The following is a 144,179-nucleotide window of genomic DNA, read 5'->3' as shown; positions in this document are numbered from 1 at the left end:
CCTTGACTTCACCCTTGCGATCCCCTGACTGGACATTGCCAGAGATATTATCTACATAACTGAGGGCTAATAAATGTGTGTTGTATTAATCTGCTAAATTTGTAGTTTTTTGCTATGCAGTAGTATAAAGATATTACAGTATTATATAAATGAGTAATTAAATAAATAAATAGGGGAGAAAAAAACAAATCTTCCTAGCAGAATTCCAAATAGTAAATGTAGAAGGAATGTGGAAAGTAGAAAATCACCAGTAACACCACAATAATAACTGTTGTACACAACATCCACAGTTAATGATAAAATTAGCATGCTAAACTTCAAGGCTAAGCAGAATATTTGCATAGCTTCAAGGTATCTCCTCCAAATTATTTATTAAGTACTGTGATTGTTGTAATGAATGTCCACAGATTCTTTGATACTCTTCCCTCTGAGATACAGAGTTTAATTTCCTTTCCCTTTAGTGTAGGCTTATTTTAGCAACTAAGTTACAATAGTGTTTGGAAAAAGAAAAATAGTAATTTTACTGTAAGAGCAACTTGGCAGCTATCACTTTATCCAAGCAACCAAGATTAATATCATGAATCATAAGCCATATTGACATCATGTTCCACTGATTTGATGTGTTGAGGAAAGTATCTCATCTCTCTAGTATTCTTCCCCCAAATCCTTAATTACATAATAATCATGAGAAAATATCTTAATAAACTTAAATTGAGGTTGACTCTTTAAAAATACTGCTGCTGGGGGAAATTGAAATTGGTGCAACAACTCTGGAACACAGTATGGAGATTTCTCAAAAAATTAAAAATAGAAATACCAGCTATTGCACTTCTGGGTATTTATTGGAAGAACATGAAAACACTGGTTAAAGAAGATGCATGCACACCTATGTTCATTGCAATATTATCCACAATAGCCAACACTTGGAAGCAGCCTAAATTCCCATCCACAGAAGAATGGATAAAGAAGGTGTGGTATATTTATATACAGTGGAATACTACTCAGCCATATAAAAGATGAAATCTTGCCATTTGTGACAACATGGATAGACCTTGAGGGTACTATGCTAAGCAAAATAAGTCAAATGGAGAAAGACAATGGCGATATGACTTCACTCATATGTGGAAGGTAAACAAACATGTAGATAGAGACAACAGATTGGTGGTTACCAGATGGTAAAGGGGCAGGGTGGGGGTAGGACAAAATGGGTAAAGGGGCACTTGTGTAAGATGATGGATGACAACTACACTTTAGGTGGTGAACATGATGCAGTCTATACAAAAATTGAAATATAATGATGTCCACCTGAAATATATAATATGTTATAAGCCAATGAGACCTCAATAAAAAATAAATAAATAAATGTAAAACAAAAATAAAGCAAAATAAAAAATCCCAGGAGGGATGGTTCCTAGCATATTTCCATTTAATTCACCAGTCTGCCTTTTGGAAAAATCAGATGAATCATGGGGAAAAGTATATACACCACCCAGACTTAACTAAATAGTAGATCTGATTGCAGCTCTGTGTCTGATATTTTTAGCAGTGTTAGAGGAGGTTTCAGGTACAATCTCTGGGGCTTATGTAATGCCAGGTACACAAGCAGTGAATCCCCCACTGCATAACCTCTAGCCTGGAATCCTACTTCATGAAGAATGACATGCACAGATGGGCAAATAACAATGGGATCACTAGTCAGATCATGTATTGCATCAGCCAGAAACCTCAATATGGTGCTATGTTCTCAAAGGAAAGGGTGTATGGTTCTATGACCCTAGAGGTGAAGTAGGAGGGGCTCCCATTGCCATCACTTCCAGTGATTCAGATGGGGAATGGTGCTCTCCATTTCCACAAATCTGGGATCTGAAGATTCAGAAGTACTGGTCCCCACAGAAGGGTACACACTTGCCAGGAGACAAAAAAGGATATCAGTGAATTACCTGTTATAGCTGCTACCAAGACATTTTGAACTCTGTGCCCAGGTACTGGCAGATGAAAAGAAGAGTCACCATCCTGGCAGAGTGTATGGTAGGGCTGCTTTTACACAATGGGGACAAGAAGAAATATGTGCGCAACCCAAGTAATCCAACTAGATACCTCTTGATGTTCTTGTGACCCATTTTAACTGCTAATGGACCTGTGTGGCAACCTGACCTGAGCAGGAGATGAATATGGAGGTTTGGGACACAGCACCATTTGACCTACCTAAGTGGTAGTTTAGGGTAAAGGGAAATTAGAATGGATAGTGGTTGGAGGAGATGATGAGTACCAATTGTAGCGCAGAGGTCAGCTGAAGTGATGGAAGCTATAATTCAGACCACTAAACTCATTCAGGCAAAAAGTCACATGGAAACCATGGAGGAATTATACCATGAACCTGTCTGGAGAAACAGATTTGTGTGGCACAAGTGGTGAACTGAGGTAGGCATTAAAATACTCTGTAGAGCTCCAAATACAAAGAATGTAATTGACGAAACAGCTGCTCTTGAAAATCTGTCCTCCTTTTTATTTGAAGACCATGGCTCTCAGCCAATGATGGAGTACAGTAGAGATATTCATGAAAGCTTGTTTCTGAGAGAGATGGGATTCCTCAGACGGTCAAGGTTGGCTCAAGGACTTCCTGTTTTCTCTCACTAGGCACTTGCCCTAATAACATTCTTCCATGCTAAATCGTGCCTTGATGTCGGCTTTTGGAGGATCCAGACTAACACATATTTGAACAGCTAAATGGTAGATAGTGAAAATACTCAAATATACTGGATAATGTCGTTACAAAGCAGTTATATCAATTTATGGTCTTATGCAGATTATGCATCAGAATTACTTTGGTTAAACCATTTTATTGAGACTTTGCATTTCAGATTTTTAATTTGGACAATATGTTTGGTTTCAAACCCTACCTTATTTCAGCTTTAATTTGTATTTCCTTAGCATCTATTGTATTTGAGCATGGTTTCTTCTATTTGTTGGTCACTTATATTTCCTCCTATATAAAATTTGCTTTGTGTTTTTTAAATTTTTTAATAAAAATTGTGTATGTTTGAGGCCAACCTGGTGGTGTAGTGGTTAAGTTTGTGCACTCCAGTTTGGCAGCCTGGGTTTGCTAGTTTGGATCCTGGGTGCAGACCTATGCACAGCTTATCAAGCCATGCTGTGGCAGGCGCCTCACATATAAAATAGAGGAAGATGGGCACAGATGTTAGCTCATGGCCAATCTTCCTTAGCAAAAAGAGGAGTATTGACAGCAGATGTTAGCTCAGGGCTAATCTTCCTCAAAAAAAATTGTATATGTTTGTGCTTATCATTTTGTGTCCTTTAATAGTTATTTCTGATTATCCTAAATATATATTTGTGCTTTTGTATACATTTGTATAATTTGTTGTAGCTCTCAAAATTGATCCTATATAGAACAATAGGCTGATTGTAAGAGAGATTTGAGCTTTACAGAAAATAACTTTCTTTTTTCTTTGTAAACTCACATGCAATAATTTGTTTATTCACAATTATATTCCAATTTTAACTTGTATAACTCTAGAAATAATATTTATTTCTTCTAGCACATAATTTTCCCAAAAGGAAAGAATGAGACACAGATCATGTCAACTTCATGCATGACTGTGTACTTTATGGATAAGAACATTTACTTTCTCTATGTGGAGAGGATGAATTGTGCGAATCAAGAAAAGAAATCTCTAGACTATATTTAAAAGTGAAGTTCTATGAATCCTACCACTATCTCTAAATAAAAGGGCATCACTTTTTCTAGAAATTCCTAGCATCTCTAATCTGTACAAGTTGATCCGAATCACTCTTCTACATTTTGTGAAAGATTTTAGAGCCTCTAGATATTGTTTCCAATTCAGAGTAATTCAGTTCTGCTGAACATCTTCTGACAATCCTCAAATTGTTTAACAAGTGTAGGTTTTTAAAATATTAAACAGTATTTTGCTGTAAAAGAAATATTTCTGATCTTTCCTTGCCACTCATTATATTTTGGAACTATCTTGTATGCTTAAAAATGGTAAATGTTGGGGCTGGCCCCGTGGCCGAGTGGTTAAGTTCGCGCGCTCCGCTGCAGGTGGCCCAGTGTTTCGCTGGTTCGAATCCTGGGCGCGGACATGGCACTGCTCATCAGACCACGCTGAGGCAGCGTCCCACATGCCACAACTAGAAGAACCCACAACGAAGAATACACAACTATGTACCGGAGGGCTTTGGGGAGAAAAAGAAAAAAATAAAATCTTTAAAAAAAAAAAAAAAAAAAAAAAAAAATGGTAAATGTTGTTAGAATTAAGTCTCCAAAGAAACATAAAAACTATTATTCATTATGATTTTCCCTTGAAGGAATATTTCTATTACTAACTGCCAACTTCTATACATGTGGGACTAAATAATTTTATAAATATGTTATAATCAGTTAATGATTATTCCTTCAAACAGTGAACCAGACATAAAGAAAACAAATATATTCTTCTGATCGATGTTATTAATATTACTTTGGTTCAGAGTGGTACTATGACTCTCTCCCAAATGAAAAACAAACAAATTTCCCCAGAGTACTTAGAAGTGCTATAGCAATATTGACAACATACAACACTTACCATTTGCAGATCTGTTTCTATAAGATAACTGAAAGACTACCTATAATCAAATACTCAGTTTTTAGGTATTAAATACAAGTAATATAGATCCAGAAGTGACATCAGTGTCATGGTGGAGTGAGATTGCCAGGGACTCCCTTCCCTCCAACATACAACAAAAAGGAGCAACCATATTCTAAAAGGAAATATCCTAACACCAAAGGAACCCTCAGAGAGTCACAGCAGCCAAATGACAGAGAGTGGAGAGGCTGGAGCCCCCCCTTGGAGGAGCTGGAATGGGGTAAGAGAGAATTTCCCTCCCTCCCCTAAAGAATGGGGTCACTGCCACAGGAGGCTCCATGAGGGAAGGAGTAGGGGAGACGTTGTGCATCTGCAGGATCACCCAAGACTCCCTAGTGCCCTTGCAGCCTAGAGGGAAGCTCTCTAACTGGGTGAAAGCTTTTGCATGGGGTGACCTCATCAAGCCAAGACCCCAGGAGACCAGATAGTGAGAGCTGATCAGGAAACCCGCACTGTGCGTTAGAGGAAACACTCCCCGGAACCTGTGCTGTGCCGCACCATCTTGAAGGCAGAGGGCTCAGAATATGTGGCTCTAGACCCCCATCCAGTGGCGATAGGCTGTAACTGCAACCAAATAATATCACAATGGGAAAAACCCATACTTCCAGCATCAGGCAATTCATCACATCTGCAGACCAGATAGAAAATGACAAGCATGCAGAATTCAGTCTTGGGGATGCAGAAATAAGTAAACTAAACAACAATGACTTCAGAATAGCTGTCAAAAAAACTCAATAAGGTAAAAGAGAACATAGAGAAACAATTCAACGACTTCAGGAGCTACTTCACAAAAGAGATTGAAATTATAAAGAAGAATCAATCAGAAATAGTAAAGATGAAAAACATAATGAAAGAGATAAAACAAAATATGGATTCCCAAAATGCTCGTGTGGACACCATAGAGGAGCAAATAAGCATGATTGAAGATAGACATGTTGAATTGCTCCAGACAGAGGAGGAGAGAGAACTGAAACTAAAAAGAAATGAAGAAAGTCTCCAATAAATTACCAACTCAATGAGGAAATGCAACATAAGAATTATAGGTACCACAGAAGGTAAAGAGAAGGAGAATGGAACAGAAAGTGTGCTCAAAGAAATAATAGCAGAGAACTTCTAAAATATAGGGAATGAGAGAGAAATGTGTGTAGAAGAAACTTTCAGATCTCCTAGATTTGTCAAAGTAAAAAGGCCTACTGTAAGGAATGTAGTAGTAAAACTATCAAAAATGAATGACAAAGAAAGAATACTCAGGGCAGGAGGCAGAAGAAAATAACCTACAAAGGAACCCTTGTCAGACTTTCAGCAGATTTCTCTGCAGAAATCTTACAAGCTAGGAGAGAATGGAATTATATATTCAAAACTTTAAAAGATAAAAATCTTCAGCCAAGAATACTCTAATCCAGCAAAAATATCCTTCAGATATGAGGGAGAAATTACATTTTTCCCAGACAAACAAAAGCTAAGGGACTTCATAGCCATGATACCCCCCCACCACACACACAAGAAATCCTCAAGAAGGCTCCCATAGCTGACAAAAGACCAAAAGGGAGAAAGGGGTCACAAAACACAGAGTAAGGAGTAAATAGACAAATAGAATCAGAATAGGATAGCAAATATTCAACTATAGCATTAGGATAAAGGGGAGGAAAACACCAAAAACAAAGACAATCTTGTCACTTTAACCACAAACTCACAACAAAAGTTGGAATAAGATATTAAAATAATAACTTAGGAGGGGAGGAGGAAAGGGACTGAATCAGTTTAGACTAAGGAAATAAGAGGCCATCAGAAAATGGACAATGGTATGCATGAAATTCTGAGTACAATCTTCAGGTAGCCACTAAACTAAAATCAGAACAGAGACACAAAAAATAAACAAGGACATAACAAAAAAATACAGCATAAGAAACTGCAGAAATCAATGGGTAGACTAAAACACACAGGACGAGAAACAAAGGAAGTAGAGGAAAATCAGGAAAACGAGTGACAGAATGACAGCATTAAGCCCTCATACATCAATAATCAACCTCAATGTCAACAGATTGAACTCTCCAATAAAAAGACACAGTGACAAGATGGATTAGAGAGCAAGATCCAACAATTTGCTGCCTCCAGGAGACACATATCAGCTCCAATGACAAATATGGGCTCTGAGTGAAGGGGTAGAAGATGATATGCCAAGCTAATGTAAGAAAACAGAGAGCAGGTGTCACAGTACTCATATCAGACAAAGCAGATTTCAAGATAAGGCAGGTAAAGAGAGAGAAAGAGGGGTAATATGTAATGATCAAAGGGATACTACATCAAGAAGAAATAATGACTATAAATATCTATGCACCCAATACAGGAGCACCAAAGTTCATAAAGCAACCATTAACAAACCTAAAAGAAGATATCAAAAAATAACACAATAATAGTAGGGGACCTCAACACGCACTCACATCATCAGACAGATTATCTAGACAGAAAATAAACAAGGAAACAGTGGAATTAAGTGAAAAGCTAAAACAGTTGGACTTCATAGACATATATAGAATACTCCATCCAAAAACAGAAGAATACACATTCTTCTGAAGTGTGCATGGAACATTCTCAAAGATAGATCATATTTTGGGAAACAAGGTAAACCTCTATAAATTAAAAAAAATTGAAATAATAGCAAGCATCTTCTCAGATCGTAATGCTATAAAGCTAGAAATTAATTACAAGAAAAAAACTGAGAAAGGGACAAAGATGTGGAGACCAAACAATATGCTATTGAACAAGCAACAGATCATTGAAGAAATTAAAGAAGAAATCAAAAAATACCTGGAGACAAATGAAAATAATAACATGCCATACTCATATGGGATGCAGCAAAAACTGTATTAAGAGGGAAATTCATTGCAATACAGGCACACCTTAACAAACAAGAAAAACCCCAAATAAGCAATCTCAAATTACACCTAACTGAATTAGAAAAACAAGAACAAACAAAGCCCAAGGTCAGTAGACAGAGAGAAATAATAAAAATCAGAGCAGAAATAAACACTATTGAAACAAAAAAGACAGTAGAAAAGATCAATGAAACAAAGAGCTGGTTCTTCAACAAGATCAAAAAAGTTGACAAACCCCTAGCCAGACTTACAAAGAAAAAAAAAGAGAGAAAGCTCAAATAAACAAAATCAGAAATTAAAGACGAGAAATAACAACAGACTCCACAGAAATACAATAGATTATAAGAGAATACTGCAAGAAACTATATGCTAACAAAATGAATAACCTGGAGGAAATGGATAAATTCTTAGACTCTTACAACGTCCCAAAGCTAAGTCAAGAAAAAACAGACAATCTCAACAGACTAATCACAAGGAAAGAGATTGAAACAGCAATCAAAAGCATCCCAACGAATAAAACTCCAGGACCGGAAGGCTTTCCTGGGGAATTCTACAAAACTTTCAGAGAAGATTTAATACCTACACTTTTCAAGCTATTCCAAAAAATTAGGGAGGATGGAACACTTCCCAACATGTTCTATGAGGCCAACATCACTCTGATACCAAAGCCTGATAAGGACAGCACAAAAAAGGAAAACTACAGGCCAATATTGCTGATGAATATAGATGCAAAATTCTCAACAAAATTTTGACAACCCGAATTCAGCAATGCATCAAAAGGATCATACATCACTATCACGTGGGATTCATACCAAGGTCACAGAGATGGTTCAACATCTGCAAATCAATCAACGTGATACACCGCATCAACGAATTGAGGATTAAAATCCACATGCTAATCTCAATAGATGCAGAGAAAGCATTTGACAAGATCCAACAGTCATTTATGATAAAAACTCTGAACAAAATTGGCATAGAAGGGAACTACCTCAACATAATAAAGGCCATATATGACAAACCCACAGCCAACATCATACTCAATGGGCAAAAACTGAACACCATCCCCCTGAAAATAGGAACGAGACAACAGTACCCTCTATAACCACTCTTATTCAACATAGTACTGGAGGTTTTGGCGAGAGCAATTAGGCAAGAGAAAGGAATAAAAGGAATCCAAATAGGGAGTGAAGAAGTGAAACTCTTCCTGTTTGCAGATGACATGATCTTATATATAGAAAACCCCAAAGAATCTATTGGAAAACTATTAGAAATAATCAACAACTACAGGAAAGTTGCAGGATATAAAATCAACTTACATAAATCAGTGGCATTTCTATACTCTAATAACGAGCTAACAGAAAAAGAACTCAAGAACACAATTCCATTCACAATCGCAACAAAAAGAATAAAATACCTTGGGGTGAATTTAACCAAGGAAGTGAAAGACCTATACAATGAAAACTACAAGACTTTCCTGAAAGAAATTTATGATGACATAAAGAGATGGAAAGACATTCCATGCACATGGATTAGAAGAATAAACATAGTTAAAATGTCCATATTACCTAAAGCAATCTACAGATTCAATGCAATTCTGATCAGAATCCTAATGACATTCTTTACAGAAATAGAGCAAATAATCCTACAATTCATACAGGGCAACAAAAGACCCTGAATTGCTAAAGCAATCCTGAGAAAAACGAACAAAGTTGGAGGCATCACAATCCCTGACTTCAAAACATACTACAAAGCTACAGTAATCAAAACAGCATTGTACTGGTACAAAAACAGTCACACAGATCCATGGAATAGAATCGAAAGCCCAGAAATAAAACCAAACATCTATGGACAGCTAATCTTTGACAAAGGAGCTGAGGGCATACAATGGAGAAAAGAAAGTCTATTCAACAAATGGTGCTGGGAAAACTGGACAGCCAGAAGTAAAAGAATGAAAATTGACCATTCTTTCTCACCATTCACCAAAATAAACTCAAAATGGATCAAAGACCTAAAGGTAAAACCTGAAAACATAAGGCTTCTGGAAGAAAATATAGATAGTACACTCTTTGACATCAGTACTAAAAGGATCTTTTTGTACACCATGTCTTCTCAAACAAGGGAAACAACAGAAAGAATAAACAAATGGGACTTCATCAGACTAAAGAGCTTCTTCAAGGCAAGGGAAAACAGGATTGAAACCAGAAAACAAGCCAGTAATTGGGAAAAAATATTTGCAAGTGATATATCCAAGAAACGGTTAATCTCCGTAATATATAAATAACTCACACAAGTCAACAACAAAAAATCAAACAACCTGATCAAAAAATGGGCAGGGGACATGAACAGACATTTCTCCAAAGAAGATATATGAATGGTCAATGGGCACATGAAAAGATGCTCATCATCACTGATCATCAGGGAAATGCAAATCAAAACTACACTAAGATATCACCTTACACCCATTAGAATGGCAAAAATAACCAAAACAAAGAGTAATAAATGTTGGAGAGGTTGTGGAGGAAAAGGAACCCTCGTACACTGCTGGTGGGAATGCAAACTGGTGCAGCCACTATGGAAAACAGTATGGAGATTTCCCAAAAAATTAAAAATAGAAGTACCATATGATCCAGCCATCCCACTACTGGGTATCTATCCAAAGAACTTGAAATCAGCAATTCCAAAAGTCCCATGCACCCCTATGTTCATTGCAGCATTATTTACAATAGACAAGATGTGGAAGCACCCTAAGTGCCCATCAACTGATGATTGGATAAAGAAGGCATGTTTTATATATATATATATATATATATATATATATAATGGAATACTACTCAGCCATAAAAAAGGATAAAATCGTCCCATTTACAACAACATGGATGGAACTTGAGGGTATTATGTTAAGTGAAATAAGCCAAATAGAGAAAGACAATCTCTATATGACTCCACTCACATGTGGAAGTTAAACATGTAGACAAAGAGAACGGATTAGTGGCTACCAGGGCAAAGTGGGGCTGGGGGGTGGGCACAAAGGGTGAAGGGGTGCACCTACAACACAACTGACAAACAATAACGTACAACTGAAATTTCACAAGGTTGTAAACTATCATAACTTCATTAAAAAGTTAAAAAGAAGGAAAAAACACAAGTAATATAGTCTAACAGCCTCATCCAATAAATGGCATTGCACACTTTTTCTTTGTTGGGTATCTTTCATGCCTTACCTACACATTTTCTCCCACGCTTTTGTGCTCACCATTGCTGTGACAGGTATCACTTGAAGGTTTATCCTGAAAACACCTTGCTTAGCTACATCCCATACATTTTGCTTTATGTCTTCAACATCCTCTCCCTCTTACACACAGATGTCTGTAGGAATCTGATCGACCATCTGGCACATGGAGAGTTGATTTATAGCTGGCTTGAAAAATCTTTCTCTCTATATCAGATGTCTGGTTTTTGACTTTTTTTTTCTTTTAAAGATTTTATTTTTTTCCTTTTTCTCCCCAAAGCCCCCCGCCATTACATAGTTGTATATTCTTCGTTGTGGGTCCACCTAATTGTGGCATGTGGGATGCTGCCTCAGCGTGGTTTGATGAGCAGTGCCATGTCCGCGCCCAGGATTCGAACCAACGAAACACTGGGCCGCCTGCCGCGGAGCGCGCGAACTTAACCACTCGGCCACGGGGCCAGCCCCTGGTTTTTGACTCTTGACTAAGATAGGACAAGACCTATGAAGTGTAGTTGAAAGTTGAAACTCTCCTGGTGATCCCCAAATCAGTTCTTTACTGATGGTTTACCAATGGCCTACTCATTAAGTCAGCTTTTCTTGATTAAGTGGCTAGAAGCATATATAAAACTGTCATGAGGAACTTCTGCTTTGAGTCTCCCAAAGCCAAGATTCCTCACACAGATGTCGGTGGTATGAGCAGGAGAGAGAGCACGGTCCACGTGTATAAATGTGGGACACTGGGAAGCTTGTGCAAGGAAAGTCTCTGGGACCTCCGACACTTGACTGAACTCTTAACTTTTGCTGGACCATATCATTTGCCTTGAAAAAGAAGCTCTCCTTGGGTATGCTCTGTGGTGTCTGTTGAATTCATTCAACTGTCCAAACTGGGGAAATATTTGCATGCACAAACTTGGAAATAGGAAGTATGTGATAACAACCTGGGCCAACATTTGATTAGTGAGCAGCAAAAGCCAATAGATACATATGCTCTCATTTGTGTCTCAAATGAACAATTCTGAAAATGCATAATAAAACTTTCCTTATGCTATCCCCAGCAACACTGATCCCCATTTTCCACAGACGTAACTAACTCATTATTCACCTTTATGTTGGTGTTCCTTTCTTCCCTATTCATTCTTCCCACGTTCTCCACTCCTGGTCTTTGGGGTCAATTCCCCAAACAGATTACCTGCATCCAAACTGTAGGCTTAGATTCTGATTTCTGGAATAAACCCAAGGCAAGACACTCTAATAACTTAATTTTGCCATTTTTCCTATCCTTTAAAAATTTTACGACATTGTATTCTTACCACTAAATGCTAAATACATGTCAAACTTTGAAATGAAACTTCTGCTATTATAGTATGTAATAATTATCAAGTTCATGCATAAACTAAAATTGTGCCTATTTCTTGGATGAGAAAAATTCTGGATTAAGTAAATTATTTTTTCTTTTTTAGCTTTCACTATTCATTTAGGTGCTACTGCAATATTATGGGGAAGAATTGGTTTGTTCTTGTTGAAGAAGGTATTACCACAGAATTTTATTGAAGTGTAGAAAGGAATGAGTCCTCAGAAGGAAAAACAGCACTGACTGTTGAGAAGACTTACTTTTAAAGGTTAACATCGATACACATTTCTTTAAAATTGAAGTACATTAAGAAAAAAGAAAGAATTATAAGTCAAGAGAAGACAAATTATTAACAATATTAGATGGTAAACTTCAAAGCGTAATAGCCTCAAAATTCTATGGAAAAATTGAAACAAGACCTTTACATCCAATGAATTAATCCATCAACCTAAAAGAATTTAAAAATAAAAACATATGTAACTTTCCAGATATTTTACTACTATTAGATCAGTTAAATGAATGAGCGTTGCAACTCCAGATATGTAGGGGAAAGTGATAAATAATGTATGTACTTCAAAGAAAAAGAAATTAATTCAAACTGTGTAGCTATAATGAAAAAGTAAATCAATAGGACATTTTGGCCAGACTAAAAAATATGATTGTGATAAGATAATAACAGTAATTTTATATTTAAATGCAGTTATAATTAAAATTCGAGACAAAATATCTTGGAATTTAGGAATGAGCTTTTCAGATGAACGTAAAAATCTATTAGTAACTTGTCTTATTCAGGACTAGACTAAAGATATGAATAATTTCAGACTTGGTTAAAAATATATGTTACAAATTTAAGGCTAATGACTAAAATCATATAACTATACATTGTAAAACATTTAAATTAGAATAGGAATAAATTTGGCCCTAGAATAAAAGGAAAACGCTATTAACCCAGCATTAACCTAAGGCACAGAGGATGTATACACTCGTTTTTAGTGGGAATGTAAATTGGGACAGCTACTTTAAGGAGTAATTTTAAATGATCTAATAGAAATTTAAATGTCCATATCTTATGACTCAGTAATTCCTGAATATACACTGGAGAAATACTTGTTCACATGCGCAAATGGACATGCACAGGAAAGAGCCTAGTAGCAGATTTTGTAATTCAATCTGTTTTAAACAATCCAAAATTCCATCCGAAGGAAATAGGTAAATTGTTAACAGACGCATATAATGAAGTTTTATACAGTACTTTAGTTTGCTCTTTCTAACTCTTTAATTTCTTTTTCTAACTGTACTTACATAAATATCATAATGATATATGTGTAGAACCTATGATTATTTGAAAAACGCTAGTTACAGCACACATACAGCGAATTTGGAAAGAAAATTCGAATATTAATTTATGTAGTTTAGGAAAAATTTCACTTTTTAAAAATGGTTTGAATAAATACATTTTAGGAACTACCTCTGCCAGCTGTGATGGAGCAACTAGAACAAAACAAGCTCTCCCACCCTAAGCAGCCGTAACTGAGGAGGTAACTGCTCAACGGTAGCACACAGCAGGGATTGTTGAGTAACCGGAAAGCCAAAATGAGAGTCCCAAAATCATATTAGGGCCCCCAAAATAACATATTAAGTTATCACAAATGTCAAATAACTTCTAAACTTATTTTTGAACCCAATATGAGATTTACAAAGGGGCCTGCACTTCATTTGGACTTGTAAACATTTATTTATGCACTGTATACCCTACTGAATTTCGCATCTAAGTTTGAAAGTGGGTCTTATTCTGAAGTTTACTGTTGAAATACATAAATCCTGAGCAAATTCAGGAAAAAAAACAAATGTGGATCCACATGAATAAAACAATTTGACCCTTGTTTCTACCAAAACAAAAATGGAATACATCAAACAGAAAAGTGCCGGTGGATTTAATAGTGGCGTTTCTAAATACAGGAGGAACATTAAAGCTCAGATTTTCCTGTTTCAACTCTGAAGTTGTTCTGGCCTCCTGCCTTAGGGCAGACCAAAAAAATAGACAGACACAGAGAAGAGAGAGAGAGTTGGATTTGCTTGGCATTCCCTACAAGGGAGAAGGGAAGGAAAAAGAATAAAGTTCTGTGACTACTGAGGCCTTTCCAACCCTCCCACCCCCACTGCTATTTTTGCCCCTTTTTCTCCCTATTGCCTTACGTGTACAAAGGTGTTAGGCAGCTTCGATGTTCTCTGGAAGCCCTTCCTTACACTTTTCCTCAGCCATCACTATTCTAGATCAAATTGCAATTCTGTTCAACCTAGACGGACTATTTGAATGGACTATAAACTCAAGTCCTTCCCAATGGTTTCTTCCACTTCGTTCCATACTCTCTTCTCTACAGTAAAACACAAATTTCATCTCTTGTCATGCTCATTAGAAACCTTCTACTTCTCCTTTTTGCCTACAAATAAAATAAAAACCTCTGAGCATATCATTCAAATCTCTTTAAGATCTGGCTCTTTCTAACTCTCTGGCTTCAACCCTGTGTTCCTTATGTGCCCTGACTATGCTCTCTTCTCTCCTTCTCCCACTTGCTGGAGAATCTATTGCAGCATCTATCATGGAGTGTGTGTATATGTGGACACATATATACATATATGCGTATATACATGCACCTAAATATGTATAGTCTAGTCATTGGCTTGTGGACCAGATTCAACCCTCCATCTGTTTCTGTAAGTAATGTTTTATGGGAACACAGCCATGCTCACTCATTGATGTGGTGGTTTTTTTTTTTTTTTTTTGGCTGCAATCGTGCTACAACAGCAGAATTGACGGTGCAGCAGAGACCAACTAGACCACAAAACCTAAAACATTTACTATCTAGCCCTTTACAGAAAATGTTTGCCAACCCATTGTCTATACTATGACACAGTGATGGCAGAGACTTTGCTGCTTGTGCTCACTGCTGTATTCCCAAAGCACATAATAAGGCTGGTACTTAGTAAGCGATGAAACCGTATTGAAAAAATAAATGAATCATTGAATAAATGAATGAATGTTTGAATAGGTTTAGAAAATTGCCTGCCATATATAGATATTCAATAAGCAAATGTAACAAAATGAAGTGAAAACTACCCCTAATATGTGAAACAAGCAGTTTACAAAACAGGGAATACAATGTATTATATGTATATACATATAATCTTTACTATATATGTGTACAATTATATATATTATTAACAATTAAAATTTTATCAAACAGTAGAAAACAGTTTGTGCTGCAAAAAAAAAAAATAGAATTAGGCAAAGGGTTAAAGAAGAGATGAGGTCCTATTTTAGATGGAGTATTAAGCAAGGGCGTCTATGAGGAGGCGAAATTTAACCAGAAAACTGAAAAGAGAAAAAAAGCCATGTCAATATCTCTAGGAAAAGCATACCAGGAAAAGCAGAGAAAGAAATGAAATGGCCCTGTGTAATGAGTAAATGAAATAAAGATACGGAATTGATTGCGTGTTCAGAAAGGAGAACAGATTTGATTTGCTAAATCTGTAATATACTACACTATAAGTCAACCTCCTCACTTCAGTAAAGGATTCTTTTTCAATTTCCTGTAGTTATGTATTTTTTCACTTAAAGCCTTAAGTAGTGTTATCTAATTTCACTAAATGATGAGGATACAAGTTACATTCATTCCTTGAAACTGAATATAATTATCAAATATTGAAAAAGACAAGGCTTCTTTATAATTACTAAGTACTTTCCCTGTATATAGAGAAACAGAAAAGTATCCTTTGTTATCTTGTATGGATAAAGGATGTTTTTCTCAGGAGCTAGTGAAAATTATCCTGTTTGCCCAGGTTTTTCTTAAATGCTTACAGAAATGAGTGGCTCTTTTACCAGATTCTGTCCTTTCTCTCTTTAATAGCCTCCCTACATCGATCGTTGAGAAGGTGTGATATCTGCTGTAAAACAATTAGTTTTTCAATTGTTTGATTGCTATCCTTTCTCTCATAGTTTTGTTCCCTTTCTACTGAAGCAGGTGTCTTTTTTCTTTCCTCTTTCTTCTTGAATATTTTGTGTATTAATTTATGCAGAAATACATTTTATTCCCTCACCTTAATTTTTAGTCATCTATGTACTTTTTTTTAAAGATCTACATAATCCGTAATCCAACCCTTCTAGATTAAAGGTTGAAGAGCCAAGAGAGCGTCCTCCTCTTAATCAAAGGTATCACAGTCTTATTTTGGGGGACCAGTGGAACCTAAGATCTTCAGCACATTAGTTTTTCCTTAGGCGACCTCTTGTGTCACAAACTACAGATGGTAGAGATACCCATCTTCAGGCTATCTAGTTGTGTTGAGGACTTTGTACTAACCACGCTCTAACACTTATTTTTAGATTACCTGACAAATGACATTTGAAATTTTAATTTACAAAGGCTTTTACTAAACAGTTTGTTGCTGTTCTGTTATATTCCATGGAAATATATTACTATTTGCACACTGTGCCCAATGAGAAAGGCTATCAGATAAACCTTAAGCAAGGTTCTTGACTCTTGAAAAATGAGACGTTTAACAGTCTGAAAAGACTATAGAGCAGGATATTATTAGGCTTTCATTGCCTCCTGTAGCTCCTGACAGACGTTCTGGACTCTAGGCTACTGGGAACACTATTAGACATCACTTTGCTTTCATCTCAGTGGGGATTCAGATGAACAGCCCCGGGTGGAGATGGACCTCTCTACAGAAAAGTGCAGAGCAATCTGTTCTTGCAGCAATTTGTGTTTTTCAGATGGTTTCGTTTTTACTCTTTTGGGAGAAATATAGTTGCTTAGAAGAATCTTCAATATCCCTTCTTCTTGAAATTCTTGGAATGCAGTGTTTCCCAAACTTAGTCCTATAACTGAAATATGATCAGAGGATTTCAGATTCTTGAATGTTGCTTTGTGTTGTCTTTCTACTAAATTGTCATAATTGAGTGTTTTCCCTTGCTTCCTTAATCAGAGAAATGAAGAAAGTTAATTTTGTTTAAACAAGTGGAAATATTTGTGGAGGTAAGGATAGAGTCATAGTTTAACATTTTTCTCCCAGTGATATTTAAAATCTGGTAACATATACCTCAATGAGATGAATGTACAGGAATGAAATGGTGACGGTGGCAGGGAACAAAAGCCTGTACCATATAAAGAATTCCAACCAATCATCTAAAAGTATCTCTGCAAGGAAATATCAGCTTTAACACTGCAAACTACCTAATGTGGAAAATGGTACATTTCAAATATGGTTTAAATGAAGTCTCACCCTAACAAAATGGCCTTTTTAAGGACCATGACTAGGTCAGAATGCTGCAGATGCCTTGTGCCACTTTCTTGGTAATCTCAGCATTCTCCTCGTCTCCATTTTCTCCAAAGACTCCACTAAAATCTTTTTTCCCATTCCTCCACATGACATCACAAAGGGAAAATAATGAGGAATTATGGAGCCCTGGTAATCATGTGAAATGAAGTGTGAAGCAATAGGTTCTTCCTCCTGAGGTCATGATCTGGTCCTCTTTGCAGCAGAATTATACTGTAAGTTTTTGTTTCTTTGTTTTGGTGAGGAAGATTGTCCCTGAGCTAACATCAGTGCCAGTCTTCCTCTATTTTTGATATGGGACCGCACCACAGCGTGGTGTGATGAGTAGTGTGTAGGTTCACACCTGGGATTCAAAGCCATGAACCCAGGACCTCAGAAGCAGAGCACATGAACTTAACCACTACACCACCTGGCAGGCCCCCTCAATAAATTGTAAAGATGTAAAATGCTGGACTGATTAATTGGGTCATCTCTGTTTATCTCCACTGTGTCTTATCTTTTTTACCATCTGCAAGTCACTAATATTTCACTCTTAGAATCCTTAGTCTCCTTGAATCATATTAATTTTCTGACAACTGAATGAAAAACGGTCTAAAACTCAATGCCTTCATTTAAAAAAAAAAAAGTATGAATAGTTTAATTCAGAGACAGTCCCTGGAAACCCTGACACAAGAGTGAGATTGTGATTAGGGGAAGGGAGAGTATCTTCAATAAAGTTATATGACTAATTGGTTTACCACTGGGTGCAACAAAAATTTAAGGACACAGGGAACTTGAAAAGCCTCTATAGAACACACTCTTCAGTTATGTCACCCAAAGAAGCCAGAGTGTTTATTCACCTACTCTTATCAGTCATGGCTGAGTAGTGTGGTGTTAACTTCACAGCTTGCCACTTGTATGGATAAATTGGATTCCAGCTGCTAGAAAAAAGCCTTCAAGCAAAGGGATGCAGCTGCCACCAGTTGGAATTCCAGTCAATGTACCCAGAAGTAATCAGGACAAAAGGAATATGTACTAGGCACTGACAGAATCTATTATATGTCCTTAATATAGATTGACCCTTAATATATCTGTCTTAAAATTTCTGAACATACACACTGCCTTCAAAGTATATAGATAACTGTGTTGCATCAGATAAAATATTGACATGAAAACACAAAATCTGTGTTCAAGCCTTATAATAATAACACATAACAAAAGTTATATAATCCTTTCAACTATACAATGTCCCCAGCTTCTCTATTCAATAAGGGTGGCTTTCTTGTCTTGCTCATTGCCAGGATGAAAATATATGGAGAAACCTCTATAAGTTGAAAGAAAATAGGAATATAAAATGGGTTATCTCTATTAAACAGTTTTAAAAAGAACAAGCAAAATACCCACTAAATTAAAGGAAAGCAAATTAGTGTGCAATGATTTAAATTAGATTTTAGAAAGTCCATAGTGAAGCTAGTAAAGGATGGTCATTAGAATTATTTGCCAAATTATAAATGCTTTTTAAGTAAGATATCAGATGCAACTGATAAATTATGTTTCCATTGATCTACAGATGCATTGATGTCTGGATTCACCTTTAGATGTAAAGAATCAATAAAGATAAACTCAGCATGTTGCTAAAATTGATATCTCCAATTTGCATCACAGCATGCAACAGTCATGATAATTAAGCCAAATGATACTATCATTTATGATTGTTTCTTGTCAGAAACTGTGGTAGTTCCCCCCTTGAGAGGGGAGTAGGGGTATGTGAATTAAACTTAGTGCTAGAATTATTTCCCTTTTAGGCAGAATTCATCAAAACCAATAGTGTGGTTCAAAATGACTACTAATAAAAGTAGGAAGAAAGATGATTATCCATGTAGCTCAATTTAGTGGGACTGGACTCATAGGGAAAACAACCATGTAGTGAATTAGATCAAATAAAAGACATAGAATGGCCCACATATGTTCTATTAAGAAGAGGAAAACAAAACAAAAAAAATATTTACATTACAGTAATTTCGGATATTTATAACACATTAGCTTTTTTTCTAATTGAAAATATCATTTTGTTACAAGATTGATACATACACATATTAAAAGCTTAAAAGAAAGAAAGAAATCCTCCCACTTCTGAATCTAGCCCAAATTCCAGAGGGCAGTCCACAGTTTCTTGTGCAATTACTTAAATGGTGGAATTGCTGGCTTGAAAAGTATATAAGTTTAAATTTTAGATTGCCATGCAAAGACTTTTATTGATTAACGCTTTTTGTAAGCGATGTCTTTAGTTTTCTACACTCTTGCTAGTGTTACGTTCAACATTACTGATTTTTCTTATTCAGTAGGTGAAAAAAGAAACCTGTGCCTTAATTTTTATTTCTCCAGTGGTAAATGATGTTAAATATCTAGTTTTTAAAATCCCCATTTTATTTCTTGGTTTTGAATCATCTGTTCATATTTTTATTCATTTATATATTATATCCTTTCACTTTTATTCATTTGTGGAAAACCTTTAGTACTGACCCACTAGAAGAAAGAAAGATTAGTATTCTCTGTGCTTCACATACTGGGTCTAGGCCATTGAAACTCATTCCTTCCACATAGTGTTTTATTGTTTTTAGTAGATTTACATAAAAAGTGTTATTAATATGTGACCTTTTCATCCTTATCACGTATCTGTAAAGTAATCAGAACTTATTGACACTATCATCTCAATTTTAGAGTTGAAGAAACGGAAGCCCTAGAATGGTCAATGACTTCATGAAGACCATGACAGAAATGAAACTCCTCTTCTGGCTTCTTGTGATTTTTTTCCAACTACACTCATCGTTATTTCTATTTCACTAACAAGAGTATTATTATATTCATTATCATGCACTAGAATTTTTTTCTATTAAGTTTTCTTTATGGAGTGCATCCTAATTAATGGAAAAACAGGGCAACTCCCTGGAAATTCTTGCCAAAATCTATTAAACTAGTTTAACATTTCAATATCCCCAGCATTGGCAATAGAATTTAATAAAAAATGAACCAGATGTTTCCCAGACTGCTTCAAGCTCGCTACCAAAGTCAATGTCCATATTATTTCAGCTTTCCGAAATGGCCCTAAATAATTTGTGCTAACTATTGCCAAATTATTATCCATCTTGTAAGTTTGGGTTCTTTCCTTCCTCGTCAATGAAAACTTTCATGGGCTTCTCATCAAACTAAGGTCAAAGTTGTTCTCATCCTCTGAGTTTCCATGAATTTTACAATATTCTTTTATAAGACAATGAGCTGATTTACTTAAATATCTGTCATAATCTTTCAAATAATATTCATAAAAATATACTCACTTCCTATTAATATACAGTTTGACAACAGAATGTAATGACATAAATTCATGCAGTTAGTTGGTGTTGCCCAACAGGTATCAATAATTATTAGCAAGCTGTGAGTTGAAGAAATTCAGGGGCACTCTTTATGTGCTAAAAAATAATGATTTAAAATTTAAAAATCGAAAGAAGAAGGGAGAAACAAATGGAAACAGAACAGACTATTGAAAATGTATCATCTAGACCAGGTTAAGATTTGGAACAGTCCAAAGCCAAATCTTTCCTAGTATTTCCAGATTTTTACTGTTTTGCCATTCACACAAGGCTCAAGATTTATTTCTTATCAGGGTGACAGAGAATGGTAGATCAGGAGGAAAAATCTATGGAAAGCCAAATAGTGAACTTGTTAATCAGCAAAGAAGACAGGTACTAGTACCAATTGAGGGAAGAGAACTCTCCATTGGCAGGAGCGCAAACAGCTATGAGAATCTAGGAGGTGGAAGTGAGTTTTAAAAAAAAAAGATGTGATGGAAGTAAAATGGAGACTAAAAAGGCGAAAAGAGAAGTAAGAGGCAAACAGTCAGGGGAAACATTAAACTAACCTGGGTACGGAGGTCAAGAGATTGTCAAAGGGTGCGTACAAAGAAATGAACTTTCAGCTGGACTAGACCAGCAGCGCACGGCATAACTTGTACCCCTATGTCTTTTTTGGGGCCATCAGGAAGGATCTCGGTCCCAGAATAACCTAGGGTTTGCATGAACTCTTCTGGTATTTTTCTTTCACTCTTCCACATCATAGGTTGTGTCTTATATACTTGGCTGATTTGTAATAAGTGCATTCGGTAAATCATTTTATTTGTAAATATCTCCATATCTATGTATGTATCAGTTTCTCAAATTACACTTTTCATGTAACGGTTTTTCTAAAGATTATTTCATTTCACTTACTTATTTGAGCCAGTTTTCCAAAATTAAAACAAATGCACACATTTTCATTTCTTCCTAAATTAAATAATATTGGGTTTTGCATGAACGTTTAACATATTCACAAATAAAAGATTGCTAGTGTTTCATATTGCTATTTAGAAGGTTATTAAAATATGACAGATAAACAGAAAATATTCTGCAGATATAATCACTTAATAATTCAACGATTGCTTCAATTATGCTATCAAGTGTAGAAATATTGCCAGTTAACTTTAACAGACTGAATAATAAAGAAAATGGATTTAAAACTGTTTCAAACTATTTTTATTTAATAAAAAATCTATGCCTTGGGTTCACCCTTTTTAATCCTATTACTTTCCAATTCTTATGGTCCTTAAAAAGAGTATTGTAAGTGACTGAACAGAAACATTATATCTGATTTTGTGCTAGAAAATTGAAACAGCGTGTGATCGTGGCTAAGCAAGAGCTTTATGGCAGAAGCAAATAGTTATGTGATTACTGAAGTATAGCTGTCACTGGAAATAGAAACCTGCAAGGATCCGATCATAAAAGTAGCAATTTCAGATTCACTAGTGTTTAAAATTAAAGTTTAGTAATTCACTGTGAATACATCTTCTTAATGGCTTTAGGAAAGTTTCTTTCTTTCATTTGGCATTTTCACTTTTTTTCTTAATGTCCTGCCTTTCAAAATGAAAACGTACTTACTGAAGATCAGTAAGACAATTATTATAAAGATATGTGAATAAAACACTAAAATTTTTGAATTATGCAACAATGGTTAGTCAATTGTTATTTATTGCTGATGCACTATTTTTAATTCACCAAGGGGTGAAACTTGTTATGTTAGGTGCACCAATTTAACCAACAGTTTTTCTTTTTCCTCTTCTGGAGTATAATTAGCTGATGGATGAGCCTAATTAGATATGTCACAAAACTTAAAGTAAAAGTGTTTGGTGAAGAAAATAATGGCTATTTAAATAGTTTTACATACATATATAACACATTATACGGTCTTACGAAATGGAGATGAGAAGAGGATTTAAGAAAGTGGACACTAGCTAAAGGGAAAATTTGGGGAAAAGAAGTCTTTGGTTTTTTTATGATTTTGTTTGTTTAGCATGAAATACATTTGGACTAATGTATCGGTTGTGATGTGTGTCAAATATTACAGGACAGTAAAGAATTAGTCTGGAAAAAACTTTAGAGGAGCTGATAAAAAGGACTAGAGTTTGAGACAAATTAGTCAAAACACGAAAGGTATTGAATGAAAACAGAAGTAAAGAATTCAGACTGAGAAGATTTAAGAGAGAAGATAGACACTTTGGGACCTACAGCTATTTTGCCCGCATGATATTTTAAGTACTGGGGGAATATGGTTCCACGATGCCTTTGAAGTGAAGCACTTTTCTAGGCAACACCGGATACAAAAGCATAAGCCTCACATAGTAAGAGCATTCTAATATTACATATTTTCAAAGTTAAAGTTCCAAAATAATGTTTTTAAAAGTTAAAGATTTTATTAACAAGGATAAGAAACCTTTTGCAATTGATCCAAAGGCATTGAAATTCATGTGATTTTAGAGATAATACTGAAAATATATAAAATACATAGCATGTTTCATATATATTAAGGAAATGGGATTACAAGATAGTGATATATGTGCATGTACATTGTGACTAGTACAGATAAAAATCTACATATAAAGAACAGACAGCATAATTTATCATTATTTATTGTAAAAAATTATTGTTCAAATCTAACTGAAAAGGAATATTTTATGACTAGAAAATAGCTCATTTTGCTTGTGAGAGCACTAATTATTTTTTTTGAGAATTAGTTCAATATGAGACAAAATCAAGGGAAAAGGAAAAGACCAAAACCAAAATCTTCTTGAAAGAAAAATATTGAAAGTGTGAAAAATGATATTTAAAGATCTACAAATATAGTCCCCATATAGCTTTTCTGTAACAAGGAATTTATAACTTTACTCTTCTGCAGTGTGCGTTCCTGCCCTAACCCACTCACTCTTTCTAGACACACTGTGGGCTTACACACCCCCAGCTTCTGTTTGTTTTGTTATTGCAGCACGGAGGGCTCTTCAAACACACTTCCCCATGCGTGTAAAAATCTTCACTGCTGGCCAAGACACCTTTTCCATTGCTAAGTATCCCACTATGTCTTTCTTGATTCTTTTATTTATGATTAATTAAACCTTATTTTTTTATTTCCATAGTTCTTTCCTTATTCTTCTAACAGAGCAAATTTTAAGACATTAATATATATTTGGTTGTTTACCTGTCATTCTTCTGAATTATATGTACCAAAAAGTTTGAAGAAAAAGTAGAAAGGAAAGCAAATCATTGAAATGAGATGGAAATATCAAGAAATCAAGTATCTTTTGGTAAGTACAATTCCACTCTTAGGATTTTATCCCAGACAAATAAATTATATATCTACAAAAAGACTCATATGTGAACACTCATAGCAGCTTTATTCAGATAGCTAAAAAAAACGGAAATGATCCAAATGTCCATCTACAGTAGTATGGACAATCAAATTGTGTTATTTCCATACAAGGGAAACACCACTCAACAACAAAAGGGAGCAAACTTCTTACTCATACAAAAATTTGGATGAATATCACAGACATGACACCGAGTGAAAAAATCACAAAAGAAATGTGCATATGATATTAATCCTTTTGTGTGAAATTCTAAGACACAAATAACCTGTGGTAAAAATATTCCAAAAAAAGGTAGAGATAGATGACTAAGAATGGGTATGAGAGAACTTTCTGGAGTGATGGACATGTTCTATATATTGATAGTGTGTGGAGTGCAAAGGTGTATGTCCTCATCAGAACTTATTGAATTATACAGTTAAGATGGATTTAGTAAGAATGCATAAATATTCCTTTACAAAAAACTAAAATTATTGAATTTTATTTAGTATCTTTTTTTTCTGTAGTACAGGTTGGAAAATCTGAAAGTATTTTATGTCTATTCAGGGCATTAGATAATAAGTAAATACATACAAAATAATAGGAACCAGAAAAGAGTTACAAATATGCAAAAAGATAAGACTGGAGTGTCTTCTGTCGTCTGGAATTAGAGCTTTCGGTAGAAACTTGTTCCACACCTATGCCTACACACACACACACACACACACATGTGGTGAGAGACAATTCTCCATGTGTTTTTGTCCATTTTCTGAGAAGAAGTATTGAAAGCATTTACTTGTCCCAGATAGCTTTCCAATAATATTTTTATAGAATTCAGTCTTGGGGGATAAACATAGTGTCTCCCTGGCTCCCTCCGAGGCAGAGGGCAGATGTGCTTCCTACTCCCCTTTACTCAGGGGAGTAAAGTCTCACTCCATGGCAAAGTTGGGGCAGATTTGCTAACAATTCCCTTATAATACTGGATGTTTCCTTAGGTCACATTTCCTCAGTTGTAACACAAAACGTACTGTGTGGATAGCATCTACCTCGACCCACCTCCAAAGCATCTCTGCTGGGCTTGAGGGCAAGAGGAACCATGGGGACATGAAGCTCCTGATGTCTGAAATGCCATGACCTGGAAGTCTTGTTTCTTCTGCCTGCATCTACAAACCCATGCAGGCTAGCTTCTCACTTTGCACATAAAGTAAAATTTCAGAACTCAGTTCTTGATAATACCCAATTGTTTTCTGGATTTTTTCTGAGGAGAGGGCTTAAAATTAAGGAAATAAGATATCCCTGACCATACTTAGCATGGAAATCTTGGTCTGTGAATATCACTCAACCCTAAGAGGAAACAAGGCTTCTTTAAGAATATAGTGCTGATGCAAGTGCAGCAAAACTAAGGAGATGCTAAAGAATTATGGTGGCAAATCTTAACCAAGTGATCACACTTATCATCGACTTCAGGACAAATCAATATCACTTGCCTCCTGATATAATGCACTGAGAAAGCCATATCACTTTAGCACTATTCTAGCCTAAACTGTACAACCTGAATCTAACCATGAGAAAATATCAATGAGGAATATCTTCTGATATAAATGATCTGTGCTCTTCAGAAATATAATGGTCACAAAAGACAAAGAAACTCTGATCAATCATTCCAGTTTATAAGAGACTAAAGAGACCTCACAAATAACTGTGAAATGTGACCTTTGTAGATAGAATATTTAACCATGAGACACCAAATGGCTATGTATCAGAATTACCCATTATGCGTTGGGAAGTCACAACTTGCCAAGTCATAATGTCTAGTGAGCCAGCAGCAGATGGAAATGATAGAACTGAGATTAAGCATGCATAGGACCAGAGGGTGTGAGTAAGCTGTATGAGCTGGTCGTCAAGACCTCCACACAACTGCACCCAGGGCTTGAACCTATTGCCATCTGGGGTGTTCCATTAGACAAAGAAGAAAAGCCTGAGCTGGGTTATAGATGCATCAGCTTGGTATGTGGGAGCAAGCTGAAACAGACAGCTCCTGCATCACAGCCACATTCAGGTATGGCTCACAACGACACTGGGGAGGGAAAATCTTCCCAATGGACGGAGCCAAGAGCAGTGCACCTGGTCATCCACTTTTTGTGGAAGAAGTGACCTGGGGTGAGAATTTATACACGTTCCTGGACTGTGGCAAATGGCCTAGCCTGGTCAAGGGGCTGGAAAGTAAAAGCCTGGAACGTTGGAGGAAAGAAGGTCTGGGATAGATCACGAGTATGAACACATATGAATGGGTACAAAGTATGAAAATTTTTGTATCACATGCTAATATCCAAAAAGTATTCACCACCACGGAAGTGCTAGACAACCAAGTAGACTAGAAGTTAGCAAATGTTTTTTGTAATGGGCCAGAGAATAAATATCTTAGGCTTTGAGAACCACATATGGTCACTGTCAGATGTTCTTATTTGTTTTTTTTCTGTTGTTTGTTTATTTACAGTCCTATGAAAACGTCAAAACCATCCCCTGCTCCAGTCTTTGCAAAAACAGGCTCAGCAGTAAATTTCGCCTGCGGGCAATAATCTTCTGACTCCTGTGGTAGACAAAATGACTCAGCTGAAATTAACTAACCTTTGTCATGAGCCATCCTAGAATGAGCACCAGGGGCAGATAAGTAGAGTAGCCACGGTGGCAGAAAGGGAGGCCATGCATAGGAGTGGCAGAGAAGGCCATCTCTCACGAGATACGGAAGAATGATTTTGGAAAGATCATATAAATGAAACTTAGTGGCCTTTACATTGGGTTGCTTAGGAGAAATCCTAATGGTCAAAGTATAATATATATTCTGTGTCTTAAAAATTGAATATCATTGTCTTTAACATGCAGTAGGTGGAAATTCTAATGTATTCTTTTAAATTTTAGCAACAATCGGATGTGCCTTTTTCTGCATATTTACCATAGTCACATTTCCTGCTTACTCATTGGCTTCCTGCAGCCTTCCAGGACCTTCTCTTAGATCGCATGCATCTGATCTTGGAGCATCTCCAGTCCATCACCTAAGGTTTGTGGTTCCCAAATCTTAGTGGTCACAGATGTGCTTATATGAAACTTATTTGACCTATTCATTTCCAGGCATTTATGAGTTAAGTGCAAAGGAGCTGCATCATTAACAAGATCTCTAGTGACTCAATGGATCAGATTTTCCTCCATGTTTTAAAGACACTAATACTGAAATTTTAGTGTTTCACTGTGCCCACTGTGATAAAGAACCTGTAACAACAGATTTGTTTAGATCGGATACCATCAATAGATGTTAACAGGATGATTACTTGGTTGCTGTCACTACAAGCTATTTTTAGTAGATTACCAGACTGATTTCTTTCTTTTTTTTTTTTTTGTGAGGAAGATTAGCCCTGAGCTAACTGCTGCCAATCCTCTTCTTTTTGCTGAGGAAGACTGGCCCTGAACTAATATCCGTGCCCATCCTCCTCTACTTTATATGTGGGACGCCTACCACAGCATGGTGTGCCAAGTGGTGCTCTTCTGCAGCCGGGATCTGAACTGGCGAACCCCGGGCCGACGAAGTGGAATGTGCAAACTTAACGGCTGTACCACCGGGCCAGCCCCCAGACTGCTTACTTTAATTCTGATTTCCAGTCCTCTTGGACATGGTAATTTATCTCGTCATGAGGTTGCTTTATAGTGGTGAATGAATGAATAGTGAATTAATGAATGTAAATACTTTATTTTTAGTTTATTTATATATAGGTTATCAGTGACAGTTAATCCAATGTAATTTAGTGATATTAGAAGTCAGATATTTTTTATAGCAGCCGTGACTTAGAATTAAAAGAATAGGTTAAAAAAATGAAAATATACTGATTCTTGCATGCATGTTTATTCACATATTTTCTATTATTAACAATTTGAAAACATATATAGAAAAGCTTATATTTGGATCATTCCAGAACATTCAAGATACTGGCATCTATATGTTCTGTCTTCCTGGTTAGATATTTGAGAGTGAATGCAGTTAGAGAGAAATGCCTGAATCTCAAAGACACATTCAACTCAGGATGATCCAGCCATAGGAATATATAGCAAAAGTCATGCTTATGCTGAAGGAGTGAGTGTGTATTTATCTATGTGTATACACGTATATATGTGTATACACACGCATGCATTCACATATGCAGAGTTTGCCTAGCTATTTGCAAAACTAACTAGCTTTAAAAATCTCATGGTGTGTACAGTGTTTCAGAAGTAAATAACTCCTTGATTTGATGCTGAGTGGGACTCAGGATGAGGATGAAGGGTGGATACGTGCAGACCACAAGAACACTGCCCTGAGTCTCTCATTTGAGAGAGTCTTACATATCACAACACCGAAAACTTCTAAAAAGTCTGATGACAGACATGGCAAATGAGAATTAAGGGAGCAGGGCTCCTTAACAATGTCAGTGCCTGGGGCAAGAGTATAAAGGAGGGCTCATACCAGATGTTTCAATATGCAAAAGATATAAACTGAATTTACAAACTGCTAAATACAATATGTTCTATTCACCAATTTTGACAATTGTACCTTTATATTGACCGGAAAGTACACGTTGAATGTACAATTCTTGGACTCACTGGCATACCAAACTGAACATAATGGAACTCTAAGAGCTGTCCTCCACCCCTCAGCCCCCACTCTGGTCCATCCCACACCTTGAGAGGCCTTCCATACATGTGTGTGGGCACCCAAGCCTACACATCCATGCTCCATCCACACCCCTAAAAACAGTCATGATTTGGCCACCATATATATACCTGAGGATGTGGACTGGGATTGCATGATGCAATTCCTAGTAGCGGGACTTAGGCCTTAGATCAGAGCTTGGAGCACTTTGGGCAGGAGCCAGATGCCAGGTGTCTAGAACACGGACTAGAAGTGGCGGTGAAAGCTTGGGGTACTCGCCCCATGGAAGGTGTGTAGCTATAGCTATAACCGGGCTAGAGTGGAGTTCTCTTAAGCACAGGACTTAGGTCAGGGATCCTCTTGCTCAGGGCCACAGTGCTAATGTGTCCATAAACTTAAGCCTGTCACCTTGATGGACTTAACATTCCCCTCAGCTTGACTAGACGTCAGACAGGCTTCTTCCTGGCTAGGCCTCAGCCCCTTCTTTTCTTAGAGCATTTGCTTTAGAAAACTTGTAATTGCAAATTCTTTCTGTGCTCCTCTGAAATGTAAAAGTTCTCTCAGCCTCTTGTTTTATAACCCAAGAATGTGTTTCCTAAGGACCTGAGAGTCATCCCTTTGAAATGCAATCATCCAAGGAGATAGAGCCCCTCCCTCCCAGTCTCTGTGGGAGCCTAACTTCAATAAGTGACCATTAGCAAACACAGGTGGCATAATCACACTAATCAACCTGCCCCCTAACATGGTCAGTGCTTTTCCCTTAGCTCACCCCAGCGTTTAAAATTTCCTCTGCCTGTTGTTTCAGGGGAGTTGAGTTCCCTTATTGGAAGAGTGTTGAATATAGTTTTCTTTGCCTGTTTAACTCCATCTGGTGCAACTTTTATTTGGCACCCACCACTTGAGTGTGCAGGAGAAGGAGACAATCACAAGCATTGCACGGGGAAGCTGAAGAGGAGGGATGGCTTTCACTTACAATAGACCACTCAAGTCACCCAAAGGAGACGGCTAGACCAGCCAGTTGTCCTACCTTCCTGTGCTCCCTCCCTCCTCTCACCTCAGTTGTTTGAAACTAGCAGAAGAGTAGAAGTAGCTGAGGGGAATCCGCCGCCCCTCCTATAAGGGAAGCCTGACCAGGTCACCCTCCTCATTCGGAAGAGTCCAGTCACTGCCCAGGTGTCTTGTGCCCCAGGGCTCAGCTTCCACCCTCAAGGTCTCTGTCCCCTCCGTCCCTGCTGCCTCTTAGGCTCTCAGGCTGCTGAAGGAAGTTCTGCTCTTTGGGCTCTCATCTGAGAAGGTGGTGCCCGAGTGTGGGGAGGAAGAAGAAGAGGAGGAAGCCCTGAGTAGAAAAAAAGGCTAGCAGTGGGCGTAACTCCATATATAACATGTAAATATTATGATGTGCGATATGGGCTTCAGACCCTGCAAATTGAGGGCCAGGCCAATACATTCCAGTTATGCTTGAAATAATAGGACCCAGATTAAATCATCTGTACTACTTATGTTTGTATCTGAAAGAAAGAACCATGGCTGACAACTTTCAAAAACAGTTAAGTCCTCGTCTACTAAATGCTGTTGCTGATTTCAAGAGAAAGTAGTTTGTCTCATGAACAATTATGACAACTTCTCACTCACCTTGATCCAAATTCCTTCATACATCATAACAACTACTCAACACATTTTGTTTGGATCCCAAGAAAAGTCTGCAATCTGCTTGATCCATCAGTGCTCCAACATGATCTGGAACTTCAGCCTAGAACTCATGAATATTTTTTTAAATCTCCCAGTGGTATTTAAGTAATTTTGAGCAGTTACAGATCATTCTGTTTTGAAATAATATTGGTATCTGTGTATGTAAAGTAGTTTGTCAATTAAATACTTTTATCGGCTCTTGCTATCGAGTCAACACTTCACCAAAAACTTTACTGAGGACCCACTCTCTAGCAGGAATATTCTATATACAGGCACCATGCTACATGCTGAGTTCAAAGCAGCGAGAAGCACGTAAATTTTTGTGAGAAATCTACCACCTAGGAGCACATGTCCTAAAAATGCAACACTGTATCCCTGAGCCACACTCTATCTTCTGATAAGTAGACTTAAACTATTAAATTCTATGTGGAACCTCAAAACTCACATATATGAAATATTTTTTTCTTTCCTGGGGAGTGCAATTTTATAAATGCAAACATATCAGTGAGAACGATCTTCTACTTTATAGCAAACACACAAAGAATCAAGACTCTGAGAAATTGACCTGTTACATTCCCAAAGCCCATGAGAAAATGTCTTTCTCCCCATAGACATTAATAATAAAATATCTTTAGAGACACATAATCAATGCTATTCCAGGAAAGAAAATAAAATCACCTCATGTAAAACCAAGTATAGTTTTACTGTGGTTTTGAGTTTTGGACAAGTTGACATTCGACCAGTGTGTGGGTAAATTAAACCGAATATTAACAGAATAATAACTTTCAAAATCTTGTTAAATGCAATATTGATCATTGTAGGGGCTTTGAGAAGGATTAATTTGAAAGATAAAAAGGAGAGCATTTTTGACCCACTTATATTTATACATGAGCGTATTGTATTAAGATAATTGTCAACAATTAAGTTAAAGAAAGTTTTCACAGCAAACGTTTACGTATCAAGACTGTTGCCAAAATCATCATAAGGAAAAAAAAAAGTCTTAGAAAAGAATGTTATAAAGGATTTCAGAAAATACCTTGAATAATGGTCTTTTAATGTTTTTGAAGTACATACCAAGTGTTAATTTCAGAACTGTCAGTCTTAATTGCTTAATTAATAAAGCATTTTAAGTGCCCTCAGGAGAAAGAGTTTGTAAACATTATAGATTTTCACAAGGGTGACACTTTATTATAGTCTAATTACTTTGGAGATGCTTATAGCTCCCATGAAACTGAGCCTCAGTGCAGTTGGGCAGGACCAGAAACTCTTTTATCACGATTCTTTTTGTCAACACAGAGATGAAATAAACGAGATCTAAGTGAGATCGGGCAGCTCCCAGAGACTTTTCCCAGGTGGCTCGGCTTTCCCGTGGCACAGAATCTTTGCATTTCCAATTACAGTAGCATCTTCCAACCCCTCCCCCACCACTGCCTTCCAATTAAAACAACATGTTTTAGAAATGGGAAGTTTCAAGGTTAAGACTTTATTTCTAACACAACATCTCTTACAAAGTACTTACATTTTTCACTGAAAATTTATTGCAAACACCTGGGAGCAGAGACTGGGAATTTTTTTAGGAAAAAGGGATGTCTGTTGTCCCAGAAATAATATTATGTGAATGCCTGACCCTGTAAGTATACTTGCTTTAATCTGCTCTTGTTTTTGAAGGGGATCAGATGAAAGGCCTAACTCTCCTTATCTGACCTGTGGTACTCAGCTCTGTTGAGGAGGAGAAGTCTACCCTGCATCCTCCTGCTTCTCACCATCCTATTGGTTTCCTTCCTGCTGTTCCTGAACAAAGCCCTTTGCCAGTATCTTCCTCAAGTACCAGAGCCTGGGGATACAGTGCTTCCTCTCACAGTGCTCTGGAGCAGGGAGCAGACAATGCTAATGGCACTCTCAGATATGATGCTGGCTTAGGACAGAACTGATAGAACAGAATCCCCTGGGAGGATCACAGGGCATCAGGTCTTAGAATAAGTCTTGTGAATAAAAAGTAAATAAAATAAATTTTATCCAGCATCATAAGTTGCTAAAAAACTTCAAATGATATTTAATTTTAAATGAGCAATTATCTTGATGTTATTCAAATTATTCAGAATGTTCTTCAATACCAAAATAACTTTAAGAAAAGTTAGTGTAATCAACTTTGGCAATATCTACAAGTGTCACTTTCTGTTGGTAGACTATTATACATATTTTTGCTAAAGTATAGGTAGTTTGGTTTAACCTATAAATAAGTGACTACTGACATTTACTTTGACAATTTTGATGAATGATTTTATGCATTTTGTATTTGAAATTATGCAAATAAATTTCTTATAGAATGTGCAAAAGCGAAAAATCTGTGTAAGGTAAGTGAACAAACTTGTGTAATAAATGTGCATTTAAAATATACAGAAAAATTATACTTTGATGCGTTTGTTGAGAAATGAATTTCTTTAACTAACATTGTGTATTTTAGAATGGCTAAGTCAGGAAAGAGTTGTCTAATCCTTGTTACTCTATGAGGAAATAACCTCTGAACATCCCCAGGATGAATTTAGTTAACAACATCAAACGAGCAAGAGGCAACTAGTGACAATCAGGAAGTCATGGGTGAAATGTTGATGAAGGCAAATCTGTAGTGAAGATATATGTTGATTGGAAGAATACACAGCAAAGGTATAAGTAACATGCATGGGAAGCAGAAAAAATAGGAATCTTCACGGAGAAACAACATTAAATGTAATAAATCATAAATTGATTATTTAATGTCAAGAAAGGCATTGCTAAATATTTCACATATATTATTTCATTAAATTCTCACATCAAACTTATGATTAAAATAAAGTAAAGAAAGTACCAGGGAGGTTTAAGTAAAATATCTGGGTTCCCAGAATAGTTTTGAAGCTAGGATTCACTCTAGATGTATTTCACTACCCAGTAATGTGCTCATATCTGTGATATTCTACTCCTTCCATCTGCACCATCTCCTGTTGTAGGAATTAATTCCCTAATATTGTATATTCCATGTGTCTTGAAAGAGCAAGCCAGAATAACTATACTCCCAGCTATTTATCTATATGTTTTCTACAGTTTGGGAAAATGAATTTGTACTAACAACTTAAATGCAACTCAACATATTTTTTCCTATTTTTTTCTGCCAAAAAATGTGGTTTAATCCAATCCTGCCTACTCATCACATGAATTCCAGCCACTGAAAGTGGCCAGAGGGATCAACACAAGACCACGCTGAGTGGCCACCCTTTGAACTTGTTGTCTCAAACTCAAGTTGATGCTGCCTGGCCATTATGGCATTTTCCTAGTCCATTCCTGTCCTACTCTCTAATGGAATTTTATACTTCCCCCTTTCATTTTTTGACTTCTTCAAACTTCCATCATCTCTTTTTTCATCCTGTTGCTCAGATATTTTGGCTTCTTATTCCACAGCATAAAAAAATAGGAGTTAGAAGGGAGTTTTCTCAAAGACTTGCTACCTCATCTAATAATTTACTTCTATATACATTCATACTTAAGTTCTCATTTGTTTCTATGGATGAATTGTCTCAGTTTCTATCTAAAGCAACTTTTCAGTTTCTGCCCAAGATGCTATGTTCTTGTTTTGATATTTCTATCCCCCAAATTTTCCTCTCTCTCCTGCATCATGAATTTTCTCCTTGCTTCCTGGACCAAATGATCAGCATACAGACGTGCTTTGATCTCCTTTCTTATAAAGCCTACCTCCAACGCTACCCCATTATTCCATTCCCTACTCATCCCTTCTTGAAAGATCAAGTGTTTGTCCCTCTTGTTCCAGAGAAACTGATCTCCACTTTGCTATGTCTATTGGTCGGTTCTCCATCCACATCTAACTTGATTTAGCAGCACTTGGGATAGTAGTTCAATCCCTCCTTCTTGAAGCTCTTTTCTTAACCTACAAAATAGTACACTCTCCTGGCTTACCTGCTAATTCACTGGGACTTCTCTTTCTCATTTGTTGGTTTCTCAACACTGATGTGTTCTAGGATCAGTCCTCAGACCTCTACATTTTCCTTGTTCTACATTATGGCTGGAGGAAGGTCAAATATAAAATAAAAGCGAAATTATTCATGATCAATAGTGGAAATATATAGACTTTAAAAACCCTTAGTATCAGTGGAAAGAAAAACAAACTAACTAAGAACCGTAGTGAATCATTAATCGATTATCAACTATATTATTTTAAAGGGCTTTAATGATTTTTCTGGCATTAAAAGTTAGAGGTAAACACTTAAAATTGATATTGCTTCTTTAACATATCTAATTGGAGACTACTTTGTGGTTTCTGAGATTCTATCTAAACATATCCATGGTGTACAATCCAGAGACTATAAAAACATTTACATAAATATCTACATCAATATATATTTATATTACTTCAAAGTCCATATAATTTTTATGCTAAAATTGAGTTAAATGAAATAGTTTGAAAAACATATTTGAGGAGTGTTTAAGTATGATTTCAACACCTCACCTAGCATAGAGTAAGTTAAATGAAAACATTTGTTAATGTAATAAAACACCCTCAATGTAATTTCCATTGTATTTTAGCTATGATGTGGGTTGGCTTGTATTTGAGTTTATCTTATTAGGCATTACATATAAGTAAAGGTGAGATAATTTAAAAAATATTTGGAAAAAGTAAACTTGATTTTCCCTAGAAGTATCTCTCAAAAGTATTACATACTTATTAAAGAGGACAATTATGAAGGCTAAAGAACGTGACAGATAGCCTCAGATTGAATGCCATGTGGAAAACAGATTGTACGCAGACTTTTCAATAATATATGTAAATAACATAGGCATCATATATCGATTAAGAAAAGCTAACATTGAGTTAGCTTTATAATGCACTTACGTTAATGTTGCTTACTTGACTTCAATTTTATTAAATTTCCACTGATGTCTTTCACATGGGTTTCTAATAAGTCATTTCTCCCCCATACTCAATCTATATGACTAGGGTTTTGTAAATTAAATTCATAAACTTTATCCCATTAAGATTAAACTTTGTTCTTATTACTTTACTCTCTTAAAGAACCTTAAACATAAATCTACTAATCTAATAACTTCTCTTTACTCTATCATAATCACATATTTGATAATCTTACCTTTTATACTATCATCTGTAATAATAGTAAAGCAATTTAATAGGAAAATGTAAAAGAAAGGCCACCAGGGAATATCACAAGCGAAGTTTATTCAGATTAGAGTTGTAATCAGATCTGTTCAAAGACTAGAATCTGGTTAATTATACAATCTTCCAGGGTGGGGTTCTCCTTTCTATATGTAAGCTACTCTATAATTAATAACCCTGTCTAAAATGGAATACAGATTAGTGTGGCATAACTTGTTTTTTAATGACCTAATAGTGGCATATCTATAGTTTTTTTAGGTACTCATATACTATTTGTATATTTACTCAGTTATTTATTCACTCAACAAAATATATTTACCACCTAGTATGTGTGAAACTCTGCTCAGGTACAGATAAGCTTCTACTATCATGTACCTTATCTTCTAAAGTGCAGGTGGTAGATAGAAATATTTTCATCCTAGAATTCACACTCATAATTGTTTTTATAAGGAAGCTTAATGTTCATTTGGTCAAATTCATTGGTTTACAGGCCCTTTTTTCTGGCACTTTATGTAATAAACACTTCCATTTTGTACATTAGTCTCAACTCTTGACTATCTGTATTAATTTCCCATTTCTCCAACCAAGAAAGCCATGAACTTTTTTCATAAAAATAAGATACACTATGATAAGTCCCTAGGTCTTTAATAAAAAATATTTATATATTGTAGTCTTTTTGTTTTGTGATCTTTTGGTGAGGAAGATTGTTGCTGAGCTAACATCTGTGCCAATTTCCTCTATTTTGTATGTGGGATGCTGCCACAGCACCGCTTAATGAGCTGTGTGTAGGGCTGTACCCAGGATCCGAATCTGTGAACCCCAGGCCACTGAAGTGGAGCTCTCAAACTTAATCATTGTGTCATTGGGCTGGCCCTTATATGTTGTAGTGGTTTTTTGTGAAGAAGATTAGCACTGAACTAACATCTGCTGCCAATCCTCCTCCCTTTGCTGAGGAAGATTGGCCCTGAGCTAACATCCATGCCCATCTTCTTCTACTTTAGGTGTGGGATGCTGCCACAGCATGGCTTGATAAGAGGTGCATAGGTCTGCACCTGGGATCTCAACCAGTGAACCCTGGGCTGCTGAAGCATAATGTGTGAACTTATCCACTGTGCCACGGACCGACCCCTATATAATGTAGTTTTTAATGAATTATTGTTCATTGTGACATACTGAAACATACACTAGCGATGACTGATGAAAGAATAGATAAGGAATAAAGCATGAGCATCCTCTCTCTCTGCCTTTCATACGGTTTTTGGAGTGTAAAATTTGCATTAAGGGAGAAAAATAACAACTTCATGTCTTTCTCTATATTCCATATAGATTTTTGAGGATCAGTGGGCTGTTTAACAAAATGTAGCTGGTCGACTGATGTTTATTACAATTATTTTTATTATGGTTTTTGTTGAACACGAAAGGCTTCAATACTCACTCTGTTCATTAGACTGATCACCTGTATGACCTCCTTCACAACCATCAACTAAGGATAGGAGTTTTAGACAGATATGGGACTCATCTCTTTAGCTGAACATACTCCAAAAGTGAAGGCTGGGACCACCTGCATTCCTAAAGAGATTTCCCAGTGCACTGAAGTTTAACTGCAGTCGCTGGATGCCTCTAAATGGGGTTGTCCCTGACTGAGGACTAGAGAATGATCTTTAAAATAGTTCTACTAAAATTATCCCCAAACTCCAGGGGTACAGTTTCTAAAGGAATTGGATTGTATTTCAATCCAAAAGAAATTATTTTCCTTCATGATTTTTTGAGACCACCTGCTACTGTAGCTCGGTTTGTTTATTTGCCTTTATTTTTTTCCTTCCGAAAAGAAGATCCCATTCATTGACATTGTAGGGGAGCAAGTACATATTTAACACTTAATTGTGCTGTTTTGTTAATTTTTTTGATGATGCTTGCTTGGTTTTGCTTATTGTTGCAAAGTAATTCGGTGAAGCACACCCTCTACTGAAATTAATACATAGCATAACGTGAAACTCTGGAGGCTGCCAGTGAGCGTGTGAACTCAGATGTAAGTCGTGGAGAAGCTGGAAAAGAGACAGCAGCTGGTGTGATAGAACAGAGCAATGACACGGCTGTCAGAAAAGCCAAACCTTGCGGGAAGAGCCAAGGGTGAACGGGAGAGAACTATCCAGAATATTTGCTGTAAGAAAGAAAAGAATATGCAATTTCATGAGAAGAAGGGTTATAAAAGAATGAAATAGGCTATATTATGAGGAGTATGGCATTGCTAAAGAATGGAAATATCTATTGTCTAAAGTTTTATAGCAGGCATAATCGGTGAGAGCTTTTCTGCTGTCATGAAATTAGAAGCACCTGCTGTTATGGGTAATAACAACTCCTGACCCTAGTATGTCAAATAGATTTTCCAGGCACTGAAAATTACTGTTGTCATGGAGAAGTGCAACAGTCCAGGAATGAAAAGAACTTCTTTGTAGGATTAAGAACAGTTTGAATCATTGTGTTTTGGTGCGTTACCTTTGCCAGAGACGGTTGCTTATGTCTGGATGATAAAGTTTGCTTAGCAATCTAACAATTTTTACTATATGGGAAAAAATCTTCTTGTCAATAATCTCAGCTTGGGTCATTGTTTTTCACTGAGCCATTGTTTTCTATGTTTCAAGATAGGATGAGCTTCTATCAATCACGTAAACTGGTGTATCCACTGTTATTATGACACTAAACAAATGTAGAATTAGGTAGTTTATCAAGTGAAATTGCTTTGATGAGTTAGATATAAATAGTATTTTTTAAAAAACCCAAAATGATACTGAAGTTAAAGAGATAACATTTAGATAGATAGGATAAAATAGTTAAATTATATATGTTTAAATTTAGCAGAATCCTCCATTAACGTTGATATTGATTGTTCCTTCTTGCAAAATATATTTCCTATAACACAATCAAATGAAAATTCAACTAGAAGGATATTTAACAAGAATTTATTTCTTTATTATTATAAGGAATATAGTAAGAAATTTGAAAGGCTACAAACAGCAGTAGTGAATAAACAGTTATCCAGGTAAGTAATTTACTCCTAGTTCATCTATTCGTTCATCTAAATGTATTGACCGCCTAGCACATGTCACTGACAGATAAGGCATTGGCCAAATCTGACAGAAATCTCTGCCCTCGGAGATCTTACATAACATTGTCATTACATATTAATTACTTTTTAATTAGTTATTACATTACATTACATTACATCCTATTACATTTACTATCAATAGTGCGACTTCTTTAGTAGATATCTATTTGGCTTTAGATCATAAGATCTATGAAAATTACTGTTAGAACTTTTCCATCACACTAAAATATTCTACATCTTGATTGTGGTGGTGATTATATGCGTGTATATACTCGTCAAAAGGCATCAAAATGTACAATTAAAACTTACAATTAAACTGGACAATTCAAACCATAAAATTAAATTTATTGTATGTAAATTACATTTCAATAAAGTAGAATTTAAATGCTTGATGAAATACTTTTATTTGCATACTATAGTAATTACCTGCATGAGCATACTTAAATTTCAAAACTCTGTATGTTTTTGGTATGGAAATACAAAGAGACATGGAGAGAAAGACTGTGAAAAGGAGGTGTGGTTTGATAAATTTTGGGAACTCTAGCTTGAGGATTAGTATATTTCTTATATTTTAGAAATATCATTTTTGTTTAAAATGAGGCTATTCCTTCTCTGTATGCCCCTCAGATCTCCAGGGTGACATTATTGATGTCACTAACAGATGGCATAGAGAAGACCTCCTATGATCTTTGGAAGATTTATATAAAAATAAAATTCTATTGTCTTGCTGTAGTAACATTTACCTCTCTGAGGGAGCTTTCACTTTTAGGAATATTTTATAAAGTCAAATTTTTTTGCCAAGAAATGAAGAAAAATGAAAATTAGTTTTTCTTCTGCTTATCTGACACTCATTAAGTTCTCGGTTACACTATTTAAAAGAATCAAAAAAGCACATATCTTCCCTGTGATTAATGACAGAATTGGTTCAAAAGAGAATTTACAGCTGAAGCTTCTGAGAGTAGCCATCAACGTCTGTCCCACAAGTGCTAAGTGGTTGTGAATAAGGGAGCACGAGGGAAGAAGAGACTTGTTGACCTGCCTCCTTTGACTGACTCAAACAGATGATATTGGCCCGAAACACAATTATCAGCATTAACCTGAGATGGGACTGGTTGAAATGTCACCCTGCTGACAAATAAAATAAGAAAGAAAATACGTTTCTGCTATTTGTTTAAGATTGTTTTAAATAGTAAAATGAAGCCTTTATGTCACAATTACATAAAAGTGAAGGCTGTACTATATGTGTCATGATAGAAAATAGAGAGGAACATCAATATGAGTCAATTAAAACAAACTTGCCAAAATAGGAATAATTATGATTTCTAATAAGATCAATCGCTTATCAGGGCTCCATTTCTATAGACTTGCTGCTTTCCCTTTTTGGATCCCTTTATTCCTACCTTTCCCTCCTTCTTCCTTAGCCTGTGAACATGGACTTAGACTCAGAATTTGGCTCCTATCTTGTCTCATTCAGGAAGACTTCCTCGCTTCAGTCTCTGGCTCTGGGCCAGAGCCTCCTCTTGTCCTGTGTGCTCATGACACACTGTGCATGCTTCTGGCCCAGATAGTTACCATGTAGTATTGGAGTTGCCTATTTACTGATTTATGTCCATCGCTAGCAGAGAGCTCCTTCATAAAGGAATTGTCCCAAAAGGAACTTCTAGAAAGCCTTCCCTCTTACTCCCTGTAATAACATCTTCTTTCGGCCATTTTTACGCACATTCTCATGTGCTATTTATGAATTTCCTTTCACTCATTTACATGGTAGACTGCTCTCCATGACTCTGGAGGCCTGCCCATCTTGTTTGCTCTCTTGCTGGTGCTTCACATCGTGCCTGGACCATAGTACCCGCTCAAATATTACTGAATGATGAACAAGTGAATAAATACATCAGGACATTTTGATCATCATATGTCCAGTAGACACCATCTTATCTAGTACATAATATATTTGTTAATGGAAGACGTGAAATATTAGAAAGTGGAAAAAGTGGACACGATTGTTAATGTGAAATTCACCAATTTTGATATGAAAATCAGTGGACCGCCTAACAATACAGGCAGAGAATGTCTTGTATTTAAATTCTGGATTGTATTCTATACTTTTATCTAACTTTTATTCACCAATTTGCATCTCAATGCCTGATTTTTCCATTACAAAATAAACCCAGTTTAACAGATGACTTCTGCCAAAATCATACAGAACTACAATTATGTAAAATATTAGCATACTTTAGAAAATATTTATTCCAATTTTATTACATTAAAAATGAGCCAATTAGGCTCACCGATGTGATAGGCTTTTTCCAAAGTTAAAACTTAGTTAACAGCGAACCAAAGCAATAGCGTGTATTTTAAAAATATTGCTATTAAGAAATTTTATACACACATGCAATTGTAAGCATAAATATATTTCACATGTTGTGTGTCCTGACTTATGAAGAAGGGCGTATTTCCTTAGTCTGCGGACACGCTAATAGAATTTATGAGGAAGACAAGAGCGGATAGATCGGAGCAAAACTTAGTTAGTGGCTTAGATTTGCATGATACATTTAACAGTTCTCACGTACATCCCCAGATGGTTGGTTACAAAAGACAGAAAAGGAAGGGAAAAGGTGGGGAAGGAAGTGAGAATAAGAGAAAATGAAGGGCACAAAGGAGAGAGGATAAAAAAAGAACGGGCTTTAGAAAATGTGACGAAGATAGAAAATTGATAATATGAGAACAGGAGAACAGTCCCTACAAGACAATATTAAATCAACTGGCAAAGTTCTGGCCCCTTGTCTACATTCAGTATATTTAACTTCCCTGCCCTGTGTTCCAGAGATTATTTCTGCCTGAGCTCAGTAAAGCTACAGCGATAGCTCCAACTAATATTTACAGAGTATATCCTAGTTGGCAAATACATTTTTTTAGAATCTCCCAGCAGTGGATTTCATGTCCTCTTAGAGAGAAACCAAATGACTTAACGAAAATATCATAGATAAGTAAATAGTTGCTATTTTTTTGTTATTTAAGTATATTTGAGATTGGTATTTCTGCACAAACATCTCTGATAGTTTCCCAAATTTTTTAAAGAAATTAAATTAATTTTTTAGAAATTAAATGTATGAATATAAACCCTTTGAAATTGTTTACAATCCTATTTACTCTTTCTAGATTAATCTATATGATGTTGGTTGAGAATCATAAGAAATCATTAATGTAACATGGTCTTTATGGTAAAGCATCTTCTGTTTATATACTTTTACATAAATGCAATATTGTTTTACATTTTCATTGAATCAGACATATTTGCATGGTAAATTTGATATATGGTATGAGATTTTCCCCGCTTTTTCAGGTCTCCTAGCCTAAATTAGTTATACTGATAACTTAATGGGAACCAAAGAAACAATATATTCTAAGTACCTGATAAAGAACACATAAATAAGATTGTAGAAGTCCTTTTAAAATGTGCAAGAATGAATATGCATGTGCATACTTTTAAAATGCTGTATAGTTTTGTACTTTTTAGATAATTTTAATTTTATATAATATTTTATTTAATAATTACTTTTACGGGCATCATTTCTAATGGCTTCTTAATTCTTTCACAAGAATGCATCATAAGTCAGATAATGATTTTTATGTTGCAAGACTAAAAATAGAAAAGAACATATGCACCAAATCGTAACAGTAGCTTTCAGTGAGTTATGGGATTTTGTTGGTTTGCTCATTTCATTTTATGCTTTTCTGTGTTTAAACCACTAAAAGACATAGTCAAAATAATTTTAAATATACTTCATTGATATTTTCATGTGAAACCAATTTAGATTAAAATATGGCTGAGTTTTAGAAGAGAAGCAGAAGAAGTCAAGGCCCATCTTTGAGATTAATGTAGCTGAATTTTAATAGGGAAACTTTTTTTTTAAAGTATGTGACACAAAGCTCTTGAATTAGCATGACTGACTCTGTGGATGGGTGAAACCGAGCATAGAATAAATCTTCTCAAACAAAACACCAGCATGCCAGAGGATTACTTCCATGCTCTATTTCCTTCAGTTTCTTGCTCTGGTCTATCACTGTAATACAGATATAGTCAGCAGTTAGTCCCAAGTGAATTGGATAAAACGTGTCTAACTGAAAAAAAGTATGTTAAATTTGAGTAATTTCTGGCTTATTTTTAACATTAAATGCTCAAAATTTCACAATTCAAATATACTGGAGGAGGATGAAAAATATATTTAAATATGCTAATCACTTATATGGTTTAATCGATTAAAATGTTTAAACTGACCAAACATTTTATATGGCTGGAAGAAATCCACAATGTTTGACTAACAGTAAACATATAGTATCACCTTTATATATATATATGGCGTATAACTACATGCACATAGAATTGGCATCTTGAGGAATGGATCATTTTAGGAAAAAATTACGCGGGATGAAACGGTCAAGATGCTAAAAACGTGATAGTAAATGCTTTACTTCCTCTTCGTTTTCTAGCTGTTCTCTTCAAAAATTATCAAAAAGAAAACTTACATTCATTTTATTTTATTGTGTAAATGCTCATCCTTTATAAAATACCATCTCATTTTCTCCAGTGACAACTCTGCATTTCCCCCTCAATTATGACGTTTTCTGCCATATTCAATGACAGCCAGACCGATCTCCCAAATGGAGAGTTGTCTCCACATTATTTGAAGAGCACAGTGATATTGATCTGTCCAGACGCTTGAATCCAATTCTACCTATTAGTAGGTTTTTACCTTGACAAATTACAATTTTAGGTACAGAGTCTTTCAGAGAATAATTACCCATATATGCAAATTTATAAGCCACTGATCTATTACAGACATTACAGTGCACTTCATATAATCCACACTTATTATTTCAGAGATGCAGTCTCAGAGCACGAATGCCCTTATTTGCTGAAATGCAAAGCAATAGCCTCATGGGTCCCCCTAACATTGTTAAAACATTTAAAAATTCTTTGTGACCAGTAACCATGGAGACTGTTACCTCCACAGAAACGATGCTCTCAAATTAGATGTGAAAAGAGGTCAAGTAGAGGATGTAATTTCCTTCTTGTTCTAACTTTCTAGATTGTAGACGCAAAAACAAGACAAATTATCTCCTGACAGTGAACGATAATATTAATTGAACGGAAGCAAAATTTGGTTGCCCTAAAAAGTGGACCTTCAATTAAAATTTGGGGAAACTTCTACAACGTTTGTATATTCCAGCTGAACTGCTGTGCATTTCACTTGGGTGTGATTCATATTGTTAATCCTCATGCACTTGGAAGTCAAGAAAATATGAGGCCAATTCTGTGTTAAATAGATACATGAAGATAGAAAATAATATTTACCAAAAATCAAAGCTTAAAGTGTTGTAATTAAAATGATCTCAAATTCTTTGCCCCAGAATATCTACTTATCTAATGATTGAAATATTTTCTAATTCCTAGAATACCGTTTAACACTATGATTTTTAACTTAAGATATAAATATTAATAAGTAGTTTTGAGTCATTGAACATAACCTAATTTTAAAATTCCTCTTAAAATATTCTAAAGGTTCTCTCCTGAAATCTAGCTATGAATATTGAATTCAAATAAACCACAAAAGGATCAAATCATCCCAGATCCCAGTATAAGCAGATATTGGTTAAAAATGCCAGATCTGTGCAAGATTAAATCTTAAAACCATATGCTTTATTAACAACAAATGTGACATTTAACAACTGTGCCTTAATTAGCTTCAAAACACACACTAATTCCCCTTTCAAACCACCATATCCATTAACATCCAGATGAACTAGCGCCCAAGGTCTCTTCTATTTTCCAAATAGTTGTTTTGAAATGCTGATGACCCTCATTGCTCTAAACATCTTCATTCTTCCCTCCCCCAAACATGGTAGAATTTAACTTTATTCTTCTTTAGACTTCCGGTGACCAGGGTTGAATTTGTTTGGAATACCAAGACAGAAGAATATCCAATTTGTATCATGAAAGACTTCTTAGGAATTCATTCACTCAAGAAAATATTGAGCTGTAATAATTTTTTAAAATACAGAGTCTAATAGGCAAAATACTAAAATGGCAATAGCCATAGCTTTAGAAGATATGTGTACGTGTGTGTGCTAAAAGAGTCAATATTAAAATGATATGTGATCGTATACAGCCAAATCACTAAAATACAATATACTTCTAGAACAATATCATTACAACAATCTAGCTGCTTTTAATAAAGTAGTACTTGATCCAAACATATAAAAACACAACATGCACAGACACGCACACATAGTCAAAAAGGTGAGTCAAAAAGAAGCAACAAATATGTTACAGGAAGATGAATCAATTAGATCCCAGAATAAGGAAGTGAACTAAAGTGCGGCTTAGATTCAAGGTGAATTTTCTATTGAAAGTGAGGGAAAGTTTAATATGAAACACTCAAGAAGTGAACATTTATAAGAATGCCAGATAGATAGAATTTCATTTATTCCTCAAACTAAATTTTCAGATCAATTTACTGCTTTATAAAATAAAATTGTACCTATGTCTATAAATGTATATGCAGTGTTCCTCGTAAGTGGAAATACAATTTCAAGTGGGATGCAGATTCTATCCGAAGAGTTCTTAAGATTAATTTAATTTCAAATAATAATAAACAGCAAGAGAAAACAGATGACCTAGGTTTAAGTGATAGCTCTGAAACTAACCCATTATATAACCACATATAAGAGAGTCACTAAATCTACCCGAATTTCAATTTCTTCAACTATAATATGGGGTTAACTATAATGATTGTAATGTTTCAAGTGTTGTGGAAGAATCAAAAGATCTAATGTTTATATGATTTATTAACCTATCATAGTCTGAATAAACAATGATTATTTTAACATCTTGTATGCAGTATAAAGTGTATTTGAGTGTACGCAGAATAAAGTGTATTTGGGTGCTGAGCAACAAGACATTAATTCCAGTAGAAGTGGTACATGAAAATTGCAATGCTCTTCCACAAATAAAAGTTAAAAATGAGACAAAATTCTCAAAAACAGCCATTTCAGGGTATTGGAAATTGACCACTAGCAGACAACAAATGGAGAAGAATTCACTCTTGAAAACCTTCTAGATTTGGTAAGTCATGCAGCAATCTGTGCCTTCTTACTTGGAGCTACTGTTACCCACATGGCCACTCTGCAGCTCTGTTGGTGAGAACTGTAGCTTCACGAACCTGGTGCAGGCCGTGAGAAATAGTAGCTTCAATTCTGGAGATGGTGATGTTGATTCAGGGCAAGGGGTGAGACAAAAAATAGGGTTTTGAATAATAAAAATTGGGAATGGACATGACAAAATAGTAATTTACTAGACTAAGTTTTCAATCTTGTTTTAGGGCAAATGGTAGATCATTATCAGAAAAAACCCTGAAATTGAAAAACTAATGGAAGGCTTGATATAAGGTCGCCACACATCACTGGATGGCAATGAAACTATGCAGATTCCCTGAGACTAAAGAGAGTCCAAAACAGATGTGGAAGGTGGAAAAAACTTGAGAACTGACTGCAAACTTTAATTTATTCCCCAACCCACACACTGATCAATCAGCAGAGGTTGGAAGCCTTACACAGTTGGAGTATTTGAGCACAACTTCTACTGAAATCATTGGTTGGCCATTAAGCTATGTCTACACAAGAAAAGCCCTAAAAAACTAGGCTAGAAGATAAGTAGAAACAAAATAGAAGAAGAAGATAAATTGGGCAGAGATATCAATATAATAGCTACACTTAGTGAAGGATGAAGATTGAACAGTGTAATTCTGGGTTACTAAAACAAACAAACAACCAATAAAAAAAACTTAGGAAAACAAAATATAATCACATTTGCTATGATACTTATCTAAAATATCCAATATTCAACCTAAATTACCTAGACATGCATAGAAAGAAGAAATTGTGACCCATGCTAAAAAAAAAAGGATATTAGAAATTAACCCTTAATGGGTCCAGATTTCAAAGAGAAAAACTTCAAACACACTATTATAAGTATGTTAAAAGACTAGTAGATAATGTATTCAAAGAATTAAAGAGGAATATGATGACAAAAATTCAATCAATCAAAAATATCAACTGAAAAATAGAAATGATAAAAAAGAACTAAATGAATATTATAGAAGTGAAAAGGACAAAACAGAAATAAAAGACTCATTGACAAGTTAAACAGTATATTTGAAGTAAGAGAAGTATTAGTTTACTTAAAGATAGATGAATACTAATTACTCAACCCAGATAAAGAGAGAAAAATACACTGAATATAAAAATTAAAGCCCCAATGAGATACTACCACACATGTATAAGAATCATCAAACAAAAAAATACTTACTGGCAACATCAAGTACCGGTGAGGATGTGGAACAATCAGATCTCAAACTCACTGGTAGGAATACACAAAGGTACAGCTATTCCAGAAAATTGTCTGGCATTTTCTTAAAAAGTTAAACAGGGGCCAGCCCAGTGGCTTAGCAGTTAAGGTCAGCAGGTTCTGCTCCAGCAGCCTTGGTTCAGTTCCTATACCACTCATCGGCGGCCATGCTGTGGTGGTGACCCACATACAAAATACAGGAAGACTGGCACAGATGTTAGCTCAGGGTGAATCTTCCTCAAGCAAAAAGAGAACGATTGGCAACAGACGTTAGCTCAGGGCGAATATTCCTCAGAAAAAAAAAAGTTAAACATACTTCCCATACAACCTAATTGTATTCTAGCATACATATAGAGAAATGAAAATCAATGTTCACAAAAACCTATATACACAAAAACAGTTTTACTTGCAAGAGCCAATAACTAAAAGCAACAGGAATGTCTTTTGATGAGAATGTGGATGAACAAACTCATGTATTCGTATAATGGAATACTGCTCAGCAATAAAAACGAGTGAACTACTACTACCTGTAACAATGTACACAGGTCTTAACAGCATTATGCTGAGTAAAAAAAGGCAATCTCCAAAGATCACATACTGAGTGATTCCATTAACACTCTCAAAACAAGAGAATTATGGTAATTAGCACTGGGTGCAGGAAATAACTCCACAGTGGTAACTTGGGCCGGGGTCTTGGTGGTAAAGGAAGCTCTATATTCTGACCGTTGTGATGGTCACACAGGCGTGTGTGCATGATAAAATTTCATCGAAGTATATTTAAAAAAAGGAAAGCAAGAGTGAATGTAAAACTGTTGAAATCTGTATGAGATCTACTTTATTTAATTATATTGTGTCAATGTAAATGTCTTTGTTTGGACAATGTTAGCAAAATTATATAAGATGTTCACATTGGAGGAAGTTGGATGGATAGTATGTAGAAACTCTCTGTACTGCTTTTGCAACTTTTGTTACTCTAAAATCTTTATTAAAATAAAAAGCTAAAAAAACCCCTTAGATTTCAGCTTGAACATTTAAAGAGGTTGGAATTTATTACTTATGTCTGTTAAAATTGTTTTTTAATACACAAACCAAAAATCAGTGCCTTTTCCTGATCCCATCAAAGAACTCAGATTGCAGAGCAAATTGCCACCCAGAAATCTAGAGAGACAAATGCATCCAGAGAGATACAGCTGAGATCTACTTACCTGGAACAGAAACTTCTGGAGTCATTAACCAAGTAATTTTGAAATATTGCTGGAGATTCAGTGCTTAGCATAAGAGTAAGACAATCCTGGAGCCATATTTTTAGAAAAGCCCACATATATTTGTGGTTTTAACCTCCAGGAACGCCACTGCATCCTCAGAGGGAAGTTGCAAGAAGGATCCCTTCATGGCTCTGACAGTGGAAGGGAAAGAGAAATTATTGTGAAATATGCCCAGAGCCTTCTCCATAAAAAGACCAAGTCTTCAGCAGAAAAAACTTTGCTATAGACTTCTCCAAGTTGGGAGAAGGGCATTGTCTCATTTTAGATCCACCTAGTCTTCCTGTTTCACCCAATGGGGAAAAATATTTCACAAGAGTCATGGCTTCAAGGAGATATATTTGCATCACTGAAGACAAGGAAGGGAGTAGGAGACCAGGGACAAAAAAGCTACACCACTTGAGAAATGCTTGTGAACGTCACAAACTTGAGACACAGGCCACCAAAATACCAAGATTTAATAGGAGGATTATAGAATGTCTTCTTCCCCGCACCGTACTAGCACACCAACTAGCCTACGGTATAGTAACAGTGAGTTAGAGTTAAAACCCACAAATACAGGAAGCTTAGAGAACACCGAGCATGAAAAACAGCAAAGAAATTAAGTAATTCAATATATTTATTGCAACCACTTTAGTTTAACATTTTCACAGTTTTGAAGTGAACTGTCCAAAAGGCAGTCATGAAAATTTTCATATTTATCTAGAGGCAAATCATAGCACATAGTACAATTCATCTTTTAACTTACAGATGTCTACGAAATTACTTGGATCTCATACAAGTGGATCCAAGAGAATTTGAGGAGGAGAGTTAGCCAACTCCGCAGAGTTCGGAACATGAGTTACACATTCATTTTTCTATGACAGAAAGTCAGCATAGATATACTGTTCTCACATTTAAAAGAATAAACAGATTTATTGAGAGGACTAAACAATAGCAGGAATGTGCTGTTATTGTGGCAAGTTTAGCATTGGTCATAGACGAAAAACAACCATAATAACTGTTCATTAATCACCTACTGTATCCTGGACCCAGCAGGTTCTCCACTGCGTGGACTTATCGGTGCCTATTAGAGGTCACTTTCTACAGTCCCTGGGCCAGGCTATCCCAAGGTTAACGCTTTATTACCCCATAGTAATGGTTGAGACCAGGCAACTACATTTATCAAAAATTTGTTCATAACTTATGAATGAAAGTGGATCTATAAGTAGGAGAAAGTTAAGGCCTCACATAGAAGAGATTATTCTCATAGATCAGGAGACCAAAGTCCTCCACAAGGATCCCTAAATGCATGGACCTTTCCTCGGCCTCTACTCTTTCATGACATTGCAAGATGTGTTTACCTCCCCAAAGAAAGAGTTCGTTGAGCACAACTCCTTTACCTCACTACCGTGTCTCCAACTTCCCTGATAAAGAAATAACTAAAGACAGAAACCCCGAATACCTGTCACCCTAGTACATGTTTTCCATTCCAAGAGCTATTTCCTCCCTTAACAAATAACAGTGGAGATACACAATATCCCCTAGATAAATGCCACCCATAGCATATCACACTAACAATAACTTGCTGTTATCATGCAAGCCCATTGTAGTAAAGTTGAATAATGTCCTCCAAATATTCATGTCCACCTGGAACCTGTTAATGTGACTTCATTTGGAAATAGAGTCTTGTAAATGTAATCAAATCAAAATGAAGTCATACTGGATTAGGGTGGTCCTTAAATACAGTAACTGGTGTTCTTATAAGCATAAGGAGATTCAGACACAGAGACATGGAGGGAAGAGGGTCTTATGAAGACAGAGGCAGAGATTGGAGTGATGCAGCCATAAGGCAAGGAGCACTAGGGATTGGTGGCAACCACTTGATGCTAAAAGAGGCAAGTAAGGATTATTCCCAGGACCGGTCCAGCGGCACAGCAGTTAAGTTCGCACGTTCTGCTTTGGCAGCCTGGGGTTCGCCGGTTCAGATCCTGGGTGCAGACGTGGCACCAGTTGGCACGCCATGCTGTGGTAGGCGTCCCATGTATAAAGTAGAGGAAGACGAACATGTATGTTAGCTCAGGGCCAGTCTTCCTCAGCAAAAAGGGGAGGGTTGGCATCAGTTAGTTCAGGGCTAATCTTCTTCTTCTTCAAAAAAAGGATTATTCCCTAACACCTTCTGAGCATGGCCCCACCAAAACACTGATTTTGGACTTAACCTATAGAACTGTGAGAAAATAAATTTTTGTTGTCTTAGGCCATTCAGTTTATGGAAATTTGTTACGGTAGCCCTAGAAAACTAATACATCCATCTACAATTGATACTGTAATATAAATATCATGCAATTCTAATATAACAGAATATACATAACATAAGATAATGTATTTACAAAAATCTGGCATATTGAAAACTGAGATCAACAGTACAGTTTACATTGAGTATACCAAGTTCTTTTTGCTTATCTCATAGTTTTAGGTGACAATCATGTCAACACATCCTCTTAGTTATCTTCAGAATCAGTCCCTATTTCTCCTTTGTTCAACGATTTGAACACACATCCACACACACGTGCATATACACACATGCACACACATATAAAAATACCATCTCCCTAGAAGAAAAAATATTCAGTCTTTGGACCATCTAAATCAAAACACAGAAAAAAATAATTGTTATCAATTAAATATAACTTAAGAAAATACTGCTTTGTACACCATAAAGATAATTAATATTTTTACATAGCATAATCGAGCTCCTTAGAGCCACAGGTTCTCAAACTTTTCTTCTCTATGTGTAAGTTTCTGTCTACATTTAGTAAAATTACAAAAATTATCTCTTTGTTCTTAAGCAAATCTCCATTTGTCTGCAAGAGTAAGACCCTAACTTTTAAGAAAAGAAGATATCATAGTGATTTGAAACTTCCCTTTCTTCTCTTTTTTTCTGCATTCTACGTTCCAGTTCCAAATCAAAGATAACCTTGTGGACCTCGTCACATTTCTACTTTCATATTATTATCACACCCTTACTTTAATTATTAAAAAGTGAGGTTCAAAGTCACAAGTTAGGGAGATTCCCATAAGTGACACTTCCAGAATGGCAGAGTAAGGAGCTCAGTGGATTATCTCCCCAGCAAAACAACTCTTTGGTAAACAATACCTAAAATGCAATTGTTTAATGCCGCTAGAAAATTGTTCTAAGGCTACAATAACTGAAGAAACATTCAATCAAAGAAATCTATTAAATTTGGATATGAAGAGCAAGAGTCTGACATTGAGCATCACGGTCTTTCTTACCATTCTGTTATGGAAGCTCTATCCCACTCACTCTACTCTGGGAAGTGGCAGCCAAGAAGGTGGTGGCTACCTCTCCTCAAAGCTCCCAGTTTGTGCTACAGTTTTACGCCTAGAGGGACAGTCCCAGTGTTTTTCATTCACCTCCACAACTAGCCCATGTTGCAGAAGCCATCTTCCAAGTAAGTACAGCAGAGAGGATTGGGGCCCCTTTACCTTCCCAAGGTCCCACTTGTAGGACATAAGCTCTCCTATAGGCACAGCAGGCTAAGATGGACAGCCTGATAAGCCAGCCCCAGCCCCAGCTTGCTCATAGAGTGAAGTTTCCATGCATGAGGAGGCAGCTTAGAAGACTAGAGACTGCTCCCTGGTAGCAATTTATAGAATAGGCGTGTTATTCTAGGAGAAGAAGATTCCCACCCCAGGCCGTGTTGCAATGGGGCAGGGGTTCTGCCCAGAAGAAAGGCAGGACATTCCAAACAAGGTTGTATTTTGAGGCATTGGGGGTTAGGGCTTCAACATATGAATTTTTAAGTTTACATAATTCAACCCATAACAGGAAGCATCAAGAACTAAGATGCGGTAAGGTTGGGTGTGCCTTTCAGACTATTGATGCAAAAGCAATACAGAAACATCTTGAATGAGGTGCAGGGGAAGTGGTTTGTGTAAATACCACAGAGAGGTGACCAAAGCAAGGGTTGACATCATTGATTCATAAGGATGGATCACATATAATATATTCAGATAGTGAGAAATTGAATGTTTTTTATCCTTATATTATCTTTAAACATCTATTTATTTAACTTTGCTTTTAAAAATATATTCTCCAGTTTGGATTTATCAAGTATACCTATGTGTATTATTACATAAAACATGGCAAATATTTTGAGATAAAAACTACCTAAAATTACTTGGTTATGGTGACATTTGACGTGATCATTAAAAGTGAATTTTACTTACTGAAGAAAGAATTGTGTCTAATCATTTTCCTGGGGTTGGACATAGAAAAGAGCAATATAATTTTTGTAATATTCATACAATATATGTTTTCAGACAAGGAAAATAAAAATATGTGGAACAAATCATATTTTAGAAAGAAGCAAGTTAAGAGCATGGTTCATTTTAGAGAAATTGACCTTTGTTTTACCAGCAAAGGCAGTGTCAGTTCAGATTAAATGTGGGATGCATAAGCTATCGCAGTTATCCCAGATACTGTTTCCTTCTAAGTCATAAAACCTCACACACAACCGTTTTTAAAGGGATCTATGTTGGTTCTTACACCTTGAACTACCAAAAACATTCACTTTCCTTTAAATAAATAGTCAGTTTTGAAACAAACAGAGCAAAATCTCACACCTTGAGAAAAGCTGCTAAAACTTCCAAAGTGATACTAAGAGTAACTAAAAGAAGTGCTTTCTGTGTATACAAAACAAAGGCTGCACTCACTATCTGAACTGCTACCTTGATGTTTTCCAATCTTTATTGTAATCCATTAATTTTGATATTAACTGAATCTATATTGAATGCATTTGGGGCAAAGTTTTCCTTTGAAAAGATAAATGAACATGTTGTTTGAAACTTAAGTGTATGATAAATATATGTCATAGAAAGTCCAGAATTCCGGGGGCCGGCCCAGTGGCATAGTGGTTAAGTTTGTACACTCCGCTTTGGTGACCCAGGGTTCACAGATTTGGATCGTGGGCGCAGACCTAGCACAGCTCATCAAACCATGCTGTGGCGGCATCCCACATAGAATAGAGGAAAATTGGCACAGATGTTAGCTCAGTGACATTCCTCCTCACAAAAAAGAAAAAGTCCAGAATTTCAGTGTTTATAAATGAATAAACACTAATTTGTTATTATCAGAACTTCTCCTACAGATATGTTAAAGTTGTTGGTATAAACTTCTGTGGCTTTTTAATTTAACATAATTGCAAACATAGAGAGAAGGCTTAGGAATAACTCAATGACTGCTCATATGCCTTTTACTGAAATTCATCAACTGTTTATATTTGTTCCATTTCCTTCATCATTCTCTGTTTTGATATATTTACATATGTTAACACCTATATCACATGAATATCAAGACTTATATGAACAGATGGAGACAGACATACGTTTAACTTTTCTGAAATGTTTGAAAATAATTTAAGAAATCATGATCATTGTGTCGATGTTCTTTGGTATATATTTCCTAAAACCAATGATATTTTAGAAAATAAACTCTATTTTCAAAATTTAAAAAATTAGGAAATAAAATTTTGATGCACTGATATTACCTAATCAACAGTCTATATCCAAAGGTGTTAAATTGTTATATTAGGCAAAATAATTTTATTATTTTGAGTAGCTTAGACTACTCAACTCCATAGAAACCCGTGTTCTAAATAACACAATTTTTGAAAGTGGACTTTTAAGGGATTGGGCCTAAGCAGACAAGTGTTTCGAAAATTCTGAATGATAGACTTCTTAGAGTTGGGGGCACAGCTGTCAAGGCATTTGGATGTCCCGGGATCAATGTCACCTCACTAGTGACCAAAATAGGCAAATGAAATACTAAAATACTATAGTTCTGCTTTAGGTTAGATTTCTCATAAGGCACCCTTGAGACAAGAACCAATGTGCAACTAATTTATTACAGAAGTACTCACAGAAGTACCCAGTGAGGGAGGGGGAAGCAAGCCAGAGAAGGGTAAGAATAATTCCCAGCCCCAGCCTGACTTCATAGTGAACTGTGTAGCATAAATTACATCCCAGAGTTCTTCCAACTTCTAGAAAGGGAGTTGGGATTTCAGATTCCTTTCCCAGTAAGTCGTTTATAACTGAGTGGGTGTAAACTCTCAGGCACTTCCAGCTCTCTCCCGCTGAGGGAGAAGGGGTTCCAGGACCCATGGAAGAACCTATGAAGACGATGGTAGACACCACCCATTAGAAGTAAAGCCCCCAGGGCCTGCAGGAGCGATCTGAAGGGGTCTGGATGGGCAACGGCAGTGTCTGCTGCAATGTCCCCGTGAGACATAGAAAGGGAGACTAAATACAAACCCTGCCTGGATGTCACTAAAAGTAACATTTTGTACCTGAATACTGGGAAATAACTAGACTTTGAGGTAGAAGATTGGTAGTTTAATTACTATTTTTGAACTGAAGAGTAGGAATTAAATATGTTTTTGCAATGTTAGATGTATTGTATGAATTTTTACATTGTGTCATTCAATCATTTAAATATATGTCACTTCTGTTACATCTAAGTCCAAACACTTTTTGGCTAAAATAGTAATAGAATTGTTTTTGCACATTTCTATTCATGTTTTCCATGGATACGATGTTGAAAAAAATTAATTGTACGTCTCTCTAAACTATGGATAATAAGTGATTAGTAGTTTGAACATAAAGGAGGGTTGTTCAGGGAAACTCCGGGCCAAATGTTCCAGGATCAGTCACATGGAAGGTCTGAAATTCTCACTCTGGGGCGTGTGTGTGTGTCTGTGTGTGTGTGTGAGTGCAATACAACCTTGAAAGGGGTAGAGCCTGTCACATCTAGGATGTAGGTATAAGCCATTGCTTGGGTGAAGAGAAAGAAGACTTTGTTTAGAAGGTAACTGGATAACGCTGCAGGTAGAGATATATCTTGTAAGATGCTTCAGTAGCAACTGAGCTAAGACTTAACCTTAGTATCTGGTTCACCAGGTACTGATTAATTTAGCCCCCACAGAGGGTTCAAATATGTGTGACCCATGAGACGGAGCAGTCAATATGTTCTTATTGACAGTTTGCAAACTGAATGCTCAGATGAGAACTAATCTTACAAACACTTAACTCTTGAAACCATTCTAATTGATTATAAATATCTGATATGATGCTTTAAGTGCATGGTGATGATATGATGTTTAAGTCACAATGCCCCTTGGATGAGTTGTTTCAGCACTGTCACTGTGTTCTAGGACATTTTTGTTTTTGGAACTATTCCATCAAAATAAATAGGAACAGAAAAACCAGCAGCTGAGCTAAACACTCATTTCCAGTGAGGGGACTTGCCTTCCAGGGAACAGAAGTCTAATAGATAAGCAATCCAGACTGCTGAGTGTAATTATATAACAATGAACGATCAGTGATAAGTACTATGAAGAAAAATAAAGATAGGAATAAAGTTGCAGGGCTTCTGCAGATAGGGTGATCATAGAAAGCCTCTCGGAGGTGGTAAACATTTAATAAGAGACCAAAATAAAGTGAAATGAGTGATCTGACTATTTGGGGACCAGACAGATGGACCAGCAAGTGCAAAGATTCTGAAACAGAAGAATGCTTGCTTTGTTTGAGGACCAGAAAGGAGACTAGTATGATTAGAGCAGAGAACAGAGTTAGAGGAATATACAGGAGATCACAGAGATAGAGAATTGGTTTATGTGAAACTTACAGGGAGTGGTAAGGATTTTCTATTTCAATCTGAATGAGATAGAAACTAGCGGAGCAGAGACATGATCTGATATATGTTTTACAAGATCATAATGGCAGTGGTGTGGAGAGCAGAGAGCAGATGAAATCGAGGGCTGGTTTTATTAGATCAGCGGATTGTTTTTTGCAATGCCTTCAATATTCACTGGGATGTCAGCCTTGGGAAACTTCATAGAGCTCTTTGAAATTCAGATACACCATTTGAGAATTGGCCAAAATACGTATTTTATTGCTTTCCTCTGAGGTTAAATGACAAGGCAGGTTAAGATAACCTTCCAAACTGTGAAGCATCAAATCAGTACTAGTTGCAGATAAATGTATGAAATTCAAGAGAGAGACCTCTGATTTTCACTGGGAACTCTATGGGGCTCAATATAGTTACTTGCATTGAATCTCTTCACATTTATTAATATTTTCTCACTTAATATAACATCACTTTGAACTGAGACATATGACACATATATTTAACAAAATGAGTCTCTTATTCAGCAACTCTCCTTTTGCTTGTTAGCAATTTATAAATTCGAGTACCTGAATGTTTGGATTGCCAATAACACAATAAGTTTAATTCTGGGAATGTTGACACATGAATTTACCAAGTTACTAATTTAATTTTTTTCAAAATGAAAAGTTTTTCAAAATTTTTTATAGTATCTCAGTTTATTTTAACTGTGTTTTAAATGAAAAGTTAGGCTACGTTTCACATTTCTACTTCAAAATTATTGCCAGTGACAGTTGCTGAAGGAATGTCTAATATTTGTGCAAATACTGCCTTTTTTACACCATAAATACTAATTCAATGTCTCCCAAATAATAAATCAAACCCATACATGTAATTATAAGCATGTTATGAAAGCAAACGATAAAAATGTGTCATAGTGTTCAGATGATAGCTGCCGCTGTGAGGAGTCCTTGCCTGATGTCTGCAGAGAGAGTGACAGCCTGACCAGGGGAGTACTGTTTAGTAAAGTGAGTCATGTCACCTACAGAGACAGGGTGCATTTGCCAAAGAATGTAGGAGGGTTTTCACCACTTCCTTCATTTTTCAATCAGTTTGAGAGCTATACTAAAAGCAGTAAAAAGTTCGTTGTCCTCTGACACAAAATCAGACAAAGGGAGATTGGCAGCAGATGTTGGTGCATCTTTCCCCGCAAAAAAACCAACAAGAAACAAGAAAATGTTTCTATCAAGGAGAAAAAGAACAGAAAATCTGCTATCACTCTCTCATGCTACTGTCATCCTTTTGTAACTTTGGAAGTAGAACTATGTGATTGTGCTCATACTCTTCTAATTTTCTGTATCATCTCCTGTTAATTTTATTAGTGTTTCATGCCTTTAATTTGCCACTAAAATAAGATGTGTATGTGTCGATTCATTTTTATAATGGAAAGTAATTGAGCATGTATTACTTAAAGATGTTTTTATAAAAGTTAGTTTGAAGTTTATGAGAATATAAAATCATGCATATTTTAGCATACTAAATACTATAACATATTGGGAAGCTGTCATAAGGCATACATTTTAAATAACACTTTTGCATAAATTCACTTGATAGAGCAAATCTCAATAGACACTGTGATGATTCCCCTTTTCCCTAAATCATTAGGCTGATGGTATCTTGAATCATTGTATTCAAATATGAAAACACACTTTAATAAATAATTGTACTTAGAACAATATAACATCTATACATCATATAGCAGAGAATTCATAGAAACTTTTTTCCTCCCAGTTTGTTTACCATAGAAATCAAATAAAAAGTGAATTAAGCATGTATTTCTTCTTATGCCACAGTGCTCCCTAGGTGCCACTTATAAAATAGGTGACATATAGAGATTCAATGTCAATTCTTTATGTCTACATGATGCTGAAAGTGACTTCAGAATTTATTTTTACCGTAATGCTAAAGTCAACCAATATAAAAAAGAAAGCTCTCTGTAGCTTGTAGTTCACATACTTTTTCTTTATGGATGACTGTTGTTGTTTCTGGAACCCTGGGTCTTTTGGGAATGCAAGGATATTAACAATTTGGTGAATGTGACCTTGATAATAAGGCCAAGTTGCATACTTGGGCACCTTGCCACTTTAGTGATTTTCCCGGTACCTGGCAGTATCAGAGGTTTTCATTACTGTACCTTCATGGCTCCATTATCCTTTACTGTCACAGGGCAGTTGCAGGAGCACCTTGGAATCAGATGGTGCCCTGCATGTCACAAAGTGATGGTGTTAGAGGTGGGGCCTTTGGGATGCGATTAGGTCAGCAAGGTGAAGCCCTCATAAATAGGATTAGTGCCTTTATAAAAGAGACCCCAGAGGACTCCCTTGCCCTTTCTGCCATGTGGAGACACAGTGAGAAGTTGGCTGCCTATGAACCAGGGAGCGGGCCCTCATCAGACACCGAATCTTCCCGGCACCTTGATCTTCAACTTCCCAGCCTCCAGAACTATGTGAAATAAATTTCCACTGTTTATAAGCTAGCTGATCTGTGGTATTTTTGTTGCAGCAGCCTGAATGGACTAAGACAGTGGTCTTAGGCTGACGGAGCTAGGACAATTTGGAGTCTGCTGAGGTTTGACCTACACCCTCGCTGCAGTGAATTAGGACCTTCCGTTTGGCAGTAATGTACATATCTGAGGCCTCTTGAGGCCCCCTGTCCCTGATTACATGGATTCTGCAGTGCATCCGCATTCTGATGATCTCTTTGACCCCGATGTCATGCTTATTGTCTCCTGGGGTTTGGGGAATCTGATCAGACTTCGGAGTCCTCTGGTGAATTTGGCTTTAAGTCCCATCTCCTATCTTGTGCCTGCCCGCCCACCATCTTCTATTGTCGGTGAAAACTTTCCTCAGTCTTTGTGTATGAGAAGTCGGCTTGGGGAGAGACCTTCTGTCCACCCACGTTGCCTTCTAAACCCACGTTTCTCAGGTTAGCAGTCAGGCGGTCTAACGTTAGGGTTAAAGCCCGAGGCAGACATGGAGTGGTTTGCGTTTGATAGAGCATCAGGCGGCTTTCCATGGGGCTGTCAGCGGACGGACTTGTGCTACCTGCTGGCGCAGCTGCAGCCCGGAATCGTAGTGGCCGCTCTGGGGAACTTTGAAATGAACAGGACTTTCACTGGAGAGGCGCCTTAGAAGAACACACCAACAGAAAAACAGCAGACAAACCCTCAAGAGGAGAGCCTCTGTGTCCTTCGTCTAAAAGAGACCACTTTGTTTAGGTAGACCACTCACCTTTCATGTCATTCTTAAGGGCTTTTTCACTGTGTGGCTAACATTTCAACTTTCTCTTCTCCGTGAAGAGGAAGGCAATCAGCCTTTTCCAGGGGTACTTTCACGGTAGTAGTATCAAACTCAGTAACCGAGGAGGCCCATCAGACAGGGGCTTTAATGCCTTAGCAGCCTCTGTAGGCAAACCAAAGCCTAGGCCTGTAGCGCCCCGGGGCTGAGAGTTGCGACCGCAAACCCTCGGGCCCCAGCCACCCACCAGGCTTCCCAAAGAAGGCGCCCGCGGAAGCACAGCCCGCCGAGTGATCGCTTTGCTTGGCCTCTGCCTCTTCTCTACAAAGTCTTCCCCTGGCTCCCGCTGGTGGGCTGTTCCTGACCACTTCCCATTTGGTGCTGCCAGATTTCAACCCATTTTTGCTCAAAGTCAAAAATTTTAATATGCCTCAATTTATCTTTTAATGGTATAAAGCTGGCTCTAGCTCACCTTTTTTCCTATTTCTCTTTTTCCTCTCACTTGAAAATTTTTAAAGATGAATTCAGAAAAAAATAATTTTGTCATATGTGCAATCTAGGACTATCTGGTGCAAATGAATATCCAAAATGGCTAAGAGAAAAAAGCCAATAAACTATTTGTGCTGCTTTTGCATAAAATGTGGACGAGCGAATTTAAATAATAGCCTTTGCTATTATGGTTATAAGCAGAAAGGTTTTAAGATAAAAGAGGAGCTTTTAAATATGATTTAATGATTATGAATATAAGGTTTATAAAGTATTTTTAAAAAAGGTTTATGAAATATTTCCGGTAAGTGGATGAATTGGAGCAAACGAATGAATATTTCTTTAAATCAACTATATGTCTTCTCCAGGTTTTATTATTTAAAATTAATGCTAATAAAATATTCTAGCTTATATAAAACTAAGGTTGAACTTCTCATGATTTAAATTTTCTAACTTTCCTATATTCATCTTATAGGTCAAATAAGTTATCACTGACTCACCAATTATGTAAGGTTACAAAATATAAAATGGTGTTTAAATAAAGCTGTAATACAGATATCCTTTAAAGGGGTTTTGACATTATGAAATTGTAATTCTATTAATTATAAGGACCAAATGTGTTAGCTAAAATTGTAATTATTCAAATCCTCAGGTAACTTCTCAAGACCTTAGAAAACGTGCAATTAGCCCTTAGATACTTGCATAATTTATAAGTGAATAATGGTACAAAGCTTTGGTCACTAAGGATAGTTTCAATGTATCTTTATTCTTATACATTTATAAAGTGACTGGATTAAAAGAATATGCAAATGTTTTGGATGATACCATATATGTGTATTTTGCCATTGTAAAACTTAACAGAGGTACCATATAATGTGTACACATAAGAATTTAGCTAGAGACTTCTTGGTTTTTTGTCTTTTAGTTTCCTCTGTGGAGAAAATAGTTGATCCCTTTGGTTAAAAGTGATTAATAAAAATAAGATATAATTTGTATAATAATTACGGAAAAATATGAAAATATACACACATAGAAGATAATGAATATGAATTTTTCCTCAAGGAAACTGTTAAAGTGGTAATTTCAGTGTAATAGATGTACTGTTTTATATGTACTATTAAATAATTATATCTTAAAATTTTATTACCATTTACATAATTATGTGTTCATATATTTTAAACAAATACATATAAAGGCTTCTAAGACAATCTTCGAAAGTCTATAAATGAAAAAGTTTATTTAATGGTATATTCAGTGTTAACGGATTTACTCATCAAAGAAGCTTAATCTTTTTTTGTAAATTAATATATGGATGATATACAAAAAGTAAATTCGAAATTCATTACTGAGTCTCTGGTTTTACTTGTCCCTTGTAATTTCCTCTGATTTCTATTTATTCGATCTCGTTCATTCCACAAATATCATTGAGCACCTAGCCCACGCAGGGCGACACAGCGATCCACAGCCCAGTCACTGTTCTCACGGCATTGACCTCACTGGGAAAGGAGACAGCGCTCAGGTGTGTGAGACGTCTGGTCTGAGAAGCGCTCTGCAGAGCGAAGCCGCACGAGAAGAGCGACGGGGAGGAGCTCGCGGGCGCGGAAGAGCCGGGCCTGGAACACCCCGTTGAGCGGCCGCCTGCACGGAGGGAAAGCGCGGGCAGGAGCGGCCGGGCGGGGCGGGGCGGGGGGCAGGGGGCCGGGGGCCGGGGCGGGAGAGGCGGGCTGGCGCGCGGCCCCGACCCCCGGCGAGGGGTTAAGGCACGCGCTGCCAGGAGACGGCGCGCTCACAGCGACTGAGTGCGGCACCGGCTGCGGTTTATGAGATGAAGACTACTGCAGAAGACGGTGCTGGGAGGGAGATCAGACGCTCCGTTTCGGACATAGTAAGTTCGCGATGCCTCCAAGTGGAATCGTCAAGGAGGCTGTCTTCCATATGAACTGGCCCTAAAACGCCTAACACCGAAGAACGACGGAACGTTCGAGATGAGAAAAAGCACTTGTAATTGATAGTTCAGTCATCATTTTTCCACATTCTTTTCAGGTCGTGTCCTGTAGATAAGTATTTTTTCATATCTGTGATGGTAGCATAGATGACAACTGCTCTTTTTGTCACTTAAATTCTGTTAAAAAACGTTTCTCCAGGTTGCTACAGTTGGCACCACATCCCAAAAGGCTGCAGCGCTCTGGGAGCGTGCAAGGCTGGATGAGCTCGGTGAAGCGACTGCAGCTCCACTTCCTCGTCGGCAGAGGGCGCCCGGGCAGCGGAGGGCGCTGCTCGGCCCTCAGATCCGGGAGCTCCTCCCTCTTTCCCTTCGTCCCTCCGCGCTCGCGTCCTTCGCCCCGGAAGTGCTCTTCAGGGGCTGCTGGCCGGCGTGACTTTGAAGGTCTCCCGCCGCGGTGCCGGTTGCTGAGCATCCCGGAGCCGCGGGCCCTGCGCGCCCGTTCTGCGCCGGCCATGAGGCTGCTGGGGACGGCCGCGGCCCTGGGGCGCGGGCTCCCGCGGGTCCCCGCCGCGCTGGGCTGGCAGGGGAGGCAGGTAGAGCGCCCGGGGAGCGGGGCCGAGCCCGGACTGTCCCCTGGCCGCGTGGCCCTCGGAGCGGCCCGGGCCCCTCTCCCTGTCCGTGCCGGCCGCGGGGCGCGCCCGGGGGGCTGGCGTCGGGTGGCGGTGGCCCGCTGTGCCCGGGCCTGGCGCGCGCGGCTCGCAGGCTTCCCTGGGTTTACTCTGGAGGCGCCCGGCGCCAGGGTTCCCATTAGTTTTACCCGCCGCTTCCAAGTTGTGCTTCCCTCTGCCCACAAGTGACCGCAGTGCACTTGGATGTGCAGCCCTGTAGGCAGTGGTTTACATTGTGTCTTAATTCCATAAAATGCAGGATTCTGCCCTGTCCCCCCCGCCCCGCCCCGAGTAAAATAAAGTTTAAAAAAAAGGCGTTAACTTTGTGTAGAAGGAATTGGAAACCTTTTGTGGGCTGCGTTAGAGCTGTCGGTACCACCGCGTGAAGCACGGAAGTCCTCGGACGGCCTTGCCAGCTGTGAACGAGACTAAGGGGGAAGGGGAAACAGCAGAACTTAAGATGAAAACTCTAGTTCCTGGTAAAGTAGTTGTTAGGATCTATCTTTCTGATTTTATTATCCCCAGTGTATACTTTCAAACCTATAACATTTGATAAAAGTAGTTGTCCCCTTTTAATTAATTACATAATTAATGCGAGCATCTTTTTCTGATTGGTTGATTATGTATTTGTTTTCAGGCTGTGTCTTCTCTGCTCTCCCCTGCAGCCTTCCCTTTGGTTGCGGGAGTTGCGGTGGAGACGTGCCCTCTTTTGCCTTTCCAAGCTGTGTCGTATGGTGTTTTGTGTCCGTTGAGTTTCTGTGGAGGAGCGATGTCCGCTGAACCCATGCTCTCTCTTAGAAAAGGTGCACTGAATTGATCTCTCTTACTTTTCAGGTTAATTGGAAGGTCTGCCGATGGTGTTCATCAGGGGTGATTCCCAACGAGAAAATACGAAATATTGGAATCTCAGCTCACACTGATTCTGGGAAAACCACATTGACAGAACGGGTGCTTTAGTACACCAGCAGGATTGCAAAGATGCATGAGGTGTGTGGTTGTGGTGGGCTCCAGAGTAGTTAGAGCTTGGTTTTACTTGTTTTGTAGTTAATGGTTTGATAAACTTCACAAAACTTGAAAGGTTAAAAGAATGGTAACCGTGGATCTCTAGTCAGTCATATCACACAGAGGATTGCTCAAGTTGGCCTGAAATGTTGCTCTCAGGAATCCGTCTAGTCCATCACTGTGGGTATCCTGAGTAGATTGTCTTTTAAGAATGTTGTCAATATGATGTACCCTTCAACAGCCATTAAAATAGTATATACATAATTTTTAATGTTATTTAGAGATGTTTATAATGTTAAGTGGAAAAAATGGTTTTAAATAATATATAGTATGAGCTTGAGTTAAATACATATAGCAGAAAAAAATTTTTTTAAATCTTGAAAGTCTCTTGAAGAAATTATTATATCATTGAGTGACTTAACTTTCCATTTAAAAATATTTCTTCAGATAAAAGATCGTCTTGTTAAATCATACGCTTTAAAAGCTGAATCCTTCCCACCTGGGCCTCAGACTCTACATGCAGCAGAGCAGGGCAGAACCCGTTCTCTGAACATCTGCTCCTGGACTAACACGAGGCCGGAGGGCAGGAGCGGGGCAGAGGGAGCAACAATGGCTCTCAGACCAGGTGATTGCTCTGTGGGAGCCCTTGCTGGGAGCAGCAGTGAAAAGAGGGTTAGACAGTTCACAGAGGGTAAAACCTATTACCAGTTTTCTATTTCAAGAGATGATCTGGTTTGGTGATTAGGCTTCTTTGGAAATTGCCCAGTTAACCATCTGTGTTCTAGTTCCACCTCAGTAAAGACTTCTTTCCTTCTTGGAATATAGGGACAGAGAAATCTGAATCACTGTGCTTGTGTTTAGGTGAAAGGTAAAGATGGCGTTGGTGCTGTCATGGATTCCATGGAACTAGAGAGACAAAGAGGAATCACTGTTCAGTCAGCGGCCACCTATACCGTGTGGAAGGATGTCAACATCAACATTATAGATACTCCTGGTAAGCTGAGTTCTTGGTTTTGTTGCAGCTTATTTTGGCAAAAGCCCATTTAGTTCTTTTCTATTCTATGACCCAGCTCATTGTTGAGTATCAAATAATACTCTAAAGTGTGACTGTGAATTTCCTGTTAGAGAAATCTGACTTGGGACCTAGAGCATTTCGTCCTTATGTAGTTTCCTTGAAAAATAGTGCAAATAATTTGTGACTGGGAAGGTTCTCACGTTTTATGTGTTGTAGCTGATCCAAAGGTGCCCATGTCCTGGTATCTTTTTGAAGTGATTTGGGGCTCTGGACCTTATGCTGGGTGAATGGTATGAGTGATTTAAGAAATCCACATTCTAGGGGCCGGCCCCATGGCCAAGTGGTTAAGTTCGCATGCTCCCCTTCAGTAGCCTGGGATTTTGCCGGTTTGAATCCTGGGCGTGGACATGGCACCGCTCATAGGGCCATGCCGAGGCGGCATCCCACATGCCACAACTAGAAGGACCCACAACTAGAATATATATACAAATATGTACTGGGGGGCGTTGGGGAGAAAGAGGAAAAATAGAATCTTTAAAAAAGAAAAAAGAAATCCACATTCTAATTAGAAGACTTATGTCGTGAAAGATAAAAAACTTTTAATTTTGCATGTTATAAAAAAATCAGACCGCTCTTTAAGACTCTCCCACACTTCTTTGTCTCATTTAGGGCACGTGGACTTCACAATAGAAGTTGAAAGGGCCCTGAGAGTGTTGGATGGTGCAGTCCTTGTTCTCTGTGCTGTCGGAGGGGTGCAGTGCCAGACCATGACTGTTAATCGTCAGATGAAGCGCTACAATGTTCCATTCCTAACTTTCATTAACAAACTGGACCGCGTGGGCTCCAACCCAGCCAGGGCCCTACAGCAAATGAGGTACCGAGCCTGAGAAAGGACAGGGGTTGTGACCATCTGGATAACAAACCTTACCTCCAGAACTACGATTGACTCAGCGTCACTGGAAAAAGAAATTTATTTATGTGAGTGACTTATCTTAGTAAGTGGAACACTGAGGTCAGTAGTTTGATTTGTGTTGTGATCTCATCAACTGCCTTCTCTGTAAAATGGTGAAAATATGACTTAAATTGTAGGGTTGTTGAAGGTGAATTCAGAAGACAATCTGGCAATTACTGTTTTGCTATAGTTAGAAAAGTCATAATCTAGAGTAGATTTTAAAAGTTTGTTAGAGCTGTTGACATGATTCCGACTCCTAGTGACACAGCAGAGTGGTGTCTTTCTGCGCCGTCCTCTCACCTTATGGCGCTACGTCAGAAGTATTCCGCTGCTATTCACAGGGTTTTCATGGCCACTTTTTCTGGAACTGGGTGACCAGGCTCTTCTTCGCAGTCTGTCTAGTCTGGAAGCTCCACTGAAACCTGCCCACCATGGGTGACCCTGCTGGTGTTTGAATTCCTGGTGGCAGAGCTTTCAGCATCACGGCGACATGCAGCCACCACAGTATGACAACCGACAGAGGGCTGGTGTGGTTCCCTAATGGGGAAACGAACTCAGGCGGCATGGTGAGAGCGCCAGATCTTACCACTGACCACCAGGCCTGGCTAGATCCTAAAAGTACTTGCATTTACTGAGACAAACCTAAAAGATCATCTTCAACTAATTTTAATTAATGCCCTTAGGTAGTCTGCTCTCTTCCCTTGCTCTCATGTGGTAACATATTTGCTGAGACACAGTAGCACTTCTTTCTGTGCCAGATGTTACCCAGTGGTATTTGTGGCATTTTACATTTTGCACAATACTGTGTGTGTCACATAGCCTTGAGAAGAGTCCACGTTTCGCTCTTCACCCTTTGTAACTGTGTAAATGGAGCTGTAGCGTTCCCACTCAGCTTTCCCATGGCAGAGCTGATTGATGGGTGTAGGCAGTCGGGTTCGTGGTAGTGGAGAGACTGAGTGAGGTGTCCAGTGCCAGGAGGGATGGTGCTGAGGACCTTTGTATCGCTGTGTGCACTCAGATGGAAGTGAGCTATTTGGGAACATGAGAATGAAATTTTTCTTTATTGGATGTTTGTCATATTTTCTTGGTAAAATAGAACGTTTTCACTTTTTTGCCTTTATTACTTATATTTTACTTGTGCTTGGCAGTAGTGGACTCTTCCCAAGTCTTTTTCTGAATTCCAGGAAAATTTTCTGTTAGCGTTTATTTTTCTACTTTGGTTCTTTAGTCTACTCTCTTTTTTTTTTTTTTTTTGAGGAAGATTATTCCTGAGCTCACATCTGCCGCCAGTCCTCCTCGTTTTGCACAGGAAGACTGGCCCTGAGCTAACTCCCGTGCCCATCTTCCTCTACTTTGTGTGTGGGACACCTACCACAGCATGGCGTGCCAAGTGGTGCCATGGGTTCTGAACCGGTGAACCCCAGGCCGCCGAAGCAGAATGTGTGTGCTTAACTGCTGCACCCTGGGCTGACCCCTACTCTCTTTAATCTGTTTTCCCATTTTGTAACTCTCATTAAACAGATTTTGAAACTCCTGAATCTCGCCTTCTTAACTTTTCTGCCATACTTTCTGTCTCCTTCTCATTTTGCACTGGGTTACAAGAGAATTCTTGAGGTCAGTCTTCCAGCTTACTACTCTGATATTCATCTGCATCCCTTCTCTTGTTTAGCCTGTAGTTTTCTTTTTAATTTCAGCAATTATATAGTTAATTTCCATAAACTTTCTCTTTTACTGCAACATCTTTGTTAATAGAGGTAATTACTTCTCATCTTTACACTTTATTTTCTTATAGTAACTCTCTCTTTGGACGTTAGTTCTATTTCTTGAACTCATGCCTCTTTTTCAAGCTATTGGTTTCCTTCGAATATTTGGTGATTGTTAGTTATCTATCCATAGTTACAAATGGGGGCCTAAAGTCTAGACTGGATGTTGGTAGCTGGAGCTCATTCCTTCTTGAGGGAGAAGCCCTGCTGGTGAGTGTGGCTTCTGTTCAGTGGTTGGCCTGAGTCGGGATACGGGCTGGTGACGAGTGTCTGCCTTTAGCACCTACTCTGAGAGTCTTCCCCTAAGAACTTCCTCTTCAGATGGCAGTACTCGGCTTCACGAGAGTCGGCTGATCCGAGAATGAGGCGTGGGCACAGTTATCCCACCATCTTCAGATTTCCTGGCTGACTACCCATTGACCTGTTCCTCCCCCTTCGGTTTCTGATCCAGGCTATTCTGGGGATCTGATGGCAAAACACTTACTTTAGAGTTCTTTTTGTTGCCTAAATAGGGTTGTGGCTTCCTGAGCACGAAGAGTTTGGTTGTCAGTCTGTCCCTGACTGCCGTATGTCTTCCAGTCTGACCTGCTGGTGACACCCCTCACTGTCCCACCTCATCTGCCATAGATTTCTTTTTATATTTATTTTGTCATTTCAGAGACATTTGGGGTGAAGAAAGAGGTAAACGTATGTATTTTTATTTTTCAGGTCTAAGCTAAGTCATAATGCAGCGTTTGTGCAGATGCCCATTGGTTTGGAGAGCGATTTTAAAGGGATTATAGATCTTATTGAGGAGCGAGCCATCTATTTTGATGGAGACTTTGGGTAAGTATTAAAAATATATTAAAATCTTACATTTTAAAAAGTATGAAAGAGAAGGAAAAGAATGAGTTCTTTAAACGCAGAGTAAACATCTTTTTGAAATGAGGCTGGGAGAATATCCTTTAAGCTGATTCTGTTCCAATGCCTTTAATCCTGGTTTCTTCCTATTTTGCTTAGTATTCATTCCAAGGGAGCATAGGTTAAGTTTTCGCTAATGGATTTCTATCACATTGTGCCCTGCCTGGTGTGGTGGAAGGAGGCCTTCAGCTTGGGCTAGGAATGCAATCTCTCTTTTTCAACTGATTTATTTATTCGTTCATTCATTCTGCAAACTTTTTTGGAGCAGCTGCTATGTCTTGGGTCTTGTGACAAAAACTATGAAGAAAATAGGGATCATAAATATTTTCTCTGCCTATTTCATGAGATTACAAAGATAAAAAGATTAATATGTAAAGGCGGTTAAAAATTGCACAGGTGTGGTTTGGGCAATATAAGAAGCAAATTGGTAACTTTTTGACATGGAATTTGGTCCATCAGTCCACTTTTGAGTGGCCTTTGCATACAAAGCACTATAATTGCCCAGTGGTTATCAAACCACAGCATTCAGAAAAATCCCCTGGAGAGCTTGTTAACGCACATGTTCCTGGATCTTCCTTCGGAGATTCTGATTCAGTACATCTAGGGTGGGGCCTGGAATCTGCGTTTCTGGAAAGCCCCCAGGTGATGCTGATGTTGCAAGTCTGCAGACCACACTTTGAGTGGCACTAATCTAGACAGTGTGGGGAGTGGTAAATGACCCTTTGTTCTGAGGAGTGGCCCCAAGGGCCTGGCACTTTCTCCAAAGGTACTTCTTGAGGGATTTCCTTCCTCTGCTATGGAACTGGGATTGCTGGTCCTGCAGGTGGGTGATAGGGCCTATGATCAATTAGCTGTAGAGTTTATCTCATCTTGTAGTCAGGGAAAAGATGGAGGCTGTCCAGCGGATGAGGCATTTCTCTCACTTTTCGTGTGACAGCAACAAAGTTTGTCTGTCCTTCCTTAGAATGTAAGGCCCAAGAGGACACGGATTTTTGTCAGGCTTATTCCTTCATGTCCCTAGCCCCAGAACAACCTGGTACGTAACAGGGACTCAAAACATGTTGGTAGGTAAAGGATTAAATCCACTTCCCCAGAATTACCAGGGCACACGTTTCTGTCTTCTAAAGTGAAGGCTTGTCAACTTTGTTGTGCATCAGAACCCCAGGTGGAACCTCTTAATATACCTACCCCTGCTCAGCGCTGGCCCGCCGGGCATGTGTATATTCTGATGTGAAACGCTAAGGGTCAGGGAGCTTGCGGGAAGGAAGGAATTAAGCTCTAAAAGCTGTGAAGAGCATTCTTTAGGATAATAATTATTTTCTGATCCTTTGCAATTGGCTTCTTTTACTTTTTTTGATTTAGAAATGTGTTTTCTGAAAAGCTTATTATTTTTTGACATTAAGTTCCATTTTTAAAGAAATACTTTGAAAACTGTCAGACTATTGTTTCTAAGTGTCAGGTGTATCCATTTCTTGGTTGTGTATGTTTTATTTGTGACTCTTAGCTATTCGGCCCCTAGAGGAATGAAGCATTGGGATTAAAGTTGAAGAGTCTGCGTATATAGTAACCTTTTTTTTTTTTTTTTTTTTTACTGCAAAATGGGTTAGTCTGTGTTAAAAATTATGTGATTGGTTTGTTATTAATGGAAAGCAATGGAGTCGGGTCTCTAAATCTGCTTGTTAGAGACCATGATGTTCTGATTCATTTGGGTAATAAATTTTCAGGTGCTCACATGGACTTTGGGGTCAGACTGGTTTCGAATCCTGCCGCTTCCATTCACTAGCAGGACACCCTTGAGCGGTTTGCTCTGGCTGTGTCAGTGAAGTATTTTGCCCACTGTTTTGTCTGAACTTTAAAGCCGTATGTTAATCTTATTTGCCATTATACTGCAAATATATCAGAGCTCTTTCTCATCTGAAAAAATATTTTAGCCATTGGTTTATCTTTTTCATGGGTGCTTTATGTGTTTAATCGAATATCCTCAAAGTACCAAAATAAACCTTTCTTTTCTTAGTCAAGTTGTTCGATACGGAGAAATTCCGGCAGAATTCAGAGCAGCAGCAGCTGACCGCCGGCAGGAGCTGATTGAGTGTGTTGCTAATTCAGACGAGCAGCTTGGTGAGATGTTCCTGGAAGAAAAAATCCCCTCTGTTTCTGATTTAAAGGCAGGTGCCGTCAAACTGGGCCTTAAGTTGACAAAGCACGAGGTGGGGGGTCTGGTTTGCAGCGAGGAGATGTGATGCTTTCCGATGGGCTTATTCATGGAATGTGAGTAAACTTATTTAACATGATTGCTTTCTTCAAAAAGTACTCGAGGGCTAGCCGTGTGGCCTAGTGGTTAAGTTCATTGTGCTCTGCTTTGGCTTCCCGGGTTTGGATCCCAGGGCAGACCTACACCACTTGTCAGCCATGCAAGTGTATAAAGTGGAGGAAGACTGGCTCAGGGCCAGTCTTCTCAAGCAAAAAAAAGAGGAGGGTTGGCAACAGATGTTAGCTCAGGGCGAATCTTCCTCAGGAAAAAAATAATACTTGACATGGTCTCGTACTCTTTTTTTTTAAGTAATGAGTTATGTAATATTTTTAAATGGAAAAGGAGTCATAGTTTGTTCTAGAAAAAAAGATACTTAAATAGCTAACCTCTTGGGTATGTCCTTATTAGAAAGAAAGAAGATATGTAGAGAAATGTTACAGCAATAAGAGAGGTTAAGAGACAAGGCTGCTAAGTGTTTGCTGACTGTATGTTGGTACTTACACTGTTGTACTGTTTGGAAGGCTGTATAGAGTCTTTCACTTCATTGCTCAACTCTTTACAAATAAAGAGAAGATCCCTGCCTAAGACTGGTAGCCATTTTTTGATTATATGTTTCTGCATAGAAGATAACAAATGACCAATAAGCACATGAAAAGATGCTTAAGATTGTGAACCATGAGGGAAAGCAAATCAAAACCACAATGAGATACTGCTTCACCCATTAGGATGGCTATTATTTCAAAAAAACAAAAAAGCAGATAATAGGTGTTGGCAAGGATGTGGGGAAATTGGAACCCTTGTGCATTGCTGATGGGAATGTAAAATGATATAACTGCTGTAGAAAACAGTATGGCGGTTCCTCAAAAAACTAAACAGAACTACTGTATGATCCAGCAATTGCACTTGTGTATACCCAGAAGAGCTGAAAACAGGGACTCAAACGTACTTGTCCACCAGTTTTGATAGCAGCACTATCCACAGTAGCCAGGAGGGGGAAATGACCCAAATGTCCGCCAATGGATTAATGGATAAGCAAAATTGGTATACACATACAATGAAATATTATTGAGCCTTTAAAAAGGAATAAGATTGTGATACATACTATGTGAATGAACCTTGAAGACATTATGCTAAGTGAAATAAGCTAGACACAAAAGAACAAATATTTGATTCCACGTATATGAGGTACACAGAACAGTCAAATTCCTAGAGACAGAAAGTAGAATAGTGCTAATCAGGGGCTGGGGAGGGGCCGAAGGGGGAGTTTACTGGGGACAGAGTTCCAATTTGGGATAATGAAAAAGGTGTGGAAATGGATAGTGGTAATGGTAAGATAGCAATGTGAATGTACATAATGCCACTGAACCGTAAACTTAAAAATGGTTAAAATGGTAAATTTTATTTTATGGACATTTTATCATTATAAAAAAATGACTGATATTCATTTTGTCTAACCACTTCATGCACTTAGCAGAAATCACGTAAGTAATTATTGTGTGTAAAACATTGCACTCATGGAGTTTCCAGGTCAGATGCCCAAGGAAAGAACTGTTGAAGCTGAGGATGCTTACTAATATATCTCATAACTTAGTCCTTTACCGCTCACAAAGCTCACCACCTCAGTTCTCTGATGAGTAGGGAACACAGTGTAGGAAGGGATAGGTCTGGCCATAAATAAAGTCAAGTATTGTGTCCTGGGAACCACAATAGAGTTAGGTTTTTATCTATTGAACAGAATGTGGAAGAGGTCCCCACGACCACGCCCAGGTTTGTTGACTAGGAGGACTCGCAGGACTCAGGACATAGTCACACTCAAGGCTGTGATTTCTTACAGAGAGAGGACATACAGCAGAATCAGCACAGGGAATAGGCACGTGAAGTGAAGTCCAGAAGAAACCATGTGTAAGCTTCCACGAGTTCTCTCGCAGTGTAGTCACGTAGGCGTGCTTGACTCCTCCAGCAGCAAGTTGTGCCTGCGCCTGTGAAATAGCTACCAGGGAAGCTTCTCAGAAACTCAGTGCCTAAGGTTTTATTGGGGGCTGGTCACATGACACCCTCTACCTGGCATGCACCAATTCCTGGACTCCCAGAGGGAAAGCAGGTGTTTAGCATATACCACATTGTACAAACAGTCTTGGCCCGGTGAACCAGTCTTAGCACTTCTGGGAATGCTGGGCACCCTCCTGAAATCCTGGTTCCCAGACACCAGCCAGGGGCCAACCTTGCAAGCAGGCCATTCTAAGGATAGCACTTCCAGTCCTGCTGTGTTTACTGTTTTCTGCACAGGATGCGTGGGTAACTTTAGTTTCTGTATTGTTGGATATATTATTATTAGAGACAGTGGAAGTCAACAAAGTGTTTCTTAAGAAAACAAGGGAAAATTTTGGAAAAGTACAGCTTTTGTTAGGCTGGTATAGGAATAGTTTTTCTATTTATCTACCACTCTCATTTGTTTCTCTATCCAATGGATGTAAAGTAAGCATGGTAAGATTCTTATATGCCCCTACTTGCGTATAAGGGAGGGGTGGAAGGTCAAGGATGTGACCATGTGGCCTGGGTAGCCTCGGTGGTTAGTGACCTAGACATTTTTGGTTCCTAGCAATGGCAAAATCAAGTTGCTAAGGTAGTTTCAAATAGTAATTGTTTTTTTGCCGTGCATGTTTTCCCCTGTTCTGCTCTGTTTTATCATGCTAGCTGTTATCTTACTTTTCATTTTCGTGATGTTTAAAAATTTTGGTTATAAATATTTTGCTTTAAGCTTTTTGAGGGTAGTTTTTTTTTTTCATGAGGACTGACAAATAACTGTATGCTGGCTCCGTATTTCTGCAGAGGTAGGTTGTGGCCACAGCACTGCCCTTGGCCTCTTTCAGCTGCAAGAGCTGACGCTCCACTGCTGACGCTTGGAGACCTCCTGGGCCATTCGGGCACCTGGGGATGCAGCCTGAGGCCCACTGATAGGGCTTGCACTAAAGCCTGGTGTTCGTTATTGTAGAGCCTCTTACTCTCATTGCCCTTTATGATGAGTGATCCGTACCGCTGGACTTCCTGTATGTATGTTCTTTTAAAAAATAAATAAATAAACAATCAAGTGTTTTCTAAGGTATGCCTTTTTTTGGTAAGGAAGGTTGGCCCTGAGCTAACGTCTGTTGCCAATCTTTCTCTTTTTTTTCCTCCCCAAAACCCCAGTACATAGTAGTATATTCTAGTTGTAAGTCCTTCTAATTCTTCTATGTGGGATGCCACCACAGCATGGCTTGATGAGTGGTGTGTAGGTCCCTGCTGGGGATCCAAACTGGTGAACCCTGGGCTGCCAAAGTGGAGGGTGCGAACTTAACCACTGCCCCTCCAGGCCGGCCCCAAGTGTTTTTAATAGATGATACTTTCATATGGTTTAAAATTTTTTAAAGTATACAAAGATATACAGTAAAAAATCTCCCACCTGTCTCCCCTCTGCTCAGTTCTCTGCCCCTCCCTAAAGCAGGTTACTGGTAAATGGTTTCTGTTGTATCTTTCCAGAGATTTTTTTTTGCGTATGTATAACTTTTCCCTCTATTTTGTGCAATTGTTAGCATACTGTTCACACTCTTCTGTGTATGTGTCTATTTTCTATGTGTATGTATCTTTTTTTGCCAAATTGAAAATTAGTGACATTCCAAGAATGTTGAAAGCCGTTGTACAGTACGTAGCTTCCAAGCCCTGAAAAAGGAACTGATTTTGTTTCTTTTTCTTTATATTTTGACCTTAAGTTATAGAGAACCTGATGCTAGTCTCCGCTAGAGCCAGTACTCCAGAGAGTATCAATGCATTTCATTCATTTGTTGGTTTATAATTGATCTGAAACAAAAAATGTAATTTTTAAGATTAATCATTAAATTTTTTTCTGTTGCAGCTTGCAATCCGAAGAGCTACTCTAAATAGGTCCTTTACTCCTGTCTTTTTGGGAAGTGCCTTGAAGAACAAAGGCGTCCAGCCTCTCTTAGATGCTGTTTTAGAGTATCTACCGAATCCATCTGAAGTCCCGAATTATGCTCTTCTTCATCAGGAGGAGTAAGTCTTGCAAACTGACTCCTAGTTTCTGCAGAAATACGTTAACACTTACGCAATATGATAGCAATGGTTCCTTTAAGAAACAGACTTTTTTAAGCACGCATTGATTATTTTTCTTTCCTGTCTCTCCCAGATAATTTCTGTATTTTTTAGTCTGCTCTGGTCCTGTCACCATGTTGTAACTAAGCCCAAGGAAGTTATTCTTACTGATCTCTTTCAAAGAAATTTCATTTATGTGAGGTCAGAAACGTTTAACACACGTGCATTTTCTTAGCTAATACTCTGATGAAATAAATTGATATAAAAGAAGTATTAAATATTGCATCTCATAGATTTCTGTTTCTTTTATTTTAAGTGATTCAAAAGAAAAAACCAAAATCTTAATGAACTCCAAAAGAGACAGTTCTCACCCATTCGTAGGCCTGGCTTTTAAACTGGAGGTAAGTTGCTTTCTAATGTATTTAACTGCTGTAGGTAGAGATTTTCTTTTCTTTTAGGTTTTTATTCCTATTATAAATTGACTCCTAAAAGATTTGGTTACAGGGTTCTCTGCTATAAAGTTACTCTTTTTTCCCCCTTTTGATACTGACTCTTTAGAAGGAAGTTACTATGCACAGCCACAGTTAAGGGGTGGGGCATCAGCTCCCCCTCCTGGAAGGAGCAGCATCTACATTAACTTACTTGGGATTCTTCTATATGGGAGAGTTGTCTCTTCACCCCCGTTTATGTGTTTATTCAGTCATTAGTTTATATCAGTATGGATTCATGGATATTTATTTGTAGTTTGAGTTGTAATCCAGTAGTATGTCACTTATTCTGTTGCCCAGCTTTGGCCAGTGGAGCTCTTTCCGTTGGCTCCTGTGTCTTTTTGACGTTCTTCAATGTTTTGCTTTTTTGAATACTTCCTTACTTTGTGGCATTACATGGCCCAAGCCCTAGAATCAGCCATTTCTCTAGGAGCCCTGATTCCTTTTAATCAAGAATAGTATTAGGAACCAAGATTTGAGCATGGAGTGTGCTTTTTGTTGGGATATTGTTGCTTCTGGTCCTAATATTTTAAGCGGGGAAAAATGATGGATAAGTTAGAAGTGTGAAGAGTGGTTATTTCTGGGATGGAATTTTATTTGGGGACTTTTTCCTAGTTTTTATTTTTAAATTTTTACAATCTACTTCTTATTACTTCTAAAATGAGAAAATAATTTTAAATTCAAAAGTAGAAATAACTGTGCAGTGACAATTTTATGCATAAAGCTTTTAAAAATAGGTATTTAGGAATGCTTTCTTAGCATCCCAGAATAGTGATTATTCAGTTTAAAGTATGGAATGTTTTAATATTTAATGGTTTGTATTGCCAGATTGCTTTCATACTCTCAGAATTAATGTACTAGGTTATTTCAATGAGTCTTGTTCAAATTGAGTATTATTTATTAAAAATCAGTACTGATTTCATACATGAAAATGGCATTTTAATATTTCATCTTGCCTTAATTCCTAATGATAGAGAATATTTTTTCATATACTGTTTATGCAGTTGCATTTCCTTTTTTGTAATTGTTTCTTTATTTCTTTTGTCTTTCCTTTTTTAAAATTAGAGTCAAAGTGTTTTACTTATTGGTATGAGCTTTCCCTAATAAAGTTCTCTTTTAAAACAATTAGCGGTTTAAAATTTATATAATCAAATATATGTCTTTATCTTGAGTCATTCTCTCATTTTTAACTGCAGAAGCCCTGCTCTTTGAATATATTTTGTAAATATTTCTTTAGTTTCCTCTGCTTTGTTTATTGGTTGTTAAACCGGCTGGAATTTGTTTTGCTGTGTGCTGTGAGGTAGGGTCTAAGTGGATCTCCTCTGCCTCCAAAGAGAAGACCCATTGTCTCGTTACCAGGTTTTGAACAACGTTACACTTTTCCATTGATTGTCATGTTTTTTTAATCATTATTGACAAATGAATTAAACATTTTAGATTTTTTTTTTTTTAAAGATTTTATTTTTTCCTTTTTCTCCCCAAAGCCCCCCGGTACATAGTTGTATATTCTTCGTTGTGGGTCCTTCTAGTTGTGGTATGTGGGACGCTGCCTCAACGTGGTTTGATGAGCAGTGTCATGTCCACGCCCAGGATTCGAACCAACGAAACACTGGGCCGCCTGCAGCGGAGTGCGCGAACTTAACCACTCGGCCACGGGGCCAGCCCCAAACATTTTAGATTTTTAACTATGCTCTATGGACTGTTCGGTCTAATTGGTGCTAGTTCCATACTTTTTAAGTTTTGGAGTATTTAATTTTTTTAAATATTAGTCAGGGTTAGTTTCTTCTCATTGCCATAGTTTTTAGTTTCTATTTTTAACCATTTTTCTAAGTAGATTTTAAATCACTTATCAAATGTTTATATATTCCTCTTGGGATTTTGGTTGCTATTGTGTTAAACCCATAAATTAATGTGGGAAAAATTGGTAACTTTTAAATATATATCTAATTGATTAGTGTTACTGTTCAGGAGGAATTGATTCTTGAATACTCATTTTATATTCAGTCACTTCACAGAACTCTTACTTAGATAGCTTTCCAGGTGATTATCAAAGGGTTTTTTAGATGTATAGTACAATCTTACCATTTCTAATGATGTTTTTGTTGTCTTTCCAATAATTATACCTTATTTTTGTGTCTTATTTTATTAAACTGAACTTATGAAATAATATTAGAAGGCAAAAGCATACTTCCTAATTATATAAATAATTAAAATTTTCTTTTAATAACTTTTATTTTGGAGGAAACAGAAGTAGTATCTTGGATTGTGATACCAAAAAGAATAACAACAACCATTTAACTTATCTTATTCAAAGCTAGTATTAAGGTAGTTTATGACAAACCAAAACATGTATATAAGATGTACTACTAAGATTGATAGGAAATATTTGGAGGTAGTGTGAAGTTCTCCTAAGTTTGATTACTTTTATTATTATTTATTTGATTGAGGTCGCTTTGGTTTATAACATTGTATAAATTTCAGGTACACATCATTATATTTTAATTTCTATGTAGAGTGCATTGAGTTCACCACCAAAAGTGTAGTTTCTCTCTGTCGCCATACACGTGTGCCCCTTTACCCCTTTTGCCCCCCCAGCCCTCTACCACCTGCTGCTCTGGTAACCACCACTCTGTTCTCCTTATCTGTGTGTTTATCTTCCACATAGGAGTGAAGTCATATGGTAATTGTCTTTCTCTGTGTGACTTATTTTGCTTAGCATAATACTCTCAAGATCCATCAGTGTTGTCACAAATGGCACTATTTCATCTTTTTTTATGGCTGAGTAGTATTCCATTGTGTATATATACATATACCACATCTTCTTTATCTGTTTATCCATTGATGGGCACTTAGGGTGCTTCCAAATCTTGGCTATTGTGAGTAATGCTACAGTGAACATAGAGGTGCATATATCTTTTCAAATTAGTGTTTTCATGTTCTTTAGATAAATAACCAGAAGTGGAATAGCTAGATCATATGGTATTTTCTATTTATAATTTTCTGAGTAATCTCCATACTGTTTTCCGTAGTGGCTGCACCAATTTACATTCCCACCAGCAGTGTATGAGGATTCCTTTTCCTATACATCCTCTTCAACACTTATTTCTTGTCTTTTTAATAAAAGCCATTCTTACAGGTGTGAGGTGATATCTCATTGTAGTTTTGATTACCTTTCCCTAATAGTTAATGATGTTGAACATCTTTTCATGTGCCTGTTGGCCATCTGTTTATCTTCTTTGGAAAAATGTCTGTTCTTATCCTCTGCCCACATTTTGATTGGGTTGTTCATTTTTTTGATGTTGAGTTAAATGTTTTTGATGTATTTTGGATATTAACCCTTTATCAGATATATGATTTGCAAATATTTTCTCCCAGTTGGTGAGTTGTCTTCATTTTCTTGATGGTTTCCTTGCCATGCAGAAGCTTTTTGGTTTGAAGGACTCCCATTCATTTATTTTTTCTTTTGTTTCCCTTGCCTGAGTAGACATGATATTCAAAAAGATGCTGCTAAGACTTATGTCAAAGTGTACTACCTATGTTTCCTTCTAGGAGTTTTATGGTTTCAGGCCTTACATTTAAGTCTTTAATCCATTTTGAGTTAATTTTTGTGTATGGTGTAAGATAATGGTCTATTTTCATTCTTTTTCACGTGGCTGTCCAGTTTTCCCAACACCATCTGTTGAAGTGACTTCCCTTTCTGCATTGTATGTTCTTGGCTCCTTTGTCAGAGATCCGTTGTCCATAGATGTGTGAATTTATTTCTGGGCTCTCAATTGTGTTCCATTGATCTGTGTGTCTGCTTTTCTGCCAGTACCATGCTGTTTTGATTACTATAGCTTTGTAGTATATTTTGAAATCAGGGAGTGTGATACCTCCAGCTTTGTTCTTTTTATCAGGATTCCTTTGGCTGTTTGGGGTCTTTTGTTGTTCCACATATATTTTAGGATTCTTTGTTTTATTTCAGTGAAAAATGTCCTTGGGATTTTGATAAGGATTGCATTGAATCTGTAGATTGCTTTAGGTGATATAGACATTTCAACTATGTTAATTCTTCCAATCCGTGAGCACGGAATAGCTTTCCATTTCTGTATGTCTTTTTCAGTTTCTTTCAATAACGTCTTATGTTTTCAGTGTATAGGTCTTTCACCTCCTTGGTTAAATTTATTCCTAGGTATTTTCTTCTTTTTGTTTCAATTGTAAATGGAATTGTATTCTTAATTTCTCTTTCTGCTAGTTCATTGTTCGTGTATAGAAATGAGACTGATTTTTAAATGTTGATTTTGTACACTGCAAGTTTACTGTACTTGTTAATTATTTCTAATAGTTTTTTGGTGAATTCGTTAAGGTTTTCTATATATAGAATCATGTTATCTGCAAATAGTGGCAGTTTTACTTCTCCCTTTCCAATTTGGATCCCTCTTCTTTTTCTTGCTTAATTGCTCTGGCTAGCACTTCTAATAGTATGTTGAGTAAGAGTGATGAAAATGGGCATCCTTTTTGGGTTCCTGTTCTTCGAGGGATGGCTTTCAGTTTTTCGCCATTGAGTATGGGTTGGCTGTGGGTTTATCATAAATGGATGTTGAATCTCGTCAAGTGCTTTTTCTGTATCTATTGAGATGATCATGTGATTTTTATTCCTCTTTTTGTTATTGTGGTGAATCACATTGATTGATTTGTGGATGCTGAGCCATCCATGTGCCTGGAATAAATCCCACTTGATCGTGGTGTATGAGCCTTTTAATGTATTGTTGTATTTGATTTGCTAATATTTTGTTGAGAATTTTTGCATCTATGTTCATCAGTAATATTGGCCTGTAATTTCCTTTTTTGTGTTGCCCTTGTCTGGTTTTGGTTTCAGGGTAATATTGGCCTTGTAAAATGAGTTAGGAAGCATCCCGTCCTCTTCATCTTTTTGGAAGACTTTGAGAAGGATAGGTCTTAAGTCTTCTTTGAATGTTTGGTTGAATTCACCAGAGAAGCCCTGTGGTCCTGAAGTTTTGTTTTGTGGGAGGTTCTTCATTACTTCTTCAATCTCTTTATTTGTGATTGGTCTATTCAGATTCTCTATTTCTCCTTGATTCAGCTTTGGGAAGTTGTAAGAGTCTAAGAATTTATCCATTTCTTATATGTTATCCAGTTTGTTAGTGTATATCATGTATAATGTATATCATGTATATCATGGTGCATAGCTCTTGATGGTATTCTTATAATCCTTTGTATTTCTTTGGTATCTGCTGTAATTTCTCCTCTTTCATTTAAATATATATTTAAATAAAATATTTAAAACTGATTTTATTTATTTGTGCCTTCTCTCTCTTTTTAATTTTTTTGTTGGGGAAATTGGCCCTGAGCTAACATCTGTGCCAATCTTCCTCTATTTTGTATGTTAGTTGCCACCACAGCATGGCTTGATGAGCAGTGTGTAGGTCTGTGCCCAGGTTCCAAACCTGCGAACCATGGGCCCCTAAAGCATAGCTCGTAAACTTAACCACTACACCACCAGGCCAGCCCATGAGCCTTCTCTCTTTTTTTCTTAGTCTGGCTAAGGGTTTGTCAATTTTGTTTATCTTTTCAAAGAATCAGCTCTCAGTGTCATTGATCCTTTCTATTGTCTTTTTAGTCTCTATTTCATTTATTTCCACTCTGATTTTTATTATTTCCCTCCTTCAACTGACTTTGGGTTTTGTTTGTTCTTCTTTTTCTAGTTCTTTTAGGTATAGTGTTAGATTGTTTATTTGAGATTTTTCTTGTTGCTTGAGGTAGGCCTGTATTGCTATTTAGTTCCCTCCTGGTACCACTTTTCTGCATCCCATAAGCTTTGCTATGTTGTGTTTTCATTTTCTTTTGTTTCCAGGTATTTTTTGACTTCTCCTTTTATTTGTTCATTGATCCAATAGTTGTTCAGTACATGTTTAGTCTACACATATTTGTGACTTTTTCAGCTTTCTTATTGTAGTTCATTTCTAGTTTCATAGCATTGTGATCAGAAAAGATGCCTGATATGATGTCAGGTGTCTTAAATTTATTGAGGCTTGTTTTGCTTCCCAATGTATGGTCCGTCTTTGAGAATGTTCTTTGTGCCCTTGAGAAGAATGTATATTCTGCTGCTTTGAGATGGAATGTTCTGTATACATCCATGAAGTCCATCTGGCTTAGCATTTTGTTTAAGGCTACTGTTCCTTGTTGACCTTCTGTCTGGATGATCTGTCCATTGTGTAAGTGGGGTGTTGAAGTCCCCTACTATTATTGTCTTGCTGTCAGGACAGGGTATTCTTGGCTGACAGTTTTTATCTTTCAATATTTTGAATATATCATTCCACTCTGTCCTGGCCTGTAGAGTTTCTGCTGAGAAATCTGCTGATAGCCTGATGTGGGTTCCTTCGTATGCTATTTTCTCTGGCTGCTCTTAATATTCCTCCTTTGTTGTTGACTTTTGGCAGTTTTAATGTAAAGTGCCTTGAAGAAGGTCTTTTTGCATTGAGATAAGTAGGGGTTCTATTAGCTTTATGGACTTGTATATCCAGTTCGTTCCTCAGTTTTGGGAAGTTCTCAGCTGTTATTTCTTTGAATAAGCTCTCTGCTCCTTTCTCCCACTCTTCCCCTTCTGGGATACCCATTGTCCTTATGTTGCTTTTCCTGAGTTGGATATTTCTCCATTTTCTTCATTTTTAAAAAATCTTAGTTCTTTCTCCTCTTCCACCTGAATCATTTCTAGATCTGTCTTCAAGCTTGCGAATCCCTTCTTCCATATGGTCTGCTCTATTTCCAATGCTTTCTAGTTTTTTTCATCTCATTAATTGTGTTCTTTATCTCCAGAATTTCTGGGGGGTTTTTAGTTTCAGTCTCTTTGGTGGAGTGCTCCTTCTGTTGATTTTATTCCTGAGCTCATTGAACTGTGTTTCTGAGTTTTCTTGTAACTCAGTGAGTTTCTTCATGACAGCTATTTTGAACTCTGTCAGTTAGATCACAATCTTCCGTGACTTCCAGTTTGGTCTCTGGAGGGTTGTTGTTTTCCTTCTGTTCTGTGTGTTGCTGTGCTTCCTCATGGTGGGTGATGAGTTCATCCCCTGCCAGCGCATTCATGGTGGTACCCACCTTTCTTATTTGGGCACGGCTTTGGTTACTTTGATTCTGAGGTGCTTCTGGTTGCATTTCAGAGCCTGCACTTTCCACCCTCCACTGCCTCTGCCAGAGGCATCGTCAGTGCCCTCTTGTGCTGCTTGTGCCTGCGAGGTTGCTGCTTATGATGTCCCCACAGTGGTGGGTGTTGCCACTGGGGTCACCAGGCTGCAAGCACCTCTGCTGGGTCTCGTGTTCCTCCACTAGCTCTCTGTGGGCTCTCCACGGGCTCGGGTGCTGCTGCCCCGTGCACCACCTGTGCTGCTGCTCCCAGGTTATCTGGGGATGCTGGCAGTACTACTACCAGAGGCACTCAGTTCACAGGTGTTACTGCCAGTGACTGAGGTCTGGGGTCTCGTGTGCAGCCCCTGCTGCTGGTAGGGCTGGTGTCAGGAGTGCTGCCACTAGAGGATGGGTGACAGGTACTGCTGTGACTCCTGGAGCCTCAGGTTGCAGGTGCCACCCGCCACTGCAGGGGAAAGGAGAGGGGTTAAGTCACAAGTGCCACTGCTGGGAGAGGGGCAGGGGCTGAGCCAAAACTGCTGTTGCTGCTCGTGCAGCCTCTGGTCTCCAGTGCCACTGTGCTTTTTGAAACTTCAGGTCAGGACACCACCACAAGGGGTATCTGCATTTTAGATGCACCCTTGCTGCTGGGAGGGCTGGTGTTGGAGTTGCCAATACTAGAGGAGGACACCGGGGCTGCTTCCCTAGTTCCACTGCCTCCCAGAGGTCCAGTCCACCCACCTTCAGGTGTTTATATGTCTGGATCTCTCAGGGTTTCTGGTGTGCTGTGCACCTTTTGTTTGTCATTCGATCTCCTACTGGCTGTAACTTAGAGGGGAGACACAATGGGAACAGCTCACTCTGCCATGATACTGACATCACTCCTAATTTTGATTTTTTTGTTTCTTTTTCATTTCTTTCTACCCTTACCCAATCTTGACTTCTAGGCAGGTCGTTTTGGACAGTTAACTTATGTTCGCAATTATCAAGGAGAGTTGAAGAAGGGTGACACCATCTATAACACCAGGACAGGAAAGAAAGTGCGAGTGCAGAGGCTCGTTCGCATGCATGCCGACATGATGGAGGCAAGTACAGTCATTGCTGTGAGGTCCAAAATTTCTCTGATGTCCGTGAAATACATCTACCTTCTTGGTATCCTGAACCCCATGGGGAAATCACTTCTATTGAACATGTTTTCCTGGCTTCTTTCTTTTTAATTAGCTGTGCTACAGGTCTGATGGAGCACTTTGGTAAAGGTTAAATCAGCAGATGATAAGAACACATTCCACACCACTATTTGTGAGTTAGCTGTATTTCCTCAATGGCCGAGGTTAAGGAGAAGGGACAGTTTGGTCCCTGAGACTCAGAACACAAGATTCAGCCCTTAAGAGCTATCATTACAAAGAGTATAATAGGTTTTTAGGACAGTGGAACTGTGGTTCTCAAAGGTAAGTGAGAGTAATAAATTCACACATAATTTCCCACATTGTTTAGTGGATTTACTTTCTGAAATATGGTGGATGTGAAAGTTCTTTTTAACCCTAGAGTTTTGTATTCGTAGAACCAGCCCCTTGACAGGTCCCATTGGTGCTGGAATCTCTCTGAAGATTGAAAGCCTTTCGAGATCTGGTCTGGAAGATGAACTTCGGCTTAGGGCTTGAATGCTTGAATTGGCTCTGAGTCTGTCCTGGCCTTCTCTTGTCCACGGGGTTAGGCCTTGGCAGGAGTACCAAGTGTGTGTGATTGTCTTCTACTCTCAGCCTTTCCCAGTTCAGCTCTGTATTCCTGGAGAAATTTAGTTGTCTAAGCAAAATCTTGACGTTCAGAAATTTTTGGTGGCCATAACTTTTGTGTCTCCTGGAACATAAATAGGCAGTCTCGATCTTGGGCAGCATTGCTGTTTTCTGAGATGGGCAACAGGGGCAGGCTGGAGGGGTTAGTGCTGGCACTGCTGTTTCATGGGCCAGAAGCTAGGCGATCTGTACAGCTGTGTAACCGTTACAGACAGACACACACACTTGCTCCTTCACAGTCAGTCGCAGCTCATTCACAGCTGTTCAGAATGAGCTGTTAGTATAAAAGGACAAAAAGCAGAAAGCTTAGAGGCACCAATGCTTTGTTCTTAGAGTTCCTGTGTTTTCTTAACTGCTTACACCTGTGAGAAATTGATTATTTTAAGTACAATGGGCTCCATTCTCCTTGTGTTCAAAACTTCCTTTGCAGGTTTTCCGTGTAAGCCTTTGCCATACACATCTCATTGGACTATGGCAGCACATATAGTACATGCTTTTTAATTCAATAGAAATCGCTTTAGAACTGTGAGGCTCTGTGTTCTGTCAGTGCTGCAGATCCTCCAAGTCATGAGGCCATATCTCTGAGTTTCTTGTCGACTGAGATGTGGTTTAAAGAGGGGCCCTGTTTAAGGTGTTTTGCTGTGGTTGATTGGCGGTGTTGCAGTGGTTGTAGCTAATTCATTCTTTGTAGAATTCATGGTGAGATTCTGCCATGTTTATTTATGAACAATGTATTTATTCTGCAGTTACTTTTTAGTTACCATGCCCTGATTTGTATTACTTGCGAGTATCATTTTGTGTTCTTTCTTTATTTAGGATGTTGAGGAAGTGTTTGCTGGAGGCATCTGTGCATTATTTGGCATTGACTGTGCTAGTGGAGACACATTCACAAACAAAGACAATAGTGGTCTTTCTGTGGTGAGTCATTTAATTTTAAAGCTGTTTATCACTTGAGTTTCAAAAGTCTGTGTTTCTATGTAGTACCTTTAGTACCTCAGAAAAACAGCCACTGAGGTTTTCATTGAGTGCCATAGGCATCACGTATAGTTTGGCTGTGGCTCTTTAAATGTCCCCTAGACACAGCTGGACCTGTAGCTCTGACTCCTCTGCCTCCCCATTTTGGGTGCCTCTCTAATTGCCGTCACCAGCATCAGGCTAGTCCCAGTGGAGTGCCAGCTCTTTATTAACTCAGCAACCAGAGGGCGGGCCCTCAAACCCCAGGAGAACTGCTGGACCAGACTGTAACGTTTAGGCTAGACCTGGGGAGAACAGAACAGGACAGAACCATGGTCTGAAGGCAAGATGCAGCTAGACAGCATGACTGACTGCAGCCTGCCCTGTGGCACTCACACAGGTGCCTTTTCAGCATCAGCGACCCTGAAGGGAGGAACGTGCTCGGCAGCCGCTGCCTTTGAATCCCCTTCACTGACTCCCCTTTTTTGCCTCTACAGGAGAGCAGCCTCTCCTACAGTATGACCACTTGTTCGTGAGGCTGGTTCCTCTCCTGAATTCAGTAAAGAAAGAATATGAGTACTTAGGGGACAGGTAATTTGCAGTGAAGGAATTTACAGTGGGTCGTTTATGTAAGAACTGGTCCAACGCTAACAAGTGAGCACTATAATAGCTCCTGTATACAATGATGAACTCATAATTTTGTAATTTAATTTTTTTGTATAAAATATTCTCTAATGTCTATGGTTTTACAAATGATTTAAGATACTACAAAAATCACACAGGAGGGCACTGATAGCTCTTCAGTGCTGGGAGCTTATTCCACAGACCACCCCGGCAGTGGTTTCGAAGGTCTGTGCCTGTGGAGAGAAGGGGCCTGGAATGCCCTACTATCCAGTAATTTTACTCCCAGGTGTATATACTAGAGAAACTCTTGCAGGCATGCACCAAGAGAGAATACAAAATTAATTTATGAAATCATTGACCATAATAGCAAAAAACTACAAACTCAAACATCCACAGAAAGAAGATGAATACATAAATTATAGAACAGTCACCGAGTGGAATGTTAGATAGAAGTGATAGAAATGATAGAAAATGATAGAACTATGTGTAACCACATGGAAGGATCTAGAAACATAATATTGAGTGAAAATATACGGACCAGAGAACTATCTACAGTAAGACACCATTTTTATAAGCTCAAAATGAAGCAAAACTGAAAAACATACTAGTTAGGGATACAGAGATATGTGATGAAGTTATTTTTAAAAAGACAAGGGGAGGGGATGATAAAACACAAAATTCGGGATAGTGGTACCTGTGGTGGGCAGGCAGGGAGGTGGGATAGGGCAAGAGCTCCTGGGCCGGGACAAGGATCTTGGTCACAGTGCAGTTTCTAGGTCAGGTGGCGGTTGGTGGGTGCAGCACTCACGGTCGCTGCGCTTCCCAACACTTCCATGTGCTCTTCTGTATGTAGAGTTTCAAAGGTTTACATACATAAGCATATACTGAGAGAATATTAGTACGAGTCCTACTCGATACTCAACGCATATTTACGTGCAGATAGCAGGAACAATATAAGAACACTAACACACTGATAATTGAGAGATTGAAAAATGTGCAGAGAATTTCTGTATGTATGAAAGGTTCATTTAAAATTTAATTCAGGGGATTTTTATTACATTCAGAGGCTCAGACGATAAGGCACCTTACATTTGAGTTTTATAACTTTGTAATAAGTGGCAAAAACAAAAAGAAAGGAGGACATCATGGGACAACATCATACTGGAAAATAGATTTATTTTTTATTAAACTGTGTCTTAAAGATTTCTTAAACCTAAGAGCTACAACTCTGAAAGTTTTTCTGAGAATATATTACTTCTAAAAGCTATATTTTATGTTCTTTGTATACTTGGAAGGCTAACATAAGTTGCGTAATTGAAAATGATAATTACCTGGTGACTCTTTTGTCCTTATTATTATATCTCATGAAAACTTAGGATTGCAATTAGCTCTTTATTCATTACCACGTCGCTTGTAATGGTAAAATGTGTGCATAATGTACATCCCATGGCACTTCTTTCTTCCCTGTGAAATTCAGACAGTATTTTACTCTAGCAACAGATCTTTTAGGCTTTACATAGAGACGGAGCTTACCTACACTTGTCTTCTGCCCCACAAGAGTTTTTAGTGGATGCGGTCAATATTTATAGAGCAGTGCTGGTCCCAAAGGCTGACGCCAGAATTGTGGAATAGGACCCCGTGTATTCTTTCTGAGATTTCTGTAACAGAGATCTACTGAAATGTTATTAGAGAAATACAAAAATTAGACTAATCATCTCAGCATCCCCGGGCAATCAGTGGATGTTAGAGTACTGAATCGGTGGTCAGAACTGAGCTTGAGTTTCCAACTTGTTATTTGCTGAATTGTGATATTCATTTAACATCTTTGTGCCTCATTTTCTTCATATTAATAAAGTGATAAAAGCTCCTTTATTCTCCTCATAGGATTGTTAGGAGGCTGGAAGTCAATACACATGAAAAGACTTTACAACCTCAAGGAATATGCAAATATTAGTTTGTCACTAGAGGAAGGTGTTTTTTATTAATCAAACATAGTAAGATTCAGAGTAAAATATTAAAAAAAGCATATTTAGGCCTTTTAAAAATTACTATGTAAAGTACATGAATTTCTCAGCAGAAAGAAGATGCCTATAGGGTCTGCTTGAAAAATCATTTTATTGATTTTCACACAAACGAACTACAGATCTTCCCTGACTTACAGTGGGGTTACATCCCGATAAACGCATTGAAAGTTGAAAATATCGTAAGTCGAAAATGCATTTAATACATCTAACCTACTGAACATCTTAGCTTAGCCTAGCCTACCTTAAATGTGCTCAGAACACCTACGTTAGCCTACACTTGGGCAAAACATCTTACACGAAGCCTATTTTACAATAAAGTGTTGATATCTCATGTAGTTTATTTATTTATTTGTTTGTTTTTGAGGAAGGTTAGCCCTGAGCTAACATCTGCCGCCAATCCTCCTCTTTTTGCTGAGGAAGACTGGCCGCGCCGGCCACGCTGGGAGGCTCCCTGTCCCTCCGGGGAACGGCAGCGCCCAGGGGAGCCTCCGTGCCGGAGTCCCCTGCTCGCGGGTGGCAGCTCGCAGAGGCAGCCCCTCCTCGCCCTCCGGGGGCGAGAATCTTAGCGACCTCCAGGCGCCCCAGTCCTCACTTGCTGTCCTCCTCCAGAGGGTCTTGGCCCCTCGCGAGGAGGCTGCGAGGCCCCGATCCTCCTCGCCTCGGGGGATCCGGGCAGGCCCCCGCCACCGAACCCCAGCGGCCGGCCCGCTCCGCCCCGCTTTGCGAGGCGGCAGACGTGCGTCCCTTCTCGCTTGCCTTATGCGGGCGACGCGGGGACGGCGCTACCGCGCGGCCTGCCGGAGGGGGGCGCTCACGCCCGGGCTTCTGCTTTCCAGCCGGCGGCCGCGGCTCCCGGGCAAGGAGCGTGACGACGACCAGGGTCAGTGTCGTGTTGTCCCGGGAGCCCGCGCGGGAGGAGGAACCAGCGTCCGCTCGAGCTCGGTCGTGGACGCGCCCCTCGCCTCGCCCTCGCTTCGCTGGGCCGCCCGGGGCTGCGTGTGCGCCAGCCCCCGCCGAGGCTCCCTGGCCTCTGACAGCTCGCCCGGAGCCCCGGGGCCTCGAGTCCCGGCTCCGGGGGCGGGGCGATCGCGCGGGGGGCGTGGCGATCGCGCGGGGCGTGGCGAGCGCGGGGGCGGGGCGAGCGCGGGCGACGCCGAGCCGAGTCAAGCCGAGCGGAGCGCAAGCTGCCGGGAGAAGCACGCAGAGCCGCCGGCCGCCTGCGGCTCCGGGTCCATCGTGCTGCGTCGCCGGGCTCCGCGGACCCCGCCTCTGCCCAGGCTCCCGCAAAACTTTTTTTCTCGGGGGACCGGCGTCTGAAGGGGTCGGCGGGCTCGCGGCTCAGCGCTCCCTTACAGCGGCGGCCGAGGGGACTCGCCTCGCTCCCCGCCGGCTCTCGCGACCCGCGCCGCCTCACCTGCTGACCGCTCCGCGAGCGGCGAGGGGCCCGCGGAGGGGCCGCGCGCGCGCCGGCGCCCCTGGACTCTCCTGCCCGCCGCGGCCGAGCTGCCCGGCGCAACTTTCGCTTGACTGCCGCCGCCCAGCCCGGGCGCCGCTGCCGCTGCCACTGCCGCCTAACAAAGGGGCGCAGAAAGGGGCGGCGGCGCGTGCGGCGGGCGCGGGCGCCGGTGCGCAAGGCGCGGGCCTCGGGCCGCGAGGCCGGGAGACAAAATGGAGGCTGCCTGTGCTCTCCGGGCCGCGCCGAGCCGCCGGCGTCCGCCCCCCGCCCGGCTCCGCAGCCTCCTGCTGCCCCTCCCGCGGGCCGTCCCCCCGCGCTCCGGACCGGCGAGCCTTCGGGGCGCGCGCGTGCTGGTGGTCGGGCTCTAGCGAGGATACAATGACTTTGTTGTCTCTGCTGGGTCGCCTCATGCGCTACTTCTTGCTGAGACCCGAGACGTTCTTCCTGCTGTGCATCAGCTTGGCGCTGTGGAGTTACTTCTTCCACACGGACGAGGTGAAGACCATCGTCAAGTCCAGCCGGGACGGCGTGAAGATGGTCAAGGGCAAGGTGGCCGAGATGGTGCAGAACGAGCGGCTCGGGGGCCTCGACGTGCTGGAGGCGGAGTTCTCCAAGACCTGGGAGTTCAAGAGCCACAACGTGGCGGGGTATTCCATCCAGGGCCGGAGAGACCACGTGGAGGACCGCCTCGAAGTTCTCACGGACCTGGCCAACAAGTCGCACCCGTCCATCTTCGGGATCTTCGACGGACACGGGGGCGAGGTAGGAGTTCTCCGGGGCTTTGTTTGACAGGGTGTGCTTGTGTGAGTGTGAGTGTGTGTGTACACCAGGACGTTGCCTGCGCCGCGGGGTAGGACCTGGGTGCGAGGGGCGTGGTGATGACCTGGTGCCGGCTGGACAAGACCACTCGTTCAAATGCGGCTCAAGTTGCCCAAAACACGGCTGGATCCCGTTTGGGGGAGGGAGGGCCGTCCACAGCCGGGTTCGTGCCTCGTGACTTGTGAGGTTCCCCAGGGCCGGAGCCCAGCAGTGTCCGTGCGGGCTTCGCGGGAAGAGTGAGTGGTTTCTGGGGTGGCCTTTGGCCCGGGGCCTCAGAGCTTCAGTTCTGAGGTTTGGGCTGAGCTGGGCACAAAGACGGAAGAAAGTGTCTGTGATGCTTCGTTGGGGAAAGGGACAGAATCTTCAGAGGCGAGTCAGGGTGGGTGAAGGAGCTGGGACTCCGTGCCCTGCCTGCGCCCCGAGGAGGCGCCCGAGGGGCGTCTCTGCGCTGCTTCCCGGCTCCATTAACTTGGCGGGTGCAGTGCGGCCAGGTGACAGCCGGCCGCCCGCGTTGGCTGGATCGGGGAGCGGGACCGAGCTGCCTCCGGTCTTTTGCAGGGGTGGCGGCGCTCGGATCTTACCCCCACGCCCTGGCCGGCGTGAGCGCGAAGAGGTGTCCTTGCTGCTAAACCCCTTTATTTGGGGTTTTCTCGGAGCCAGAGGCGAAGGTAGAGGCCGAGTCAGGTCTCTCTCCCGCATTTCTGTGGCGCCCTGCTTGTGCGCGGGGCTCGGATTTCCTGGAGGTGGAGGCGGGGCTTGGCTCTGGTCCTCGGGCGTGGGCTCAGGCGGGGTGAGTGGCACAGGTGGCCTCAGCGCCGCGCTCCACAGAGCCCCAGGCCGGCCCCATCTCTCTCAGTTTGACAGTTTGTGACAGTTTATTGCTGAATACTTTTTTTTTTGTTTTTTTGCAGCATAATTTCTTACTCATGCTCGCCCTCCTTCGCCATTTCCCCCTCCCCCACACCCCCATGCTCCCATCCAGCTTTTCCCCCACCTCTCTTCTTTGCCCTTCTGGCGTCTGGATGGGAGGTAGGGCATGTCACTCCTTTTCAAGGGCTTGCTTGTTCTTCAGTCTTTGTTTTGGGTGGACGTTGAGAAAGCTTTCAATTGGTTAGCTTATCTGCATCTTCGATGCAAAATCACTTCACCCATTGCTCTGCTCCTCCTTCCAGGACAGTGTGTTTTCCTGCCTTGTAGAACCAACTTTGCCAGGAGTGACAAACTTAGTTGGAAAATGTATTTGGTAGAGCTGAAGTCAGTTTCTCCTGTTTCCGCCCGCCCCAGCCCTTTCTGTATTCTGGCTTTGCTACTCAGGGTTTCTTGCTGGTTGTGATTCGCAGCCTCTGGTGTAGTGTGGGCTTCCTTTCCCCTCACAGGAGGAGGAGGATGTGAACTTGATTGACAGACATGCTGTGTACTTGAGGAAGACACACCTTAATGATGAGGTCGCCAGTATAATGACTGATTTGTTTCCTTGGTTTGAGTTAGAATGTGCGTATTTTCATTTTATGTGCCTGGCCTGTTGTAAACCATTCAGCAAAACTTATATTTATTATATACTTTTTACATTAAAATTGTTGGCAGATGATAGTCTGCTTCTGGCCTTAGCACAGTTTTGTGTTTAATTGAAAGGTCTGGATATACTATTAATGTTGTGGAACTTTGGGTTGTACTTGTTTGGCTGTGCTATATTGACATATTTTGAGCCCGCACGTGTAAGTGAATGGGTATTTTAAGTTTTCTATTAAGTTGATATTCTAAAACCTGAAAGTTTCAGACCCAAGCAGATTTCAGGTTGAAAAATTTCCAGTACTATTCTCCAGTAAATATACCATCCAGAAAAGGGACATGATAAATGCTCTTATTTAACTAGGAGTGTTTTACATGTACAGGGCTTTTCATTAAGTTCTTAAATGCTAAACAAGAAGATGATCATTGTTAGCCAAACTATGAAATGCTTTCCGTTGTGCCTTACATTAGAAAGCCTGCTGTTTGCAAAATAATTAATATAATCAGTACCCTTAAAAATAAAGTAATTTTCTATTTCTAACCTCCTGCAGTATGGAGCCAGTTCATTCATTTTGGCTTTGTTTTAGAGCAAAATAAGGAAAGTGCTGTAAAAAGGAGTGAGTTAGTTGCTATTGGGAATATGATAATAACAAAGAATATTAGGTGGTAATTTCCCTCTGATTTTTCTTTTATTCAAAGAAAATCCCACCATCAAATTCTTGCCTTTTGTGGTGTTCGGCTCCTTGAACACTCACCAGAGGAGGGTGCCACTGTTTGATTTTGGTGTAAATGATAGTTATCTCCTTTCAGAAAAGAGGAAGCTTTTTCTGAACTATTATTTATGTATATGCTTCTGTTGAGTGGTACAGAAGACCAACGAGGTTAACTTATTTCTAATAATTCAAACTGCTAAGATAGGCTATAAAAAACCAGGGCCCGTCTATAGTGCTAGTGCTTTTTAGATCCAGAAGGGACCTAAGCCACCTCATATATCCATTTCATCCCATGTTTTAGATGAGATGTTTGTTGATGGCTGGAGAATTTGTGACCTTCCTAAGCCTACACAGCGAGTTCAAGGCCTTCAGTTTGGTGACCTTCATATTAAACCACTGACAAATTAGTTTGCATATTTATCTGGATAGATGGATAGCACACGAGGGATACAGAGATGAGTGAGCTATGATCCCCATCCTCAGAACGTTTCAGTGGAGTGAGAGAGAGATTTGTGTACCAGCACTTAGTGCCATGGGGTGCTTAGGGTGTTAGGGGACCCTGAGGAGGGGCATTTCAATCAGGCTGGGAGGTGGAAGCCGTGGGAAGACACTTGAAAGCAGTGATTTACTGCAAGCTCGAAAGGGGGCTTGGGCTTGAGATCTGGCTTTGAATCTCTGCTCTGCCTTATCCAGCTGTGGCCTCGGGTGGGTGGCTTGAGCAGCTTTATCTGGGAGATTTTGATCTGAAACAAGGCTAATGATGCATGTACGGCACCCCCTCATCAGTTGTATTGTACCCTCTCTAGAGAAGTTCCTAATGGAGAGAAGGCTGTGGAGGAAGAAAGCTCACAGACCAAGAAGCCTGCAGTGTTAGGGCGATGATGTCCAAGGGAAGGAGACCTGCATGTGAAAGGGACAACTTTGTCCCTAAAAAGGTGTAGGTTGGATAATTCATTGGGTATTCCCCAAACTCTCTGTCTCTCTTTGGTCTAACTTGTGGTGAATTGACTATCAATCCAGGATACCTCGTATCCTAGCATTAGGCAAGCAGCGTTGTGGCTTCAGATGTGAATTTTCTGATTAGTGAGAAGGGATATTCTCTTTGATTAATTAGTAAATTGGTATTCTCATTTGCATTTCAGTCCCTTCTAGTTGGGTTAGGATGAGTTAGTTCTCTTGAGTCTACTCAAGTGTGTATGTTTGATAAAGATATGTGTTTGGCCTTGTTATGCTGAGGACCAGACTCTGGATGCCTGTGACTTCTAGATGGGTGAGATCTTAAAGGGCCTTGTCTCGGTGGCCCTACAGGCCAGCTTCCTCACTTGATGGCCTTGGGCCCTTGAGACATTCTAACCACGATACTATGGGTGGATGGTTGACTGTGTGTGTGTGTGTGTGTGTGTGTCTAAGGCTATGGCAGTGCTTGTGTTGCGGTATAGCAAAAGATGAAGACAACAAAAAGGCAAAAAAGAACATAGCTCAAATTGTATCAACTGATGTGGGAAGGTTATCTTTAAAATTAAAAAATAATGTTTATGTAGGAAAACGATTTTTTTGTGCTTACCTGTAGTTTTTTATCCGCAAGCAAAAGATGGGTTTTTGTTTTTACTTTTTATGTTATCTAGAGAAAATATCACCAGTCCTTTGAGGTAACTTTGTGAATGCTTATAGCGGAAAGCTGCCCAGAAGAGCAGATTGTTAGGTGCTCCATGTGCTTGTGGGCATTATGGTCTGAAAGGTCACGTATCATTGTCTTGTACGGCTGAGACACAGCCTCGCCAGTGGTTAAGCTCAGAGTTCCACATTGACATCAGAGAGGAGCACCCATCAGATGCTTGTCAGGAGCTGCGGTCTTGAGGCTCAGCAGTTCTCCAAATCTCCAAAGAGAAAGTGCTTGTGGAGGGATGCCTGAAGGATGCACACAGTCTAGTGCTGTAGATCAGGGGCTCTTATCCTTTCTTGAGTCATGCTTCTCTGAGGATGTTATGAAACTACAAACGTATCCCTCCGAGAAATGGACTTGTGCATCAAGTTTTGTTTATAATTTCAAGGTAAGTGGATGCATGAAGCCTCTGGATTTTAGGTTAGTGTAGGTGGAATGAAATCTGTTTCTGATAAAGCTAGACCTGCAGGGGCTGTGTAGTGGACCCTTTCCTTGGGTGGGTTGCCTTCCTCTTCATCATTTGCGTTGATTTGACTTGTGTGCTGTCATGTGCCTGGGAGGGTCATTATGAGGGATGGTCTTCCGAAGCTGTGACAAGTCAGCTGCAAGGATGTCGTTGAGTATTTGATTTGTTACACGATGTAGTTTCCTCTTATGAAGACCAAGGGGGAGAGAGTTCTCTGATAGCTTTTATTTTTATCTTAAGATGCTGACTCGTGTAACTGATTGGATCGTCCTGTTTTTGTTGGCTGCTAGAATTCTTAGAGCCAAACCTCTGACCTTCCTCGAGCAAATGTGCAGAATTTTATAGAATACATTAATTTGGTGCATGAACCTACTCCCAGGACAGCCTCTCTTTCCTGCATTCAGCGTTCTTTTGTCCCATTTTTCTCTTTCTGCTCTTAGGTATGTCATTTTATCTTGTTGTGGTATATGTACTTATGTACGTTTCACTGGATCCTTTCTGAAATTAGATATAGCTCTGAATAAATAAATAATGAGTGGCACGAGTGATCTGCTCTCAGACGTTACAGCTGCTCTTAGTAAATGTTGGGTTCCCACATTACTGATGTACAAGAGGCCTGTGGATTTAGTATGGACAAATGCCTTATGGTTTAAGAGAAAATTCACATTATTTTGGTTTAAAGTGGCACATTAAGATTTCTGCCAAAAGGCAAGGAGCACTTCCCCCTTAATAAGCCCCCTCCCCTTGCCCCCATCCTGTGTTTAGGAACCTTTTTGAGTTGACTGCTGACCTTGGTGCCTCTTCTGAACGGATTATTTAGATGTTCAGTTCAGTTAAACCAGCATTTTCTATATAGTCTGCCACGTGTGGAAAACAGTGTTAAACTCTCTCTGATGCCTGAAGATCAAGCAGTGCATTCTCTGCCCTCAGGGAGCATTCCATCTACTTGGAGAGATGAGCCCGCCCCCCCTCCCCCCCCCCCGTTTTTTTTTTTGGTGAGGAAGATTAGCCCTGAGCTAACAGATTTGGACAATAGTGAGTTTGGTTAGAAATTTGTTTCCTTCCTCCCTTCTATTTAGATATTTTCTGGAATTCATAAAATGTTCATCGACCATTTCCTCCCCAATTTGTAAAACGTTATTTCTGTCATACCTTATCTAAATGGACTCATTTTAAAACAATGAAAAGATATGTTATATATAAGGTCTGATTTATTCAATGGAAAGGCATTTATTACTATGTTACTTTGTTACCGAGACTAATTTAGGTTTTGTTACAGGAGATAGCTTTTCCAAGACTAAAAAACAGCGCAATGTCTTCATTTCTCTTAAATCATTTCGTTTCCCTGACAGTCATTTTACAATAAAAAATATGTGTATCATTCAGTCTCAGATGTAAGTGGTCCCTGGACTCTGTCCAGTTTAAATACTGGGTAACTCATTAGGGACTCAGTTTTTTAAATAATATTTTTATTTTGAGTGTTAATATTTCAAGCACTTGTTTTATTCTTAATTTCTACTTTGATTCTTAACCATTTCAGTAATATATTTGTGGTTTAACTTTTGTTACCATTTTCCCAACCCTATTTAATTAGTCTTAAAATAAGTCTGTAGCAAGTTAAACATTTAAAAATAATCTTAAAATTATAAAAGTAATATGACTATGTGATAGTACAGAAAAGAAAAAAATTCACCCCAAATATTATCTTCACATCCACTGTGATGATTTTGGTGTATTACTTGCTTTAGTTTTTTTAGTATGCACTTTAAGTATAATTTTAGATTGTTATAATGATGTCCATATAGTTTTAAATTTTGGCTCTTTTCGCTTTGTATAATTGTATAAACACATAGCCATTTTGCTCCATAATTCTTTACTGTGTTTCTAATGTATTCTTAGTTACGGAGTAATATTTTGCTGGATGGATATTGGATAAATGACTCAATTGCTTCCTTATTAGTGTACATTTAGGTTTCTCTAACTTTTCACCATTGTAAATAACATGGTACTAAGTATTTTTGTGCCTCTACTGTAGTTTGGATTATTTCTCCAGGGTAGATTTCCAGAAGTGGGATTTCTGGATTGGAGAAGAAGTAAAGAAACCACTATTACTGGTAATAATAATAATGGCTGACATTTATCGACTATGTATAAAATGCCAGGCAGTGTTTCCAAGTGCTTGATATATATCACCTAATTTTCATTGTCGTAACAGCTTTTGAGGTAGGTGCCATGTTGTCCCCGTTGTGTCTCTGTAGAAATAAAGGCACTGAGAGGTGAAGTGATTTACCCAGGATCTCTCACAGCTCACAGGTGGTGAAAGGAGGCTTTGAAACTGGGATTCAGACTTGGAGCCGCCTGTCTCCAGAGCGTGTGCTATCAGTTTCTGGTTGAAGCTCGCAGATCTCATCATCTGAGTCATGAAGCGTGCACGGCCTTGTTAGGTGCACGCTGCCTGGTCTTCTCATGTTGCTCAGTAGGACTGGGAGTTTCTTGTTTGATTCTGATGGTTGTGTCCCTGCGACATGTGGTGGTGGTCTTGAAAACTCTATGCTGGAAACCTTAGTCGGTGGATCTCGCAATTACTTAAGAAAGCCCTGCAGTTAAAAACATAGTGGGGTCAGAAGTCAGAGCAGACGGTGAGTCACATTCAAACAGCTGTTCTCACCCACTCCCCTTGTTTGCTGGCAGAATCTCCATCCCGCTACAGAGAATCTCTAACATTTTTGCCTGTTGGCTCGTGAAAGGCTTGCATAGAACTTAGAGTGGCATTAACATAGCCATTCTCAATAAGCAATAGTGATTTATGTTTTATTTTACTTCTAAGTACCAAAGGCTTGACTTTAGGATAAGTATGTAGGGGTATGTATGTATTTGTATAATTTCTTTTATGCTGAAGCAGTTTTTTTTTGAGGACCAAAGTAATTTCCTAATATATAAATGATTGCCAGTTTTAAACAGCAAAATATTTTCTCATTTGTTTGTAATACTGAGTTGGTCTATTTAGTAGATGCTAGTCTTGTATTTCTATTCCAGAAGACTACTTATTACATTATTCCCTCAATTAACCTAAGTCAAGTTCAAGCTTTGGTGATGGTTAGTTATAATATTTGTGTGTGTGTGTGAGGAAGATTGGCCCTGAGCTAACATCTGTGCCAGTCTTCCTCTATTTTGTATGTGGGATGCCACCACGGCATGGTTTGCTGAGCGGTGTGTAGGGCTGTGGCTGGGATCCAAACCCACAAACCATGGGCCACGGAAGTGGAGCACAAGAACTTAACCACTACACCACTGGGCTGGCCCCAGTTATAATGTGCTTTTCATATAAATCTTCAAAGGCAAAGTTTAAATAAACAAATAAAAAACAAAGCCATCGTTTAAAAAAATCATTAATGGCACATTGTACCTTTTATAGCTTCTTTTATAGTTATAGGCCCTCCTTTGAAAAATACAAAGCATTTTAAGTGAATAATCATATACAGAAAAATCATAATACAGATATATTAATATCCTCTCAATAAAGTTGAAGTGTGTGCTGTAAAAAGCCTTGCTGAAAAAGTGAAGATTTACTTTCCATCTGAGCAACAAACCTATAAATCTTGACTCCTTGATCTCGCTGGAGAATTCTTTCTTTCTCTGTTTAGTGAGAAATAGGGCCCAATTTAATGGAACCTTTGCTGCCTCCAACTTTTCTAGAATGAGGGATGGCTTTGGTGGTTGAATTTGTTAAGAATGAGACTTCCTTTCCCCCATTCCTAAAAGACCTGGGAGTTCCCGTCTGCTGCCGGGCACGGGGCTCCGGAAGGTGAGTTTGGGGCCACTACGTATGATGGTGCAAGATGTGCATTGTACAGCGAAACCAGATAGAGTCTCCATTTCCTAACATGTGCAGAAGAACTGTCTGCTCCCCAGGCTAGGCATCTCTGGGTCTGTAATCACTTGGAAATGGTGCCTGAATGTAATGTGTACAAGCGGGAAAGGGACGATAGCAGTAGGCTGTATTTCTGAGACTCACGTTCTTTCCCATACCATCACTGCCCTCCTTGTCCTGCACCTGTGTGAGCAGCTGACACATAATTTATGTCTTAGTTGCTGAACCGAAGACCAGTTATCCATTGCACATCATGTCGGCAAACCTTACGACTTCCCTGGAGAAGTGAACACTTATTTGCAGTTGCTTTTCAATGTTCATCTTCTACGTTTTGGTCATTATAAATGTGAGTGGGGATTTAGTGCCCTGGAGCCATAAATGTTAAATATTTCAAACTGTATTTTTAATAGGACAGTCTATAGTCAGCACTACTCCTGGACAGTAAAGTTCTTAATCTAAAAACATTTAAAAAGGTGTATTCACTTAGTTATCGAATTGCCATAGGGCGGAAACTGTTTGATTCTGATAAGTATATATACCATTTCTTTTTTAATCCAGTAAGTACTTCCATTTCTCTTTTTAATTAAATAAATTACCTTTCAGTTAAATTAGTCACTGGACATTTTCTGGCTGAATAAGGCACTTCCTGACACCGTCCGGATTTGACGGGAATTGAGACATAGTAGGAGTTTTGGTCATACTGTTTGCCTTTTTTGCTCCCTAGAGTAATGAGGTGGATTTGCCATAGCAAATGGTTTGCATAAGTATATATAATTGTCGTAGAGTTTGAGATTAAGAAGTTTTTGCTTTTATTTTAACACTTAGATGTTTTTCTACATTTCTGTTTAGAAAGAAGATAAATGTTCTCTTTAGATCAGCGTGGCAGGGATCTTGAATTGCCGTGTAATCCAAGTATAGTGCCTAAGGCTTCACAGCTGCATGAATCTTCTGTTTCTACAGGCTTTCATCGAGGAGATTCCACGTTGTCCCTGGAGAATTTTTTCTCCATAGTCCTTTCTCTCAGGGAATTCATCTTTATGTGTGAACTAGGTCCCTTTGATTTAGGCCTATTTCTTAGTCTGGTCCCAAGAGAGATAAATTAGGATTAGGTTGTTACTGTTTGTAAATTAGTAAGATTATAGTAATCAAAATCTCTTCCCTGCCTCCCCCCATATTAAATAAGGACATTTGATTTATGGGAGAAGCACTCATCTCAAAAAAAGAGAGAGGGTAATTGCTACCAAAGACAGAATAGTTTCCAAATGATCAATAATAGCTCCTCTTTGTGAAGAGCTAGTTTGGCCGTAAAGGACAGATCCTCTTCCAGTTTCACAGATTGGTTGATTTTGTCTTTTCTGTCCGCTGTCAGAGGCTTCTTCTACAGGTGGAGTAATACTAGCTAGAAGACTAGATGGTGCTTTATTTGGAAGCTTTTGGGAGTAAGTGACAGAAAACTCAACAAAAGCAGCTTGAACACCGGGGGCATTTCTTATCTCACATAACAAAAGGTCTTGAAGTGGGAGTTTCCAAGGCTGGTTGGTCCAGCAGCTCAGTGACTTCAAGTCTTTATGTAACTACACATCCAGAGACGTGAAAAAGAGACTGTACCCGTTCTGTGTTCTTAAAGCCTGAGGAAAACTTTCCAGAAACTACGCCTCCCATCTCCCAGGCCAGAATTGTGTCCATGCCTAAACCAGTGGCTTGGTCGTGGAAATACCATCACTGTGATGAACTCTGACCCAACATAATTCACTCTGGACTGGGGAGGAGTCTCGCCTTCTCTGGAGGTCATGACAGCACAGGAGGGTGAAAAAGACTAGAGTTGTGTTAGCTAGGAAGAAGAGGAATGGTTTTTGGGTGGGCCACACAGGTGGGAAGGGAGTTCAGAGAAGATGGCCTGGAACATTTCCTGTCTGCACGTTAGCAACTGCATTGAAGAATGTTGCTGTAAAGTATATACCACTGACATGGGGAAAAATTAGCTTAACAAGGCTGTAGAAAAGAGTAAACCATCTTATTTTTGGATTGGCTTAGAGATGACTTTGCCTAGGAGCTGAGATGTAAATGTGGTTTTTTAGGGTCCCAACAAGTTTTAAGAAGCTATTAGTAGGTAGTTTTCTCACTCAGGTTTTCTCTCAGTTCTGTGTAAACCAGCACAAGCAGGGGCCTGAGTGTTTGAGAACAACAGCGTGTGGTCTTTCTCTCTCTCTAACTCAGTTTTCAGCACAGCTAATGCTACTGATGAACGTGGGAGTGTCACAGCAGTTCTTTTGTTGGCTATTCATTTTGATTTTACTCTCTTCTTGTTTTAGACAATGAATTTGCTGGTCAAACTTAGAAGGAGTTTTATTTCTTAATGTTTACATATCGTAAGTTTTTTTTTTGAGGAAGATTCATCCTGACCTCACATCTGTTGCCAATCCTCCTCCTTTATTTTCTGCCCGAGGAAGATTAGCTCTGAGCTGACATCTGTGCCAGCCTTCCTCTACTTTGTATGTGGGATGTCTCCACTGCTTGGCTGAGGAGTGGAGCAGGTCCACACCTGGGATCCGAATCCACGAACCCTGAGCTGCTGCAGTGGAGCGCACGGAGCTTTAAGCACTTGGCCACAGGGCCGTCCCCTACGTATCTTAAGTTCTATTATTTTGTTTTAAAAGATTCAAATCTCCTCCAGGCCAAAGAGAAGCGATTCCTGGAAGGTTCAGAATTTTTGTACCCGCTTTGGAGGGGGACAGCCTGGCAGTGGTCTAGGCTACAGTGGGAGGGGGAGGATGTTAAAGTCTTCGGATTTTTCTGTGGGCCAAGTGAACGCACTTGGAGTAGATTCTGCGTGTGAGGATGAAGTACTCGTCCTGCTGCTGGTGCTGTAAGTGGATGAAAATGAGGGCATCTTTTCATTGTGTTGTCCTCGCTCATTATTGACAGACTATAGCAGTGCTTACTGACTGAATTCCCATTTAGTTTTAGTAGCTTTTCTGGCGATTCATTCTTTCTCTACTTTTTTTTTTTAAAGATATGCTATCATGTTGTGTACAAATAATGTGATTTTGTCTCCTCCTTTCTAGTTAGACTTTTTGTTTTCTGCCTCACTTCATTAACTAGAACAGAACAATGTTCTGAATTCTCATTGATAATGAGTGTTATCATGTTCCTGTATTTGAGGTTAGTTAAAAAGCTTGACATGAGGGGACTATGAGGTGGCTTCAGTTTATGGATAATAGGGCTAAAGTTTCCTTGCTGATATAATGAAAAATGGAAACCAGTGCTAAAGTAAGAGCCAAAGAAGAAAGGATATTCAAGATATAGTAATATAGAGAATTAATGATCACGAGGATGGACTAGAACATAATGGAGATGAGCGTGCATTGATCACGTGAAAGGAAGAACCAAGTCTGTCTTGTCTTCTTTGGGAAAAAACTATCATCACTAGAGCCATCTCATGGAAATGTCCGGGAAGCATTTATCTGAACTACAGGCAAAACATCTGACTCGACAGGATACGATTCTGCAGGCTGGGGAGGCGCTAGTGAGACACACACAGGAATCTGTCCCTCTGGCTCCAGAGCAGTGGGCGGTCTGGAGCCTTCTTGCTGGGCTCTTCTGCCGGTTTTGGTGAAGGTTGTCCTTGTGGATTTCCTGTGCATAAAATCCTTGCCCTAATTTCAACTACCTGTCCTGTAAGGAAACTGCAGCTGCTTCCAGGAGAGTCTATACTGTGGGGTCGGGTCCTAGGTTGGTGTATAAAGACAGAATCACATATGGCCACAATTTCCCTTGAAAGACCCCCCAAATCGCCCATAAAGAATCACGTATGGGATTTTGTGCCTCTTATTCTGTAGAGCAATATGTAGTTATGGATGTGTAGTATCTGAACTAAGGTATAGTACAGAATAAAGTATGTGCATGTAAAATACAGTTTTATAGTGTTTTAACTGATATAAGAGAGTATCTTGAGTTTGTGTAAACTTGTGAATGGTATCATTTCACTGTACCTTCTGTAAGATACTAGAATAAGAAATTGAAGAATATTTTGAAATTTTCACGTGGCGACAGGAACTCTTTTATGTTTTAAATAGAGCATATTATATATTTCTGTGTGTGATTACTTTGAGAAAATTTAGTTTCTTAAAGTTTTAAAGATAGAAAGCAGAATAAACATGTGGCTATTTTGAAGTTAACATTTATTTATCCTGATTATTTTTAAAGTCAGTTTTAGAACGATAATTATAATGCCATATTGAATGCTTTATTTATTTATTTATTTTTAAAGATTGGCACCTGAGCTAACATTTATTGCCAATCTTTTTTTTTTGATTTCTTCTCCCCAAAGCCCCCCAGTACATAATTGTATATTCTAGTTGTCCAGGTCCTTCTGGTTGTGCTGTATGGGACGCCACCTCAGCATGGCCTGAGTGGTGCCATGTCCACACCCAGGATCCAAACCGGCCAAACCCTGGGCTGCTGAAGCAGAGCATGTGAACTTAACCCCTCGGCCGAGGCTGGCCCCTGGATGCTTTGTTTTTAATCTAAGTGCTAGCCATATCTTTTTGACACCGGATGGGAACGTAGAGATGGGCATTCAGCCTGGTAATTATTCTCATAAATACGTAGGAAAAGTTCACAATTGCTGTTTTTTTCTTGCGTGTGGCTTGAGACCTGGGGGATTTTATCCTCCAGTCATTTCCGAAGAGAGACTAACTGGGGATTCTGACCTTTCCTGCTTGCCTGGCACCCCTCCTGAGCATCCAAAATGGGACCTTCAGGCCTAAACTGTTTGGTAAATGTCTGGTTCTGGTTTGTCTAAGAGTGAGACTCTTTGAGCAGCAAGGACTTCTCGGAGAGGAAGTTCGTCTTTGTAATGTCTGGGGGATCCACGCGGCTGCTGATGAAGAAATCACGCAGGTAAAGAACTGGGATCCTGACATTGGCGAGAGAAGCTCTCTACACCTTCCTTTTAGGGCCACGGGCCCTGCTCTGGTCTGCGGAGCCACAGGGAGATGGAACTTGTTTGTCCTCGGAGGATGACGTAGTGCAAACAGTTTTAGACATGAAAGAGTACAGGCAGGCATGTACTTTGGAAAGATTGCTTAAGAGGGCATTCTTTGATGAAGGGCACAGCTGGTTGTTTTTCTCTCAAAAATAGGATAGCAGTGGGAGTGCGCAACTGATGTTCCCACTTTATCAGAGAGAAGCCCTTGTCCCCAGCCTTCATGGTGACTTTATATTATGGGGATTTAGGACATCCACTTTCTTCATTTTTAAAAATTTAACTTTGGGGCCAGCCCAGTGGCGCAGCGGTTAAGTGCGCACATTCCGCTTCGGCAGCCCGGGGTTCGCTGGTTCGGATCCCGGGTGTGGACATGGCACCGCCTGGCAAGCCATGCTGTGGTAGGCGTCCCACATATAAAGTAGAGGGAGATGGGCAAAGATGTTAGCTCAGGGCCAGTCTTCCTCAGCAAAAAGAGGAGGATTGGCGGCAGATGTTAGCTCAGGGCTAATCTTCCTCAAAAAGAAAAATTTAACTTTGCTTTATAATACGATACACAGTCCTCATTCAAATTTTGCCAATTGTCTCAACTTTCATTTTTTAAAAACAGCTTTACTGAGGTATGATTGGCATAAAATAAGCTGTACATATTTAATATATGCAGTTTGATCAGTTTGGTATATACCTATAAAACCATCACCATCAAGATAATGAACATATCCGTCACCCTCAAAAGTTCCTTCATGCCCCTTTGTTTTTGCTTTTTGAGGAATATTAGCCCCGAGCTAACTGCTACCAATCCTCCTCTTTTTGCTGAGGAAGACTGGCCCTGAGCTAACATCATGCCCATCTTCCTCTACTTTATATGTGTGACACCTACCACAGCATGGCTTGCCAAGTGGTGCCATGTCCGCACCCGGGATCCGAACTGGCAAACCCCGGGCCGCCAAAGTGGAACGTGCGCACTTAACCACTGCACCACGGGAACAGCCCCCATCATGGCCCTTTGTGATACCTCTCTTATGTCCTTCTCCAATCCGTCCGTCCATCCCCAGGCAACCATGAATCTGCTTTCTGTCACTGTAGATTTAGTTCACATTTTGTAAAATTTTATATAAATGGAAATATGCAGTCTGCATGCCCTTTTTTCTGGCTTTTTTTTTTTTCCAACTCAGCATACTCATTTTGAAATTCATCTATGTTGTTGGACCTATGAATAGTTCACTCGTTTTTATTGCTTAGTAGTCTAATGTATGGATATGCCAAAACTTGGTTATCCATTGACTTGTTATTGGACATTTGAGTTGCTTCCAGTGTTTGGCCATACAAGTCTTTGTATGGACATATGCTTCCATTTCTCTTGGTAAATACCTGGGAGTAGAGTGACTGGATTGTAGGGTAGGTGTATGTTAACTTTTAACAAAACTGCTCAACTGTTTTCCAAAGTGGTTGTATTATTTTACATTTCCATCAGCAGTGTTTGAGAGTTCTGACTGCTCCACATCCTGGCCAGTCTTTTTAATTTTAGCCATTCTAGTAGTTGTGAAGTGGTTTCTCAATGTGGTTTTAATTTGCATTTTCCTAATAACTAATAATGTTGAGTATCTGTCTATGTACTTTTTGGAAAATGGCCTCCTTTTGAAAACATGAAAGAGAAATGTTGATCAAATCTTGGTTTTCTTGTAAAATCTGACATTTGTCCTTGCCTATATGATGTGAGTGAAAAAAAGAGAGAGGTGAGAAGGGCAGGTGTGACTAGACCTGGCCCTCTCTTACTGAAAGGAGATTCAGAAGTACAGCCTAGAAATAGGGTTGTCGAGAGGCTACACAAGGTAAGGAAATCAGATGAAACAAGGAGAGTGGAAGGGAAAGATTAGGGCCTGTGACCACTAAAGGAAGTTTGTAGTATCAGATTCTCTCATTTGCTTTTTTTTTTTCTTTTTTGGGGGGCAGTGAGGAAGATTCACCCTGAGTCAACATCTGTGCCCATCCGCTTCCATTTTATATGTGGGACACTGCCACAGCATGGCTTGATGAGTGGTGTGTAGGTCCTTGCCCTGGATCTGAACCTGCGAACCCTGGGCCACTAAATAACCACTGTGTCACTGGGCCGGCCTCTCATTTTCTTAAAACCACATGTTCTTTATTCCAGATTACAAATCTGAATGAGACTTCTACTAGGAAAGTGCCTTTGAAAGTATAGAGTATAGATACTGCTCCTGCTTTCTTCCTACTTCCTTATTTCTTCCTGCCGTCTGAGACTTCTTTGAACCTGGTTTTTTGAACGTCTCCAGGGGCCTCATAATTGTCATGTGTGATGACTTGTTTTCAAGCTCTCATCTTAGATTTTTCTGTGGGATGCGGCTTTCTTGACCTCCTCTCTCTTCTTGAGACTCATCTCCTTGGCCTTAGTGACACCACTAAATTTTGGGTTTTTTTTTTTGCTGCTTCTCTGATTTCTTTGAGGATTTCACTTGTTTCATGAACCTGGGTTTCAGGGAGGGCCATACTCAGTGTGCTGGTCCCATTTTGTTTCTTTGCGCTGGAATCTTTGCACCTTGCGTGGATTCAGCCACGCTTGGTGAGCAGAGGGCTTCCCTTCCCATCTAGAACTCAGGTCTTTGTGTGCTGACTTTTAGTATTTTTTTTCTGGGTATCACCTTGGTAACAACCCATCTGAAACCACATTTGCCTCCTGTGTCCCTAGATGACTCCAGACTTGCCTCTTCCTCTCATGGTGCTGCCATTCTCTCAGGCTCCCACTCTTGAGTCTACCCTGTCATCCATGCTTCTTCCCTCTGCGTTCAGGTCTGTGAGACTTTGTATTATACCTCTTATCTCTGTCTCCATCTTTACCGTCATGCCACCATCATGCCAATTCAGGTTTTCATCACTCTCTGCTAGGATTGTGACAGTGGCTTCCTAACTGGTCACTTAGTCTCTGTCTCTCTCCTCTCCAGTCTACTCACTGACATCTCTGATCGATCGGTCTTGTTAGCTCACTGGGTTGTTCATGGTTTGTTTTGAAAAAGTCTATGATTTCTGCCAAACATGATTTATTTATCTGAAATTTGTTTTTTGGGTTCTCCTAATGTCATCCCTGACTACTTTATGGTCTTATGTTCTGTCACTCACCTACACAAAACTCTGCGCTACAGCAGAATTGGTCTCTTTATTATTCCCTGACTAGCTGATGGATACACATGCCCACTGCTGCTACTCTGTGAAATCTGTTCCATTCTCTAAGAGATTTCTCATTCCTCCTCCCCATAGCTATGTCTTGGCCTTATTTCAAGGTTTTCCTATTTCCAGTTCTTCCCTGAAGTCTTGCTTGGTCGTGTCATCTTTAAGTAATCATTCTCCCCTTTGAAATTATGGTCTGTGACAGGCAGTTGAACATTTTGTGTTATTGTTCATTTTTAAGGAACTTTTCTTCTCTAACCAGAATTCAATTTCCCTGAGTTCGAAGTCTCTAAGTCCCTGTGGTGTGCGTGCACTCTTCCAGATGCTTGAGTTCTAATCGTAATGATGCCTTACAATAATTCTAGAAATAATGATGCCTGACAAAGGAAGAGGAAACACCGGGTTGTATGACTGCATTTGCTACCACTGATATCTGGTGGAAACCAAAAGATTTCACTCATTCTGACTGTTGAGTGCCTGCCATGTGCCAGGTGCTCTCACGGATTCCCTCATGCTGAATCCTAGTGGTCTTTTGAGGCAGGTGTTGTTATCCCCATTTTACAGTTGGGGAAACTGAAGCTTACACCCGTGTATGCCCAGGGCTACGCAACTGCTTAGTGGCCGAGCTGGGATTAAAATATTTCCCCTGTCTGTCTGACTCCCAAACCTTCTCTTCCCTGTACCATAGTCTTTGCAGGCCTGGTTGGCGAGGCCTTCATATGGGGGTTATTCTGAGGTACTGTTAACACTCCATTTCTAAGATGTCAGATTATCTGTGGTAAATGTTTCAAGTACATGGGAATGGAATTAAGTTGAGGAGATAAAGCAATTCATTTACACCATTCACTCGTATTTACTCTCTTTTTCTCATTGACTCTCACGGTTTGTGCAATGTATAGTCCATTCAGAAGCCCTTTAAATAATGGCCAAGGAAAGTGCAGATTACGTATATAGGTTTCTGAAGGTTAGCCTACGCAAGTGGTTTTTGTCAGTTTGACAGGTAACTCGATTTCTGGTTGTAGGGCAGGAATTTTGAGAAGTGAGGCTAGCTTCTCAGAGGAAGCTAGGCAACATTCTTAGGTTGAACTCAGTCTGCCCTTGAAAAGGTGGTTCAGTTATTTGATTAGGGGTGTATGGATTATAGGATGTTAGACATGCCTCAGTTTCCAAATGTAAGTACAAAAGAACGTGTCCTAGACTCACTTGAAAAAAAGTTCAATCTGTAGCTTCCCTCCCAAAAGCGTCATGTGAAATAAGATTATCTGTAGTATTTAGTGAGTATCAAAGAGTGAGGAAATATAAGTGAACAGTTTCAGCTGCCTGGGGGCAGAAGCAATGATTCATATATTTGAGATCTGCACCCCAGACCTTCCTGGTTTGTACTCAGTCAAGAAGAGAGGCATCAAGTAGGTTTCATGACAGAACAGAAAACAGTTTATTGATGGTGTGGGAACACCTTAGAAAGGAATAGAAATCATCAACTTTAGCACCCACCAGGGTCTGTGTGTCAGCATGCCTGGACCAGTTCAGAACAATGGCCCCCACCAATGTCTCAGTCTCTGGAGACGTCCCTCCTCTCACCAAGGTGCCCCCAGAACCCACCAGAACAGAAGGACTCCAGTGCCTTTAAGGGAACTCCAGCCCACGAACCCAAGCAGAGTCTTTCCAGACTGCATGCCCTCACCTTCTCGCTCTGCCTCAATGGGCTCTAGATGCTCCAGCTGGAATCCAGAGAAGATTGGCATGGCTCTCCATTTCTAAGCCAGACTGAAAGCTCCTGGAGGACGGAGACCACTTGGCCATTTTCAGCACTCAAATTTGACCCTCTACGTCACCTGGCGCAGGAAATACAAGTGGCCACATATAGTCAAGACAATCTAGAAGAAGAACAACCCCGGAGAGCTTCCACTACCAGATATGAAGCCTTAGTATAAAGCTACAGGCATCAGGGCAGCGTGCCGTCCTACTGCAAGGACAGCCACAAGGAGAAGGAAGAAGAAGAGAGAGTCCCCCTGAGACCCACAGACGTGAACATTTGTATGTGACAGAAGAGTCAGGCCGAGCATTGGGGAGAAGACAGTCTTCTCAGTCAGTGGTCCAGGGGCACTGGCTATCCAGACGGGAAAGAATTCACCTTGACTCCTGCCTCACACCATAAACAAAGGTCAATTCCAGATGATTTTACATCCAAATGTGGATGTTTAAAACAATGACATTTGTAGTAGATAATACAGGGGAATATTTTCATGACTTTGGGGCAAGCAAAGATTTCTTAGGCAGGTCAGAGGGTACACTAAACATAAACACAAAAATGTATAAATTGGACTTTATTATTAAGAACATCTCCTCGTCAAATGATATCTTCGAGAGAGTGAGAAGGCAAGAACAGAATGGGAATAAACACTTGCCATATTTTATCTGGAAAAGCCTCATGTAAGATACGTAACTAACTCCCATAAATTATTAAGAAAACAGACAACTTACCAGAAAAAAATGGGCAAAAGATTCAACTAGGCGTTTCACAAAGAAGAAAATTAAATGCCCAACAAGTATTTGAAAAGGTGCATAACATTGTTACTGGTGGGGAAAATGTAAAGTAACACCAAGATGTGATACTAATGCACAATGACTAAAACAAAACCACTGAAAATATGAAGAGTCGGTGAGGATGGAGAGTAACTGGGCCCTCACAGACTGCTGAGGGTGTCCGCCACTTTCAAAAGCTGTTTTAAGATCTCCTGAAGATGGAGCTTCACATACTCTAGGTCCCCAAAATTCCTCTCTTAGATAAACACCCAATAGAAATGCCTACATATGTTCCTCACTGCGAAAGAACATTATCACTTAGTTTACCTATTTCCAAGTCCTCAGGACCTAATTCTGTGTTTTTATTGTTTTCCTTCTGGTCTGGGGCTTTTATACATTGCTGGGTGGTAGAGGAGTGGTTTTTTCGCATGGTGGTAGAATTCGGTTGCAGTTACAGCCCGTCGCCACTAGATGGGGGTCTAGTGCCGCGTGTTCTGAGCTCTCTGCCTTCGGGCAAGATGGCGGCGCCCAGTGCGCTTTGCTGGGTGGGGGTGGGGAGGTGGGGGCGGTTTCTCTTGCGCACCAATGTGGATTCATCAGTTTTGTTCCCTGGTCTCCCGGGGCCCTGGGTTTATGGGGTCCGCGCACACGGAGGCTTTCCCCCGTCAGCGGGTTTCCACTGTACCGGTGGACGGGAGTCCTAGGTGATCCCCCGTCATGCGTCCCCGCCCCCGCTCCTTCCCGACCCGTGCAGCAATCCCGGTTTCTAGGGGAGGGAGCAAAGTTCTCTCCTACCCCGTTCCAGCTCCTCCGAGGTGGGCAGCAGGGGGTCCATCCTCTGTCTTTTGATACTGTAGGTCTCTGAGTCCTGGCATTAGGTTCATTAGCTGCAATTCAGGGTTTTTTTGTCAGTCCTTTGTTGTACTTTGGAGGGGAGAGAGTCCCAGGTCAGCTCACCCCGCCATTTTGCTCAAATCCTACGTGAACAGACTATTTTCTTAACTAAACAAGCTTCCAGCTGACGCCCCCACTGATTCTGAGGGGGCTTCTTTCTCAAACTCTCAGAGCCACCCTGGCCGGAATGAGACCGCTCTTTCTACTGATGGACTTACGCCGACTCTTTCTGCCTCCAGCGTCCCTCATGTGTCGGACAAGTGGGCGGGCAGTTCGTGCCTTGACTTCCCTCCGGACCAGGAGGCTGACTGCGTTCTTCCTTCTCAGCATCACCACCATGAGGAGAGGTCCGCCCTGAGCCAAGGTGAAGGGCGCAGCCCCGCACCTCTGAGACCTGACTGCCAGGCGTCCCCCACACAAGTGCCAGACCCGCCCTCCCCGAGGCCTGGCCCCCAGGGACCGGCCACCTACCCGTGTCTGCTCGCTCAGGGTTCCTCTGCAGGATGGCTAAGCCTGTCCCTAACCCTGACCCCAACCCCTAATTAAGGATGGTGCGTTGTGCTGCATGTTCTAGATATCTCACTCTGTCAATTATTTGGGACTAGGAGAGACTAGTTCTCTTCCTATTACTTTTCTGTTTGTTCGTTTGTTTTTCCAGCAAAATCTCTATAAAATAGTCAATACGCTTATGCAATGAAGTTCCACCTCATATTGATCAGAGAGAGGCTGGGTCCAGCCATCTGTGCCTAGAATAGAGTCTGGGGCCTGATAAAGACGTGTGAATGAATGGGACCTAAGAGTGTGGGGGGAGCACACACACGGGCCCCCAATGCCCAGGAGGTTCCAGGCAGACACAGAGCAAGGTCAAACGCCACAAGAACAGGCCTGGCTTGTCTGAGGACTGCTGGGAATTCCGTGTCACTGAAGCCAAGTGAGCAAGGGAGAGACTCCTGGGGGATGAGAACACTTGTCGGCCATTGTGCAGCCTGGTTTGACTCTGGGCGAGATGAAGAGCCAGGGGAGGGCTGGAGTAAGGAGGGGCGCCATCCCACTTACTGTGGCCCTGGTGCTGTGAGGCAGGAGCAGGGGCCAAGTCAGAAGCAGGGCCAGCCAGGAGGCCACAGGAGTGACATGGGGAGCTCAGGCTGGGGTGTGAGCGGTGCAGAAGGCGACACGTGCTCAGGGCTGAGATGTGCAGTTGCAGGGAGAACCAGGGCTGGCTCTGCAGGCATGTGACTGTGCTGTCATACGAGGCCCCTCGCTCAGGAGAGCCTGGTGCTTGCTCTCATGCTCTCCTGCTGCCATCCTGAGGTGCCGTCCCCCAGCTCTATCGTGTTATCATTGACATGTAACATTGGGTGAGGTTAAGGACTGCGAGGCCGTATTTTGACACACGCACATATTGTGTAATGAATTCAACAGTAAGCTTAGTGAACACCTCCCTTTCCTCCCATATTTACCTTTGTGTGCGTGTGAGGTGGGAACATTTCAGATCCGCTGTCTTATCAACATTCTAGTGTATCATAGAGTATTGATAACTGCAGTGATCATTCTGTCGAGTCGATCCCACAATTTATTCATCTTCTAAAGGAAAGTGTGTACACTGTGTCCTACATCCCCCCACTGCCCCCACCTCCCAGCCCCCGGCAGACGCCATGCTGTTCTGTTTCCATGAGCTTGGCTTTTTTAGAGTCCACACTTAAAGAAAATGTAAGGTAAGAAAAACCCACATACTTACGTTTCAAGTCCTCTCCATAACGGGACTTTGGCTGACTTCTCAGGGGCTCTGATTAGGGGCATGCTGCTCCCCAGGCACTGGGAGACTGGAAGGAGAATTCCTCCTCACAGTCAAAGGACCACTTTGGCTACTTTCTCACTCACATCGTGGTTGTACATCTGGAAGTAAGCCGATTAAGTGTTTCTTCTCAGGAATATCTATCAGCCTCTTGTACATTTTGTCAGGATTAATTTCTGTGAAGGTAGAGAATGTAACCTGTGTGTCCATGCACCGGAGGACATGTAGACTGCAGGGCAGCACGAAGTGCTCCAAGCACAGGGATTGAGTCCTCTGCCCACCTCTCCGCACACTGAGTGACAGCAACACAGACCATCCTGGATGCATAAGACGTCTCGTCGCGACTGAGTGATGGCACTCACATCAACCCACACCTGCTACTACAGCTATTATCGTATCTTTCTGACATTTTAGAAAACAATGGCCCTTTGATAATCAACGGGAATCACCCTTTCAAAGAGCCAGTGATGCCATGAACTTTAATGAGTGACATCCTTGTCCTGTTCCATCAGTTTGTTCCCTGTGATTAGTTTGGGTAATCAGACACTGAGTCACACTTTTTACTGAATAAAATGTGTGCAAACAAGAAAATTGGTTGTTTGTTCTAAAAATAGCATTTGTGAACATATTGAAAAAGCAATAGCCAGCCTGGTGGCATAGTGGTTAATAACGTTCATGTGCTCCACTTCAGAGGCCCGGGGGGGTTCTTGGGCTCAGATCTGGGTGCAGACGTACCCATTTCTCATCAGCCAGGCTGTGGCAGTGACTTGCATGCAAAACAGAGGAAGCTTGCAACAGATGGTAGCTCAGGGACAATCTTCCTCATCAAAAAACAAAACAAATAAAACAAACAACCCCAAAAGAGGCTTCTAGACCAAAGTCTCTCTTTTTCCACTAGTACCACAATAATATTTCCTTTCCAGCCTCTTTGCTCTCTTCACTCTGTGCCCATGTGAAGTAGTGTTCAGCAAGGAAATGGGCTGGAAGTGCTGTTTGCATGTATAGGCTCAGTCCATGAAAACGTGCCTCAGGATGTGCCATACATTTCCCCTTTGCAAAGTTATGGAAGGAACCCAAGGACACGCCCAGAGCCGAATCCACATGTCGAAGAGGACAAATCCCCAAATTGAAGGTAGCTGGGTCCTGACCCTCTGACTGGAGGAAAATCAATAGGCAGAGTCACTTGCTATTTGAAAGCTTGTGTTGAGATGCTATATGCAGGAAACAAATCTATATAATGTTCCAATAACTGATATTTTCATTTATCTTTGGGCCAGCAGATGACTTGACTTGACTTTAAAGAAGTCTGTAACAAAAATTGTTCTGAAGCAAGTTTTCCATGAAAAAATATGTTTCCAAATCTGGAAACAGTAAATAGCCCTTGAAGAGCTGAAAGGGTAAATTAAAAATGTAATTCTTAAGTTTATTTATTTATTTTTTCTTATTGTATAAGTTTCAGGTGTAGAGCATGATAATTTGCCACCTGTGCATAAGTTTATTTAAAAAACGAAAATCACATTCTCTCCCAACAATTTTTTGATATTAAAGATGTATCACATTTTAAATATATTACCATTCTTTTGTTTTCAGATAGTTTGTAGCTGGTAGGAGTGCAGATTACTTTCTTGTGCCTAAAAATACAATCGAACAGAGACAGTCAGGACCCGAATATTCTTCCTCACTTCATCAGTTTTGGATGCACTTGCTACACAGCTGGATTCCCTCCCCGACAAGCTCTCAGGCAGACCAGCTGTCCTCCAGGGCTTCAGAGAGCTGCGGATTCCTCGGAAGCACCTCTGGACCACAATTCAGGACCACAAATGAGGACGAGCCAACGGATTTTCAGCTCTCATCTTTGGCTTCAGTTCTCTGTGACTGTGATCAAGTCTGTAGGGCAGTTTATCAAAGAGGGTCTGATCACAAGCAGAGCTGCAGTCCTTTGAGTCTAACACCTAACATCCTGTGGAGACTCTGATGATGAAAATGGGTGGCTGTATTCTAGGGACTTGAAATGGGTGCTTTCATTGTGCCGTGGCATCGAGGCGGTCTTGTTCAAGGACTCCAAAGCCTGGTGACTCCCTTGTTCTCCAGGCCATGGCTCCAAGGGGTGGGGCATGTCCTGGGCAAGAGAGCAGCGCTGGCTGCAGCAGAGCGTCCTCGGGACCATCAGCAAAGAGACTAGGGCACTCGGGTTTGAGTAATTTAGCACCATTTCCGGAAGGGGCGGCCATCCACCTCCAGCTGTGAGTTCTGAGCCTCCTGCTCTGCCCCCGGTGTCCGGCAGGGGGCGCATGGACCTCCATTTGTGAGCAGCGTGGGGTGCCTGCGGGTTCTGCCAGAGGCCGCAGGAGCTGCATCCTCAGCGGGGAAGGTGCTTCGCTTGTCAGGAGGATGGAGGAGACACAGCTGCGGTCATGTTGGGGTCTCCTGCTCAGAAAGAACACACCTCCTGTCTGGCCCTCATGGCTGACGAGGGGGCTGCGTTCGGGGCCCCGCGACGTTTTTCTTAAACGGTCAGCACAGAAGCTTTATTTTCTGGGCTGTTCCCTCGTGGTTTATTCTCTACTTTCTCAGTCATGTTTTAAGAAGACTTACTTTATAAAAGTATCTCTTCATTGAGGTGTTGGAAGGCTCAGAATCACAGCATGCTGGGTATTTGTTGCATATTCAGGATTGTTTCTGGGGAGAAATTCTGATACAAATTAAAGGAGAAGGGAAACCTACATGACTGTGAAGTGAATATGCCAGATATTGGAACTTTTCAATCATGAGTGATGGGGACTGGCAGATGGCAGCCTGGGGTGAAAGGGGAAATGGTTGCAATCGTATAAGTGTCTTCTTTATTTTTAATGCTTAATGTGTCTTAGGACGTGAAAGTGATCGAAAAATGCCGTTTGTGGTTGGTGGTTTAACACCGCCTTACTTTCCAGCTCTGCAGGACTCTGCAGCATTGTCTTGTGCATTCTCAGCCTCAGCCTGGAATCAGCCTTTTCCTCAAGGAACGCTGGCTCCTTGTATGAGACAATTGCATTAAAAACATGGCTCTGTGAGCTCAGTGTGCTGGTTGCTCCGGGGTGTCCTTGCTTCTTGGCCCTCTCGGTGGCAGGATGCTTAAGTTAGGCTGGTGTGCTGACCTTACCGTGTGTACACTGTCTGCTATAAATGTGTCTATATGGAAACGGCCATGTTTAGATTAAGGTCAGCATCAGTTCAGAGCACGGCTTCCCACTCGAATGCATGGCCACATGGAGCCCTCCAGCCCGCGCCCTGCCCTCCCCGAAACCTGCCCCTCCAGTAGTGGAACCCTGTCTCCTGCTGTCTGGTGACCACTCAGTCCTTTCTCCAATCCTGGTCTAGATGCATAGGGGCCTCACAGTTATTAACCAGTAACTGTTGAGAAAGAACTTTATCAAGTAGGGCTCTTTGCTTGGTTGGTTTCTTTTCCTGTAGTTGTACAGATTCCAGTCATTTCCAAAGGTCCTTAGGTCAACACCACTTCCCCCACCACTTGCTGTGTGTTTTTTCCATTCTCAATATAGTTACACTCTTTAGTCTCATTTGCATTCCATCCAAGGATCCACCCACCTAAATCATTTTACTAATTTGTGTAAGTCAAGATTTGCTCTTTCTACTGTAAAAATCTGGGGATTTTGTCAAAGGCAGAGAGGCAAGTATCCGCCATTAAAGCATCACACAGATTTCCTGACCTCTCCGCCCACACCATCCCTGCACAGCTCTGGGAAGCTGATCTGTGTATCAAATTGATTGCTTTGTGTTCGCAGAATGCCATATCAATGAGATCATACTCTACCCAGCCTTCACAGATGCTTCTTTCAGTTATAAAGATGAGTTTGAGATTCCTCCATGTCTGTTCATCTTGATAGTTCTTTCAGTGTTGGCACTTGATTGCATTACATTGCATGGATGTACCTCATTTGGGTGTGCTTTCATTTATTGAAGGTTATCTTTGTTCATTCAAGTTCCCTGCCCCTATAAATAAGGTGCAGTGTACATATGTGTGCTGGCTTTTTTGTTGACGTTCTATTTGAAAACAGTGTGTAAATACCTAGGAAGATGGTTGAGGGATCACGAGTTAAGATGATGTTTAGCTTTGTAACAAAGTACCCAAGTGTCTTCCACAGCGGCTGCACCACTCGGCATGGGCAGCAGCGATGACAGAGTCTGTGCTGTCCTGCCCCCCAGCCATGAATTGATATCGTCTATTTGTGTGTAAAGGTTGTCTCACTTTGTTTCAGTTTTCTTCTCTCTAATGATAAGTGATTTTGAGCGTGTTCTTGCATGCTTAATTTATGCTTATATCTTCGTTAGTGAGGTGTTTTTTCAGATCTTTACCCATTTTTAATTGGAATGTTTGTTTTCTTATTGTTGAATTTATGATGCTTTGTACCTTTTAATACAGCCTTTTCTTAGATATGCTTCTTGCAAAGATTTCTCACAGTCTAGAGTTGGTCTTTTTCTTCTCTTAACAGTATTGTCACAGAGTAGAAAATTTTAATTCTAACAAAGTCCACCTTAACTTGATTTTTCTTTGAAGACTCATTCTTTCAATGTTGAGGATAAAAGGTCCTCATGAAAACCGAGGTCATATCTTCTCCTTTGCTATTTCTAGAATTTTAATAGCTTTTTAGTTTACATTTACATCCATGAACAATTTTGGTGAATATTTGTGTCATGTGGAAAGTTTGTGTCTTTGTTAATTGTTTTCCATAAGGTCACCCGATTGTGGCATCACCATTTGTTTAAAAGACTAACTTTTCTCCATCAAATTGCCTTTGATCTTTGGACAAAGATCAGTTGACCATGTTTGTGAGTCTATCTATGGACTCTGTGTTCTTTTCCATTTATCTACTGGCACATTCTTACCCCAGCATCATGCTCGCTGTAGCTTTTTAAATCCTGGAACGGGGAAGTGCGGCTTACTCAACTTTGCTCTTCAGTGTTGTGCAGGATATTCCAGGTGCAGAAACGGTTTGTAGATATCTACAAAGTGTCTGACTGGGACATTGACTGGGGTTGTGTTGACTCTATAGGTCCAGTCGGGAAGAGCTGACGTCTTCATTATACTGAGTCTACTGATCATGGAAGTGAAATACGTCTCCTATTAGGTAGGTTTTCTTTGCCAGCTTTCCACAGCATTTGGTAGTTTTCTGGGTACAGATTTGTCTTTACTTGTTTATATTTTTACACAAGGATTTTATTTATTTTCCTTTTGTACCCTTTTGTGAAGGGCATTTTCTTTTCTTTTAAGTTCCCCTCATTCATTGGCAGCACAGAGAATACGCACCGCGTGTTGCATTTTGACCTGTACTTCTTGTTATCATAATCCACTCTCATCAAGGCCTGGGATGCTGTGCCCATTTCCGTTTGAACTTCAGAAATTAAGGGACTGAACAGTGTGACCACTGAGCTGCTGTGCCTCGGCTTAGGAGTCCCTGCTTAGCGGTAGCCAGCTTGCTCCCCGGCCGGGGGCACAGGGCTCACACCGCCGCCTTGTTCTGACCGGGGCCCCAGAGACCAGGGTGTGGTGCTGGGTGTGCTGCCCATGGATGCTGGTTCCTGGCCGCAGTGAGACAAGAGCTTCCTGTCCCCAGGATCGATGTGCCGCTCCCTGGGGAGGAGGATGCTCCCTGCCCGCTGCCGGCCCAGCAGGGGCCTGGGTGTCTCCTCTGACCTTCTCCTTTGGTTGTGCGCACAGAGCTGCATGGTCTGGACTGTTCCCGGGGCTTGTTCTCTACTCCCTCAGGGCGTGTGTTCCTGAGGCCTCTTGTGCACAGGATCGTCCTTTACGGGGCTCATGGGGCAATCACAGCCCGCTGTGCTGTGTCACAGGCTCGCGGGGTTTGTGGGAGGAATCGTGCACAGATTCAGACACACAGGTGCCCTCGTGAAAGGATGTGCGAGATGTCGGGCCTTCCCGGGGAAGGAGCTGGGAACACAGGACACGTCTGGAGACTACAGAATTGCTGGGCGAAAGGGAAAAAGTGTACAGATACACACGCACTACATGAATTGTTGATGGGTAATTTTTCCTGTAACGAGAAAGTAGCTGAAAAAATATTGCAAAGGTAAAGATGACGTATTAATACACATTGTTTCAATATTTTAAGTATATCAGAGTGAGGAGTTATTACAGTTTTACTTTCCTGGCTTTAAAGGAAGACAAACTATGTATAATATATTTAAAATACACTTCTTTGCTTATCTTGCTTTCAAATGAGAATATTACCATGATTGGCATTTTCTCATAACAGAGCTACAATCTTAAATATTTTTAAATATGAGCTCGTTGAAACATTTTTGCAGGATTCCAATGTGGCCAGTATTGTTAAACAACAATAATGAATCCAGGCCCCGACCAAATTGTTGGTAAGAATCTCATAAGAATATATCATGAATCAGTTTTCGACAATCCAAGCACAATGGTGATTTTTAAAATAACAGCATTGCATGCTGCTTAAAGCATTTAACATGAAATATACTCAACTTAAAGCTTCATCATATTAAAGACCTAAGACAATGACAGTTTTGTAAATTAGATACATTCATTGCAAACAGATTTTCTCCTTTAAAAATGTAAAATCTGAAGACATCTTCTTTATGTTTGTGTATGTCCATTCAAAAGGTAAAAGTAAGATATCTATACCTTATTTTTATTATAAACGTCTTTCCCAGCAGAATTGATATTTTTATCTGTAGCTTCTTCCTTGCTCACTCCTTTATTTTCTTGTTGTTTATTGTGTAAATCAGAAAGTATGTTTCTGCGTCTCTCTCGCAGATTTCAGTTCCTTTCTCACGGCGGCCGTGGGCAAGGGGTGCGGCCTTGTACTCGGCGCGTCTCCATCTGGATCAGGAGTTTTCGCTGAGAGCTCCCTGGACAGTTTCCACTTGCTGCACACAGTCATCCCGTCATGGGAACTGCGTACAGATCTGTGGTCTCTTTGCACCAGGACACTTCTGCTTTCAGCCTGGGGTATTTCCCAATTTCATTTTACATTACATCTAATTCTAATAAGATAATATGTGATTTTCAGGTATGTATTATAAACTAACATGTTTTATACATATGTGTACACATATTTCAGCATTTGCTAAATGTCGTTAGTTTTCGTGGGACGGTGGCTGGTTGCATTTGATCTTGATGACCATTGGGGCACCAGTAGTAACCCTGGTGGGAGCACAGGCCAGGTTGTCAGCAGTGGAGATGGCGACAAGTGCTCAGATTTTAGATGCGTTTTTGCCAGATTCACAGGTGTGACACCTGTGCTGTCACACAAGGTCCTTCGTGCAGAAAAGCCCTTCCTTGATTTCCTGCTCCATTGTTGTCATCTTGAAATTCTTTTTACTTCACAGTTTTATTGACATATAGTTGATGTAATATAACATTGTTTGAGTTTAAGGTGTACAATGCGATGATTTGATACACATGTATATTGTGAAATGATTACCACTGTGAAATGATAAGGTTAGTTAACACCTCCATCACCTCCCATAATTACCATTTATTTGTGGGGAGAACATTTCAGAGCTACTCCCTTAGCAACTTTCAAGTATACAATATAGTGTGTTAACTATAGTCACCATCCTGTCCATTAGATTCACTAGAGCTTACTCATCATGTAACTGGAAATTTGTAGCCTTTGACCAACATCTCCTCATTTCCTCTGTAACTAAGCAAAAGGGGCGCCTTCTGCTCACCACAATCTCATGCCAGTCAATTGCACACAGGCCTGTGGCTGAGAAAGGAAAATTTATGCAGTTAGCTAGCATAATCGGAAGATGGCGGACTAGTGTCCGAAAGAACCACCTTCCAATCCTACAGAACCTTGAGGCAGTTTATGGAGGGGAGATGGGCAGGGAAAGAGAGGGTTTAGGGATGTCGACCATCCGGTGTGACAAACTGCAAGGCGCCGAGTTATCTCTTTGGTCTGTCGTTCATGATGGGTAGCAGTGCAGGATTTTTCTTTCTGGAGGTTGTCATGTTCCTGGGGAACTCAGAGAACAAAGTTGTCTTGTCACAGCTGGAGGATGTACATAAGCAAGAGTCTCAGAATGAGCAGGTGATGTATTTTGCACCAGGGAGAGGTGCTTAATCACGTAGGCTGCGTGCAGGCGAGAAGGTATTCCCAGAGACTAGTGAGTCAGGGTCCTGGTTACAGAATTGCTTCCTTTCCTAAGCTGGCTTCCCTCATGCTAACTTCAGATCTAGCTGTTAGACTCCCACCACCAGCCCCTGGCAAAAACCATTCTGTTCTCTGTTTCTCCGAGTTTGGCTCTTTTAGATTACACATATAAATGAGATTTTACAGTATTGGTCTTTCTCTGTCTGACTTATTTCACCCAGCATAATGCCCTCCAGATCCTTCCTTGTCACAAATGGTAGGATTTCCTTCTTTTTTATGGCTGTATAATATTTCCTTTTCTGTATATACCTCATGGTCTTTCTCATTCATGTGTTGCTGGACACTTCGTATGTTTCCAGGTCTTGGCTATTGGGAAGAATGCTGCAGTGAACGTGCGAGTGCAGAAATCTCTTCAAGATTCTGATTTCGTTTCCTTCGGATATATACCCAGAATGGGTTTGCTGGATTACATGGTAGTTCTGCTTGCAATTTCTTAAAGGTGTCCAGTGTGTTGATTGATCCATTTATATATTTCATATGATTACCATCATAGCTGTAGATAACACTTCTATCACATCACATGATTATAACTTCTTTTGTGGTGAGAACATTTAAGAACAGATCTCTTAAGAATTTTGAAGTATATAATCTAGTGTTTTTGCCTGTAATCACTGTGCTATGCACTGGATCTTGAGAACTTATTCCTTTTCTAGTTGCACGTTTTTACCCTTTAACAACATCTCCCCAATTCCCCCACCCCTCTGCCCCTGGTAGCCACCATTCTACTCTCTGTTTCTATGAATTCAACATGTGAGATTCCATATATGATGATGTCATACGATATTTGTCTTTCTCTATGTGGCTTATCTCACTAAGTAGAATGCCCTCAAAGTCCACCCATGTTGTTGCAATTAGCAGGATAGCCTTCTTTCCCATGGCTGAATAATATTCCCTTGTGTGTGCATACACCTCATTGCTTTATCCATTCATCCATTGATGGACACTTGGGTTGTTTCCATAGCTTGGCTATATTACTCGCTGCAATAAACATGTGCCTGCAGATATCTTTTCCATATCCTGTTTTCGCTTCCTTTGGATGTATAACAGGAAGTGGGATTACTGGAGCATACGGTAGTTCAACTTTTAGTTTTTGAGGATTCTCCGTATTATTTTCTATAGTATTTGAACCAATCAGCATCCTCACCAACAGTGCACAAAGCTTCTTTATTCTCCACAATGTGGCCAACACTTTCCACTTGTCTTCTTGATGACAACTATTTGAACAGGTGTGAGGTGATAGCTCAACGTTGTTTTGATTTGCATTTCCCTAGTGACTAGCGATGTTGAGTATTTTTTTAATGTACCTGTTGGCCATTAGGATTTCTTCTTTGGAAAAATATCTATTCAGATCCTCTGCCCATATTTAAATCGGATTATTTTGGTTTTTTTGCTGTTGAGATGTATGAGTTCCTTTTATATTTCGGGTACTAACCCCTTCTCCACTCTACAGTCTGTGAATTGTTTCTCCATTCCGTACGTTGTTTTTACATTTTCTTGATTGTGATTATGCTGTGAAGAAGCTTTATAGTTATAGTTTACAGCTATATAGCTTTATAGTTCCAATTGTTGATTTTGCTTTTGTAGCTTGTGCTATCGATGTCATATCCAAAACGCAATTGCCAAGACCTGAGTCAGGAGCTTCTTCATGTATTCTCCCAGGAGTTTTAGGATCTCAGGACTTAGGGTTAAGTCTCTAATCCACTTTGAGGTAATATTGTGAGTGGTGCAATTTAGGGGTCCTATTTCATTTTTCTGCCTATGAGTATGCAACATTTCCACCACTATTCATTGAAAAGACTATCCTTTTCCCATTCACAGTAGCATCAAAAACAATAAAATTTTTAGGAATACATTTAAGCAAGGAAGTGAAAGAACTGTACAATGAAAACTACCAGACTTTGGTGAAAGAAATTGAAAAAGATAGAAACACGTGGGGAGATATCCTGTGTTCATGGACTGGAAGAATGAATACTATTAAAATGTCCACAATCCCAAAGCCATCTCCAGATTCAGTGCAATCCCTATCAAAATTTCAATGGCACTTTTCATAGATACAGAAAAAACAATTCTAAAATTGGATGGGACCACAAAAGACCCCAAACAGCCAAAGCAATTTTGAGAAGGAATAAATCTGGAGGCATCACACTTGCTGACTTCAAACTATATTGCAAAGCTATAGTAAATTATGCCAATGGGATAGTGGCACAAAATGGGCCTAGAGAACAAGGGAGCAGAATAGGTAGCCTAGAAATAAACCTCTGCATGTGAGGTCATGTAATTTTTGATAATGGAGCCAAGAACACATAATGGCGGAAAGCATATTCTCATGAACAAATGGTACTGGGAAACTGGGTAACTCCTTCTAATGTTTTGAGGAACTTCTAAACTGTTTTCCATCATGGCTGTACTAATATATATTCCTAGCAGCAGTGCAAAAGGATCTCCTTTTCTCCACATCCTTGTCCACACCAGTTTTCAACTATAGCCATTCTAACAGGTGTGAGGTATTATTTCATTGTGGTTTTGATTCACATTGCCCTAACGAGTAATGATGTTGAGCATCTTTTCATGTACCTGTTGGACGTTTGTACGTCTTCTTTGGAAAAACATCTGTTAAGCCCTTCTATCCATTTCTTACTCAGATTGTTTTGTTTTTGTTTTCTTGTTATTGAGTAGTATGAGTTATTTATAAAGTCAGAAGATGACTTGCAAATATTTTCTCCCATTTTACAAGCTGCCTTTTCATTTTGTTGATTATTTATTTTGCTGTGTGTAAGTTTTTAGATAGTTGTAGTCTCATTTGTTTATTTTTGCTTTTCTTGTCTTTCCTTTTGGGGTCATATCCAAAACGTCATTGCCGTGACCGATGTGAAGGAGCTTTTCTCTTATGTTTTCTTTTAGGAACTTTATGGTTTCAAGTCCTACATTTAAGTCTTTCATCCATTTGGAGTTAATTTTTGGGAGTGGTCTAAGCTGGGGGTCCAATTTCCTTCTTTTGTCTGCGGTTAGCCAGTTTTCACAACACCACTGACAGAAGAAATTATTCTTTCCCCATAGAGTATTCTTGGTTTCCTTGTGAAGGATTAGTTTACCATATATGCATGGGTTTCGCTGAGGGCTCTTGATTCTGTTCTGTTGTTTTCTGGGTGTGTTTTAATGCGGGTATTATACTGTTTTGATTACCATAGCTTTGTGGTATAGTTTCAAATAAGGAAGCGTGATGCCTCCAGATTTGTTCTTCTTTCTCAGGATTGCCTTAGCTGTTATTTGGGGTCTTTGTGACTCTATAGATAACACTGAAATCTGGTTGATTGATGGTGCTGTTGAGGTCAACTGTGTTGTTACTGATTTTCTGCCTGCTGGATCTGTTCATTGCTAACAGAGTGATGCTGAAGTCTCCATCTATGATGGCGGATTTGTCTATTTCTCCTTGCAGTTCTATCAGTTTTTGTCTCACACGCTTTGATGCTCTGTTGTTAGGTACGTAGATAGTAAGGATTATTACGTGTTGGAGTATTGACACCTTTGTTATTATGGAATACCTTATCCCTGATCATTTTTCTTGTCCTAATGTCTGCTTTGTCTGAAATAATATAGGTATTCGAGGTTTCTTTTAATTTGTGTTAGCAGGATATATCTTTGTCTATCCCTTTACTTGTAATTTGTGTATATCCTTAAAGTGGGTTTCTTATAGGGAACATATAGTTTATTTTGTGTTCTCTGACAGTCTCCATCTCATAATGGTGTACTCAGACCATTCACATTTAGTCTGGTTATTGCTGCATTTGAATTAATATCTGTCACGTTTGTAATGGCTTTCTACTTCCTTCTTTTCTCTTTCTCTGCTTTAAACTGAACATTTAATTTTATTTCATTTTGTCTCCTTTCTTAGAGTATCAATTATAGTTCTTTCTAAAACGTTTTTAGTGTTCGTCTTAGACTTTGCACTGTATGTTTGCAACTAACCTAGGTCCACTTTGAAATAACGCTATACTACTCCATGGGTCGTGCAAGTCCCATGTAACAGGATATTGGCAATTCCGCTCCTGCATTCCTTATAAAATTGTTGTCGTTCATTTCACTCATGCCTATGCTGTAATCACATCATTACTATTAATTTGAACAAACTTTTACCTATTAGGTCAATTAAGAATAAGAAAAAGAAAAGATTTATCTACCTTCATTGATTCCTTCACCAATGCTCTTCTTTACTTTATATAGAGTCGAGTTTCTGACCTATATCATTTTCGTTCTCCCTGAAGCACTTCTTTTTTTTCTTTTTTTTTTTTACTTTTTATTAAGATGATGATAGTTTACAACCTTGTGAAATTTCAGTTGTGCATTATTGTTAGTCATGTTGTAGGTGCTCCGCTTCACCCTTTGCGCCCTCTCCCCACCCCCCCTTCCCTTGGTAATCACCAATCAGTTCTCTTTGTCTCTATGTTCACTTCCACGTATGAGTGGAGTCATACAGAGTTTGACTTTCTCTATCTGGCTTATTTCACTTAACATAATACCTTCAAGGTCCATCCATGTTGTTGTGAACGAGACGATTTTATCTTTTTTATTGCTGAGTAGTATTCCATTGTGTATGTATACCATAATCTTCTTTATCCAATCATCTATGAGGTTGATGGATGTTTAGGTTGCTTCCACATCTTGCCTATTGTAAATAATGCTGCGATGAACATAGGGGTGCATGGTGCTTTTGGAATTGCTGATTTCAAGTTCTTTGGATAGATACCCAGTAGTGGGATGTCTGGGTCGTAAGGTATTTATATTTTTACCTTTTTGAGAAATCTCCATACTGTTTTCCATAGTGGCTGCACTAGTTTGCATTCCCACCCGCAGTGTATGAGAGTTCCCTTTTCTCCGCGACCTCTCCAACATTCATCACTTTTTGTGTTGGTTATTTTTGCCATTCTAACAGGTGTAAGATGATATCTTAGTGTAGTTTTGATTTGCATTTCCCTGATGACTAGTGATGGTGAGCATCTTTTCATGTGTCTATTGGCCATCCATATATCTTCTTTGGAGAAATGTCTGTTCATGTCCCCTGCCCATGTTTTGATTGGGTTGTTTGATTTTTTGTTGTTGAGCTGTTTGAGTTCTTTATATATTATGGAGATTAACCCTTTGTCAGATAAATAACTTGTAAATATTTTTTCCCAACTCGTGGGCTGTTTGTTTTTTTCAATCCAGGTTTCCCTTGCCTTGAATAGCTCTTTAGTCTGATGAAGTCCCATTTGTTTATTCTTTCTATTGTTTCCCTCGTCTGAGGAGTTATGGTGTCTGAAAAGATCCTTTTGATACTGATGTCAAAGAGTGTACTGCCTATATTCTCTTCTAGAAGACTTAGTGTTTCAGGTGTAATCTTTAGGTCTTTGATCCATTTTGAGTTTATTTTTGGGAACGGTGAAGAAGAATGGCCAATTTTCCTTCTTTCACATGTGGCTGTCCAGTTTTCCCAGCACCGTTTGTTGAAGAGACTTTCTTTCTCCCTTGTAGGCCCTCAGTTCCTTTGTCAAAGGTTAGTCGTCCATAGATGTGTGGTTCTATTTCTGGGCTTTCAATTCTACTCCATTGATCTGTGCACCTGTTTTTTGCACCAGTACCATGCTGTTTTGACTACTGTAGCTTTGTAGTGTGCTTTGAAGTCAGGGATTGTGATGCCTCCAGCTTTGTTCTTCTTTCTCAGGATTGCTTTAGCAATTCAGGGTCTTTTGTTGCCCCATATGAATTTTAGGATTCTTTGTTCAATTTCTGTAAAGAATGTCATTGGGATTCTGATTGGGATAGCATTGAATCTGTAGATTGCTTTAGGTAGTATGGACATTTTAACTATGTTTATTCTTCCAATCCATGCGCATGGAATGTCTTTCCATTTCTTTATGTCGTCATTCATTTCTTTCAGGGAAGCCTTGTAGTTTTCGTTGTATAGGTCTTTCACTTCCTTGGTTACATTTACGCCAAAGTATGTTATTCTTTTTGTTGCTATTGTGAATGGGATTGAGTTCTTGCGTTCCTTTTCTGTTATTTCGTTGTTGGAGTATAGAAATGCTACTGATTTATGAATGTTGATTTTGTATCCTGCAACTTGCTGTAGCTGTTGATTACTTCTAATAGTTTTCCCATGGATTCTTTGGGGTTTTCTATATGTAAGATCATGTCGTCTGCAAACAGCGAGAGTTTCACTTCTTCATTGCCTATTTGGATTCCTTTTATTTCTTTTTCCTGCTGAATTGCTCTGGCCAAAACCTCCAGTACTATGTTGAATAAGAGTGGTGAGAGTGGGCACCCTTGTCTTGTTCCTGTTCTCAGAGGGATGGCTTTCGGTTTTTGCCCATTGAGTATGATGTTAGCTGTGGGTTTGTCATATATGGCCTTTATTATGTTGAGGTACTTTCCTTCTATACCCATTTTATTGAGAGTTTTTGTCATAAATGGATGTAGGATCTTGTCGAATGCTTTCTCTGCATCTCTTGAGATGATCATGTGGTTTTTGTTTCTCATTTTGTTAATGTAGTGTACCACGTTGATTGACTTGCGGATGTTGAACCATCCCTGTGTCCCTGGTATAAATCCCACTTGATGATGGTCTATAATCTTTTTAATGTATTGCTGTATTTGGTTTGCCAAACTTTTGTCGAGGATTCTTGCATCTATGTTCACCAGTGATATTGGCATGTAGTTTTCCTTCTTTGTGTTGTCCTTGTTAGGTTTTGGGATCAGGGTGATGTTGGCTTCATAGAATGTGTTAGGGAATGCTCCACCTTCCTCAGTTTTCTGGCATAGTTTGAGAAAGATGGGTATTAAATCTTCTTTGAATGTTTGGTAGAATTCTCCAGAGAAGCAGTCTGGTCCTGGGCTTTCATTTTTGGGGAGATTTTGGATTGCTGTTTTGATTTCTTTGCTTGTGATTGGTTTATTCCGATTCTCTATTTCTTCCTGCTGAAGCACTTCTTTTAATATTTTGTGTATGGCATGTCTGCTGGCAAGCAGATCCCTCAGTTTATTTGAGAAACTCTTCAGTTCCTCTTTCCTTTTGAAGGATGGCTTCACTGGATGTAGAATTCTCCTCTTCTCCTGCGTGTCTTCTAATGAGAAGGGCACTGTACTTCTTACCCTTTTTGCACTAAAGGCTTTAGCTCCTCTTGGCTCTTTCAAGAGTCTCTCTGTCTTTGGGTTTCTGCAGTTTGAGTATATGCCTAGATGTAGATGTTTTGGTATTGGTTATTTGTGGTGATCTCTGAGCTCCCTGGATCTGTGTTTTGGCATCGGTCATCCCTTTGGGAAAGTTCTCAGCTATTGTTACTTCACATATTTTTCTTCTTCTCTCTCTTTTTCTTTTCCTTCTGTTATTTCCATTGTGGATAGGTATTACTTTTGTAATTGTCCAAAATTTTCCATATCCTGTTTCCCCCCACACACCCCCATTCTCTCTTTTTGCATTTCAGTTAGGAAAGTTTCTATTGGTGTATGTGCAGATTCCAAGATCCTTTCCTCAGCCTTGTCCATCAAAGGCATTCTTCACTCTCTTACAGTGTTTCTGGTTTACAGCATTTTCTTGTGTTCCTTTCTTACCACTTCCTCTCTCTTCTTACATTCCTCATCTGTTGTTGCATGTTGTCCGTTTCTTCCATTATTGTCCTTAGCATATTAATCACAGTAATTTTAAATTCTAAGTCTGATAATTCCAAAATCTCTGCCATATCTGAGCACGGTTCTGATGCTTGCTCTGTCTCTTCTGACTGTATTCTCTCTTGTCTCTAGCATGTCTTGTTTTTTTTGAAAGGTGGACATGATGTACCAGATAATAGAAACTGAGGTAAATAGGCCTTTAGCTTGAGGTGTCATGTTAACCTGGCTAGCGTTCTGGCTGTGTGTCTAGTCTCTACTGTAGTGGCCACTGTACATGACAGGGCATCAGATTCCTCTAATGTCCTTATTTTTTGTCTCCTCTCTTGCCCTGAGCTTCTTTATGAACTTTTTCATATGGTCTGTACCTTGTGGCTTTTCTGCTTTCATTAGTGGGTCATAACATATTAGAAACTATCAATCTAAAAAAAAAACAAACCTCGCTCTTGGCTCACTGGAATGATGATAAAAACCACCAGGGCATCAGTAAGAACTTCTTTGTTTTATAGCTGCCGTGGGATTTATTGCATCAGGAAAACAGGTAGCGCTAAACTGGAGTTCGGTAAGGGTTCAGGGTGTATACAGCACGTATTTCTGTTTAAGAGCTCTGATGCTTTACGTGGGCTGGACTGAACTTTCGGAAGTGTAGTCTATGTAAAGAATATTACAGACACGCCAGGTTTAGTCTATAGTCGCCTCCCTCACTTAACCGTGGACTTCATGTCTTCTTTGCCATAGGAAGTGGAGAGGCTGCCGGTTTTTAAGCCTGTGCCTTTGTCCTCACAAGCCCTGGGTGGACTGAGTGGGAGTCAGGTACACAGGTTGAAGATGCTTTCTCTGGGACTCCTCTTAGTATTGTCATAAGTGCTCCTTTATCTTTCTCATTCCTGTTTCTAATGTGGATACTCCCAAATTAGTTCTAGGTGATAATGTTTTACTTCTGCTGAGAATGATCTTTTATTTCCCTGACCTCTTTCTTTATCTAGGAGATATTTTACTTTTTAGAGTATTTGGAAAATACTGTATATTTCTATGAATATTTCCCCATATATAAAGCCTGCCATCTAACATTGCTTAAATTGGTACCTCTGCAATAAAGAGAAAATAAATTTTTCTTTAATTTGTATGTTCTACATGCGCTTTGCTGCTCCTTACTTTATTCCTAGGAGTTACCCAGTAGAATTGAACTAATTAGCCATTTTTATTTCTATTGAAACACTAGAAAAAAGTGTTTGTGGCACATGGAATTTGTAGTTAACTTGGTCCTCCTAAGCATTTTTATAAGAACTGCCTAGCCTAAGTCTGGGCTCTGCAGTGAGGGTGGTCTCTGCCCAACAGGGAGAGCAGAGTCCTCCCTTGTCACCCATGGGGAAGAAACGGAAAGAGCCAGGTGCTGCTGAAGAAGCTGGAACGTAATTTCCAGTTAAACGTCACTTTTTAATTTGTATTTTAAAATCACATGAATCAAGTTAGACTATGACCAAATATGGCTTATTTCAGCAATGAGGCTAGTCAGATATTAGAAAATCTATCATCGTAATCCATTGTGTCTCCAAAATGAAGGAGAAAGTCCCACGATTACATAAATAAATAGAGAAAAGTAATTTGGTAAACTTTAGCCAGAATTTCTAATAGAAAGTCTAAGTAAAATAGAAATAGAAAAAAAAAATACCTCAATGTAATACTCGGTTTCCAAAAAACTGTCAGCAAAGGGTACGCTAAGTAGCAAAAGACTGAAACTATTTTGAGTAAAGCCGGGACTATACAGACTTTCCTACGATTTCATTATTATTTGACATTGTTTCAGATATTCTAGATCTGATCTGTTCAATAGGGTAGCTATTAGTCACATGTCGCTATTTACATCTAAAGTAGTTAAACTTCAATAAAATTTAAAGGTTTCTCAGTCTCACTAGGCACACTGAAAGTGCCCTACAGCTACGTGTGCCTAGTGGCTACTGTGTTAGCACAGCTGTAGAACATTTGCATCATCAGAAAACTCCATGGGCCATGCTGTTCTAGAGAATGAAGTCAGAGAAGAATATCTGTATGTATAGTATGAAAGATGAGATTAAATGATCCATCTCTTTTGGTTAACATATGTTTATATACGTAGACAACCCAGGAGATTTTAGTAACCAAAATGTATAATGAACGAGCCAATTTAGATCCAACAGAAACACACAATGAATAATTTTCTGTGTTATAGCTGTATACACCTAGAAAGGGAAATGAGACAAACATTACATTTACAAGAGCTGAAAAAACAACTCACAAGCCAGACACAGAAATAGATCTACTGCCTGATTTCACTTATGTGTGGAATCTAAAGTAGTCATACTCATAAAAGCAGAGTAGAGTGGTGGCTGGGTCTAGGGGGGTTGGCGGGAAATGGGGAGACGTGGGTCAAAGGGTACAAAGTTCCAGGGCTGTAGGATGAACATGTGCTGGTGATCTAATGCCCAGCATGGTGACTGCAGCTCACAATCCTGAATCGTGTCCTTGAAATTTGCTGAGAGTTAATCTTCAGTGTTCTCAGCACAAAAAAATCATAACTGTGTGAGGTGTGGATATGTTAATGAGCTTGATTCTGGTAATAATTTCGCAAAGTATACATATATCAAAACATCGCCTTGTAGTCTTTCTAGTGAAGACCACGTACCCAGAAGCTCCAGAAAAGAGGAGAGACTTATTCCACTATAAACATTAAAAGTGTAATTTTAGAAAGAGAAATATAAATCAATTTATTCTGATATTTCCACTTCAACATTAAGACTAAAGAGTTTGTTCTCAACTTCCTTAATTTTATATTCATCTCTCTTTTATGCTGAAATCTCAGATGCTAATTACATTAACATAATTATTTCTTTACTTTCTTCTACGATATATATCTTACAGTTTAAAAATAACAATTCCAGTATTATTACTAACAAATATGATTATTGAATGTCATTTACAATTTCTTTTGGATTCCTTTTGTCTTTGGGGTATCTCCTACCAGTTTTGTGCAATTCCTGTGCCTTAAGAAACCTGGAATAATTCTCTCTGTTGCTCCTGCCAACAGCTGATTTATATTTAAGAGTCATTTGTTGTATTTTTTTTCATGTTTTAGGAATTTTTTGGTGTAATTTTTATAATTATGAAAATAATTCCAAAGTGAAAATGATGAAACACATTCGGAGAAGTCTAGCTTCCCCTCCTGACCCCCAACCACCTATTCCTTCTTCTTAGAGGTAACCATTTTTATTAGGTCTTAGTTTCTACTTCCATTGTTTATTTTGAAAACATAAACAAGTAGTCATATCTGGTCTTATATTGCCCCTTTGTTTCGTGAAAAGTACCTCCTGTAACACTGTCCTGAACCTTGCTCGTTCCCGTCCTGGTGTGTCCTGGAGATCAGTCCGTAGCAGTATATGGAAACCTTCCTCATTTCCTTTGACAGCTGCATGGGGTTCCATTGCTCCAATGCACCATATTTTATCCAGGAAATCTTTTATGATGTGACTCTTGCTGGCAAAAGTTATTGCTGCTGGGTGTGTGGGAAAAAAGTACTCCGAAATAAATAGGAAATATCTATTTTGGCCTCTGCTCCCAGTTCCTGGCACAGAGCTCCTGAAACCTTGTGCTCTCCTAAATGATGGAAGCACCAGTAGCATCTTCTGTTCTAGCATTTGTTCTTTGAGCCTGGGTCCTGACACAGAGCTCCTGAATCCTTTGTAATTTCCTGGGTGATAAGAGCATCCCTTGTTCTAACGAGGTGACTCTTCATGGGTTCCTGAATAACTTCAGGATCTGAGCTCATCACCAGAAAGGCCAAGGGGTGATTAGAAGTTTGGCACTTTCAGTCCTACCCCATCCTCCAGGAAGGGCAGAGGGTCAGGAAATGGAATTAGTGTCCGTCAGACCTATGTGATGACGCCTCCATAAAAATCCCAGTAGTACAGGGTTTGGAGAGCTTCTGAGTTGGTGAACACGTTTACACACCAGGAGGGTGGCACATCCCAAACCCACGGGGACAGAAGCTCCTATGCTCAGGGCCCTTCCTGACCTCGCCCTATAAATGTCTTCATCTGGCTCTTTATCCACATCCTTTATTATGCCCTTTAATAAACCCGTAAATGTAAGTGTTCCCTGAGTTCTGTGAGCCATTCTAGCAAATTGTCACACCCAGGGAGGGGGTCATGTGTGCCCCAGTTGATAGCTGGTCAGTCCGAAGTGCAGGTGACAACCTGGCCCTTTTCAACTAGCGTCTTCAGTGGGGCCAGTCTCGTGGGACTGAGCCCTTAACTTGTGAGCTGTGGTGCCCACTCTAAGTAGTCAGCGTTAGAACGGAGTTGAATTGGGGAAACCCAGCTGGGGTTGGAGGATGGCTTGGTGTGTGGAGCACTGACGGGGTTCAGCCTTGGCAGAGTCCAGGTTCCCACGGGAGAGATGGCGCCGGCGAAAACCTGAGGGAGGGGGAAATAAAGAGGACATGAGACTTGGGTTGGTGTTAGCAAGTCCGCCTTTACTGTGCACAAGTGTCGTTTATATATTTTTCAGGATTAGTACAGAAATGGTTCTACAAATATTCTCAGAGAGATAAGGAAGTAAAAAACGAGCACAAGAATATTTATTAGCATTCTATTCTATAGAGCATAAGGTTAATGGTAGTCTTCTCCGCAATTAACTAGTGTTTGTTGTCTCTAAGCTAAAGGAGATAGGTACCTAGACACCTGTTGTAATTCATGGCAAAGTTAAATCAAAGAGAGAAGGTCCAGGCCTCCGGACAGGACAGCAGTCCGTCTGGTTGCATCCTGGTGGAGCCATCCCTGCCTCCCTCAATCATTTACGCCATTAGTGTAGATGGTTAATGGGAACAAAAGGCGACTCCAGGGTGTCTTATCCCCAGGGCTATCTGCATTCTCAGTGGGCAGTTAAACATCTTTACTTTTTCGTGCCCTTTAGGGGGTGGAAGCATTCCTTTGTCTTTTAGATTGTAGAGCTAACAGTCCCTTAAGCACACTGCCAGAGAAAGTATCATTTTGTTAGTAAAGTAAAGGGCTGAAAAGCTAAGCTAAACTATATATCTTCAGGAATAAAAAACAGAAATAAGTATAAACATAACCTTACTAGAAAGCGTGCATATAATTCAGAAAATATCAGGGGTGTCAGCTGGCCATTCTTCACCGAGGGGCATTCTTGCACCCCTCGGCCATTCTACTCATCAATCATTTATTATTTATTGCTTTTAGGAGAAAACCTCTATAACATTTTAACAGAAAGCAGAAGGTCCAGAATAATATGTAGATACTTCTTGATCATCCAATCAACCAACTTAGAAGGACGATGCATATATATTTAGACAAAGAACTGGAGGGAGAAGGAAACATTAAGCAGACAGAGGCCATAAACCTAATTCGACATCTTATCTGGGCAGGATTCCTTTCTGATTGTCTCAGATGGGACTGTGTGCTCCTCCAATAATTAACTGAAAAATATCTTGAAAGTTACCTGCAGGTGGTCACATTCTCTTACTATATCTAATTTTCCTAGGAGGTAGTGCCTCCCAAGCAGCCACCCAAAGGAGTGAAAACTGGAGGTTAAGAAAGGAAAAGGAATGAAGGGCAATTAGAAGCAGCACAGGTTTCAGAACTATGTGAGGGGCTGGCCAGTTATTCTTCACCAAGGGGCGACCCTGCACCCCTCGGCGTTAATCGGCTGGACCCTGTCAAACAGCCGATCAAATGATGTAGCCATGGCTCCCAGCAGAGCACCCACACATCTGGCGTCAGGAGTGCTGTGTGGCAGTGGAGTGAGAGTCAGGAGGCACCCGGGAGGAAGAGTGTTTTTTCTGTGCAGGCACTCTCACACATTGATGGGAGAAATATTTAGTATTACAGCCATGGTAAGCAATCTGGTGAGAGGTATTGAAGATTTTAAAGATGTATATAATAACGTCTCATCTTTCCAAACAGTGAATGATCAAAAAAACGTAACTACTTTATGTGTCTATCTATCTATCCATCTGTCTGTCTAGGTGTATCTCTGTATGGGGAAAATAAAAAGATACGTATTAGGTTGTTGAGATGTGGGGCGGGGGTAGAAGTGGAGAAGACTTAGGGTAACCCAGAAAAAGCAAAAGAAAAAAAGGCTGTGGTTGATCAATAAAGCACGCGCATATTCACACTGGTGCATCTAGGAAAAACTGTGTGAATATACATGGAATATTTTAAAAATTATTTAGCAAATATAATGGGGGAAAAGTTGCCATTTAATATAGCAGTGTGAACTTTTAGGTTGCCCGGGAATGAGGTGGATGTAGAGGCCTGTGTGTAGAGAACTTTGCGTCTTACTGAGAAACATAAAGAAGGCTGGACAGAGGCATTGCGTGTTCCCAGGAGGAGACTCGATACTGCAACACTGTCTGCTCTCAAATTATTTTTCCCTGGATTGCAGCTCCCGTAGGATTCTTATGCTGCAATTTGGTGAAATATTCTGTATTTCATGAAAGAGAAACAGCCCATTTTGGGAGAGCACAACAGGCGCACAACAGTAAGCAGTACAGCATGGCAGTGGTGCAAGGCTGGGTGGTGGGTGGGTGACCAACTGTCCCAGTTTGCCCGGGACTGAGAGTGCCCAGGACCGGGGCTGCCAGCGCTAAAACTGATACAGTCCTGAGCACACTGGGGTGAGTGGTCGGCATAGCCGTGGGAAAGAGCGGGCAGCTCAGAAGAGCAAACGTTCACAGGGAACAGAGGATCACACATCAAGGGGCCAAGGAAGGACTCTGTAAGAGGTGGTGCTCAGAGGAATGGTAACTATTTGGAAAAGAGCAAATCAGACCCCCCTCATACCATATTCCAAAAGAAATCCCGTATGGTTTGGTGAATTAGATATACATAAAAAGTGAAAATGTGAAACAGTGTGAATTTCTATAGGTAAACATTTCTGCCATTCTGATGTAGGGAAGAACGTTCTAAGAATAAATCCAGCAGAAGATACCACAGAACAAAAGACTGATCCATTCGAATATAGAGTTTATTTTTCATATACATCAGGAAACAGCACACACAAATGAGAAAGGGAGATTATAAATTGGAAGGAGGATTTGCAAAAATGAATGCTAGGCAAAACCCACCTCAGCGAGAGGAGCCCAGGGAGCCCTGGCGGCTAACCGTGGGGTGCATCCTGGGTGGGACCCTGGGACGAGGGACTTAGGTGGGAACAAGGAAACAGAGTGACGTGTGGACTGTAGCTCGCAATAGCGCGTCAGTACTGGTTCACTACTACCGGCAAACGTACCATCCCACGGAAGGTGTTCACAGCGGGGAAACTGGGTGTGGGGCATGTGACAGCGCGCTCTACTATCTCCCAACTTTTCTGCAACTCCAGAGCTGTTCTAAAATCAAAGTTTATTAAACATATTCCTGATAAAACTGGCTAATATCTATACTATATAACTATATAAAACCTAATAGACAATATATGTAACATATATGCATATATACACACATAACATATACTGTAATGTATGACATAATGTAATATATAACTATACAACATAGAAATTAGAAAAATGAACATGTCTAAAGAAACATGGACAAAGCACATAAATAAGGAAATAAGTGGAGATGAGCAGCACTCGGGGCCTCTCGTGGTCAGCTTCACAGTCTGTGCGTACTCTGAGGCTGTTCAAACGTATGGAAGAAGAGTGTGGCATCAAGGGCGCAGGTTTTGCAGACACATCTCAATTCAAGTCGAAGCACCATCAGCAGCCGTGTGATTTGGGGCGAATCACTTCACATTCTTTCTAAGGCCCAGTCTCTCGTCTGTAAAATAATGCCAATAACACATGTAATCCATAGGGGTTTTGTGAAAATCAAATGGGATTATTCAAGTCTTTAGCACAGTGCCTGGCAGATAGCTTAGTAAATAGCAACTCACACTAATTTACAGATGAGAAAATGGGAGCAGAGAGAGGACCAGTAACTTACCCAAGGTCACACAGCTGGTGAGTCGTGAGCTGGGACTCAGACACAGAACGCTTGACTTCACATCCCACGTTCGTAACCACAACTCAACTCTTCTTCGCTCTTATTGATGCAGTTCCGCTGCTGCTGCATAATGACCTGGGAAAATGCTCATGGGAAAACGCTGAGTAAAAAAAGTACATACAAAATTATATGTATTGTATCAATCTTATTTTCCCCTGAAATTTTTGTATGTGTACTAAACATGCATAGATGAAAGACTGGAAGGAAATAGGCCAACATATTAAAAGGATGATCTTTGAGTAAAGCGTTGAGCACATAGGAGATGCTGTGTTCTCGCTGTGATCACTTGTGCTGGTGTTCTGGTGACTCACCTAAGTGCCTTGGGTGTGAAGGCAGCTGTGTTCTTCCTGCTCAGGACTCACTTCCTGAGCTGAGCATTCGCATCGCACTCCATCTGTCTGGGAACACTCTCCCCATTGCTTCTGTGAAGGTGACTTTTTTCCCTTAGCTCTCTGTGTCTCTTTCCCTCTCTTTCCTATTTCTGTTTCTCTCTCTGTGCTGTGTTCTGTGTCCGTATTCCATTTCACCACTTTTCTCCTTAGCTGTGCTCAATCTGTGGTTTAACCTCTCCATTGAGTTTTTAACTTGAAAACGTTTTTCTTTTTAATTTCTGGAATTCTCTTTCACAACCACTTGGTCTTTTTCTAAAAACAAAAGTCTGTTCTTACTCCCTGTTTTCACTTACACCGTTAATCGTGTTAACACGGCCGTTTTAGCCTGTGGGTCAGATGATTCCACTGTCTGAAGGGCTGGTGTCGAATGCAGCTCCTGGTTCTCACAGGGGCTCGTGGTGGTGCTCTCGTGTGCTCTGTGAGTTTTTGTTGTGCATCGTGCTCGGGGCGGCTTTGCCTGTGTGGATCCTGTGGGAAAGATGACCCTCTAGAGCCGTGTTTGTTGCTTCTGCCTGGATTCGAGGGAGACCAACAGCGAGGGGTCCTTCATGCTGACTTTGACCTGGAGGATCACTGGACCTTGCAGGAGAGACACATCCTGAGGCCCAGGCCCGCGTGCAAGCAGGCTTGGAGCTCCGCGTCCTCATGGGGGACCTTTCCCTCCACCTCACCAGGCCGAGGCTGTCTCCACGCTCCTGAGCTGGTTCTTGTCTAGCTCGCCCTCACTGAAGCTGTGGGCCTGTGAAGGCTCCAACTTTCCACAGGGGTCTCGATTCCAACCCCGGCCGTACTGAGGTCCAAGGCTCTGTCTCCTGCCTCCACATGGCCACCAGAACCTGAGGACCTCACTAGGGAGATGACCAAGCTGCCGTGGCCCAGCCTCAGAGCTGCTGAACTCCACGTCTGCTAAATGCTCTGGGCGTGGACCCCTAGGAGTTTCTTCAATTACCTGCAAACTCAGCTTTACTTAAAGAGGCTGACGTTTTTTAGTCCTTATTTCTAAGTGTGTCACTCTGTGGGAGGAGTTTCAGGTGATTTTGGCCCCCATGTTACTGGAAATGGACCCCAAAGATTATTTTTAAGGGAAAATAGTCTTAGGGTGTCAGGCAACATTGGCCTAGAAATTGTTTTCTTTTAGAAGGCCATCCTGTTTCTTTCATAGGAGAATGTCAGTGGATTTTTTTCTGCTCTATTTCTTCATCTTTAAATAGTTTTGCTTGCCTAAAAACGAAAACAAAACTGTCAGCCTTCCGGTTACCTGTGCTCTGCTGTGTCCTGTTTCGTTTTTTCATCCTAATCCCGGCACATTTGGCAAGAAGCCAGGTTTCTTGCCAGCTTCTTGCAAAGGACTCTAGTGAGGGTGAGGACAGGGATGCATCTCACATCTGTGCTTATAGATACACTATGAATGGGTCTATTTTTCTTTCTTTTTTGCCAAGGAAGAGTCACCCTAATCCAACATCTGTTGCCAATCTTCCTCTTTTTGCTTGAGGCATGTTAGCCCTGAGCTGACTTCTGTGCCAGTCTTCCTCTATTTCGTGTGTGGGTCACCCCCACAGCATGGCTGACGAGTGGTGTGCGTCTCCACCCAGGATCCAAACCCCTGAACCTGGGCTGCTGAGTCAGAGCACGTGGAAGTTCAACCACTCGGCCACGGGTCAGGCCCTGTGAGTCGTTTATAAAATGAGGAAAATGACCAGAGTAATGATTCCAAACTTTTTTGATGAGCCCTGCTACAAACGTAAAAGCTGTTTGGCATGCTTCTTAGAAAGGAGAGTGTAATTAATTTACTTTCATGCCTTTCAGAAACAATCGTGTACTGTGATGCAGACACAGAGCAGGTTGTAAGTGGTTGGTCATCCCCGTGTTTTCCTCTTGCTTCTCTGCCTTAGTCGTCGACAGGTAGCCTGTCTCCCTCGGAATGACGTTGTGCAGTGAACATCGATCTTGTCCTTGCGTCTTGTCCTTTCCGTCCTGGGCACTGGTGTGGTCGCATCTTTCTAAAGCCCCTCCTTATGATTCCCTAGAGCTTCCCCATGGCCTTCAGAACCACATCCAAACTCCTTAGCACAGCGTCACTGAATAGTCCGTGTCTAGCTTGCGATTCTCATCTCCAGAGATTCTCCAACGTCTGCCTTGCATTGAAGTTGCACCAGATTCCTAGGACTTCCACCAAAGTCTACACTTTCTTAGGATAAGCTTCTGGTTGTTTTTTGTTTTGATGAGGAAGATTGGCCCTGAGCTAACATCTCTTGCCAATCTTCCTCTTTGTCTTTAAGAAGATTGTCCCTGAGCTGACGTCTGTGCCAGTGTTCTTGTATTTTGATGTGGGATGCTGTGATGACTGGTGTGGAGGTCCACGTCTGGGATCCGAACCTGCAAATCCCAGGCCGCCAAAGCAAACACATGAACTTAAGCACTACAGCATCGGCGCGGCCCCAGCTTCTGTTCTTTGTTCTGTTTTGTTTATTGTTTTTACTGAGAAGATTGGCCCCGAGCTAACATCTGTTGTCAATCTTCCTCTTTTTGCTTGAGGAAGGTTGTCGCTGAGCTAACACCTGTGCCAGTCTTCCTCTATTTTGTCTGTGGGACAGTGCCACAGCATGGCCAGATGAGCAGTGAGCAGGTCCAGAGCAGGGATCCGAACCTACGAACCCTGGGCTGCCAAAGAGGAGCCCACGAATGTAACCACTGCGCCACTGGGCTGACCCCACGGTCTTTCTTATAGCTGGTAGGAACATTATCGCGCAGAAACAGTATTTAAGCACTGTCTTATTGAGAGACACGTGGGTTGTTTCCAGTCCCTTTGTGTGAGAAGCAATGCTGTCAGTCACCTTGTTTCTATGTCATTTTGCACACGTGAGGATATCTGGAGGGTGAATTCCTGAAAGTCAGATTTCTGGAATGGAAGGTTTGTGCATCCGTAGTGTGGTGGATATTGCTGGACAGCTGTCCGTGGAGGTGGTGCCAGTCTACACTCCCAGCAGGAGTGTAAGAGAGCACGTGTTTCCTCACACGCACACACACAGAATGTGGCCGGACTCCTGCTTTGCCAGTCTAAGGGGTGAGGGACATCTCGTGGTAGGGTTTTAAATTTCTCTTCAGTAGGAACACCTCACATGTTCAAGAGCCATCCATATTCCCATTTCTCTGCACTGCCTCGTTATATCCGTTGCCCGTTTGTCTACTGAATGAGTGGTCTTTTGTTATTGCTTTGCAGGAGCCCTTTATATACTAAGGAAATTGGTCCTTTGTAGGGAAGTTTCAGTTACTTGTTCCCCAAGTGTTGTCTTTCTTTTAAACCTTGCTCATGGAAGTGTTTGCTGTTTGAGATTTTTTATGTAGACAGAATGAACACGCTTTTATTTTATGGCTTCGGAGCTTTGTGTGAAGTGGGGAAGCTGGATGAGACCCCACTCGGGAATAAGGCCCAGGGGGATCGTAGTAATCGCCATATCACTGAGGATGGTAACGTGAATCAGAGGTGCCTCTTAGGAATTTATACAGCTCCATGACCTTCGCAATTCCCCAGATTTATTCTTTGTGTTGTCTTCTGTCTGTCTCCCCAGAGTGAGTCAAAGCAAAACCCTCACCGTGCAGAGGGCCCTTGTGCTTGTCTTGAACAGGAGAATGGAGCACAGGGGGAACAAGAGTCAATCTGATGGGACGAAGAATCCCAGCGTGGGAGCAGTTTTCAGAAAAGAGAGCATCCTGGACCTGCCTGAGGGAAGGACAAGGAAGAAAGTGCTAGAGAAATGGGGATGGGCACTTTCCACCTGGTGGGACATCCTGCCACACAGCGATGATGCAGGACAGCTGCTCAGAACCAGCGCCAGGCAGTGCTGATAAGGTCCCTGTGTAGTGAGAAGGTGCCTCTACAATAGCTTGACCACATGGTACTTCTAATTTGAATGACACTGCTTGAGGATACAGGTCAGTCACGTTAGGAAGCAGACGGCCTGAGTCTGAAGCAGTTGACTAAAGGTCTGAAGCCCAGTTAACAAGTGCTGCTGAGTCCCTGACCCCACTCCGTCCTTCTCGTTCCTTTTTGTCTTTCTACTCCTTCCTCCTTTCTTCATCAAAGTCCAGTGTTCAAAGCCAAATGATAGCTTAGCCTTGTTTCTCATGGCTTGTTTCTCAATTTCTCTGTTAAAACTCATAGAACATTGCGTTTGTGAGTAATCTTTTAAGTGTTTCTGACTGTAGGTGTGTGCTTATGGTCCTTGAATCAGCAGGTGGCAATAAACCATTCCCGGGGTCCCCAGACACTGGAGCTCTGGACCTGGGATACCCATTTGCATCGCTTCCACTCCGCAGCCCGTTCAACACCAGCAGGTCTGTCATCTTCCTCTCTTCCTGGTCACTTGTGCGCCCTTTGAAGCCCAAGGCTTCCTCTCATTGGCACGTGACTCTCCATCTGACCTCCTTTCCTAGCATCGCATTGATTCCCTCTCCACTTGACTGCAGACTTCTTTCTCACAGCTCCCCCACGAGCTCCTCTGTCCCCTCCTGCCCGGCCCCACTGCCACCCTCTGAGTTCAGTCCTCCTCGGTCTCCTGCCTGGACTGGAGAAGTACCCTAACCACTGTCCTCTGCCTCAGTCCAACTCCCATGTGGCTGCTGCAGTGACATTTCTAAGTGCTCATGGGAGGGTCAAGGGAGCTCTAGATACACAACACGAATTTTACTTGTTCGTACATTACATGATGAACGGCTCAGGTGCTGCTCGCTCGTTCAGCTGTTACAGATTGTAAAGATTCACTGGTCTCATTGCTTTAGCATTTTTTGTAAAAGTACTAACAATAGTAATTCCATGCTTTTATCGCAGGATTCATCTTTCTGGCCCCGTGTGTAGTGATCAGTCCCAGTCGCTTGTGTTCATCCTGGGACCTGGAGATGCCACAGTGACCTCCCGGTGTCTGTCCACACCCACTCCTCTGTTGCTCACCTTCTGTGTCCGGCATCCAGTTTGGGCGTTGACTTGAAGCAGCTTTTTTAGGGAAGCCAATCATGAACGCAGCCCTGGGCTGGAACCCTGGGTTTGCCTGTGACTTGTGTGAGCTTGATTCAAATGCACAGTCTGAGCAAGGCCTTGGGTGTTATCTGTCCCTCTGCAGTCATTCCCATGTCATCTTTCCTTCTCCCTACTGCTGTCATGACCTGCTCTGCCGTTGTTTTCAAGGAATGGCAGCTTATGGCCCTCCACAACTTTAGTGGTACCACCTGTGGTTTCCTTTCCGTCATTCTTGGATGTTTTTTCTCCGTACCTTTTGAGATGCCCCTTGTAGTCCATACCTGTTGCCCTTTGACTTGAGATCAGTACATCTAAAGAATTCTCTTCCTCCTGCATGGAATGAAAAGGAAGGTTGGCAGGTTTTTCTCCATCACCTTTTTTGAGTCTGGAAGATGCCCATAGAAATGAGGCTTGAGGAGAGTATGAAGAGTCTTAAGGAAAGCAGTATTTGGGTGGTCTTTGGAATAACATCTCCCTAGGCGAAGATTTTTCATGAAGGTATTGACATGAGGGAAAATGGGCTTAAAGAAATAAGGAGCATCAACTGCTTTCCACGTAAAGGCTATTTTACATGGGGTTCATGGCCTTGTTATGTTTTTTAATTCAAGCTCCTTATAGAGATCTGTTTTTTACCATCAATAAATATGAGGATCTTGCTTGATTGCCTTGTGTCTCTCATCCCTCGTGTTCTCTCATGGATTCATGGGCGGGGGCCTGAGGGACTGTCTTTTTGATAACTTCCTTTTTGAGAGTTTTCATGATTTATGTGTAGAAATGCCATTGAGTTTTGTGTGCCATCTTTGTATCCTGCTAGTTTGCTGAATTCATTTATTAGGTTGAGTAGATTTTCAGTGGTCTCTATAGAATTTTCTCTGTATAAGAGTATATCATCTGCAAACAGTGATAGTCTTACTTCTTCCTTTCCAATTTGGATGGCTTTTATTTCTTTTTCTTGCCTAAATGCTCTGGTCAGCACTTCCAGTACTATGTTGAATGAAAGTGATGAGATCACACATCTTTGCCTTATTCCTGATCTGACAGGAAAAGCTTTCAGTCTTTCAGCATTGAGTATTTTGTTCACTGCGGCTTTTTCCTATATGGCTTTTAATATGTGGAGGTCATTTTCTTCTATTTCTATGTGTAGAATGGTGTTATCATGAAAGGGTGTTGTATTTTGTCTAGTGCTTTTCTGCATCGATGGAGATGATCGTGTTTTTTCTTCCCTTCCTTTTTGTGATTGGCCTGTTGCATTGATGAACTTTTGTATGTTGAACCATCCTTGCATTCCAGGAACAAATCTCTCTTGGTCACATCGTATACTCTTAATGTGCTGGTGAATTTTGTTTGGAAATAGTTTGTGGAGGATTTTGCAACTCTAGTCGTCAGAGGTAATGGTCTGCAAATTTATTTTCTTTAGTTGTCCCTGTCTGGTGTTGCTATCAGGGTAATGCTGGCCTCAGAAAATGAGTGTGGAACTATTCTCTTTCTTTCACTTCTTTGACGAGTGTAAGGAGGCTTGTTGTTAATATTTCCTTATAAGTTTGGTGGAATTCACCAGTACGTTATCTACTCCTAAGTTTTCATTTGTTCGGAGAATTTTTTCAGATTTATTCAGATGTTAGTGACGTAAAACATATGTCAGTTTAAGGTGTGAAAGACGATGATTTGATACAGGTATGTGTTGAGAAATGATTGCCCCAATAAGGTGAGTTAGCACCTCTATTCCATCACATAATTAGCTTTTTTTTTTCTAGTGATAACTTTTAAGATTTACTGTCTTATAATCTTCCAATTATGTAATACAGTATTGTTAATTATGGTCACCATGCTGTACATTAGATCCCCAGAACTTACTCATTTTATAGCCGGAGGTTTGTACACTTTGACCCACATGTCCCCATTTCCCCCACCCTGCAGACCCTAGCAAACACTATTCTCCTGTCTATTTCACTGAGTTCAGTTTTTTTAGATTCCATGTAAGTGAGAACATGTAGTATTTTTCTTTGTCTGTCTGACTTATTTCACTTAGCATAATGCCCTCAAGGTCCATCCATGTTGTTGCAAAAGGCCAGATTTCATTGTTTTCTATGGCTGAATAATATTGCATTCTATATTATATTTGTAGTTACATATCTATATATCACATTTTCTTTACATATTTATCCATTGGTGTGCACTTGGATCATTTCCATGTCCTGGCTCTGTGAATAATGCTGAAATGAAGATGGGGATGCAGACATTTCCTCAACTTATTGATTTCAGTTCCTTTGGATATACACCCATGAATGGAACTGTTTGATCCTAGAGTAGTTCTGTTTTTATTTCTTTGAGAAGATTCCCCACTACTTTCCACTGTGGCTATAGCCATTTACCTTCATGCCATCAGTGCACAGGGTTCCTTTTTCTATGCAGCGTCACCAGTGCTTTCTGTCTGTCGTCTTCTGGATAACCAATTTGGTAGGTGTGAGGTGATAGCTCATTACAGTTTTGATTGCATTTCCCCAATGGTTAGTGATTATGAGCATCTTTTCATGTACCTGTTGGCCATTTTTATGTCTTCTTTGGAAAAGTATTCAAGTCCTTTGACCATTTGTAAATCATACTTTTGGTTTCTTTGCTCTTGACGTGTAAGAATTCCGTATATATTGTGGATATTAACCCCCTTTTTTTGGCTGATTGTTTCTTTTGCTGTGAGGAAACTTTATGGATTGATGTAATCCCACTTGCTAAGTTCTGCTTTTGTTGCTTGAACTTTCGGTGTTCCATCCAAATAATCATGGCCAAGACCAATTTCAAGGGGCTTTTCCCCTATGTTTTCTTGTAGTAGTGGTACCGTTATGGGTTTTACATTTAGGTCTTTAATTCCTTTAGAGATAATTTTTTAGAGTGGTGTGAAATTGGGGTCCAATTTCATTCTGCATGTGCTTACCCAGTTTTCCCTACACCAATTATTGTAGAGACTTTCCTTTCTGCCTTGAATCTTCTTACCTCAGATGTGAACTGTTTGCTGAGTGTATGTGTGTGGTTTTACTTCTGGGCTCCTGATTCTGTTGTGTGGGTCTATGTGTTTATTTTTAAACCTGTACCTTACCATTTTTATTACCATATCCTTGTAATAAAGTTTGAAATCAGGAATTGTGATGTCTCCAGCTTTGATTTTCTTTCTTGGCATTGCTTTGGTTATTTGAGGTCTTTTGTGGGTCCATAAGAATGTTAGGATTGTTTTTCCTGTTTCTGTTAACAATACCCTGGGAATTTTAATGGGAATTGCGTTGAATCTTGAGATGGCATTGGATAGCATTGGGTGGTAGTTTTAACACCATTAATTCCTTCTGATCCGTGAACGTAGGATGTCTGTCCATTTCTTTGTGTCTTCTTCAATTTGTTTCATCACTGTCTTATAGCTGGCAGTGTATAGATGGTTCACCTTCTTGGTTAAATTTATTCTTAAGCATTTCATTGTTTGTGATGCTTTTGTAGACAGGATTGTTTCATTCATATCTTTTTTAGATGGCTCATTGCTAGCATGCAGAAACGCCACTGATTTG

At 40.1% G+C, this 144,179-nt stretch overlaps 2 protein-coding genes across 2 annotated transcripts; both read left to right on the top strand.

Moving 5' to 3' along the window:
• The first annotated feature begins 62,071 nt into the window (after positions 1-62,071).
• On the top strand, positions 62,072-87,799 carry LOC138919085 (elongation factor G, mitochondrial-like). The gene is given in 11 exon segments (XM_070243118.1): positions 62,072-62,419; positions 63,329-63,481; positions 64,358-64,490; positions 65,181-65,385; positions 67,935-68,051; positions 70,141-70,291; positions 74,267-74,424; positions 74,780-74,864; positions 83,021-83,158; positions 84,683-84,784; positions 85,318-87,799. Coding segments are annotated over 11 exon segments (1,614 nt in total). The 5' UTR covers positions 62,072-62,086; the 3' UTR covers positions 85,357-87,799.
• LOC138919024 (collagen, type I, alpha 1a-like) lies at positions 86,107-143,766 on the top strand. Its single transcript, XM_070242935.1, has 4 exons — positions 86,107-86,143; positions 87,885-89,686; positions 116,402-116,476; positions 139,244-143,766. Exons 1-3 carry the CDS (start codon positions 86,107-86,109, stop codon positions 116,474-116,476), a joined length of 1,914 nt encoding a protein of 637 aa, XP_070099036.1. The 3' UTR covers positions 139,244-143,766.
• The last annotated feature ends 413 nt before the right edge of the window (positions 143,767-144,179 follow it).

Source organism: Equus caballus, chromosome 19 (assembly GCF_041296265.1).
Source record: "Equus caballus isolate H_3958 breed thoroughbred chromosome 19, TB-T2T, whole genome shotgun sequence".
Classification (NCBI taxonomy): domain Eukaryota; kingdom Metazoa; phylum Chordata; class Mammalia; order Perissodactyla; family Equidae; genus Equus; species Equus caballus.
This window is presented reverse-complemented; position numbering and strand designations above follow the sequence as displayed.

What these genes read in the sequence shown, in the direction of transcription:
- LOC138919024 (XM_070242935.1), top strand. Translation starts at nt 86,107, where the DNA reads ATGATAAAACACAAAATTCGGGATAGTGGTACCTGTG. An exon ending in TCGGGATAGTGGTACCTGTG is followed by an intron (nt 86,144 to 87,884) that starts GTGGGCAGGCAG and finishes CTTTTTGCTGAG; the next exon opens with GAAGACTGGCCGCGCCGGCC. An exon ending in TCGACGGACACGGGGGCGAG is followed by an intron (nt 89,687 to 116,401) that starts GTAGGAGTTCTC and finishes TTGACTCTATAG; the next exon opens with GTCCAGTCGGGAAGAGCTGA.